This window comes from Callorhinchus milii, unplaced genomic scaffold (assembly GCF_018977255.1).
Source record: "Callorhinchus milii isolate IMCB2004 unplaced genomic scaffold, IMCB_Cmil_1.0 Scaffold11, whole genome shotgun sequence".
Classification (NCBI taxonomy): Eukaryota; Metazoa; Chordata; class Chondrichthyes; order Chimaeriformes; family Callorhinchidae; genus Callorhinchus; species Callorhinchus milii.
Genome location: NW_024704752.1, coordinates 16030981 through 16175159, shown reverse-complemented (window position 1 = coordinate 16175159; position 144179 = coordinate 16030981). Strand labels below are relative to the sequence as shown.

The 144179-nt window shown below is 38.7% G+C and overlaps 1 protein-coding gene across 2 annotated transcripts; it reads left to right on the top strand.

Annotated features, from left to right (window-relative positions):
* The first annotated feature begins 69878 nt into the window (after nucleotides 1-69878).
* epha4l (eph receptor A4, like) lies at nucleotides 69879-129823 on the top strand. 2 transcript variants are annotated; one of them, XR_006085388.1, is made up of 18 exons: nucleotides 69879-70066; nucleotides 72969-73036; nucleotides 76631-77294; nucleotides 98896-99051; nucleotides 102153-102488; nucleotides 115229-115353; nucleotides 115907-116066; nucleotides 116411-116522; nucleotides 119405-119469; nucleotides 120187-120300; nucleotides 120406-120591; nucleotides 122520-122581; nucleotides 122713-122922; nucleotides 123054-123203; nucleotides 123725-123921; nucleotides 125404-125559; nucleotides 126080-126980; nucleotides 129228-129823. XR_006085388.1 is itself a non-coding variant. In XM_042339018.1 (17 exons), exons 1-17 carry the CDS (start codon nucleotides 69970-69972, stop codon nucleotides 126192-126194), a joined length of 2973 nt encoding a protein of 990 aa, XP_042194952.1. In that variant the 5' UTR covers nucleotides 69879-69969; the 3' UTR covers nucleotides 126195-129121. The 2 variants fall into 2 exon arrangements, 1 of the variants encoding a protein (XP_042194952.1); XM_042339018.1 differs by lacking the exon at nucleotides 129228-129823 and having other exon boundaries at nucleotides 126080-129121.
* The last annotated feature ends 14356 nt before the right edge of the window (nucleotides 129824-144179 follow it).

Here is a 144179-nt window from a genome sequence, read left to right as displayed (position 1 = left end):
TCTTTTGACTTTTGCCCTGGTGATTCACCCACGTGGCCATTGTTCCTACATGAATCTGCAGGTTATTTGCGATTCGATTTCCTTTAAATCTCTCACGTTTACAGAATTCATTTCTGATGGGAATTAAAACCAAGCTTACAATGGAACAATATTTGTGCAGCTATACATGCCTTCCATAGTTGTAACTTTTCCAGGGAGATAATGCCATAATAGATGATTCATTATTGTTAAGCTCATAATCTCATCTGGTTCCCCCTTGTGGATCTGATTTGGCTGTTACACCTCATTAATGTCAAAACGGCCCCGACTGTATAACAGTTTCTAAAGAGGTTATTCTGCTTGGTTCCCCATGTGTTGCAAATCATTCGATGTGAGCTTTCAATGGGATTTTTCATCATAAGAGCACAATGAACAATTCCCCACACGTAGCAGACAGAGCAGAATAACTGCTGCTCCAAAAAAATGTACTGTATCTATTTCCAAAATGCCAATTCTCTGAAATTGGGACTTGGAGCAAGAAATTCCTCATGTCGTGAAAATCCAGGCTTTAATACGATTTATCCTTAATGCCAGGTGATACTTGTGTCCGATGTGCAATGATTTACAAAGGGATTGTTTAATAAGGAAACCTGAACTGCTTCAATAACAACAAATTACATTTGTATAGTGCCTTTCACGTCAGGAGGACGTCCTAAAGCACTGGACAGTCAGCAATCCGCATCCAAGTTGGTGGATGGGATCAGGAGGAGTGGAGGGAGGGGAGGGGAGGAGTAGGAAGGTGATCGAAGGCACGGATGAAGAGAAGGGTCTTATCAGCCATGGGGAATTCTGTTCTGATCTATATTCTGACATCAACAAGGGCCTGAGTGATGTGGGGGACATATTTGTAGTTCTTGGAATGAGTCCGTGAAGTTGGAAATCGTGACATTTTAGACACCCTGTTTAATGACATTATGTCAATGTCTGAAATTTCACCATGGTTCTTGGCCATAATACATGGCTATTACTTAAGACAGCAGGCTGCACAGCTGAACGCCTGCCCAATTACAAGAATTTAATGGCTCTTAAGTACCTTAACAAGGCAATTCATCTATATAAAAGCGACAAATATGCCAATAGTGTAGAATTTTGATCCTGAATACCGGAATGCTAAACTTCAAGTCAATATTCTGATCAGACCCAGCAAGTACTGATGGAGTCAGTCCCACATCAGTCCTATCACATTTATGAAGCGTGGGCAAATGAACTGAATGCAGAATCCTAATCTGCTCATCAAATTTCAATACACCATACCACATTCACTTGTCTTATGTGAATGTTTGATCCAAGACAATGTTTCCTTGGACACAAATGAGGTTAAGAGGATTACTCGAACTGCTATCATAAAATTCTCACCATAAATTTTTTGTTGTTCAGATGGGTGTCTGACATGTTCAGAAACCCATCACCATGCTTAACAGTAGCCAAACCAAACTAACTATACCATGCATCCGTGGTATTATTACATTACATACTTATACATGGATCTATCCAGAGATAGATTATTGGAATGGAATGTACACTCTATTCTCTAGCACTGTACCATGCTTATATTTCAGAATCGATGGCAAACACTTGCTTTTCTGGCAGCAATTTATCACCAAACATGAGGTAAGCCTAACATTTCACCCTGCCGGGAATCAAATCCAGGTCCTCTCGCTTGCGAAGCGAGTGCTCTGACCAATATGCTACAGGACTCCACAATTCGTTCATTACATCAAAAATCAAACATCCAGTTCTGGCACTCCAGAAGATTGCAAGATTGGTTTGGATGATTCTGCACGTGTGCAGCTTGGTGCTTGCTCAGAACGCCAACATTTGATGCTTGATTTTTTTTTCAGTTCCTATTTGAAGTGATGTACCTCACCCCTGTTAAACATTTTGTGGTCTTCTTTGAAAAATCCTAGAGTTTGCCTCAGGCAGGATATACAAATCAGACTGCCCACTCCACATTGTTGCATTGAAAGGACCTGAGTGAGCGGCTGCAAGCCCTGATGTATAAACACAACATAAATTGACGTCCGTAAAATAAAATGCAAATTTAAACTGCGGCCTGATGTTAACTCATGAAAAATGACACTGGGTAATAAAGATTTCCTTTGTGTGGTTTGATCGGTTGTATAGCATTCCTCCAAAAGAAGTTTTGGCAGAGTTCTAGGGCAATGAATGTGATAGCTAAAAGAACCAGGATTCATAGGAGAAAACCCGCAAGATCTCGCTAATTTATTTCTCCTTCACCTTGGGCAGTACTTTAAATGGTTGGCTGCCGACATCTGCTTGCAGTGTTTATGTAAATAATTGTTATTTAAATTCATACTCTATTCTCCTGTTGATCTCCAGGAGGAGGACTATTCCTCTTTTCAGACGTGAAGGAAAGGATCGCATAGAGTATGGATTGAGGTTGAAACTTAAGATAACAATGAGTGAGTGAAGGGGCATCTGCTGGTTAAACAAGGGAGGTATTTGAGGCTGATACAACCAAATGGGGGGAAAGTTACGAAAATTGACATGTTCTGTTGCAGACAAGAGCAAGAACAGTCGAATGTGTGCAGACATCAGACCGGGCAGGTTTATTGCAAAAATGTCACATGTACTTAAAATGCAAAGTACTCTGTTTGAAAGGTCAGTACTGTGTCAGAGACAACTCAACATCAGTCAACTTCACAAAGCTTTCCTCTGCTACCTATCTGCACTGATGTTGTCCCTTCCAGGCAGGGCGAAACCTTGAGCAAGTTTCCTTACTCCACACGTCTAATAATAATCCTCCAAAACAAAACAATAATAAATTGGTCATTTTCAATCCACGACTGTTTGTGGGTCACTGCTGTGTGCAATTGGCTGCCGCGTTTAGCCCACAAATATACAGTGAATTCACTTTTCAGCATATTCTGTGAAGCGCTTTGAGACGTTGAGAAGACGTGAAAAGCACGATATCAAATGCAAGGATTATTATTATTCAAAGTCCCAGAAATACATAAGAAAGGTGTTAAATATAAACATCTGGGCCAGTAGAATATTAAAGTTCCAAAACAAAACAGTAAGCATCCAACACTATCAGCTTATATAATACTTTTTTTATTAATAAAACTGAACGGCAAACAAAAAGTTTTAAGGCTTTGCTACATTGCAGTAAACCCTGGAAAAAAATTAGAAATAGGACCTAATTGGATCCCGACTTAAGTAACTAGACATTTTCAATAGCGCCTGAGATAGTTTGAAAACATATCATCTCGTAAACATCGCAAATAATGCTCAAGAATTTTTTTTAAAAAAAAGAAATGTGTGGCTAGAATAATTTATTTATTTTCCAGGAAAGGCAAAGTTTTGTTTCAACTACTAAGGTCCACCCACAGAGATCACAGAGTGTGTAACGCAAACTCCCTTTAACAATAAATAAAAGGATTTGGGTTTGTATCCCTGAAGTGGAGTGCAGAACAGCAGTATCTTGATTGACATAGAAACCGGAGTAGACTATTGAGTCCCTCAAGCCTGTTCTGCCATTCTATCAGATTGTGGCTGATCTGTATCTCAAGTCCAATTACCCGCCCTTGGCACATATCCATTTATACCCTGACCTAACAAATATCTATCCACCTCCGTCTTGAAAATGTGAATGGATCCAGCATCCACAGCCTTCTGGGGGAAGAGTGTACCAGATTTCCACCACCCTTTGGGTGAAAAACTGCCTCTTAATTTCACTAATGAAGCGAGAACCAAGAACAGACATGAAAAAGTCGACAGGCTCATTTGTATTCAGCACTCCCAACGCTTCATTGCTTTAAACTTAAACGGATATTAATTACACAATTCCGAAAGCTATTTGGGAGAATTCAATTGAAAGCGCATAGGAACATTTATGCAGCCTTGGCTTCCAGGGTCACTCTGTTGTGTAATATTTGTGGCTGCGGGGATGTGTGGGTGATCTGTTCTGGGATTTCTGCCAGCAATGTTGTGAGGTTCCACAATGATAATTCTCTCTCGCAATTTCCATCACTCCACCAACTCCCCTCAGTATACAAGTGCCCAGATGCCTAGCAGCACTTTGGCAGCATGATTAAGAATGGCATAGGAAGAATCACAGATATAATCTCATGACTCACCATTCCAAGGCATCATGGGTTGGTTCACTTACATGGGGTGTTACTGTAACAACCAAATCAGCATGACATTAAGCAGTTAAATAGTTATAAGCAAAGGCACCAGTTAATAGGTTTAGTGGATACTGTAGATAAGATCGCAAGATTGAACATCTTGAAAATACAAAAGAGGTATTATTATTTTAACATTCGGGTTGATCTCAATGAGTCCAACGTGTCAGAGGGCAAATTCAGCCAAGCTTCACTGATCTTTTATTGGAAGTATGCAAAAAATCATGTTAAATAAGACTTGACTGTGATGACCCTCAATATCGTCTAGAAAGTGATCTCTCAAATTCGAGCCACCAGTATACCCCAGCATTCAAACACGATGAGATAAGATGAGAAAATGGGGGGGGTGCGCAGGGTGGGGGGCGCGCAGGGTCGGGGGCATGGAGAAGGTGAAAATGAACTGAAGCTGAAAGCTTTTTTAGAATCTGAATTTGCAATATCTTAAGGATGAATGCACTGTTTGTGCTCAAAATATAACCAGTTCATCTTCAGGCCTGCGGGAACTGATTTCTGTAGTCAGAATTTATAGCTCTAGTGTAGGAAAGTTGAAAACAAGTAGAACTCAAAGAATCCAATCAAGCAAATGCTATGTCTTCCTGGTGGGAGGTAAAGGACATAAACATTGGACAAAAGTATCCTCACCATATGCAATTGAAAACATGAAAAAAAACACATCAAGATCATTGTGGTGACTTGAAAAGTCATGACTGTGGAATCCTGTGGCATCAATACACAGTGTAATTTTCCTACTATCTGATTTACAGTGAAATAGATCCTTGCCTTTGGATATACTGGGTGAAATATAGTTATTTTTATTGTCCCAGGCATTTGTTTAACAATTTGTAATTTACAGCAGCTCACATTACGTTAAATTGAAAGTCTTTTTGTCACATAGAATTTTTCATAGAGTTCCAGTAATTGGTTCTGTACCCTGTGGGATGTAATGATGCCATTTCACAGTGTGACTGAAATTATAGAGAAATTTATTAGCGTTCAAAGGACCAAAACAGTGACTGGAATTTCTAATGCTAATTTCCCTACGCATAGTTGATGATGCCTGTAAATGGATTTGTGTGCAAAAAGCATTTTGCTATTTGTTACAGGATTAAATTCCTTCATTGCACATTAAGTACAGCCACATTTTGTTTTATAGATTGAGAGCCAGTTTGCTGAATTCATATAAAATACACCAGTTGGAACACTATGCTAAATGAACCAATAATCCACTAGAGACTGTATCTGTATACATTTGACTGATAATGAGCTCTCATTTCCATGAACAGTGAGTAACAAGTATTTTTACAAATGTGTTTAGAAATTGCAAGCACGGATGAATCTTTGTTGGTCCATTAAAACTGGATTTTCAAATGATCAAACCATTAATCTCGCAGCAATTGTCATCTTTACTGGTTACAGCACATTGATTTTCAGAAAACAGTTTGAACTCTCCTTGTTTATAAACATGTGCAACTCACTATATATATCTCACGGCCTTTTAATTTGCACTGTTTCTTAGTGGATTTCTTAATGAGAAAAGTGCTATCACGTTTCTGAAACTTTCAATGTTTTAGTAATTTGATAATGCTTTCTTCAGGACATAATACATTTCTTAATGTTATAGCGTTCTAAATGCCAGGCTTTACTACGCATGACCACAACAGACACGTTTAATTTAAAAACGGCAATCTGCCTTTCCTGAGCTGTTTCGAAACAAACGAAAGGAGCTACTTAGCACAGTAATTAATCTGAAATTATTTCAAGGTTATTTATTCTTGAAGTACAAGTTGCTGCACTGTGAAAAGAATTCAGGAGCAGCCATGCATTCTCAGACACTAAAATAGATTCTCCCAATGGATCAGTGGTAAAAACACCATCTTTTGTAACTCTAAGTCACACGCAGTCAGAAGAGGCAAGGTTTGATTTCTGGTCTGTGCTGGAGTAGCTGGTACAATATGAGGGTGCATTTGGGATGCTACAGTAAGGCTTCGTTAATCAAAAGTAGACAGAGGGAAAATAGCTAAGGCTCCTGTTTCTGATAGTATACAGTGTCCACTGCTGGAAAATGTTAGGCGAGAAAAGGACCTGCCTGGATTGGGTTGCTCTCTAAAGATAACTAGCCTGTTGATATTCTGTGGTCATACGTGGAAAAAAAAGCCAGTCGCACAAGGAAATGGAGGAAAAATCAGCAAAAAAAAGCCAACATAGGTAGACGTTGTGAAATAAAAATCAAATCAAATAAAATAGTTATTAGAATTTTAGCTTTGTCAGTTAAAATGCTTGCACATCATTTCTGATCATAAAACATTTTAAAAAAATTAAAGTTAGAATGTATCGCATTACTGAGGTACTGGCTCTCGCATTTTGTGCGGTCCAAAAATACTTACAGTAAAAGATTTACGATGCTTAAGAACCATTCGTTATCAAATCTTTATACTCGTGTGTGGTTGAAACAATAGATATTGCTCCATTCATACCTCTGACTGTCATTCAAATCAATCAATCTTTAATTGTCTTTAATCAAACTTAAAGACAATCAATCAAAGAAAATCACACGTGAGATTTTTCTCAGACACAGAAAGTATACATAAATCCACACCTTTCCTTTCTGAAATTGTTCCAGCTTGCCTGTGTGATGTGTAGATACAATAATTATTCACTGTTATTTTGGATCACATCTTTATCAAAACCACACACGTCCCACTTTCCATCTGTCATCTTATATAGTTGTCAGCTTTGCCAAATTTCACTGGGAAAGTTCAATTTTTTTTTGTCCCTTTTCAAAAGTAATATATCACCAAAAACGATACATCAGCAGATTGGTACAAACACAAGAAAATAAGTTCTCAATCACTTTGATGGAATCTGAACACGAGATGTAAGAGTTACATTAAAAGCAACTTTCAGTTACAAATTACAGTAAAATTCTTTTGTAATGCTGATATGCTGTGTACCTAAATAAAATAAGCAAATGTCTGGCAAACTCCTAACATGAGCAAATTGGGTTAAAAATGTGATATTTTATTGCAGATTCCATCTATCACATCAACGCTTGCATAGTTATTTTGTTCGATGGAATATTTTCTCTCGTGGGCAAAAATTATGCTACTGTTTCAACCTGAGGAGATTAACAGAAGCCTGCTGTGTAACATTTTGAGCATTGCTTAACATCTGCATGCTAACAGGATAAAGTTAACAGCAACACCGCAGCTGGTAAATTTCCACAGCACTTGATGTACTAGGGCCACCTACACATAAAGTATAATTACTTTTCTACGATGAGGATATGTCTAAACTTCCAAGTCTCGTTCATGAGTCACACAGGCTGGTTAACCATCAACATTGGCTTCTATTACTATAAATCTCCCTTAGGATTAGGCAGGTCTAGCTCCTCCGAACCAATTGAAGGATATTACTAGACACGGTATTCAGATGATCAACCTCAAAAGCGTGAAAGGCTGAATATGTTTGTTGCTTCTAAATGCTACAGTCTATTGAATTGTAACACCACAGTAGAGCCCACGGACATCCTGGAATACCAAAATGTAGCTTCCTTGGGTTTTGGAACATGAAACATTTATGAAAATGAAAAATTCATGAAAGCGAAAAATTGTACATAAATTGATGTGCATGAGTTCAACCCAGGTTCCTTCTCACAGATCAGATCTGCTGTGTTGATTATACCTTTTGGATACTTTGGAAGGTTTGGCTACAAGTGAAATTCGCTGATGTCTTGTCACAAAAAATTACTCACGTACTGAGATCAAAGGCTGCTCATCATCTTGTGAGTGCTCCTGTTAATGTACCATGGAGCTGCAGGAGCCTCTAAGATCGTCCATGGACAATGAACCATCTGAAAGTCCTAATGGTCAGTATATGTATTACCTTTTTAAATACAGTTTAATAATGGTGAGATATCAGAGTAATGACTGTCTGGTAATTTAGAAAGAACATGTTGTACAGAGAAACTTACACTTACATAGCGATTTCCATTCAAAAGGTTTTTTCATATAATAACAACACTAATCCTTGCATTTGATATCGTACTTTTCACGTCTTCTAGACGTCTCAAAGTGCTTCACAGAATATGCTGTAAAGTGAATTGACCATATATTTGTGAGTGAAAGATGGCAGCCAATTACGCACAGCAGTGTCCCACAAGCAGTAATGGATTGAGTGACCAAATTATTATTGCTTTTTTTTTCTTGAGGGATTATTACCAGGTGTGTGGAGTAAGGAAACTTGCCCAAGGTTTCACCCAGCCGGGAATTGAACCCACATCTCTCACTTGCAAGGCTAGCGCTCTAACCACTGAGTTACAGGACTCCACATCAATACAGTATAAAAGAGGGAAGTGACCCTAGGTGCGGTTGAAGAGATAGGTTTTAAGGTGAGACTTAAAGACCAATACAGAGGGGGGGCCTAGATTGAGGGAGTTTCAAAGGTTAGAGTGTAGAATCTAAACCTACTTTAGTTGGAATACAGAGCATACACAAGGTTATTTAATGCAGAAAATATCACCTTGACTTGTTTTAATGAGATACAACCTTCAATAATTAGTTTAACTGCCTTGGAGTCATTGTCAGGGTGATGCATTATGAATGCGTTCATCACACAAATGACTTGCAGAAATGCATTGTTTTTAAAGTAAGAATCTGGTAACATTACCTTACACAAGATGTTTAGTATTTTACATATCCTCGGTTCCACTGTGGAGATGATAATAATTATTTCATACTTTTCTCTGATATAGTCACTATTTAAATCATTTAATCTCAGGATCTATCTATTGTTTTGTATTTAAATTAAACTGTCCCAATGTATGATCACGGGTAGAGTTTTATTTCTCCAGTTCTCTATCCTCTTTATTTATCTTCTTTTGAGATTGTTTCAATGATTTAAAGTGCTCATGGATTAAGAGGCTTATATTAGGAACATCATGTCAAAGGAAATCACTGCTGAAGAACATACATCACAGACTTAGGTAACGTAATTTGCCTCAACAAAAATATTTACCACCACAGACCGTGGAAAATCTACTCCATGATGGATCTTCTTCCATCTACTGATCTCCCAAGGAATGCTCAACCCGCAAACTTGCTGAGCCGAAAGGAAATGAATCAAAAACTCAAAGAATATTCTCTTATCTCCAAATCTCCCCTATTCAATCCAAGCCTCCTTTCTTGAATAATGTTCTACAATGTTCTTTTCCATGTATTCACTACTCCGTGGCAAATAAATATTGCTTATAATAAACAACAACTTGCATTTATGTAGCACTATTCACGCGGGGTAGAGTCCCAGAGCACTTTCTTATTCTCCTTGAGGCTTTCCCAATTTCAAATGATGTCCCACCGATAATTGTTCCAGTTCAAGTTTACAGAAAACCATTTAAAACACATACAGTACATTCGTCAAAGATTTGCATGTACAACTAAATGCCGCCTAGTGGTGAAATGCACATAGACACTACTCAGAGAGAAAGTTTGTAAAACTATAAAGTGCTAATAACTTTGAAACAAGCTCGATAAGAGTATGTGCTGGACAATAATACTACTACCTTGTATTTATATATATATATATATATACACAGCCCTTCATATAGACTAACATCTCAGAGCGCTTCACAAAAGTCTTTTTACTTCTGCGTGTAGTATAATGATACACTTAGTTTCAATAAATATCTGTGATATTTGTGTCAGTGACTGACAGTGATTTGCTTAAGCAATATTGTATTTCTAGAAGATATTCTGTATTCAAGACGTCACTATATGCTACTTATAGATCTGTGTTTTTTCAGATAAACTCATTTGGGGTTTCCTTATATTGGGTTGTAAAGTGCTGTTTTGGATTTGTAAGCTAGGTGGCAGTAAATTACAATACTCTATACTATTGACAATGTTTCTGGCCAGCATTACTATGAAAAGAATAAATAGGTCAAAGGTAAAGTATCCCTTTCCACAGATTGCTCGTAAATTTAAAAAGAAGTTCATTTGTTCATTAAGCAACATTACCTAAACATTGATTCATTTGAACGCAGATTGATTGAGAAACAGAAATATGGGCGATTAGATTACAGCAATTAAAGTACTCCCAAAAGAAAAATGATCAACTTGAAATAATTACAGAAATACAAATAAAATCATCTCATTTGAATTAGACTGTAAATCTTTAATGTCTTAAAGTCCCAGAAAGATAAAAGTTTGCATTTTGGGGGAAAAAATTATAAGGAGCTACTTGAGATCCAGCATTTTTGTTCCTTTAAGAACACATTTTTCGCTCCATCATCGCATGTCCTCCTACACATCATTCCCATGGTGTTCCACATCAGTTCATTTCTTCCACTGTCGTCATTCTCAGTCATAGCCATTTGTTCAGATGTGATAATATTGTTCAGAGTTAGATCAGTTTTCATTCCCAGACGTGATGCTGTACTTAATTAGTTATTTTCCTTTATTTTCCAAGAATTTTTTTTGAAGATCAAATTTATTGAAGCTCTCACTTTAAAATTTAAAGCCAGTTACACAAAAAGCCTTTCACACCAGTTATATTTGTTTTTTAACTGCTGCTGTTCCATTCTGCTAATAAATAATCCTTACATTTGGTACAGTGCTTTTCACACCTGGAAAATGTACCAAAGTGTTCCATGCGATATAAAGTAAAGAGTCGTAAAATGAATATTAGAAGCGGCCATCACATTTCTGAGATGGCACAGGGAGACACAGAATCTGACAAGTCTTAGGCTGCCAACCCTTGGAGCTGCAATGATATTTGTCCTTTTCCTACAGACTTTCACACATGAGCGATCAATCACCAATAGGGGAGAATGAGCACTTTGTGAATCCTTATCATCCTGAAGATCTCAAAATGAATTCCATTCTTGGGCTGGATGAAGAATTCCTTTGTAAGATAGATTATTGCGAAGATAGAAAAGGGTCGGAAGAAGTAGCCACTATAAGCCTCAACTGGTGAGAGAAGGTTTAGCAGGATTTCATGAAATTTGCGCTGGCAGCAACAGCACAATTACTGCCATCACAAACCCTTTTGAACAATATAATGACATTTTACATCTAAATGACTTAAAAACTGTAAGATGTAGGTAAAGGCAACATGTTAGCAGTTGTCTTGAGGATGAGCACACTGCAGTATATATTCGCTAGTTTAATTGAAGTTGCATTGAATCATAAATCCTTCTGAAGCAAATGTATTGTGCTTTTCTTGAATTCAAGCTGCTTTTCCGCTGAGTACTGCACCAGGAGATGGCAGACTTGATCTTTCCGAGCAGAGTCAGTCAAGGACCGTTTTTTTTGCCACAGCAGACAACAGGAAGCCAGACTTTTGTGATCTAGGAACTAAACCCAAGGCTCTTGCCCCTGGCAACCTTTCAATTCTCTTGCCGGGAACCTATTGCAAGGTTTTCTCTTTCCTTTTATGTTTCTATACTCCAGAATGTCAGAAAGGAAAGGGCCCCAATGAACATGACAGCGCCTAATCATACGCATTTTGGTTCTCGGGGCCTGGTCTTCGTATTGAGCGCTCAGATTTTGCCTCTGGCAGGAAAAAAAAGTAACGTCCTTGATTTGAGAAATCTACTTCCATCCCACACCATCCATCCTACACACGATAAAAGGAAACGTCTCAGTGCTCAAGGCTTACTGCTGTGGATGATCAGTCTATTACAGTATTCCGAATTGTCCTGTCCTAGTTGTAAATAGTAATTAGAATTGATGTGAATTCGGGGACTAAGACAAGGAGGAAGGCCTCAAATCTATGCGCTCTTCCAAAATTATTTTTGCACAATGTATTCTACTCTTACTACAAATGCCTCAGTTCATTACAATTTCTTAAGATTTATTATGACCATTGTTAACCTTTAGAACCTACTTTGCATAATATAACTGAGGCAAGTCTTTCAAATCCATCGGACTTTAATCTTCGTGAAGCTCTCTGAGACGTGATCCTAGCTGAAGTGTTTAGTTGTTTATTGCTTTGGTTCCAGACTGTCACTCGAGTACTGTTTTAAATAAAAAATTGTTAACAAGCACAGGATTAGGTTAAATGAGGCAGAATTCAAATCAGGCGTATTTAGATGGATGTGGCAATGTATTTTGAATAAACCTGCAATAAAATTCAACTCATATATTTCAAACTGACACCCGTGAGTTAGTTCACTTGATTTAATGCTATGATTAAACTGTTCCTGCGAATTGGTGATCTTAAATTATGCTGATCCTGTCCATGTGCTGAACGGTTTGCACAATTCATAATGGTTGTACTGCCCGCAAACTGCAAACTTGCTTAGAATGAGCTCATCTTGAAACATATGCTCATGTTCGTCACCTCACTGATGCAATTGCACGGCATACAGTATTGGCTTTATGAGGTGCAATTGCCTTTCTTACTTCCTTTTCTGCAACGTATTGTTCCAACTCAACTTCACTAACACCTCTCCCTCCACTCACTACTTGAGCCCCTCCAGTCAGGTTTCCACCCAGCCCACATATTTTTTATATCTTACTAAATATTTGAACGTAAACAGATGTAATAAATAGAAATATACGTGAACAAATATAATCAAATCACTGGAACTTTATATTTATATCCTCTACGGCAGCTTTCATGTCAGGAGAACATCACAAGGCCAGGGACACATTCATTGTATATGATAACTATATTTCCAAACTCTTTCGCTGTGTGTAAAACACTGAATTTCAAACACAGAAATGCCCTGTGGTGCATTGAAGTCATTTTCCATCATCACATCTCCTTCAACATTTATTTTCCTGCCCACACATTTTCTCATCATCTCAATCCGTTAAAATTGGCAAAATGTGAATAAGGAATAAAGCCATCTGCCATGTTTATCCACAGCAGACTGTAAAGGACTCTGCTATTCAGCAGAATCCAATTGAAAATTGAGTCATCGAGCTTAGGGAATTCAAATACTTAGCTCTACAGTATATAGTCTGCTCCGTTATTACAGTGCCTTGGTTTGGAAGACGAATGCATATACTCATATCATCAGCAGCATGATAGCAATTGTATTTTCATGTCGCAGTTCACTCCAGCCACAACAGACATTTGTGTTTGCTCAGTGAGTGACAGATTTGGCCTCAAGGAGCAGTAAACTGAACTCTTAATAAAACATCATGGAAATGCTTCACAAGCAATTCCCCCCCGCGGAGCGAGATGTCACAGTTCATTGGACTTTTAGAAAAAATATTTCATGAAATTACACCTAGATTCATTACAGTGTTAAAATACAATATCGTTTAAGTAAATATTTGCACGAAAACGTGACGAGCTAGAGACTCTTGAGATGTGAGATGGCCCCATGGCTTAAAATATTTAAGCTTGTGCTCTCTCTCTGTCTCTCTCTCGCTCTCTCTCCGGCAGCACAGACGTGTGTTTGATATGAGTTTGATCATTTCATTGGCCTTTTTGATGATCCATAACTGTCTTCTGTCATTATTTTCAATATCCAACCAAGCAGAGATAAAAGGTAGAACACGCTGCCTTCAACTATTCCCATGGAGGCTCCATTGACTCGGAAAGCCACACGTGACCATAAAATAGCCAATTGGTACAGGAGCCAGCAGCCACAAGGGCACACTCAATAGGAGCAGAAAATGAAGTTGTTACCAGAGACAAAACTGCAGCCTTGGTTTCCTATGAATATTTGAATGAGTAACTAAAAACAGCGTTGGGCACATTTACCCACATAGATAGCTGTAACTGCTAAAGAAACTAGGAGTCTATCAGGGCTATTATAGAAGAACTAACAGCTATATTCAGCAAATGTACGCATCTTTTTCAACTGGTCCAGATCCACTAAAGCAATCCCTGGCAGTGTTCAGTAAAGCATATGTAGCAGTATATTTGTCTCTCTAAAGGGTGAGAAGCAATGTTAATTTTCCTGATTGTGTGGAAAGATTCAATATAGTTTGACCAACATTTCCAATGGCTCAAATGCAAAGTGTGTCTGCCTTTTTCCAACATTTTAAAATATTTATATTGCCATTGCACATCTTCACAGAATATTGGCCCTCGTGAATTTTTGATGAGCGCCTTTCAGCCAGATCTATGCAAACAAGGGAATGATGTGAACTGCAGGCTTTCTTGGCCAAAAGCACAGGGAGGGACACTGAGAAGTTGTTTAACTACTGACTACAGGGTTCAGAGTTAAACAATGAACAGAATGACTTAAAAGACTTCAGAACCATTTGACTCCTCAAAGGGCAGAAGGCTCTTACTATCATTACAAACTAAAGTTCAAGACACCTCAGTGTGAACCAGTGAAATGGCTGATTTGTGACAAAGTTTAAGATTGCTACTTATTACATTATTATTATTATGATTATCACATTATCATTTAAGATTTTACACTGGCAAAAACAAGGGAGAAAAGACCTTTATGCTATCAAATCCACCAGTACCAGTTATGAAAATACAAATGTTCTGAAAGAAAGTTACTGAAATTTTCAGCATAGATTCATAGAATGGCATTAGTTCAGTGTTCGACTACACTGGAAGTGCTTCAACTCTAATAAAGCTACTGCCCTTTAATAGAGGTAACACTTGAATAATTCTTTGGGAACTTACAAGCATCGATGGAGGCCATTCAGTCCATCGCAGACTCTCAGAGCCTCTATCCTTCATATACATAGAAACATAGAAATCTACAGTGCAAAAAGAGGCTATTTGGCCCATCAAATCCGCACTGGCTCTCAGATTGATGACACCAATATCAATAATAGGTTTGGCCAAGAGTGTAGATTTGGTTTGATGGGAGCAGATAGGCTCATGATCTCATCATGAATTATCTTAACACAGTTGAAGTGTTTCTGGAAATGCATTGAAAAAACACTTACACGACAGTTGCTGTCATCTACAGGAAATTATTTTTAAATGCTTCTCGGACAGATTAAATTGATAATTGTATGACTTGTATGCTGACATCAGAAACATCCATTTGGATGGGTGCTTCTACTGTAACTTTTTGAAGATTTAAGTAGCATGATGATTGAGCGTGATAAATCTTGTTTGCTGAATGAACATTCATATTTGTCAACACTTTCACCCCATGTCAGGATTTGCTCCAACCCAACATCCAGTCACAGACATTTTTCAGCAGTGTCTCTGGATAATAATAATAATCCTTACATTTAATATAGCACCTTATCATGTCTTCGAGACGTCTCAAAGCGCTTCACAGAATATACTGTGAAGTGAATTGACTGCTTATTTTGTGGGCAAAACGCGGTGGCCAATTGTGCACAACAGCGTCCCACAAACAGTCGTGGATTGAGTGAACAAATTATCATTATTATTTTTAGAAGGGACTGGGCCAAACTTTCCCAATATCATAGCTTTCCAAAATCTGGCTCATTCCACGGAGTCTTGAAGGCACCTTTTAAATGTTGGAACAGGATTTTATTAACATGCCGGTAGTTCATTATTTGGCAAGTTCAGCCTTTTAGACCTCTCGACAAGAGTAAAATGAAAAGGTTTACAAAAGTTTCAATATTTCAAAGAACATTTTTACTTACATGGATCGATCAAAATTAAGTTTATCATATGATTAATGTTAAGCTTCACTGCTTTCATACAGGAATGCTTTTGAAAGTAGCCTGTAACTGAAAACAATGTTGTTTAATATTAGCACAGTTCAAAGCTTCAGATTAAACAATGTATTTTTAAAAAATAAAATCTCAATATAGCTCCAATTGAGCAGTAGTAATGAACTTTTGTTTATTTTACACTATCAAGTCTGGTGTACTGTAGATCTTCACTGATTATAGGCCTAGTTTAAGTTCCATTCCATAATACATTCATTCATTATTACATAACTAAATTAATTGTTGGCTTAATGATTTCACAGTCTTCCATTGCTGTTATGTCTAACAATGTTTTAGTATTGTGGGAGGAGTGCAACTCATTGTTTCATTCTATTACTGTTTGAATAACAAGTAAAGCTTTGAACACAGCATGAAGTTGAGAATCGTGTTTTCAACAGTATGGAAACCACAGATATTTTTTAAAAAAATGATACTGGGGATGAAAGAGTTAAATTACGAAGCTAGTTTGCATTAACTTGACTTGCTTTCCCTAGAGTTCAGAAGGTTGAGGGTGAGGGTGGCCTAATCTAAGGCGCTCTATCAAATGTTTAAAATTATAAAGGGACTCAATAGGATAGATATAGAGAAATGATTTCCTCTAGTTGGGCAATCCAGAACAAGATTAAAATAAGTGCTAGGCCAGTTAGGAGTGAAGCCAGGAGGAGTTTTTTCATGCAAAGGGTAGTGGAAATCAGGATTTCTCTCCCTCAAAATGCTGTGGATGCTGGATCCATTGCAATTTTCAAGTCTGAGTGAGATGGATATTAGTTAAGTAAGGATATCAAATGTTATGGAGGAAAGGCAGGTAAATAGAGTGGAGTGGAGTTAAGCTGCAGATCAGCCATGATCTAATAGAATGGTGAAATAGGCTTGAGGGGCTGAATGGCCTACTCACTCCTCTTCCTTTGTTTCTAAACCCTTTAGTTCATGAGACCATCAGAAAGTATGACATGAAAAAAGGCAATTGAATGCAACAGGCTTATTGCATTCACAGACAGTCTACTCTTAGCCCTATCATGAACTTTATCCAATTCACTTAATCACAGAAAAATCTTCAAGACAAAAGTGCAATACAAAATACACAGTCACTGCACTTTACAGTATATCATGTGAAGCACTTTGAAGCATCCTCCCAATGCACTGAAGACTTCAGCGGTCACCGTTGCTGTTGCAGAGTTCCTGAGTTCCGCTTCATGGGCTATTGGCTTAAATTTAAAATGAAGTGATAATTATCCCATCATATGTTGTGTTACCAAGTTACCCTATTGTAGTTATGAAGCTGGGCTTGCATCCCACACAACACTGACAATAGCGAGATAGATAATTTATTAGAATTGTTATAGCTAGGTAACTGTGTGAACATCAAGGACCGTAGCGCTGACTCTGATTTTCCAGAAATTGGTTATGTGAACACACATTTACATTGCTGAATCATGTGAACATAATGTCCAAAGATCTCAAATATGTGCCTCAGGTACAGTGAAAATCAATTCACTAACATTGAGAAATGAGGCAACAGTCATGTATCAAAATGTATTTGGCCCGGCGCACCATGAAGAGGCGAGGCAGCAACCACATGTCAAAGTCCATTTTATGACTCACTTACATATTTAATTGTTAAACATAAAAGGATCAGTTCCAATAAATTACAATAACATCCACGACAACCCTAGTTCCATAAGAGGGCTGAATATTTTCTGAGGTGATTCATTTAATCTCTAATCTTATTTTTATCATGAAGTTTCAGCAATTTGTACATTGTTCAACTATTCGGCTTTCAGGTTAATATAACAAATCGGTTTATTCCAAATTGAGCGGAATAAAGCCAATGTGACAGTTTAGAAGATCAAGTGATTCAACTGCTTGGTACTTGAATATCCATGTTCTTTAGTTGGGTGAGGTCGATCAATTCATAGCCAGAAAAAAAGCTCACAAGTTAACGTTCCAAATTTGGCTTTAAAACAGTTACAAAAGAATGTACAGAACCAGAAAAGAGTGTTTTATTCCATCCGGCCAGAAAAGAGTGTTTTATTCCATCAGATTTCAAGAATTACCCCACAATAAATAATTTCCTATAACCTTTTGCCAGAATTCTAATCTATCTCCTTCTTGAGTTTCCCAATGCTCTCCACCTCTACTGACTCCTTGAACAATGTGTTAATATATTCACCATGCTCCTTATAACCTAGTTAAAAATCCAAACTCTCTGCTTCCCTTATCGCTTGTGAACTTGTGAAAGTCTGTGTTCTCTTTGTGGAGTTAGTGGTTTAGAACATAGCACAGAAGAAGGCCATTCAGCCCAATGTTTCTGTACTGGCTTATGTCAAGCATATTACTTACGTTCAGTTACTCTACACCCCTAAGGCCTTGTGGCCTTCAATAACACCTCCCCTGAGTCTTCATTTCTCCAGTGTAAAAAGCCCAGTTTCATAGCCCCTTCCCTTTCCACATCAATGTCCAGCTGTTTTGCTTGTGGGCCTTTATCCGGACTTAGCCGACTTGGGATTGAAAATCCACAGGTCTAAAATTTTTCTGTGAATTTTACAAACCGGATGTTACAATTCATGCAGTGAAATCAATTTACAAATGTCACAAATTAGACCCACCTTTGTGAATGCATGTCTCTGATCAGCAGCTAGCAACATGCCAGCTCATACAGTACATCAAAATAGTTGGGCAAATTGCTTTTTCCAGCAATATAATATTTGTTATAGTCCCTTTATGTATGTTCAATACATTACTCTTCCAATAACCTATTGGATGAAGTCAACATCTGGTTTAGCACTAAGCCATATAAACCAGAAGGCTGCAGGTTTGATTTCCAGACCGTGGCTGAGTTAGCTGATCTCAGTTGAAGGTTCAGTGGAGGCCTTAACTGAGGGGAAAAATTAGCCCAGGTTACTATCCAATGGTCTCTCTAATGTGAATGTTTGGCAAGGACAGCAAGGGGCTCTCGACTATGTAATTCTTTGACTGTGATACCCGCTAATACTCACCCAAGCCTTATAGTGAAGCAGAGAGTTGAAAAGTATAGTCAAATTGGCAAACAAAAGTGGGGATCGAGTATCATAAATAAAATATTTTAATCACTGAGGCTGCAATGGTTTGGAAATAAAGAGGCTGCTTGCAGAATCTAAAACTTGTGTGACTAACACAGTCTTTGCCAATAGTTTTGTGAATCACTGTACATTCACACATAGTGAATTAAACAACAGATTTGTACTTTGTCTTTACACAGGAGAAGAATCAACTCCAACGTGACTACACTTTGATAACACCCATGTTAGGGATAACAGTTATTTTCTATGGCTGTCTATCCCATTTTTATTAATAATTTGAAATAAACATATTCTCAAAATCAGGAAAGATACAGAAGAGTGTTGAAAGTAAACATTTAGAATTTTTTTTACAGAGTTCAAACTTTAGATGGATGTACTGAAAAATACATTTCCTCTCTCCAGTGATACTTTTTAACCTACTTAAAGACTTTTATATTTCACTTTCTAAAATATCGGCTGAAATTGATTAACAAATATCTGCAAAATATTAGATTGTGCAAATTGGGAATCATACATCTGATAACGTAAAACTTAAAATGCCAGACAGAATATGAGCAACAGCGATTTTTAGCAATAAAAAATGTCTTCCTCTTTTCTCAGTTCTGGTACATTAAAAGCCATTGGCAAAGTCTCAAACAGTTGAGTATATTATTTGAAAGGTGAAATTGGTTAAACATTTGTGAGAGGAAAAAAATTCTGCAAAGGAAGTAGTTTGAGAAGTATCAAACTTCCCTGAGTACCGGTGCAGCCCTCAGATCTGTCAAATGCAATCTTTGAGTGATGTTTCTGACAAAATAGGCTTGTTCACAATTAGACAAAGAATACTTTGTTTGCCGCTGCATTTGTTCAAAAAAATATGTCGGAATATGATTGATTGAGGCTATGTGTGATAGAAACAAACTGATGCTAATGAACTCTATAAAATAAATAAATATGATGTCAACCTGGAAGGATTGCAGATGCAGCTAATTTTAGGTAATAAAATGTGATCATTTAGAGCAGCTGCCACTGGCTATTATATACTGTGCTACAAGAGTGCTGCTGTTACACGATGCAGATAAGTTCTGCAGTCTCCATTTTGTTTACCTGCACAGTGTCTGTCAAACTGATGCTTGCTCCGATCAAGTTCTGCTCTGTTTTGATTGCCCAGAGAATATGCATAAAGCATGTTTTGTGAGATTTCGATTCCGATTTTGATTTCAAATGAAAGCTGAGGCCCTGCAACTTTTTGCCCGGTGTCCGAGCTTCTAGTTTTGTGAGAAGAGGATAAGTCAAATATTGTCTTGAAGCAGCACTGCTAATACTTGCATTCAGTCAAAATCCTCACTTTTTGAATTGCTAAGATTTGCAATTATTCTTATTCACTTTCATCCAGACATTACTTTTTTTAAGCTATTGACAGAAATATAAACAAAGCTCCCTTTTTTTGACAAACATAGAAACGTAGAAACAGGGGTAGGCCATTCAGCCCCTCGAGCCTGTTCCGCCATAAGATCATGGCTGATCTGCAGCTCAACTCCAATTACCTGCCCTTGCCCCATATCCAAGACAATGAACAGTAAAACAGATAACGCTGTGTCCAATGTCATCCTTTACAGTGTAATAACTGTTGCAATGCAAGCAAGTTGATATAACATAGGTTGTATTAGACTGAGCAGTGGGGAAGAAAGAGCAGTGCAGTGCTTTGTGCAGGATGCACCCTAGAGATTTTGAACTCCAGTACTGTAGTGAATAGTTTCACTTCAGGCTATCTAGGCTCGCGGCCAGATGATGTTCTGCTATGCCCTGTAAGTAGACCTTTAGTGGTTATACTAAACCCACAATTTTGATCGTGAAGAAAAAAAACAGGCCTAAAATCCTAAAACTGTTAACGTCAATGACATAAGGCAAAATAGTACACTGTGCAAAACAGTAAGGAAGTATGGAAACTTTAACACAGAACTGAAGGTCCTGCCATCATATTTACAATGACTCAGCACATTAGAGCAACAAGGGCAGTTTGTCTTTGATCATTACTGATGCCTCATCTTTGCTGTAACCAAGAAAACAAATGATATTGGGGTTTATTCCAAGAGATAGTTATCATAAATTATCCTCTTCTACATTTGAACACTTGCTATTTTTCAATTTCATCATTTCTAAAGTAACCTCTTTATTGATAGCCCTTGTCTTATTCAGTAAAATAAAGCAGGAATCACTGTTTGGTTGAATTTTAAAATATGAAATTCAGAAGTGGATCAATGGGAAAACAATACAGAAGCATTGAATAATAAATTAATAAACTTCCTGTGGCAGTCTGTGCATCACAGAGTAGTTTGTAATGTCCATGGGCATTGGTTTTATTGGTGGACTGCAACTTTGAAGCTGAAATCAATATGATTTAGTTTTGCTCATAACAGGAAGCTCAGAATTAATAATCTCTTCAAACTATTCATATTTTAGTAATTCACATTTAACCCTTTAAGTAGCCGGTTACATTTCTTCTGAGCCTCTCAATACAGCGTCTGAACTCTTTTCTAGCAACTTTGTGTTTTTTTAATATGAAATTGTGTTTTTTAATATAAAAATACAGATGACTATGTTGCTATGCTAAATTCTTGTAATACTTAAGGCATCTAACAAGACTGACTCGTTCTGAAGGTAAATACATGAGCATGAACTGATTCTCCCCAAATCTCAGTGAACTTTCCATATGCAAAACAATACTAATTCCACCTTGGATGGAAACTGCAGGTCTTACCTTCGTACAGTCGTACCTTCCTACCCAACCAAGCCCCCCAGGCAATGACTGACCATGACTTTTTCTCAGACACTCTCAGCTTTCACCAACACCTTGATTGAAACTCCAAGGACTGACAAGTATTTGCAAGCACCAAGTGATAATGACAAATGCTAATTCCTTCTCAAGTGGATGCTCCAGAACTTGACTAACATTAGCTCCTTCAAAACCTGCGGAAGCATCATTCTTAGTCAGTCAAATAGTCTCAGCAATGATCAATCCTCCTTTAATTGATATTCGTTACCAGTGCTGACTCGTATCAAATCCAGTGACAAATCTTTGGTGAGTGGTTCACAAGCACTATTTGGACTGTTGGGTCTGTTGTTGCTGCCGTTACATCAAAGTACGAAAATGCCAATTTATTGATTTTGCATCAAAAGTCACAAACTTTGAAAAGAAAAAAATGGATTTGGGTGTCATGCACGGCGGGAATCAAGTTAAATTTCATTACAGAACTTCCATTAGTTGAGTTTCTAAGTTCAAAATATATTAATCTTTAGTCAAGGTGGACACGTGAAAATAATGAATAGAATGCAGTATGATGCCTATTGAGATTGACCCTTTATGTAAGTGTAGCTGTAATTCAACATACCATCTTTAGTTTTCTCGTATTCTTTGCAAACACAATTCTATCTGCTACCAAATTAGAAAGGCCAGTATTGTAATCAATATCATTATTTCCCCTCACAACACAGGCATTCATTCTCTTTGGTTGACAGCATCCTGTAAAGCAGACTAGCTTAATAGTTTCACTTGATTTAAAATACCAGTGTCATATATGGTGTGACAGATTGAATTAACAATAATGAATTATGCTTTTTTTATATAATACATCCCCATAGGAGGTCAGGTCCTGCAATGCAATGTTTCTGCCAGTTTCTAAGTCCTTCCCAAATAGCCTTCAGTTACATAATTAATACATTTCTATGCTACGTTTGTCGATGGTAAGGAAAAAAAATCTGAAAAGTGGATTTGTTCGCCACTGAAAATGACACAAATATTTTCACATTGTGGAAAACATTAAGTCCATCAAGCTGCTGGGAATAAAAATGTATGTCAGTTTTGCAAGTTCCAAAGTATCATAGGATGTTTTATTCAAAGCAGGTATTTGCAACAAACATGTCATGGTTATTTAATAAGGGAACTATCCTGGGGATTGAATCTAGCTTTAAAATAAACATTAGAACCCGACTGATTTTTTTTGAAGTGGAATGGGAGGCACGTAACCAAACAATCTATTGACTGGCGGAAGGACAGTGATGTGAGCAGTGCCTTGGAGGAAGAAGCTGTAAAGAGAAGCAATGATGTGGGGTAGACATTTTGCTGGTGTGGAGTTTAAGGATGAGTGATCAGTGTGATTTCACATACATATTAGATTTCAAATTAGCTCAACTTTTCATGTCTTTCAGGCATTAAACCCAGCGCCTTGGAACGTCCTCCCGACCTGAAAGATGTAATTTGTTGTTGTTGTAATGTGGGAAGTGCAGCATGAAACATGGCAGACTGATTTTAATATGTGCGTTGATCACAAGATGCAGCCAAAGTACAGAATGGACAAGAATGAGAAAAATGGTGCTGCAAATATGTACTACTTAAAAGAATAAAAGCAAATTATTCTGAATTGATAAAATTGGTCTGAATTGGCCAAAATGTAAGAATTTTTCTATCGTGTTCAAATTATCCCTTTTTTTTATTGTTCAGCTACAGTGAAGACTGAGGCTGCTGGAGCCTGGGGTGGACTCATTAATGTAGAAAGAGTAGGGTTAGCTGATGGAAAGAAAAGACTGGAGAAGTGGCAGCTGGAGGAGGACAAAGGAATATATGTGGGACCTTTACAATGAGTACCATTATTCCATTTGTGCAGCCAAAATAATTATGAAATCACTTCAGGAGGAACAAAATAGGAAAAAGCATTCTGCCAAAAATACTGACTCAAGGCACCAAGATAGCCCAACATATTCAATTTGCATCTGAATGTGGAAGATCTTCAAGATAGTAAATCCCCTTATAAGAAATGGTTTGTTTTGATTTATTGAGGAATATTAAGGCCTATTCTGCATTAGTACTGGGACTTATTAAATTAAATCTTAAACTTTATTATCATCATTAATTTAAATCGTAAAAAGGTATAAACCAAATAGTCAATGAGAAAGAAAATGACAGAATTTAAGCCATTACTGAAACTCATCATAATCTACTTCTACCTTTGTCAGTTATCAAATTACCAAGACTTTCTCATTAATAGAAAAGATTCTGCATTTCACAGCACACCGGATTCTTTATTTATTGCAACTTTAAGGTCATGGGAGGTATATTTGTTTACAGTTCATTTTATATTGATGGATTTTGTGTTACACAATTTGACGGAGTCTGATCCTACACAAACATTTCATACGAAAGTGGAACGTTGTCATCCACAAACATTCGAGATGGAAGTGGAATGTTTGCGGACTTGTTACTGAATGTTACCTTTGGTTGTCAATTGCAAGTACAGTTATCAGCTTGTAATTGAATCTGCAATATGTGTGCATTTCATCCTCGGAGGACCATACATATGTGAAATAAAGATTGTAGTGTATAAACAGAAAATACCGATTAAATATGTCTCGTGCGCATTTCTTCACCCGAAGCGTAGACTTTGACCACTGAAGACATTCGAAAGAAACCAGCTGGTTTTATAACATAAAAGCAAATACATTCACTGAAAAAGAAAATGGAAGAGAAAAAGAGGGAGAACAGACTTTCTCTATTGAAAGCTAAGGTCTCCACTTTCAATTGGTGATTATTCGTACCTTTTCATGGAGGGAGGCTGATTTCTTTTTAATAAATAACAGCTCTGACCAGGTAAAAGAGAAGGTTCAGAATCTCTATGGCGCATAGGAAAGGAAAAGATAGTACACTCTTGGGGCAGCTGGCACAGCAGTTGTTAAGGAAGAGTGAATACATTTTAATGCAAATGCATCCAACAGGTGTTCTGCCCATCTGTATTTAATATTCATCTTATTTTTAAATAACGTTGACGAGACTTGGAATGTCTAATGTCAAGAAAGAGTTTTCCAATAGTAAAAGCTTTTCGTTCAATATATTCAATATATTCCATATATTCAATATATTCCACATGCTACTAATAGAAACAACTTTGACAAGGTGTGGAGATAACTGCAGGATTTTACAATAGTCCAAATCCAGGTGCACATCTCATCTCAATGACAAATGACTTCTAAAGGGAGCCACATTGTTGTCACACAATTGAACATTTCAGACGTCACATCAAAACACAAAAGTTTGAATTTATACATTTAGATTTGATATCACATGAGGTTTGGATGAAGAAGGTCTTTCAATCCATTTGATCACATCCTTACACAATATCAACTCAACCGGTTTCCCATTAAAGCAGCAGACTTGTTTTCACTTGCTTCCAAGCTTCATGAAATGAGTGAATACCACATAACCTGTTTCATTTTTGGCCTTCCAATTCTCTCTCCTCATCTTATGATGCTGATTCACACTGAAGCATAGTTCCAACCCCAACCACCCCCGGCCCCCCCACCCTCACCCAGCTGGGATCTCACCAAAGTATTATTCTTCATGTGCGAGCCAGACAATGAGTATTAGAAGTCAATGCAACCATAAGGGGGCAGCATAATAATAATAATAATAATCCTTGCATTTGATATAGCGCTTTTCACGTCTTCTAGACGTCCCAAAGCGTTTCACAGAATATACTGTAAAGTGAATTGACTGTATATTTGTGGGCGAACGCGGCAGCCAATTGCGCACAGCAATGTCCCACAAACAGTCGTAGATTGAAAATGACCAATTTATTATTGTTTTGTCAGACCCTGATCAAAACCTGTGTCTGTTCCAACAGCAAATGCATGTACAATACTTCCCAGCACTAACTCCATGACAATCAGGAGTGGTAGCCTTGGCTGATTGTCTCCTCTTGTCTCTGGGTTCAATTGTTACGGACTCCCCAACTGAGATCAGCTGAACTCAACACACACCAGTAATGAAATCTAATACATTTCTGGTCGGTATGGCGCAGTTACATACTGCACTGTGAACTTAACAGCTAACTTTGCATTTATATTGGGGGAATGAAAAAGTAGCAATTTCTTTAAGAGCTTAAGATGGTTTGCATTAACTGCATTAAATTCGCTCCAATGGTTTATGATGTTAGCCAAATCTATTTTTCTAGATGAAAATCTTTCTTGTCCAAGTGAATTATAGGCAATATTTTTTGGAGCGTTTCAAGAGAGTTCTCACCAGGTTAAACAATCTGAACTAGGTTGGCAATTATTTTGAGAGCAGGTGGCAAGAATTACGTATCGATGAAATGGGGGACAAAAACAGGTTGAAACTTTCAATGGTTGAATTCCAATCACTAGTTTGAGATGTTAACACTGAATATGTTGCATAGTCGAAGATAATTGTATCAGGAAGGAATTGGTTACTCATCAATCAGTATATGTCACCATTGCCTGGCACATTGATTTCTATGTGGGCAACATTAAACAAGGGATTTGCAAATTGTACCTTCAAAGGCTGTAGTTTTCACCAGGAGTTTATTCGTTACCTGAATATTCACATATCAGTCACTTACATTTTATGCTTCCACCTCAGCAAAGATTTGTTTTGCATGAAACCGCATCTACCAGTGGAAGATCAAAGACATCAATCACAGAAAGTGTGACTCAGGAAGTGTTTAAATTTAGGCTGAAACACGGCAGAACTAGCAAATACGGCAAAACGTGACAAGAGTTGACAGTTTCAAACACAATGCCATGTACAAATATGCTGAGTGCAGAAAGGAAATATCCTGACTGAGTTTACACTTACTTTCCATTTGCTTCTTCAACAGTTCGATACCACCAACAAGCCATGGCTGATGATAGAACTACAGGGTGACCAAAAAGTCTTGATACCATTACAATGTCCAATAAGTTTTAAAGAAATTATGATATGTTTGTTTTAGATAATTGGGTAGGTATGCCGACTTTTTGGTCACCCTGTATAACCTTCACACAGCACCATACAAGATTATAATAATAATAATAATAATCCTTGCATTTGATATAGCGCTTTTCACATCGGGAGGACGTCCCAAAGCGCTTCACAGAACACACTGTAAAGTGAATTGACTGTATATTTGTGGGCGAACGCGGCAGCCAATTGCGCACAGCAATGTCCCACAAACAGTCGTAGATTGAAAATGACCAATTTATTATTGTTTTGGGTTTTTGGAGGGATTATTATTAGGCTCTGTGTGGAGTAAGGAAACTTGCCCAAGGTTTCGCCCTCTGCCTGGAATTGAACTCAGGTCTCTCGCTTGCAAAGCGAGTGCTTTAACCACTGAGCTACAGGACTCCTGCGCAGGATTGCGCAGGATCATACAAGAGAGGTTCAAAGGAAGAAAGTTCTCCTCTAGCATTTATTTTAGCCCAAGTTTTCTGCTGAAACTTAGCAGTTTTCTGTGAGCTGAAAAGAAGGGTCAGCGATTTGCATTGTAGAATAATGCTTTGAGATGTGGAAACTAAAGTTGCTGCAAAGCAAAATCTGTAGGTTTGATCCTCTGAGAGGAGCACATTGTTTTGGAGATTCACGAGTGATAATTTAAGTCACACAAATTCAGCACAATTTCCATTCACAGCTTTCTGAGCCTTTTAGATCTGACAAGATTGCACATCACCCACATTTTGGACTCTTCCTGTATCGCTCTTTCTTCTCAAGTATTTATCAGCCCATTCATCCATTGCTCACTTTGCAGGGGTCCAGAAGTGTGGGAGTATATCAAGGAGCTAAAATGTTCATATATCTCTGTCACAACTAACAGAGAGTAGTGTTCAATGTAAGAGTGCTATTGCTTTTTCGATTTTTTCTTAAAAGGTATTAAAACTCTCTGAGAAAAAAATATTTATTACGGAATAGGATTAATCTTGGATATATGAAAGCTGCACAATTAGATTTCTTCCAAAAATGCAATTTCTTTGTTTGAATTTCTATAATTATTTTATTTTGCAAGATTGCATTGTTAATGCTATTAAATTTAGACTTTAGTTTTAAGTCGGCCTAGGCACATAGAGATCACTGGTAACTGAATTTTGATAGGTATTGTACATGAAGGATATCACAGCTGCAACATTTTCATTAGAATTCTCGAGCTGATTTTGAGCTGAATATTATAGCAAAGTAAGCACTAGAAATTCCTGGAAATTCTATTAAGAAATAAACACGGAACCAGCAGCTGTCTTAAGTGATTCTAATACATTTATTTGAATGAGCCACACAAATGTGAATCCCTGAACTGACTGTGCCTGACAAGCATAAGCTATGTATATCATGGGAAGTACTACTGCTAAAGATAAAATAATCATAGCCAACTTCTGCATTGCTATAGATATCCATTGGTGCTGTAATTTTTTTTGTTGAAATGCTCTTTTTTTTCCGAATTCTCATTTTGCATCAAACGCCTGGACAATGGCATTATCATGTCTTTTATTTAATTACAATAAGCTTAACGATGTTATCTGGTTATTGTGTCAGATTCCAAAGTACCAAATTTATCTCTTATTAATTCTCATGGAATTACAACTTGTGTGTTTAAATACAGCGATTTGCATAAATACTTCTTTGTATTTGGTTTTACCAAGACATTATTCCTATTAATTTCTAATGTGCTGTCACTCAATATCTCATTTTCACCAATATTTCTTTGCTGTCTGTAATGTACTCCTGTGTTGCCTAGGATTTATGTAAGGACTACATTACAGACATCAAGTTTGGTTTTAATAAGTAAGGCAAAATTTCAATGTGTTTATTATGTGTGCTAACTTTCTGATCACAGACACGATTCTATTAGGAAGAGATGGAAGCTTGGGAAAGTAACTCTCATGAATTTCAATGGAGGCCACTCAAAGGGTGGGATGCTATGATTACTATTCACGATGTTACAAGTGCAAAACTTTATCACGTAATATAAGCAGGAGTTCTATACAAAACATCTACTCACATGTTGGCTCCAACACACTTTTTCTTTAACCCTGCAACCCACTTAATTGCCTAACGAACAGAAGTCTCCATATTAACTGAGAGATTCTGCATTCAGATATGAATGGCAAGTGTTGTGGCATACATATTGATTTTCCCCCAAACTGTAGCTCAGTGGTTAGAGCACTCGCTTTGCAAGTGAGAGACCTGAGTTCAATTCCAGGCACAGGGCGAAACCTTGGGCAAGTTTCCTTACTCCACACAGAGCCTAATAATAATCCCTCCAAAACCAAAAACAATAATAAATTGGTCATTTTCAATCCACGACTGTTTGTGGGACATTGCTGTGCGCAATTGGCTGCCGCGTTCGCCCACAAATATACAGTCACTTCACTTTACAGTGTGTTCCGTGAAGCGCTTTGGGACGTCCTCCCGACGTGAAAAGCGCTATATCAAATGCAAGGATTATTATTATTATTATTATTAAAGTGGAATTCCTTTGAAAATTATCTTCAGGATCACTAGCAGATGACGGGTTGATTCCCATCAGCTAGTTTTCCTGCACAGTTCCTGACATCAATCGATTCCAAGTTATTTCCTGATATTCTTGTTACTAGTCCTCCAAAGTAATCACAAGATATGAACGACACAAATACTAATTTCAAATCAAAATAAAGAAAGAAAAGTCATTTGCAATCTAACTGTTTCATAATGATTCACAATAAGTGGGATCAATTCCTAAAAGTTAATCAAACTAACAAATAAGAAAAAATAATGTTCATTATTTACTGACATGGATTTGACAACTGGCTCTTCCAACCAGACTATCATTAGCAAAGCTATTTGGAGTGATTCCTTGTACACTGGATGAATATCGATTTCAGACAGAAGCATAAAGGAAATGTGACACAACATCAGCAATATGGAATATTCACAACTGCTTTTATTAGAAGATTTTATAGCTAAAGCAAGAAAATAATAAAAATATACCATAGGTCTGTCTCTCAGGACACATAACCTGAGTCACACAAGTAATATTGCTGTAATGGACCTCCTTGTAGTTATAAAAATTACATTAAAAAATTAAGAATTCAAGATTATTGCTTATAGATCCTTACAATAAAGTGCAACATTTACAATTCCGTGCTTCCTGACTTCAGACAACTGTCATGAACTATGAACATATTTTATGTGTATTTGAAGCCTTGTGCTCATCAGTAGTCTCATTTATGCTTTTGTCTTGGTTGCCTGAAGGTAAAGAATGGTTTATGGGATTCAACGACCTTTCCCCTGAGTAATTGTCATCTGTCAGTAGTTTCTCCCTTCAGAGAATTATGAACGAGTGTAATTCCAGGACACACAACTTCATTGGCTCTCACACTGGAAGACTTATTAAAATTGGGTTTCTACAGGATTTACTAGTTAATTCTTTCTGAACCATGTATAGCCTGGTGCCAAAACAAACCGATTCAAGTCAGTCATTAATGCCTGACTGAGATCTTCATTTTACATAATGAATGCAACAGTCTTTGAATTTTAAAAAGTTCAATAAATCAAATAATTATTTTCTATTTTACTGTTGTAAGTTAATGTACTATTTCCAGCGTGGCAAAATGACACCAATGCTTTGAAGATCTTCACATTTATGGGTGTCAAAATTTAAATTTGCCAACATTTTTTAATGTTCTTTTGAAAGGAAAGCTTTAATAGAATATTTATGTGATGCTTTCTCCCCAAAACAAATTGTGATACAGTATGAAGAATGTCAAGGATTCACTGTCACATAGAAAATTGCCACCCAGTTACAATATATAAAATTTTGGCTAAATATTTGTCTCAGATCAGCCAAAGGACTATTCCCATATGTAAAAACAACTTCAGTTCTGCTTGGCCTGGGCTTTTTAGTCTTTTGTTTAGCTAAGACTGATATTTGTTTATTTCAAGCAATCACCATATCTGCTCCTTTGAACCAATTTCAAAGCTACAATTCCTCTGTTTTTTTGTGGTAAAGCAACGAATATTTCTCTTCATGTGAAAGTTGAATATGTTATGATGTATGTTCTTAAATAGCTTGGTCCAGTTTCATCCTTAATAAACAACAGAAGACAGGTTTTAACTTGGGCAGATTGTGCCAGGAAACATTTCCTTAATAGAAAGGATATTGTCGCATTGGAGGCTTACTTAAAGCATAAACACTGGCAAGGAATCGTTGGGCTGAGTAGACTATTTCCATGTTCTAAGGCTCCATGTAATTCTATATATCTGTTCATAAGATAGTGCCAGAAGACACGAACAAATCAAATTTTAGGTACAACCACTATTTGTTCACATTGGGACACCTCAACTACTTAATATTCTCCCAGGTCAATTTTGTGGAGTGGGAATTCATAGCACCCACTCTTCATGCCAATTTTTATGCGAATTAAAAAGTTTGAAGCTTTCTAATAATAAAATAAATAATAATCCTTGCATTTGATAAAGCGCCTTATCATGTCTTCGAGACGTCTCAAAGCGCTTCACAGGATATACTGTAAAGTGAACTGACTGTATATTTTGTATATTTTCTTTTTGCCTGTCAGTGCAGATACGTACATTGCATCTGTTATTATATAAAGTATTTTTACACCATACTGTAATTCAAGGAAAACACACACCAAAATGCTTTGCATCATGGTTAATGATGGGAAAACTTATTTTGCATTGTACACAGCTCTGCTCACAGCCCTACCCATGCACTCTTCAGAGCCACACCCGATTCCTGATCAGAACACACACTCTTTTAGTGATTGCAATACAAGGGCTAAATCATTCATGATGGCTATGTAGATAAAGGCACTATCTAAAACAGCACCAAAACATTGAGCCCAGAAGGTCGCGAGTTTTAAATCCCAGTCTGTTGAGTTAACTGATCTCAATCAGGACAACGGTTGGCTTCAATTGGCCTCAAGAACCCAAGGTTGGGAGGTGAAAATCAACCAGTTCCTGGTAATCTCTGCTAAGTCTATACTCGTTCCAGTATTTGACCCTCCTCTGACCCTGGAAAATTATATTTTGTAGTGTAAATAAAACAAAATAAGTGTATTGTGTTAAAAAAATCACAGAATTAATGTGGGGGTAGCCAACTTGATTAATTTGCAGATACATTTCTATATCTAACACTTTTGCCTCATTCTTTTATGATTGTAAGAACCTCTTGTGGGTGAGGTTGTTGCAATTCCATTATCTAAACTGGTAATGCTACATATCCTTTATTGCTTAGGTTCATGAAGCACTTACCCAAGGGACAGCTCTCTCACTAAGATGAGTCCTTTAGTGTTCACTAATGCAGTGCACAGATGGTGACTGAAATCAGCCTTTGCTGACTGAATGCTTCATGGTCGAGTTTATTGAAACATGTTTGAATGCAACACATAAATTTGTTCCCAATTGGTGGATGTGTGTGTTGCATTTCACAAATATTGCAAGAATGGACTTTTTTTTAGGAAACAAAACTGCTTTATTCTACATGTTCCTCAAAGACCTCATTGGAACGTAATCGCCAAGTTGCGGATACTGAATCAGGCAACTTGAGGCTGATGTTGCCATAATCCAGTAGCTTCCTATTGTATAAATCAAGTTAACATCAGACATTTTGTGGGAAATGTAACATTAGGTGATCAAGCAACTACTGTATTGTGTTTTGTCTCTTAAAAATATCTTGAGGCAGAATTTTCATCTGAATTGCAGAATATTTACTTTTGAACAGACAGAGAAACACAGGTTTTACTTAGAAGTTTTCAAACAAAATTATTATTAAACAATTTACTTTCTTTTATGAAGAGATACCTTGTGATCCTTATAACAAAATGTTTCAACTAAACAAACATGTGAAATAAAAATATCCGGTTAGTCATTGCAAAAGTATTGGGATGATATATTCATCATTATTGATCTCCCGGGTTGTGTGAGATGATGTATCATGACATAGGTCAAATCTTCATCTAATAGTATCCTGTGCTCAACTAGATAGATCCAGGACTTGTGCACCTCTGCAGCTTGGGCTCCCCCAGGTGCAGCTAATGCTGTGGGAACATTAGGATTACTGGAGAATCCGTGAATTAATGGCAAAGACTCAAAGGACCAATTTCAGCAGTGACGAGAGAAAACTGGCTCGTCGTGACCAAACTTTAATGAAAGACTATAAGATGGCAAATTGTTTCTAAATGTACAATATCAGACCTGGTCAAATTGCTTCGGAGATATCTAGAGTGATAACAAATAAATAAAGATAATAATCCTTACATTTGACACAGTACGGTTCATAGCAGGAGGACGTCTCAAAGTGCTTGTCAGAAATTACTTCATCGGAATCACCAAAGTGTTCAAGAACAAAGCATCAGCACAAACATCACCAATATCATCTAGCAGTCAGCTTGGAGCTCATTTCTTGGTGGATGCCTTGATGCGGGTGATCATAACTATTATCAGTGAGCTGGGTAGATTGTGGCTTTGGTGGGGAGGGTGGGGGGGTCAATGGAGAAAACAACTTGAAACTTGAAAGTAAAATAACTAACCAAATGCAGAAAGACCATTGATGTTCTCATGAATTTAGAATAAACGGCATTCAAATTCCTGCCATTATCTTTAGTGTACATATACTTGCTACTACTTTCTGAGGTTTGCTGACACAAGGACTTTAACCAAGCATATCTATCAAAGGTCCACAATACAAATGTAAGTTCCCTATGGTTATGCACAGCAGGAAGAATACTCTTTCCAAATTTGCCTTCAGTGATGCAGAAGGTTTTTCAAATCTGTTTCAATTCATTTTGGCTGAGATATTCATCAACTAGTGCTGAATAGCATTTATGAAAGTAGAGGAAATATATTAGGCCTGAAATATAAATGAGTAAAACATCCCATGTAAAGAAACTGTGATTTCTCACTCGCTATATGATTACAGAACACTGAGACTGAACTGCGTTCTCAGTTCCTCATTGAAATACAACAAATTGAACATATCATGCCTCCTCAAAAATGGTTTTAAAAAAAAACTCAAGTGGTTTGAAAATTGAATAGAAGTAAAGAAATACTAAGAGAAAAAATACAGTATGTGATGTGATAATTAGCACATTAAAACAGAGCTCCTCCAATGGTCCAGAGGGAGTCAGTGACATAAAGAGGAGGGAAATGGAGCAAAAGTAAAAATAACATTCTTTTTAACAAAGCTAATAATAATCCTTGCATTTGAAATAGCGCTTATCACACGTTCGAGGCATCTCAGAACGCTTCACAAAATATACTGTAAAGTGAACTTACTGTATATTTTGTGGGTGAAACATGTATCTACCAAACTTCAATGATATTTACGCTTTATTTAAGGTGCACGACACACTCACATCAAAGCTGCATTAACTGCAGGGGAATCACCTATATATTTGCCACCACTCAAAGCATTTTTTTTGCTGTATGCTGTTATGGAGATGATGGATTGAACAATACAGGACAGAGGAGAGCAAATTTGCATCTAATTTAAATGCTACATTACCACCAATCCCACATCTGTGCAAGCCTAGGCTAAGAGTAACAATTTTCTGCTGGAATGCATGTCAGCAGCAATCTCTGATAGACATGTGCTTGTGCCAATGCAGATGAAAATACGAGTCACTCTCTATTGGAGAACAGCAGAAAAATGTGACTCCCACATTAAACATAATCACAACATAAATACTATCAACAAGCAAAAGAATATAAACTCCCAGTCTATATAATGTGAAACTGAAAACTCCAATACGAAACTGCAATTGGACCCAAAAGTCCGAACTGATTTGATATTTATGTTGTGTTTGGAGAATTGACAGGGCTTGATTTAATTTGTGTATAAGGTCAGGAGCCAGCAGGGAAGTCTAAACCAATGAAAGTTACAACTGCACATTTATAAACGAGTCAGACATAACATGGTGCATAGCTGAAATAATCTGTATTTCAGAGGAGGTTTGACTGTATCACAGGAAGATAGTTCTGTCTGTTACTTTATTGGGCAAAATATACTACTTTATTTAAAAGTGGTCAAGCTAATCAGTGCTCTATCAGTACTGCCTCCTCCCTCCTCAAACAGCAAAATCACTAAAAACGATATCCTTTAAAACCATAATAATATAAAATGATAATGTTATACATTGAATATGGGAGACTGCGGATACATGTCCGCATCTAAATGTGATTCAACAGCATCACATTTAGGTATTTGGTCAATCAACCTGTAGTTACTGGACTCAAACCTTCAAAAACACAAAGGCTCTATCCACTTACTCGTGGGAACTGGACATTATCTTGCAATGTTAAAATAGAACTGAAATCTCCACCAAACATTGATCACTGGAGCTCTGGGATACCTTGCTTTGTATTTATCTACTTTAAGTATGTCGGCCATTCCGTAGCTCCTTTGCCTAATACGCCCATACCTTATCAAAGTTTTGATCGTCTTTATATTTGCTACCTACCGTCATTGATCAATACTTAAATAAATAAACAAGCAAACAAACAAATAGTCAATGATATAGCACCTTTCGAGAGGCAAGAAGGTGCCTCAAAGGATTTCACAGGATTTATATACACAGGAAGAGTTGCCAATTAGCAAAAACAGAGAAGGAAAATGATTTGGATGAGATTATTTTTGATTTTCTGAAGATTTTCAGTCAGTGTGAAATTGTTATCAACAAACTTAATCAAATATCCCAATAGCATTTGAATATAAGACAACACAAAGCAATGTGATTTTGTACAGAATACTGAAGCCACATTTTGAATCCTGTGTGCAATTTAGGGTATTTTACCTTCGAAACATGGTTGTATCAGTGAGGGTTAGAGAAAAGCACGGAATGGGGAGTTTGGCTTCTAATAAAATAGCAGAGACTTGCACAGTATAGCTATTCCCACTGGAAAACGATGACTGAGGGAGAGAGACTTAATCCAGGTCTATGACTGCTGAAGGCCAGTTGTTTGTGCAATCAAATTACTTACACTGATTTAACATTAACAGGCTTCAAGTGAAACTATAAATGTAATTTTTTTTATATAGAGAGTCATAAAATTGCAAAAGCAATTCAGTTAAATATCTCCTTCACAAACTAGAGGTGGATAAACATAATATCTGGTTGGGCACATTATGATGGAGACTACAGGGCCTATAGACAATCTTTTTTAGGACTTTGCCTTGGAATTTTGAACAAGAGTCTGTAGAGTCTATAATAGAGTAGATTTTATGTGTGGAAAGAGCAGGCTTGGTAGCTAAACAAGCTTCTGTGGTTCTTTGTATTCTTATGTTCTACTTCAGTTTCTGACCAATTTCTGCTCAAATGCCCTTTTTTTTGTTCAAACGATATTTTTTCATTAACCAGTTCAACTCACAACAGATGAATCAACATGTACTTATTTTCATTTGCGTTTCCAACTAGATACGTTTTTTTTTCCTCATGATTAATGCAAAGTGAAACCAGGAGGGCAAACAATGAGCTTCCTCCAGAACTCCATTGCTTAGCTGAAAGGGCTGTAGACTTTTGTCAAAATCAACAAAATCTCCCAAACAATGCAGATGTCTACATTTACAGCAAGCAGCAAGCACAGTCTTTGGGTTCCACACACACTGAATGTTTCCAGGCCCTTCAGAAGGACATTGGTTCAAGTGCCTCATAGATTCAGTTAATGGATTTTTCAGTCGGACAGGGCTTTCCATCATTAATTTCTCATTTATAAGCCTTTAATTTTTTTCTTAAAACTGATCACAAATCGTAACCATCTTCTAGTCACAAAGGCTTAAATGAACCCCAGCTGGAGAACTATCAGGTCTATTTAAATACGAGTGGGTTAAACCTTTCATGTTGCATGTTGCCCAAATCACACAGCTCCAGGCAATTTAGAAATGACAGCAGTCTGGCAGGCAACCATTCTAAATTATTTTCACCTCTCCTTATACACACTTAATTCATGTCTATTTATCTTGTATATGATGTCTGAATAAACACCATCTACAATGCGGCTAAACAAGTATAGTACCTGTTTAATCATTGACATCCTGGCAAATACAATATTAACGCTTTGTGCTTTTTTGAAACTAACTGCATTAAGAGCAGCACAAATAAAGCGCAGACCACAAATAGAGACAGAATAAGGGGCAATCCATTCTCTGTTTGCCATAGTACAGTTTGCACATCTTGGAGAAACACGGATGTTGGCAACCGAATGTCTTTTGATTAGACTGTTCTTGTCAGTGATCACAAACCCATTGATAGGTTCGTGCAAATTTCCCTCAGAGTTGCAAGCAGAACTGAAATGACACTTGACAAGTAAATAGTGCATTTGATTCAAAGTGAATTCAATGTCACTTTAAAGTATTAGAATTTTTATGATGAAAACAATAGATACAATTAAAGCACTGATGAGTACACTTTAAATAAGTACTTTTACATTAATTATTTAATGGAAATAATGATACAACTTACCATTGTATGTACCTGTCTTGCAAGGAAATTACTTAATTTCCTCATTCCATTCTCAATATTGAAACATCTTAGTAAACTTTCGTAATCACAAATGCAATCATAATAAATGTCACTGTACCTTTATGATGTACTGTCCAGTTTCTACTGCTAGCTTTTTACTGCTAGATTCCTCCACGTGAACATTTGCTATTAATATTGACTGCCTTGGCATTATGAATTTGGAATCCTTAAAAGATGGATTTTTTGACTGAAGTGTTTCACAAAACACATAATCACTGCACTTTGCAATATGTCCTGTGAAGCACTTTGAGACGTCCTCTCAACACGAAAGGCGCTATACCTAACGTGAGGATTATTGTTATTATCATAAATGTAGTTGTTTAGTACACATCAAACTCGGGTAACAGTGCTATTAAATTAATGCGGCAATGTTGGTTAGGATTTGAGCCTATTCCAAGCCTCTTTCATTGAATGGAGATGCTTCAAACCAAAGAAATTATGTGTAGTGTGGTTTTGGGATAGACCTCAATGCAGAAAAAAACAATTTTTTTGTCTTTTATGTTGGTTGGCTGTGTACATTCCTTTTATGTACTATTGTAATTGAACTTTTAAAAAGATGAAAAACCTGTCCAACATAGGTTTAAATAAGCATCTGACTCTCCCAATATACTTAATTATGTTTGCAGAAGTCAGGACTCAAACTTTGAAATATCCTGTTGTCAAAAATCCCTGGAGAGACTGCTAGTATTACCAGGTCTCAGATGAACACGAGAGATCAAACACATGTATATGGATTAAAAACCTGGTCTCCCAGCTAACAAAGGTTACAACATTGTAATACTTTCGAGCTACCTTTCTTAATATAACTCTCTCTCCTCCAAATTCAACAGGACAATTCTAAGTGTAATGCGCTTAGGTCAGAGTTTCAAAATTAAATAAATGGTGCAATTGTACTGGCAGAAGGGAAAAGGTTTGCTCCCAGCAGTATAGCAATATAGAGCAGGAAGCTGAGTTTATTCTGCTCGCCCTATATTGTTTTCTACCAGGGCTGAGAAGATACACCAAGAACCTGATTTTGCCATTCTGTGCATACAACCCTTGGATCCACCCACATAAGTTTTCCAGCAAAAGTCATAGGAAAAATCTCCAATTGATTATAATAATAATGATGATTGTGCTTGATATAGTACCTAGAATGTTGAGAACATATAAAAATGCTTCACAGAGTTTCTGGAAAACATAGTGACTGTGTATTTGTGGCAACAAGTTTGCACATTGCTATGTCCCACAAACAGCCATGAAGTCAATGACCTATTTTATCTGGGAAATTGTTGGCAAACGGAACCTCGCTTCAACTCTGCATTTGAAGGATGGCACCTCCAAGAATGTAGCGTTCCTCCAGCACTTCACTGGAGCATCAGCCTGGACTGTAAGCTCAAATCCGACCATGGCTTCAACCCACAACCTTGTGTATTAGAGGCACAAACCAATCCGACACCATTTGAGGTAATTATATATTTATTATTAAGAAATATGCTTTTTTTGTTTTTCAGAGAATACATTTGTCAGCTGTCTGGATAAGAAATCAAAGGACCAAATTACCGTGGCAATTGTAATCAAACTAATGCCTTGAGTTGGCTATGGATCAGGATGCAAAGGATCACCTTGAGCTTCGCTATTTGGGTTGCATTCTTAAACAATTAACTCAGAGAAATAGATCAATACAACCTCAAATGCTAACAGTCTGTAGAGGCTCTTTGAAGGGCTCAAAATCAAATGAAATCATCTTTTTCAGTTTGAAGTGAGTTTTCAGTAAAATGCATTTCATATGTAGGAGAACTGTAAATGAAATGTAGTGCGTTTAATTTCATTTAATTTTAGAGAGATTAAGAGGCACAATCTCAAAATAGACCAGAGGTGTATAGTATTATAGTATACCATTAAATACACAAGGCACCGCAAAATCAGTGCACCTTGCTTTGAAGCATCCACTCACCTGAATATGTGCTATGACAAAATATTCTACCAATTTATATTGAGAGCTCACTGACTGCCCGTGTGACAATTCAAACTGTCATAGTCTAAATTCAGTCGATTTTCAATCCTGGAAATTGGGCTTTTTATTAGAAAGCAGATAAACAATGTGAAATGCCTTCAATGCGCAGTAAAATTAAAGTTGTAACTTGCAGGATTCACTCCATATATAATGGCCTAAATATTTTCAAGACCTGTGGATTTATGTGCAAGTGTGGTGGATAGCTGAATAATTAAACATTGAGCATTAATAAGGTGATTCCAGTTTTAAAGGGGCTGCTGTCTTCATGACCAGCCATGTGTGTTTGGGCAGGAAGAAAATGTTAAAGATTTATTTGTGATTATTTTCCTGATGCCAGATTGACATTATATACAAGCGAAGCACTGATGTTATCTTGACATGATTTATACCATATTGGGGTCTAACACTTGCTGTTTGCTAACTCTGGTCAACTCTTCTTGCAACAATTTGAATAGGATTTCCCATTGCATCCACAGTACAGAATCTCTGTCATTATCAGTGAACATTCATCTTGTTAGTTTCCGTTCTCCAAAAGAAAAGATTTGCAAAACAATTTTTTATGAACACTATGTCTCTTTAAAAACCTCCCATATTCCAATTCAATACGTCTTTCCAGGCTTTCCAAAAGTTGCGTTACTCATTTTCATTTAAATTTAAGACTATTTCCCCTTCTCCAGTTTTTATTGCCAGGAGCTAGTCTAATCTGTAGTTAGTTCTCTTCCAGTCTAACAGGAAATTGATGCAAAATTATCTCACGTACCAAGTAAATGTGGCAATGGCAGCTTCCAAGAAAACCCCAAGGTGCATTTGAGTGGGGCCGGTTTCTCTCCTTCACCCTTCAGTCCCCCTGAGAAACCATCTCACTTCGACTTGCTTCAGACAGGATAGCACCAATCAAGAACACAGTCTGTGGGGAAGATGAATCCTACTACTTTATGCTATTCTGCTAGATTTTTAACCCTGGGTTATCTACAAGTGTCACCCTAAAGAATTGAGCTCCCTGGACAATTTGATCATAATTCAGAATGTGCAGTACTGTAATTCCATTAGTTTTACAGTACTGTACATCCTGAATTATGGCTCTTCTGACTCATTATTCAATTCTTTCCTTGGTTCAATTACACACCTCTACAGCTAAGGAAGATAGATGGAGGTCATTTGGGAGCTGTAAAGCGAAATGCGTTGAATACAGAAATGTGTTCTTAAACTGATTTACGCTTGTTCTTCGCTGTTCTGCACCAAGTAGAAATGCAGGAATTTTTTTTCCTTTTTCTTTGCCTTTGTGTCAAAGTTTGTAATTATAACCCTGATTAAACAGTGTGTGCTGGATAATAATAATCATTTAATATAGCTCTAACTGTAAGGGGGAGGGGAGGAGGAATAGTGTTCCTCAATACTGTTTTGGCAGAAAGACATTACTATTTATTCCATTGTACCCGATACAAGATAACTCTATGGATTGGACTGCGGTCGGTGCTGGTGCAGTAATGAACAGGGTTAGTCTGGGAGTGCTGCTGTGATGAGCTGGGAGAATTAAATCAATTTTGCGTTTCACCCACAAAATATACAGTCAATTCACTTTGCAGTATATTCTGTGAAGCACTTTGCAACGCCTCGAAGACATGATAAGGCGCTATATCAAATGCAGGATTATTATTATTATTACTTACAATGGGGGAAATATCCTTTGTGTACAATTTTACAGTGCACATTTATTTCTGAACTCTTTTAAAGTTGTCTGTGAACCCCTCCTTACATTCCCTCTCCCAATTCATGCTATGCCTCATTTCCAAATGAAGAGAGCCAGCAAGATGACTGATCCCAGACTTCTGCCCATGTTCCTCTTAAACTGCCTGCTGCAGGGTTTATTAAGAGTGCTACAGATTGTTTTGCCCTCTGAGTTTCCTCCTCCCTCAGGCAGAGTACTTTACCTCCCAGGCAGCCGAGATGAGATCAAGAGTACTAGATCTGGGAGGGTGGGGGTGAGGGATAATTACCTGTAGAATACCACTCTGTGTAGTCTTAAGGCACCAGGCAATCTAGGAAAGCATGTGTTTTTAAAGACAAGAATCAGGACAGCATCACGTATCAGTTAGAGCTAAAGTTCACGCATTGGAATTTGTTGAGTATGGAACAGTAAAAGCCCATGGTAACATAAAACAGGAAATAGAATGGATTTAAAGTAATCTAATTAAAAGGGAGAAAAGAAACCTAGACTCCGACAAGCTTTCAGACTGAATCATAAAAGTTTTGTTTAACAAGGCAAGAGGATTTGTAACTATCCTAGCTTTAACCCTACAGATTAAACAGACACGGGGGAGGGGAAAGGGTCCCATAAAATAAATCTGAAGAAACATAGAGAGGCCTTCTTCAGTTCTGTTCACATCTGGACTTTTTGTCAAACGAGGTTGAATTAGGATGTTTGAATTAAAAAGAAAAGTTGCTCAAACTAGAATCGGTGCAGAGTTACATCAGTAAAAGCCTATAAGCAAGCAGAAGATCATCCAGGTACAACGCAGAGTGCTTATGTTTTTCCCCCTGTTACCTCTCTATCCCTCCAATCTCCTTCAACCACAACCTCTGGAACCTCCTCCTACTACCTCTTCCTCCACCTCTTCCCTCTCTCTATCGGTCTTCAAGTTAAACTTCACCTCTTCGATTGTGTCTATGGTTTCCTCCCGCTTTCCCTCCCCCCAATACCCCCCGTTCCGTGTTAGGTTTTTCCTCTTCCCTACTATTTTGCCTCCTTTTTGAAGGTGGTAATTTACATAGCATTACTGGATGGTGGGGAGGAGGAAAGCGTTCCACAGGCTGCTGTTCAGTAGCTTGCCCAAGTGACCATTCTTCATGTGTGAGAATGGCCAAGAAAGCCAAGCACACTTAAGCCTGACATGCCGTCACACTTCTACTAGAGGTCAATGGATAGCGATCAAAGGCAAGAACCATGGCCAATTTTTATCTCCTAGCCTGGGGGAGGGTGTGTTCATTTCAGGGCAGGACTCCAGTCATGTATTCAATCAGCCGTGGAGATATTTGCAACCAAAAATACTTTGTTGCACCCAAGTCCCCATTTAATACACATTAAAGATATTCCAGCTCAATTATTACCAGGCAACCATTTGAATGTTTTGGTTGTAGCAAATAGCAGAAAATACACCCAGTGATCAGAAGATAGATTTATCCTTGGTGCTAACTTGCTGATAACCACTGAGAATAAAGCCCACCCCTTCTGAGATGCTGTTTGGTTCCACATTTCCTTTACTGGTTAAATTATTTTCACTGTCTAGTTATTTCCGAAGTTGCCGTTACTTTTAGGTAAGTATTAGCTTTATTCATATTGTGTGTTGATGCCTTGTGCCATTATTATAAACAAAACTACAGGCTGCCCAGGGGGCCGACGTATTTAATTGTTCATCTTCCAACTTGAAGGTTGTGAGTCTGAATCCCCAGGCTACCCATCAATCAGGCCTGCCTGCAGGTCTCAGTTGGGTGTGTGTCAGTTGTCAGCTCGTCTGCTGAACGAGGCATCTCATCTCCAGGGATTGGTGAGGTTGGGAATGGAAGAGGATTGACATTATCTGACTTATCCTGCTTGAATCAGGCATCCTGTCAGTGGTATTACCAGTGGTCAAAAAGAAATCCACAGTCACCATGGACCTTCTTGCCTTCCAGCTAGTGGATGATGCATGACAAAAATAGCCGACAAGAAGAGAAAACAAGTGTTTTATCCCAGTTTATCTCATCTCCCCCGTGGCTGTCAATCCCTTCAGTAGCAGGATAGATTAACATGTTGCTCACTTCCTCTCAACTTCTGATGTCACTCACTAAAAGTTGAAGACGTGCTTTCTGTGAACAAGGTATACGATCAGGTTTTGTGATGAGATGGATGCTTTTGCACCTCAAGGCATTCAAACAGAAAGCTCAGTCAAGAAATAATTAAACTCACTGTTCTTAACTTTCCCCTTCCCTGATTGTTGGGTTAAAAGAACTATGAGTGTGACTAAATCAATCAGCTTAGGAAACTCCCAGGTCTGATCTGCAGTTTGTGCTGAGTAAACTGATCTCAGCTCAGGGGAGAGCAGAAGTGATATAAAAGGCTACATCATCCAAGCCAAAAAAGGGCAAAAATCAGCCAAGATTTCCACCCCCTGATTGCTCTCCAATGACCCCACTGAAACATGCACGCGGGTAAATCAAGTGAGCACAGAATTGGGTCAAATAGCTTATTGATAGTCACGATCAAGGATCACACATGATAAATGGTCGCAAGGTGGAAACTTTAAGACAGACAGAGGCAATGGAACTGTAACCCAGTATTAATCAGTATGTTTGGGAGATGAAGAAAGAATATTAGAGGGACACAAAAAGAAAAAATGCCATTGATTTGTGGCTCCTTGCCTTGAATGTCATTCAAACCCATGGCAGACTGGTGTGCAATAACTCTATTGGCTCTATTTTTTCCTTCTGAATATCTGAGGGTAGTTGAACAATTATAGAATGACAAAATGTTGGACATACTAGAATTATTACAGAAAATGATTCATGATTTCATTTGAATAGCAGTCCACTGAGACATTGTTTCTGTACGAGGATCAATTTTCAATTGATATGTATGTACAGGAAGTGTTTCAGGTGCTGAAGAACTGTAAGGAGGCCACTCTCAATAGAGTAAGGTGTAATGTGACTGGCTCCAAACACATTGTATATTCATATAATGAAGGTAAAATTTATATTGAATGAGGTAGGTTCTCTGCTCAAATAGGGAACAACAGGTTAATCAGTTTGAGCACCTCCTGTTTTGATACCAAACCTATTTCTAGCTAATTCATTAGTCTCATTAATAGTAAACTTTCCTAGAATATTCTGCTTGAAATAGAATTCAATATATATTCATGTCAAACGCAAGGCATCTGCAAGCCATGCTCCTTTTATAACAATGAAAGAATGAGAATGAAGAGAACACCTAATGTAAAACATACATCACCTATTTACATTCTGGATTATTTAGACCAAGACATTAGAAGGTCAAAACGCACCAATGTGCTACCACCAAGGATCAAGTCAAAGATTTACTACGTTACCTGTTGGGTCACTTCATTAACACACCAAGACCAACAAGGATTCTATAAATCTGCTTGAAACTAATCTGAAGTGAGTAGATTTCTCACACTTTAGCATGATTAAATGCCTTTACCTTACACATTCTTGACCTTCATGATTGTGCGGAAATGTGGGGCAATCAGAGGATTTTATAGTACTATTGTTGAAATGCATTTGGGTTGAATATAATGTAGTAACAATGCTATTATGCATCATGTTAAAATCAGACCTTTTGTTCACTTAAATAATTTGGGTGACGTTTTTCTTACGGTGCTTTGAGGAATCCTGGCGTATTATTATTTCGTACTTTATTTCCCTATTTGAACAACCCATTCTTTTTCCTGAAGAAACACCATGAATACATGCCAGACTGATGCGCTATTCCCTCTAAAACTCCACTCTGCAATCAATTTTCACACACGCCACCCAGCAGTCATGAAGCTATTCATATATTCTGGGCACAGTTCTATGTGTCATGTTGAGTACCTTGTTCAAGTTATCATTCTTCAATCGTACGTTACCAGGCTAAGATGGGAGAGATTCACAGTCCAGTCCAATTCTGCCCACACATCCACCAGTAAATCCTGGATAGTAAGCAGAGTTGGGAACCCTAGTGGTTTATTTCCCTTCCTAGCCCAGAGGCAGAAGTTGATTGCATTCACCCCATCTGAGATCAGTTAATTTAATTTAATGCCGATCAAGATTGAATCTGGTGCTTTTTGGATCTACATGGCTTGGATTCTCACTGGGAAAAGGCTTTACCAACTCAGCCATTGGGGGAACTTTCTGCCATGCAGCTTGCTTGAAACACAAATGTAATGACGACTTTATTTTCACACCGTTTTACATCAATGTGCCTATACTCCTCACACATAAGCCTGCCAGTGGAAACCTGAACTAATCTATCAGGTTTCTTGCTCTATTGTGTTTTTTTTAAAACTATATAATTATTTGAGTGGATTATTTGAGCACAGTTTATGATAATTGAAAGTATGCACACATCCTACCCTGCTGTGCTTTATATTTGCTGCATCTACCATTACAAAGTGCTGGTAATAGCACTGTAATCCACAGGGAATTATTTCAGCTTCTCTTTTAATGGATACGTTTATTCTCTGCTTGAAGGTTGATACTTGTGTCACATTTTCTGTAATAAGCACCCTTCTCTTGTATTATCCTCTTCATTTAGTTTTATTGAAAAATAAGGTTAAAACCTTATCTCTGCAACACATCTTCATGTTGCTTGGCACTAAACCTCCCAAGTCTTCCAATTGATCTTCTCATATTGATCACGTACCACTTGGCAGATGTTTTATGTGATCATCGTAAAAGAACAAATAGAGTAGATCAAACAGTCCAATAAATAAGATCATCTGATGACTGGATAGATGCAGGACTGAATTTAATAGTTAGTTGCTTTAAACAGTCTTTTTTTACAAGGAGAATGGCAATATAACGTTCATAACACTGCAACAATTTGATCATTCATTTTCCTGTCCGGACTTTACGGTTCTTTCCCAAAGGCCCAGATTAAAAATAAAAAGCTGCAGTGTTTGTCATTTTTCCTACCAGGGCATTTACATTAGAGTGTCATAATTAAGCAGTTTATAATCTAATCAGTAAACTCACTACCTGACCAGAATCTATTAGCAAAGTGAAGGTCATTTTAATTCAAAGTAGCACTTTGCGGTCGCCTCAATGAAAAATGTAATAAAGTGCAACAAAACTGTAATTTATCACTAAATCATAATTCCAATGATACGGATTGGATTTCAGAGACGAGGTAACACTACTTGAATCTGTATACAAATCTATTTTAGGGTTATAACCTTGCTGAACTGAAAATTCCCATGTACTGCAGCCTCATTCAATGAATGTATCGCAGAATTTTCTGTTCGAAAGACCATGAGAATAAATAATGTATATCAAGATCACACTTCAGAGAGGACAGTAATTTAAATTTCATATGCAACATGAGGCAAGACAATGCAGACAGTCAGTCCCACAGTATTATTATTATTCAAATTGTATTCCGTTCGTAATGGGAAAAAATATCAAATCTGCTTCCATATTCAGACACAGTTTCTATTTATATTCAGATTGTTTGCACCTCAGTCTGAAACTCAGACTCATTTTATTGTCAAAACTAAAGATGAATCCTTGCAACACCTTAGAGGAGGCTGATACAGCTGTTCATCTCTCTGCAGGAGTCGACTGCCAGAGGCAACGAATACTGGAGCTTAATAATGCATACGATTTCTTCCTCTGTTAATTAATAACATTCAAATGCAGCATTTAGTGCAGTGCTTGTAAACCAGTTACAGCTCATTTCAGGAACTGAGGGTCTTGCGTTGGTAGTGATAGATCTTTGTCTCCAGTAACTGCAGTTTAGATTGATATGCCAGTGTTTGTGTTATGTGTGCATGCATACACATGTGGTTCTCATCAATTTACCATCAAACCAGAGGTCATCAAAATGAAGCCAGTCAACCACATGTGAAACCAGAAAAAAGACATGTTGCAGCTCCACGATCCACACTTGTATCGCAAACAATTCACTTGATGACATCTTTAGCATTTGAAGCCGCATTTTGGAGGAAATTGTACTTAGAAAAAAAACGTACTCCACAATGTTCAACAGACACATTTACAGGAGACAGGTAGTGTAACTGAGGGATGCATTTTGGTTCATGTAAACTCCTTGTGGGTCTCCAAAGTGTATATACAGGCTATGTATCTCAGTGCATTACTGACTGCACATGCAAACACATTGATGTGATGTCCAAACAATATACATTACTGTTGGAAAGATACTGTTCAGAGCTTTTCTTACAGTGATCTGAATGCTACCATATAGCCAGCAGGGAGGGCATCACTGATCATTTAAAGTAACCCCATTAAATTGTTCGTCAATTACGGTAGTGATATGGGCTGTGCAGTACCCTGCAACACTCCAGACTGTTTCCATAGTAACGTCCTTCTCCAGATGTAAATCCCATCACTTGTACGTGCATTTTGGGACCATACCTCACCACCTTCCAGACAGAAGAGGTAAGAGATGAAAATTGGCAGAGGAGGAAGGGGGGAGAGGGGTGTAGTGGTAAGGCAATGAAACAAATTGTTAACTCAACCTTTTGATAAAATGTTCCCATATTTTTCTCCTACTCTCTTCACGCTACAACTATTCATTTTCTCTCTTTCCCACAATAACGTACCATATGTTCTCCTTTTGTTTGTGCAGAAATTATTTTCCTTCTCTCGCTACACTGCTGTAACAACACAACCAACATTTACATGACCCTGTATACTGTGGAGTTGATGTCATGTAAACATAGCTTCTGACCACCCTGGAATGTTTAATGGCTGTTCTCATAATACTACTTACAGCTTGTTTTTGTAGCTTTAAATTGCATTCTTGGTATTTTTGTTATACCTGTATCTGATGTCAGAATCTATGTTGGCAGAAACTGATGAACAAACGTGATGCTATGATTTAAATCACACCGACATTCAACAAAAATCTTCTACCGTCTAACCGATCTGTGCAAAATATTTATGCTGCTTCTATCCACAACGTTCACTTTAATAAATGTCCATCATGTCTACTTTGCATTGGCTGATCACCTTAGACATTTCACGTGTTGCTTTAGGAGAAAAGAATTTCCTGGTTTGATGGGATAATGGAAATAGATGTGAAACAGAAGGTGTGTGTCACTTCATGAAGCGAGCTGAATTCTTAGGTTATCGCATCTGAACAGCAGGAGGGAACAAAAGGCTCTGAGAGTTTCCAGAACAAGATCTAAATAACATGGAGAGCTGGACACACTTAAGAAATAATAAGAAAAGTTATTCCATTTATCTGTCTTTACAATTGACTTCATAAAACTGATCTGTAAGGTGTTCGTGTTGAAAAAAGGTCAAGTCAAAAATTGACACTACAAATGGGAGGGAATGGGCACAGGCACATTCATGGCTTTTATTTTGTGGGCACCAAGACTTGTGACCTTAATTTCACAAGATCACAAGAGATCAAAAAAGAGGTTTGGATTAATAAAGCTCATTTAACCTTGCAGAACACCAACCAATTGGTAATTTATTTTGTACCACACATCATTCAAGAACATCATTCTTTGACCAGGAATCTGTGACTTGCTTTCTAGCTTATGCCAATGCAACTCTTGATCCACCCATCAATAGGTCTGTTGTAATATCCTGCAGTAGTTTGATTTTCTGTTCCATGCCCTAAGGTTTTAGGGAACCCTTTCATCATTTGCTATTTAGGCAACTGAAAATTGCTTTTGAATTTAACACTATGTACAGCGCAAGCTTTTTGTTTCATTAACATGAGAAAATGTTTATTAAATTGCAATAACTGGATCATTCTGCTTTCCTAAGAGAAAATACAAATTACCACATCACATTTTTTTTGAAAGAAGGCAGAAGCTGTCAACATTTTCCAACTGTGTATTTACTCAGCACAGTAATATTGCCACTGACCCAGTACAAATAAAAACTTCTCCATCTTCTTGTGGCTACCCCGGTAAAATGTATTCTAATGAATAAATAAGTATATTTTGTGCCTGGCCACTTTCCATGCAGTGATTGCAGTGACTCATGTTTGGGGAATGTAACTTGCTATTGTGATTACCAGTTTCATCTGGGAAAAAAAAAGTAATTGTCCTCTTAATTCAAAACGTAGGTAAATCCTTTTGAAAATGCCGAGAGGGTAAAGAAAGATAACGCATAAAAGTTTAAAACATTCAATTCAGCTGGCAAGACAAGATTGCTTGCTTCTGCATCAAACCCACATGTTTCTTTTTGTTATAATTTACATTTTTAGTGGGAGTTTTGTTTCACTTCAGTTGCTTTAGGTTAAAACACGTTCTGAACTCAGACTCTAAAATATAAAATATTTAACTCTTACCTTTATTGTAACCTTTTGTATTAGGAAACGTATTTGTGCTCAAGAAGCGTGGAATCAGAGCACAACAACACAAAGAGATGGAGAAATGAGAAGCAACCTGGAAGTAAAGAGAAAGTAATCAATATTATGGCATGACCTTCGAAAGTATAATTGTTTACCTCAACCACCAGCAGAATATGGGGTGAAATTTGTGGTGTTTCTTGGGGCATTCAATGTTATAATCACATTGAATGCACTATGATATGAAATGCCACAGATTTCAACCATACAGAGTTATACTGAGTTATAACCTGGTTGAAATCTGTGGCATTGGTGAAATTTATGTATAACAGACTTATACATACATATTTCACCATTAATTCAATTTACCAATACGTAGCCTTTGTAATACAGGGCAGTTTATTATTTTTAAAGATACATTGTCTTTAATTTTGCCACTGATATATGCATTGCACACATTGCCTCAAGAAACACTACATATATGAGTTTACTGAATTGAAGCTCTTTTTACATGCTAAGTACACCCCAGCTCCCATTTGCATGCAAGCAAATTCTACAATATAGTTTGATCTCAATCTCATGCAGAATTATCTCCAAGTAATTTCTCTGCTAGGCTCGATTTGTTTTGACAGTTGAGGAGTTGAAATTTGTCATCTAATCTCATGATTCACTGAGTCAGTGTGCTAGATGAATGACTCTGTTCAAGAGATGATGAGAGCGAATTAGGCCATTCACAATATATGATTTACTCAATATTCAACCAAATCTCTCAACAAAATGTGACACCGGTGCCAGGATAATTGCTATTATAGGGAGATGATGAACAATTAAAAATTTCCTTTAAACTTTTAATGGGTTATTTAATGCGGTTTAAAACTTTCCATTTGCTCCTGGTGATGATTTAATGAAAGTATTTACATAATGAGGAATCAAACAGAAGGCAATTCTATCGTTCGTTTTATTTTGATATGTTCCACTATCTTTTAATAACTCATATTTAAGTATTCAGATGACAAATCATTAATGAACACTCATTCCTCTGTGTTGCTCTCAGCTCTAATTCTGTTTATATTGACCACACCACCTTTACTGCTCAAGGGGCAGCTCGCAGTATTGCATATTAACTAAAACAAAAACAGAGAGAGCTGGGAAAACTCAGCAGGTCAGGCAGCATCTATCGAGAAAGGAAAGTGAGTCAACGGGTCGTGGACGAAATCTTTTTTATTACTTGTTTTGGCGATTAGCACATAAAAGATGCTGATTTTAAAATCTAATCATACGGTTTCCAGATGTGTTGAGAGATATAGTCAACTAACAAATACACATTTCTAATTTAACATTGAAAATTAAAAAATAAGATCCATTTTTCAAATACTGTAACTGCCGAAATCTGGAGTTATCACATTGGAGATGAAATTCTAAATGTTGTATAAGGGGGAAAAGAAACACATTACAGTACATTTTTTCCATAACTGGAAATAGAGGTGGAGGGGCTTGAAATTTCGTTCAATATGTTTATGAACTGAATCAGATTTAGATTTATGAATTGAAATTAATTAAGCCTCATGACTACATATCTTTGAGCATAAAACAACCATCTGTATTGAAACAAGTTGATATTTTTTGACATACTCTGCAATGACTCCTTTGTTCGCTGATGACCTACAGCCGTGTCTACACACTAAACCTAGACTGATGGATTTTCTTGTACCATAACATCGTAAACAATCCCAAAACAAACCAGCGATTGAGAGGTAATATGGATCGATCACATTCACCTTCTGTCAATGGACCTTGTGCAAACAAGATTTCAATGGTGTCCAAACTCAGCAAATTTCTGACCTCCCTTCCTAAGGTGTGCGTCTGAGATTAAAGATTAATCCACACACAAGCAGTGGGAGGCCAAACCTCTGAAGCTGGACTGATGAGCTAGTGTTATCCTTTCAGTGAACAAAATACAATACAGAGTGGGCTGCAGAGCAGGACATACATGCATATCCCTCTCTGTCGTCTATTGAACAGATTTACATACAGTTGCACATTTCACACAAGTAACTCAGACATTGTACACAGGACCTCTCCATCTGTACGATTTAGCTACTTGTTGGCAAAACTACTACTTTCTGTTTAACCTGATGTTTAACTGTCCACATGGTTTTTGAATCAGTAAACATGTCAAATTTAACAGGGTCACTTCATTTGGTATGTAAAAGGAATAAATGTTGGTATTTTGAGTAGGTAGCCAAACTCCAAGGTCAAATCACTTTAACTAAAATAAATATCGCAGAAACACTGGAACGAAATTCAGATATCTCAAAAACTCACAATTTGGGGGTAAATTCAGACTGCAAACTTTTAATTCTTTTTACTGTTCAGATACCTGTTCCCTCTAAAATATGGTGCACCATAAGCACAATTTCCTGGTTCCAATCACTAGCCACCTTTTGGTGCTGCTGTGCTCTATCTCACATCATAAAGCTCCCCTCTCAACTCGCTGTTGACAAACAATAGCTGGCACTGGGGAAGGTTGTGAATCAAGTTGTTTTTGATTCCTTTTTTGTTATTCTTCCCCGGAGATAAGAAGGGGGAGAAAGCAATCTCTGCCTGATCTTGTTACATCGGAGTGGGGGTGGAGGGTGGGTATACATTTGAGTTCCTTGGAATCTTGTGGGAGAGTCTGACTCTCAGGTTCCTGATGGTCTTGTGGGAGGGGGCGAGAGGAGTCAAAGTCTGGGTTAACAGCATGGGTGCATCTGAGTAAATTTCCTGATGGGAGAGACACAGTCTCAGTCTGCTCACAGCTTTTCTGTTTTCCGACTCCACATTTGAAGAAGCTGAAATCTGGTGGTCAGAATCTGAACATGCAATTTATCCCATAAAACTAATCCTTTTATGCACAACATTTTCCACTTTGCTGCTTTCTGGCTGCTTTCACTTTAAAGGGCTGCACTTTTGAAATGGTCAAAAAAGATCATAATTACGTAAAGTGAAATCCCAGACTGGCAGTGCTGTAAATGTATTGATGTCAAAATGTTACATAAACAAGTATATAAACAAAGCTGAGAGTAATAATGACATGGCCCCATTAAATACTTGAGTTTGGCAGTGAAGTCATATTGTAAACAGAGCTGTCTCCAGATGCACAATTATCTGATCAAAACATAATATGATCCAAATACCTCATTCTATCTAAAATCATTTCCCATGCCCAGATCATGTACAATTCCAGCACATATGACACATCTTTTTCATAGCAACACAGTAATCATGTTTCAGCTCTTACAAATCAGACAGTGTTGAACTCTTGTACCCCTACCGAATGATCGTGTGCCTTTTCCTTTCAACAATCACAACAACTTGCACTTATATAGCGCCCCTCACGCAGTGTTCCAGAGCGCTTTCCTTTTTGTCCCCCTCTCCTATTCTCTTATGATTTCTCCAGATCATGCATGCTCTGCTTTCAAAAGGTGTGGGCAGCCAACTTACTTTTGGGGTCTTCATCCCCCCAACTCCACCCCCACTCCTCACCCTGCTCTGCTCTGAGGTGATTGTCAATAAGCATGTGAACATGCACTGTTCCACTCCCAACCAGATCGGAAAAGCATAGATTCCACTCACTGTCTCTCACAGCAGCTCAACTGAGACCTGGCGTGGGAGGATCAAGCTTATACTTTCTGCTATTGAGATTCATATCGGTGCTTCAATATATACTGGGCTCAATGCCATCAGTTTCAGGAGGGTTCAGAAAAGGGATCATAAAATAATTAGTTATCCACTGTCTCCAGGCAGGAATTTCTTGCCCCAAATGTGTATGATTGTCAGTGAAACACCAATTTATTTTGATTCTGTCACAAATCAATTATTAAATCACAATCATAAGATTGGTTTGGATGAAGAAGGCTATTTGGCCCATCTGATCGCGTCTCTCCAGAATATCCATTTTATAGTCAAGCTCCTTTTTAAATGAGTCCAGTGTCCTGGCCTTAGCCACCCTTCCTAGCAATCTGTTCCAGTTTGTTAATTGAGCACTGAATAAAGAAAAACTTCCTAATAACTGTCCTGAAGTTGCCCTTTACAACTTTAAACCTCGGGTAAAATGTGATAAGATTCGTAGCAGCTCAACACAATATGTGTCCAGCTCAGACAATCCCGAAAAATTGTCAATGCTGAGCCAGACAGATTAGTCAACAACGAATAATACTCTATATTGTTCCAGATCTGTCTGTCTTTACATCTCAATTGAGTCATCTCATCTGCACTTAGCTCCCTCCCCTGAGAGGACATGTTCAGTATTCACAAATAAACATTATGAACAGTTGATAAAAATCCTGATCCAAGTATAACAGCTCTTAACAAACTACAGCAATTGTACATTTACCAAGATACATTGGTGCCAATACTTTATAGTACTGAATAAGCATTTCCTGACTGCACTGACAGAATCTGTCACATTTACTCACTTTGATACTGAATTCAGAAAGATAATCAATAGATAAAGCTAATAATGCTCAGAGGATTTTATTGTATATCTTGGTATTAGATATATCCATTTCCAATGCACCGTTGAACCAAACAATACTATTGTATTGTATCCAAAGGTGAAATCCAGTTCTAGCAAGAACATTTTAAATAATTAACAATTACGTGCACCTATTAGTGCGACATTACCTATTAAAACAACATTACCCATTCTTAAAATGTATCAGACTCTTATTCAATACATGAAAATGTAAAATCAGTCAACCAGTCAATTTTGACAGACATAGCATCCACCCAAGTCATAAGAGCTGTCTGGTTAGCCGAACGCTAATGTTTTTGTAAACTGCCAAGGACATCAGTTTGAAAGGGGGCAGACACTTGATTTAAAAGGTTTAGTCTTCTGCATACTGTTCGATTACTGGAGGTAAATGAGTGATGTCTCTGTGTCTGCAATATAATTTCTGGAGAAAACAGATGAATGTACATTAAAACACACCATTCCCCTTCTTCTCAACTAGTGGATTAGTGACATCTGAGTCTAACACTTAAAGAAGACCTGACCTTCCTCTTTGTCCGTGCCTCCCACCCCCACCTCCCTTGCCCTCCACCCCTCTTGATTCCAACCCCCAGCTCGGGTGCAAATCCTTGACATGTCCTCCCGACATGAAAGGTGCTATATACATGCAATTTGTTATTTGTTGTTGTAAATTTAACATTGAGTTCCTCAAGTTCTTCAAGATTTTCCCTCGCTGGTCTCGGAGTCAAAGATCCCACCTAGTGCGGAACTAAATCAAACAGAGCAGAAGGTTGAAGTTCAATTTCCAATTGTGTTGAGTCAACTGATTCTCGGTTCGGGCAGTAGTTGGAAACAACCGTTTTTCGCAGCACCCCTCATTTAGGAAGGGGAAAAATCAGGCATATGGCATGTGAGTAAATTCCGGAATTACCTATAATGACCCCTTCCTGCCATATGGGCTCACCTATGAATGATAATCACAAAGGCAAACTAATACAAATGCCTGTATATCGCACCCTAGCAAATCAGCTTCACCGTCAGTGTAGAGGTGGTGAAGGGGGGGTGGGGTGGGAGAAAAGGATAAAGATAGGAAAAATGTATTCGTAGCAAGTGACTGCAATTATATGTCTTTTCCAATATAAAACATAACTAGGAAATTATAGTTGAACTCTGTTCCTCCATTCCCTTATCTGTTTAGCATGTGGCACATGCAGCCGTGTTGAATGAGAAACTACATTTAAAATGAAGTTGTAATGTTACCATTCGCTTTCTCAGAGGTTTTGCTTCAGATGTTCGCTATGGATAGCATAGCAATGCTGAACTGTCAGGAGCAGTGTAGCAACATGATGAATCATAAAATTCTTCACAGCAGTATGCTCTGCATCAGCTCTCTAGGAAGAGGTAAAAAAAATGCTGCTCACTAAATTATATCTGCCAGATAATCTGGTGTACTGTTCATGCTCTTCATGAAGATTTCCATGAACTGCAAATCTGGTAATGCAAGTTCTGTATCCATGCAAGTTACTGTGATTTTACCAGACTTGGTGTGAATTTTATGACTAAATCTTTTATACAATGGATTTTATGGTGTATACTTGTTTATTTCCTAGCAATAATCACTGTTATTGCACAGCAACTAAGAGCTTCCATCTTGCACAAACATAGTAGGGCTTGTATTTTAAAAGGGATTCCATTTTATGCAAACATAGTGGGGCTTGTATTTTAAAATATTCATTGTACTTTGTGTCATAACATCCTTAAATCCTTTTAGTAAGTGATCCGATTTGTAAATGATACAGATGTACAAGAACTGCTGCAGGATTTGAACCCTATCAGTTGCTGTATGCTAAGCACATCACCCGAGCCCACACACTTCACTTGAGAAATGGTTGATCAATTACAGCTATTGATTTTTGTACAGGCGTTTCATGCTGATTTCTTCTTTAATTACTTATTTTCCAGCTTCCTGGTCCTGAACACACAGCATTTCAGTCACCATTTATTTTCAATCTTATGGTATTGATATTAGTCATACGGGTTATGCTTCTTTTTCAGTGCATTTGATAATCTATACTTTTTTAAGGTGATTTTTCCTTACAAATGCACTTAGGAAGGTTGGTAAATTTACTGACAAGGATGAGAGTAACTGCTATTGTGCCTAATCTGAAAGATCACTCCTCTGTTAACATTCACACCAATCTTAATGAATAAGGCTTCAACTTCCAGGAAAATATTTCCTCTCCCTAAGCAGAATAGGTTTGGAGAATTTCACTATTGTAACGTCAATGTGTAAAGAATGATACATGGTGCTTTCAAATTGATCAGTTCAGATTGTTTGTACGAGATCAAAATTTCTCAGAAAATGTAATGCATTACTTACACCTCTAATATACCTACAAAAGCTCACTGTAAGTAGAGGATACACAGTTGAATTCAGATATGCATTCAAAGAACTGACTGGCCTGACCAAATTATGCATTTACATTCAGTCAGAGCCAATTTACTCGATACATTTTGTAGCTATGTTTTTTTTGCTGGTTATAGTATTGTTCTAATGTTTGATTTTCATTTTTTTAAGACTGAGGTTATTGTACTACAGAGGAACTCTATGTGTGATGGAGGGGAGGGTGGTGTTTTGTATGGAAGGAGCTATTTAGGGTGGAAGGAAAAACTTCTGTAACACTGCTGATATAGCTGACAGTTGCTTTGGTCATGTACGAGTGTATAGTAGAGCAAGGTGGAAGCAGGTTCTGTGTGTCTATTTTAAATGCAACCACATTTCTATACCCAAAGGTATTAAATAATGGTGCCAAAAATTGCACCCAGCAAACTAGAGACACAAAACCATAGCAATAATGAAAATAATCTGAAAGGAAACATTTTGTTGAACTGTCGTGTGGCACTTACGGGTTTGTCACTTTTTTTCTACATATTTTCACTATTTTTTGCACTTTTGCAGATCTCAAATGTTGCCTTCGTGTTCATCTTTGCTGCTGAAATATACAGAGTGTTGATTCAGTTACCGAAGCATTGATTTACCTGCATTATTCACGATCGAACTTGACTTTTTGGAACCAAATATCCATAGAAAAAGAATTAACCCTGACAGGTATCACCTCTTGACAGTAAAATATAAAGGTCCATCCTTCACTCAAAGCCAACAGAGGAACATCTCATAAGTAAATAAAACTACATTATAAATCACGTTTAGTTGTAAAAAAATCACAAATTGTGCTCAGTTGCCAACCAGCATATGAAATGAGTGGTTTGATGGCTGTAATGCCACAGGGAAACATCCTAAGCACTCTTAGCTGCAGTTATTCATTGAATAATGTATTTTCTACTTCATTTGCGCTGAGACCAAAAACAACTATTTAACAGCAAAAAAACATGGACCAGATGTTCTTGTTCATAGAAAAAATTGCCTTTGTGTTGCCATAAAATCTTTGCCATTGTCAGTGTTGAAGGAAAAACGGCCGCAAATATGGCAACAGATGTGCTTCTGTGAAATGGGGAAATTGCCTCCATGACACAACAGAACAGTTTACCAATAAAGCTTTCCTCAGCTGTACACGGCTGTTTCAATAGCTCTGACAGCTGTCAGGGAGCACAGGGACGTCTTGCAATGTCTTCAACATTTTAATCACATTACTTACAAAGCTGGAAAACAAATATTCATTTCTGAATTGCTTTTGTTCTTTGAAGCCTTTGAGATTTTGTCATTTCGTTAGGAAACTGTCATAATGACATATTTTAAAACCCTCCAATTATTGAACAAAGAAAGCAAACTAGCAGGCAGAAGGGGAGGAGAAAGAGCATACGAATATTTTTTTAATTGCTGTTTTTAGTTGTGTGAGTCCCTGAAGCTTGATTTTTGAATGATATTTGAGTCTAGATGCAAATATCTGCTTAGCACCTTTCAGGTTATGAATAATACTATTTCATTGGTGGAAAATTGGGTGTAAGGTTGTCCACTGCGTCCACTGCGTCCACATTCAGCCTGAAGACATCCTTATTACTTTCCCTGGTACAAGAAGCATTTCCAAATATAGTGTATTACAAGTTAATATGCAATACACTACAGTGTGCTTTTTTTTGGCAGCAGCTATATTATATAATGTGGAATATAACTCTTTTTTGTGAATGCCATTTGCTTTCATGGATGCATAGGTCTGCTTTTAATATCATGTGATGAAATACAACTTTGACAACTGAAGGATGCTAAATTAATAGTAGGCAAATAAGCAAAGCAAATGTATGCACCATGGTACATGCTTAGCATGTCACTGTCAGGTGTCTGAATGGGAAGAAGTCAATTGATGACTGCTCCTGATTTTTTAAGACTTTCATTTTCTGTACTGTCTGCTGCCATTGGTGCTGGTTGCTCTGTGATACTTCATACAATAGCCATTCTTTATTTTCTTCTACCAATTTGAAATGAATATCCTTCCAACTCAATGAGTGTCAGCAGGTTATTCAACTGCACATAGAATCACAATTGAGGTTGATTCTGCTCTCATACCCACACACATACACACACGCACTGTTCAATAGAGATCATTGGATCAAGAAATAAGAATGGGAATCCTACTTTATTTTCTTGTCTCTCTCTCTCTCTCTCTCTCATCTAGTCCTTTCCTCCCAAAAGTTTATGGGTGGAAATCTCCCATGATAACTATTCGTTTATTTAGCTCATCATAAGTCCTGAATTTTTGTCTTGATGGGGTATGGATTCTAATCATTGTGACTTTAATAAGATATGATTCGAAACACCTGTTTTGTTTGTGGTAGGACATCATGTGGTTTAGTGATCCAGTGATCATTGTGGTGGTGCAGAGGGGTAAGATACAAGCTCACAATTGCATCCAATTGTGGTTGGAAGCAATCATGTAGAGGCTACCCATTTCCTTCCAAGAAAGTAAGGGCAGATCCAAGTGACCGATAGACCAGAGTTATGAACAAGTCCTCTGCCACTTTACCCGCTTCCAAAGAGATGGTGAGCAAGGTCCTGCAGAGTCTGGAAGTGGAGAGGGAAAAAAATATAGCTTATGAAAGAAAAGCATGTTCTGCTATGAATTTAGTTTTTTCTTGACCTTATATGTTCTACATTATTTTGCAAAATAATCATGTAAAAAGGGTAATTTGAGACGTTCAGATCAAGAATCCCAACTCCTACTAACCTGGCCCCAAAACATTTTGTTCAAAGTTATTGCTTTCACTTACGGTATTTTTTCACTCTTATTCTCCTGGCCAGGAATGGGGCCAACTCTCAAATAACGACAGAGAGCAGGCCAAACTTTTCAATTTAAACTTTTTAATTTAAAGCGTTCATTCCAAATACCCCTGCAGTAAAATTCACTTTATGTTGCAGCACTGATTTAAAGCAACATAAGACATCAGACTTGCAATTGCAGTGTATAAAGGCCAAGAGGGAAGAAAAATTCAAAGTCTGCTTGTGCTTGGAGTTAACACCAGCTTGAGAGAAAAAGTGTTGCTTGGGCTAAGGCAAACAGCATCTCTCTCCTTGCTCCAAAGGGACAATCAATCCTTTAGAGTGGTAAAAAGGTTAACGATTGAAATATAAATTATTTTAGATTGTGCACTTGTCTGCTTGAAGATTTTTTTGGGGGTGGCAAGAGATAACAGTATTTACTGGACTACAAAAGTACTCCAATATTTCACATTCAAATCACAACCTGAACAAATCAATACCAAATGGAATCAAGGGCAGACGCACATAATTTTTGGTCTGTCTCCGAAGACTGTTGTCTTTCAATCCCAGTTCAATTAAATAGATGAAGAATAGTGACATTTCCTAAACCACTACGTATTGACTCTGTCTCTTCATTTTGTTAGTACATTCTGTTCAATCTTCACGAAGTGGATGGTGTAGTCGCACATCATATATTTAAATTTATCTATCTTTATAATCCTTATCCTTCTGCTGTGCAAAAACTAAATGCTCCGGATCTCTTTATTGAAAAAATATTTTTATCGTGTTTTATTCCAACAATCTTATTGTTTGTTGTCACTTATTCTCAGGAATGACAAAATGATATGTCTCATTTATAGTATGAGATATTTTACTGATAATGTAACCAAAATAGTGCCAATTCTCATGATGTCTTGTATTTCACTGAGTAAAGTACAAATTACCTCATATATATCTAATGATTATTGGTTGAATAGAAAACATGTTGGTTTTATTCTGCAAATGTACTTTCAAGATGTATTTTAAATGTGATTCTGCCCAATATAAATGTCATGCATTGTTAAAATAGAAAATTGACATTATGGACTTACTGCCAAAACACATTTGCAACAAATTTTGTTTCAAAGATATTTCATTTTTTTTCCAAGAACAATTCTACCTATCAATTGTGTAATTTAGTTTACAACTTTTGATTACCAATTGCCTTGTCTCCTGCAGAGACAATATCTGACTCAACAAACTGAAAGATCCGTAAGGCTTGAGCTGATTAAAACTTGGAAACAGGGGTTTGGGGAGAGGACACTACAGAGGAATAAATTGAAAATCCTCCAAACCAAACATGTTACGATGTCAATTTAAGATACATCAATCACTTTTAAACTCTACGCACTTATATTATAAGAGAGGAGGAACATTTTTAAGTGCTTTAGGAATTCCACCGACACTATTGGGAGAAGAGGCTGACAGACAGACAGCACAGTGGCATGCTATGTGGGCTGCAAACAATGCAGATGTGTGGGTTGATGCCATCTGCAACACAGGCGCAGGCGAAACAAAAAGGTGGGAGAAGAAACGAGTTTCTCAGAGGTATAATATAATAGTGAATGACTGAAAGTAATCAATCAGGCCCGTGACAGAAATGGTGAAAAACAACAGCGCTGATGCGACTTGATGTCCCAGATGTCAGCATCGCCCGCAGTGTGTCAATACCCAGGGTATCTTTGCTTTATGTATTTAACCCGTCATATTAAGCAAAGACCGTGCCCATTGGCCCATAGAACCAAGCATCGCTGCTATTTCTGTGCCTGCTAATTCGATCTTTATAATTGCGCAGCCTTACGTGCCCGAGCGCATTTATCTTTTAACAAACTTTGACAGTCGCTTGTGAGGAAAAACGCTGGATTCGCCAGATGTTGCAGGGTCTCATAATTACATAGGGATTATTTCAACCGAGCAACAGCCCCACAACAATGTGGATGAGTCAACGGCACAATAGAGAGCAAAAAAGATTCAGGCCTGCCCCAATCTGATTTTTCCCCATTTGCACAAAGCTGCCTAAAAGTTTTTCTTCTTGTCTAAAGGTCGTCTTTACTTCCTTTCTGTTCTTCCAGAGAAGCGCGATTGTGGCAACTCTCACAAAACATTTAGTGCCAAATGATAAAACTCATCTGAACTGCCAAACAACACGACTGATAGCAATTAGACTGCCGTACTCCCCAGTCAGCACCCATGTCGGAATGAATCTGTGAGGCTCATCAGAATAATAAAAATTCAAAGCAATGAGCTGTGGGGTTGCTTGCAGTGGTTTTTCTTTTTTTAATTCTTTTTTCTTCATATAGAGAAAAAAGCTATATCAAATATATGAGAATAATTCCAAAAAATACATAAATATAGATATAAATACACATACTTATTATGTGCGCTCATGTTTGTTCATGTGTCTGACTGGGTGTGAAGTCTCTCTAAACAACATGCAATTTGATGTTTCTTTCCACGTCAATCAAATATGAACTCTGTTGTTCAAACTTGCTGATTTAAATTAGCTCTACATCGGAGCTGAAGTGTTTTGTTCTAAAATGCATATTTCCATTCCTTTTCAGTGGAGTTCAGTAGTGAGAAGGAATTACATGTGCATGCTAGGCCTGGTAAAAAAGAAATGTTCACTAGTGTAGACTTTCCATTATCACTAATCCAAGTTATTCCAAGGCGTTGCCTAGGCCAACTGGCATAAGTGGCAAAGGAACATTGCCAAACAAAACCGGCTTCATATCAATTCCAGACCATCACTGTAACACTCATATGTATGATTCATACAACATAAAGAAACTTAATCAACTCAAAATAGAAGCCAACAATTCTAAGCATTAGGATCTGCAGGACAGCCCCATACAAAATACCTGGCCTCACACTCAGGACTCTTGTGTTTTAATCTCAATGCTGCCCGTCCCTTCAATTGATCTAACAATGCTTAGAGAAAGATTTGCACACTTCTCCATCAGCCTGCTCCATCGCCTTGCTGTGGGGGGATGCAATACACTGACTGATGTGGACAGGGAATGGTACTTGTACTCACTGAACAGCTCAACCCACAAAATGTGCCGTAATCACAGACCTGTAACAATATACAGTAGTTATAGAAAAATCTATAAAACAAACTTCCTACCGTTCAAACAGAGGGAAATGTTTGGTGGTGAAAGATCCTGTAGGAAACAGTAAACAAAGACTAGAGAGATAAAAGATACCGATGGAAAACAATATGTGTTTAGTTGTGAGCCAATACTAAAGCAGTGTCCTTTTGAAGATAAAATTAGTCAGATTTATAACTGGTTTCCTTATTCTGGAGTGCTGTGTTTCTGTCAGTACAGCTTGAACTTCAATAACTCAGCTCTTTTTCTGAAATTGTGTCTGAACCAACAGGATTCTCATTGCCACTTGTTTACTTGACAGTCAGGGCTTTACCAATTACAAAGTCAACCTCTTACTACTGTTCTTGCTTTGCATTTCTGTGATAGTTTTGAGTGATTTGTAATCAAATAAGTGCAACATGGTTTAAACAGCTTTCATAAACCAGGAAAACTTCAGACAAAAATGGTGAGCTAAACTCTGAGGGACTCCTTCCAGCAGCATGAAGCTTACCACACTGACAGTAAAGCTGATCCAGACTTAAACTGGATCAGAGCTGAGTTTGTGTGGATTGGTATCTCGTGCTTCCATGATATATAAGCCGAAACATTGTGATATTTTGATTTGGTCAAAAAATATTTTTCTTCCCCAATTACACATGGGGTTAACAAGAGAATAATACTGTACCTAGTTTCTTTTTCTTATTTCACAGTGCAAATTAGCCTTAATTGGGCATAAATGACTTGAGTCAGGACTTACTATATACCAATGCGAGTTAAGTTTATTATTTTAAAAGCTCTGCAAAAGCGCAAGTAAGAGGATTGCAGTGAATTTTAAAACAGCACTTGGATTTGACATTTGTTGTTTACAATGTAATCATACATTGCGGAGTGGTTGTATGTGATTACAAAACATAAAAGCTAAAATGTAATGAATCAAAAACAAATAAAGCATCATTTTTTTTCGAAGAGACATGTCAGGCTGATTATCTGAAATAATAAATTGGCATGTCAAACTTATCTATGTTTCTTTACCAAACAAACCTACATATGGTTTCCATTTCTTAATGCATTTTTTTCATTTATAGACCTCCTGATGTGGTCTATGAGAATAACTGAATTCAACAAAAACGTCATTCACAAGGACATTTGTGGCACGTGCATCTTTGATTGTGAAAACCTGAACCACGGAGCCATTCCACTTTCTATCCATTTTCAGTACAGCAGTATTCCAATTCTCTCTAATTACCATTGCGTTCTAAAGAGTTTGAATAAAATATTGCCTGTTTTACAACATTAATGCAAAATGTTGAACTTTTGGCTTCAAATATTTATTTCGCTCATGGGGAGGGGTGGAGGGGAGGGTGAGGAAATTCACTACCTGATTAATTTTCTAGCTGAATTGTATCCTCACCTAATTACCTGCCTGGTGTTATCACTTGATCTGTGATAATAGATGATGATACTTGATCATGACAGATGCATTATGCTCACCCGCCAACAACACTGCAACAAACCACAATACTAGTGTTGCTCTATGGTACCCCAACATGGCATCTTAATTGTAATAATACTGCTATTTGATATTAGCAGCTTGTCGTATCATAATGTCTCAGTGTTTTCCACACAATGAGTTACTTTGAAGTGTAGTGACTTCCTATGTTGACAAATGCAGGAGTTAACCTTACAAAAAACAATGAAAGGGATGAATGACTAAATTTAATCTATTTGTTTGTTTGTAAATTTGGATGGAGCAAGAATATTCGACAATGCACGTGAAGATTAGGGCCCAACGTTCAATACAGTTTAGTTTAGATGAATTGGAAATAACACAAGATAAATTGTATCAACTGTGAATAAATCAGTGAAGAATCATTATGTGCAATAATAGCTAACCAAGCATTATACTGTACTACTTTGGACATGGGCTGTCAATCCCTACAAATGCTGCTTTCTGCTGAATTGTAACTACCAAATAGAAGTCTTCACAAGATTGACAACACACTTGCTGGTCTGATCAACTATTCAGAATAAGCAGATACATCAATGAGATTTATTCTGTGGCCCATCCAATCAACATCATACAGAAGCGCTTTGCATCATTTTGTTTTCAAGTCAATGAATGTGGAATAGTTGATAGTCAAGTTTGAAACCTATGCTTTTTATTGAACAAACCATTTTTAAAATATGCATCTACATAAATTTGGCTTGTTAAAATATTGCTTTCTTTAAACAAATCACACTTTATTTTCTTTTTAATTCAAATTTGTAAAACCCATGTTCTTAACAGCAACCAGGCAAATAGCCATATAATCAATTTCATAAATTTTATTCATTCATTTAAATCTATTGCGGGCAATGAAGATGCAAAATATCATATTTCCGAGGCTAAAAGTGGTCTTGAGATGTTGGTGTTGGGAACATTACAAATGGTAAGTGCTCTAGAATGCTATCCTGTGTGAGGGGCGCTATATAAATGCAAGTTGTTGTTATTATTGTTACTGTTACAAATGGTAAATAACTGGAATGGAAGAGTAAGATGGTTGTGGGGATGGAGGAATAGTAAATTAGTAAAAGAAAATTACAAAACAATTGTCATGAATTAAAATGTTGCCAGATATACAACAATGTTTGTCAAAACATTTTTTCCCCCCAAATAGACCTACAACCTACTAGCGACTGCCAAGCCAAACACACAGTAGCAAACTTATTAAGGCACCCGGCTGAAATCTATTAAATTCATAAAACCGTGAACAGATCCTGCTTACTAGGTCAGAATATATTTTTTTGACCCAGTGAGACTTCACTTACATTCTAGCCTTGCTTGTATCTGTCTTATTTCAGACATAGAGCCTGGATAAACTCTATGAACACCACATCGGAAATCTTTTTGTAATATGATTTCAGCAGTGTATAGACATAACAGCAAACTGCAGTATAAACATTAGCAAAAAAAAAGCATGTCATTAGGTTAGCATTGTTCTTGTAAAAAAAATGTTCCTGTTCTGTCCAAGAGATATTTAATGGATAAAGTTAAGATGATCTGAGTTACCAGATGCTTGGCATTTCTTCCAAAATGATAAGCAAATTCTACAGCACTAAGTTCTCTTACATAATTTCACTGATCACATTAATAAGATACAAAACAAATAAAACTTTTTTTTATGAAGGACCAGTTTGGAGCCATGTTCCCATTGTAAGTAAGTACATCATGGTTACACAATGATTTATCTATTTGACAAGATTTTAAAGAGTATTAAGAAAAGAACCAGAAAAAACTATTTTTTAAATAAAGATTTTTTCACCTTTGCAATGTTTTGGATATTGCACTTCTTATATTGGATTTTTGGACTACTTTCTTGCATCCATAATATAGTCTTCTGGTGCTTTGGATTCCAAGTGTGCATATACTTTCAGAAAAGAGCCGGATAAAAATCTGATGGGAATAGGATTGGGGTGTTTATAAGGATATGTGCAGTTTGGAGAATCAAATGCTATGTGGAACATTATGTTTCCTGAGCTGAAACTGAGCAATGTTGTGCTCAGGAATGCATACAGTCAAGGTTGAATAATGTATGGCTTGTTAGATCTTCTCTTAAGATTTGAACGAATTACCTTTGAGGGTCAGGGAAAAACTAGATTTCATTAAGTTCAGATTGCATGTGGTCTTTGGAGAAATGGGTTTGATGATCAGCCTTTTTGTGTACTGTGTTTGTGTTCTGAGGATCTGCCAAAGGAAAAGGACCTACGTTATTATTTGATCTTACCAGAAATAGTTTTGGTTCAATCTAGCATAGCTCAGTGTTAATGTCCATCATGCTCTCCAACCTATAACAGTATAAAACTGATGAGTACAATATAACTGCAGCATCAAAATAAATGTAATCATGCACCAGATCAATATTATGCAGAAAACAAATGAATATAATACACATGTTCTTTTCAAAGTATCAAAGACTGATCTATTTTGAGATGTGCAGGAATACATTACAGAATGTTTACAAAAAGTATCATTGTTGATTAACTTATCCAGTTGTAACAAATCCAAGTTTACTGTTTAGAAATATCACCTGGTATGTTATATGGAGGCACTCACAACTGCTAAACATTGTAAACCTGTAATCACTAATAATTAATAAGACAAGGTCTGTACTGTTATGTTTAGAGTAGTTTCTAAGAAACTAAACATTTCTAAAAATAAAAAGTCAGATGAAAAATTAGCCCGAACAGCTATTTTGTTCTCTGCTAAGTGAAATAAAAATCTATTACTCCCGAAATAGCAATTTAAAAATAAAACACACACTTTGTACTGTCTGCCACCAAAACTGACGTGCTTTTACAGCTTTTTCGATAAAGTGACAACTGTACTCACATTCCTCAGGCAATGGAATGTAGTTTGGGAAAGGACCACAGGGTCAAATGTGTAGGTGTTAAGTAGCCAAGTGGGCGCAAACTACATTGAATAAAACGAGTGTCTCTCTCTCTCTCTGTGACATTTTGAAGATTGCGAGATTGCATACTCTACTCAGAGAAGCACTTTTGTGCCTCTTTTCTTTTTTCATCCATATTCAGGGATGAGCTGGAGGGCGGGGAGGGGGGTGGGTGGGTGGGGGGGAGGCCTGTGCATTCACAAAGCAGCCTGCTGGGCTGGTGCCTGACACTAGCTGACAGCACAGGACTGCTGGGGAGATGGAGAGAAATGAGTAGGAGGCCATTTCCAACATTTAGGACAATGGCCAAGTAAAAGAATAATAAAGAGATGAATGGAAATGAGTCTTCATTTGTGTACCAGTAAATAACACGCTGTCTTCAAAACCGCTGCAATATAAAGAGGAACGTTTTCACTCTTTATTTGATGGTCTTCAATCATCCGCCTAACACACAAATGGATCACATTTAAATTCAGGAACATTCAAATGGCCAAAGCAAGAGATATCCAACTAACACTGCTTTGGTAAATCAAAGTACAGATTGTTGACTAGTTTGACCAAAATAGTAAATTTGAACAGTAACTTTCATGGTAAGATTTCCTTTATTAGTAGCTGGATATTATACACCTTAATTGCCCATTGCGTTTTTCCAAAGTAATGATACGACTAATACATCTTTTTCTCACTTTTTTTTTCTGCTTTGGTAAATCAAAGTACAAATTGTTGATTAGTCTAATCAGATCGGCTTATGAACCAACCCTTTATATAAAGGTATCTCTTCTCCAAAGAAGAGAGGCAGGAATCAGTGAAACATAGGAAGGATCACTTGTATCAAAACAAGTTCTTTCACCACAGTGGCTGATAGGAACGTGTTGTATACCGCTTGAAGAGCTTTGAACAATCTTTGTGAAACTGTTTTACTCATTGTACCACATGGAAAAAGAAAAAAAAAAGGCTCAAGCTACCAACATCAGTTGACTTCAAGTGTACTGAATGGGAGTCGAACCTCTAAGTTGACAGTTAGATACTGATCCCCCAAAAAACTTGTCAGTGAAGATAATAATAATAATAATAGTAATAAAAAATAATAAAAAAAAGGGGGGGGGGGGGGCTCAGCAGTGTGCCTGACACATGCACAACCCCATCACCATCCTTAAAGAGCATCCAAACCAAACGGGAGAATCCCAACGCATCCCAACCTCCACACGTGTAGCCCACGATAGTAAATGTTAAAGAAAAGGTAAATGTTGCGGTTAATAAGATTTATAGCACTCAAAGGACTGTAATTTTTTTTTTAACCCACACAAACACACACACACACACACACACAGACACAGACAACAAAATCGATGCCTTGGTTAACACACTAACGGTGATCATCCGCAAACCCTTTCCTCGTGTGTTGTATCCCATCCCTGGTTCATCAGATCGCATAGTATTGAAGGAGTCTGTCTTAAGCCATGAGGACTTCTGTTATGTGTTGAACATGTTTTTACCTGAACGGTTCCGCACAGTGGCGCTGGTGGGTCAGGCAGTGAGTCACTAAACCTCAATAGTATTTTTTTTTGGGGGGTGGGGGGGTGGGAGAAAGCTGATCCCTGTGTCCCTAACCCCCCTCCCCACCCCACCCCTCCCCACCCCACCCCCAGCTAATCATCTTCATACCAACCGTCACATAGACTGAAAACCTGCAAGAAAACACTTGAGAAGATAGACCTGGTAAAGATGAAATCAAAGCACACAACACTAACACACACACTAACACACACTAACACACAGCAGCAAATCATTCACTGTAATAAATCTCCATCGGAGACCAAGTGAACAAAAGTTATGCAAAATCACCGGTGCCCCAGTTCGAATGTGGGTGGGGGTGGGTGGGGGGGTGGGGGGGGGGGTGGGGGGTGGGGGGGGAGGTGGTAAATATTCCAAGCCCAAGTCCCCAATAAAATGCACCTAAAATATAGTCTCACAGCATCACGATCGATTCGGGGGAATCTGTGGAACGAATGCTGTCGGTTGTAGAACTGAAACCACACTCCCTCTCCCCTCCTCTCTCTGACCTATTGATGCTATTGTCGGGTATGGACCGACTTATCGTGGGGTTCACATTCGTGTCAGTGTCCATTCCAACGACGCAGACTTTGCTGAAATATTTATAAGCACCAACGGTGTGGGGGTGTGGGGGGGAGGGGACCAAGAGGATAAAAGCATCTGCTGACAGTTCTGGGTGAAGACATCCCTGGTTTGCTGACAGGACAGGTAACTGAGTAATCTTTGCAACCCAGTCGAGTGTGCAATATGGTACCCGCTTGGAAGGGCGCAGTGTTACCATGGACTGGTCGTTATTCGGACTGTTAAAGGTTACGACTGCTTGATTTCCTCTCCCCCTCGTGTAAAAAGCACTTTTGAGAGCAAGTTCCCAACTGCGTTTAACTTTGATCCCTCGACTTTTGTGCGGAGCAAATAAAAATCAGCGGTCAAAGCCGATGGGTAAACACTTTAAATAGCTGTGGGTGTGGGGGGACACACACACACACAATTGGAGAGTTTTATTTAATTGCACTTTGCAACGATGTCTTTCCAACCCCAGACTTGGCATTTACACTACGACCAAAAACCTTAACGTAACGGATGGGGCAAAAGATCCTTTTGCAAAACACTTGGTGCAAACTCTTGGCTTGCAAATGACCCAGTGGCTTTTAACACACATAAACCGAGGGCATGAACTGCACAAGTCCTGTCGGAGCCTTTGCAGAGATTTATTCAAACAATCTACAGCAAAATAAAAACAGAGAAATATTCCTTTCTCCCGGGTTATGTTGTAAACTTGGGTTTACTGGCTGTTGGGGCGGTTGCTGGATTGCCAATTCTGCAACAAAGCTCCAAACTGCACTTCATTTTTTTTTGGGGGGGGGGGGGGGAGGGGGGGGAGAGTTAAAAAAACATAAATCGGCATAAAGGACATTTTTCGTGCAAATTAAATGGTGCAAAATAAAAAAAAGCGTACACATCAATAGGTTGCAATTGTTTGCTGGGTTTCTGGGTTGACGATGGGATTTTTTGGGGGGGGGTGTGGGGGAGAATGAGAGAGAGAGAGAGAGAGAGAGAGAGGGATGGGGGGAGAGAGAGAGAGAGAGAGAGAGAGGGAAGGGAGAGAGAGAGGGCTGATTATTTTAATGGCCACATCACAGCTCAGTTGGATAATGAGAGAGGTTGGGTGGGGGGAGAGATTGAGATGCCAGACTGAGAAGCCTGTGAGGAAATCTGTTCCAGTCCACTCCAGTGCTGCTAATGCTAATGTTGCTGCTATTTTGACTGGAGCCTTTGACTGACGCCTGACGTGGAGCAGCAGAGCCAACCCCCTCTGCAATGTCTACCAGCAGCCACTTGCAAACTCCAGTCAGTCACTATTCCACCGGGAAAGGGCGATCCACGGTCCAAGTGAAGCTCCCTCTTCCATTTGCAAAGGAGTTTGAAACACACGCACACACAACAACACCACCACAACCACACCATGGCCTGGACTGTACAGTTGACTATCTGTGCTCTAGCTGTTGGCATTGGGATTTCTTCAGCCTTTTATAACTCCAAGGTCTTTGCTCCAAACCAAGGTAAGTTTCTGCACTCCACCAGCGCTGACTGCAATGTCTCCGCATTTGCATTGACTGATGATAAAGAAGGGGACTTGATTTGAGTGAAACTTAACGGGAAAGGGAGGGAGGGAGAGAGAGGGAAAGGGGGAGAAGAAATCACACAGGACACACAGAGAGAGAGAGAGAGAGAGAGAGATAGATGTGTGTGTGTGTGAGTGCACCAAATCCCAAACCATATAGTGCAATTGGATGAACCTGATTCTTCCAGGAGTGAGAGATTGAACGAGTGATATTGGGAGTGAGAGACTGGGATGAATGTCACTCCTGGTGATCGCTAAGATCTCTATCCCACTGCGACTTGATCGTATCTCTGGCTCCCAGACTCCCTGGATGGGTCTTGGTTTATTTTTTAATGATGATTATTATTTTTATGAGCGATGTGCGTCTTTTCCCCCAATGCACTGAACTGAAATGAAGCGTCAAAGCCCCCCCCCACACACACACACACACACACAAAAAAAAGAGAGAAAGTGCGCACTTTCACTAATCCTTCTCGATCGGGAGATCGTTTTAAAAGAGGTACCAAAATACACAGCACAACCAGAGAGAGAGAGAGAGAGAGAGAGAGACGCGGATTATCCTAAAATAACCTGTTCCCATATAACGTGTGACAACCTACAATTACATCCCTGGTCCCAACGCTGAGTCCTATCCCTTTCCTGAGATCTTATTTAACTCTCACACATTTGATCGTTCATTGAGCAAAAAAAAAATCTGCGGTGAAGATGTGTTTTTTTTACCCAAACCCAGACCAGACCCTGAGTTGGTTCTCAAACAAATAATGGATCTTATGGGTGGAATCGAGAGGATTTGTGACAGTTTTTAACACCCCCCCCCCACTGCGTTTTGTGCCTGAGACCTTGCAACTCGAGGGAGAAGTTTGTAAGGTTTTAATTCTTGGAAAGTTAGTAGTTGGCTTTTTTTTTTCCCTCTCCCCATTCCCACCCCCACGTACAAAAAAATGGAATTTTCTCTCTTTTTTCAACCCCCCCCCCCCCTCCCCCACGAAGATGATTTGCAAGAGCGACTCGCAAGTTGCAGATAAAAGCGATGTTGCATTAAGGAAATCAGTGTATGGTTTAATTGTGTGGGAGAGAGAGAGAGAGAGAGAGAGAATAAAATACAAAAGGAGTCTGCCTTGCCTGATGGGGACACAAGTTTTTTTTTCTTGCACCAGTGGCGTTTAGCATTCAAGACACGATCCCCCCCCCCCCCCCCCCATTCTTTTTTTTCTCTTTCTCTCTCTCTCTCTCACTCTCTCCTTTCTGTGCCCACGATTGAGCTTTCATTGTCCTCCTACAGTGTAAATCCACATTAAATTAATCCAATTGGATATGGCGTGCGATTCTCTTATAAGGCGATGATACAGTGGAAAAGAGGGGGTGGGGGGGGGGAAATGCCTGTTTTCCCCCAACTTTTCTCTCTTTCGAAAGCCTGAACTCTGTGGACGCTTTCCAACAAAATGCTACGATTTAGATGTATGTATTAGTTGGTTGCGGGTTCTCTCGCACGGTTTGATGTGATGCGTTGGGCACAGTGTAACTACGCATGAAACTCTCACTGAGATGGAATCCATTCCTTGTCGGATCTCTCCCCTACCCCCCATCACCCCAGTAACCCCCCCCCCAATCACCCCAGTAACCCCCCCATCACCCCAGTAACCCCCCCCCAATCACCCCAGTAAACCCCCCCCATTACCCCAGTAACCCCCCCCCCATCACCCCAGTAACCCCCCCCCAATCACCCCAGTAACCCCCCCAATCACCCCAGTAAACCCCCCAATCACCCCAGTAACCCCCCATCACCCCAGTAACCCCCCCAAATCACCCCAGTAACCCCCCCCCATCACCCCAGTAACCCCCCCAATCACCACAGTAAGCCCCCCATCACCCCAGTAAACCTCCCCCATCACCCCAGTAACTCCCCCCCCATTCACCCCAGTAACCCCCCCCCCCCCCCCCCCCCCCACACACTGATGTGCTTTAAACAGATACATGTATTCACAGGTACACCACTGAGTTCGGGCGAACGTCAGGAGAGCAAAATGTTCCTCCAAACAGCTCCCCGGACCCTCCCCGACCCCCAAACCAACTCCCCATCAGTCCCGGGGACAAGTGTGCGCTGGTCCTCACCTGGAGAACACTTGGTGTGAGGTGGAGATAGCGCTGAAACCCTCAACCTCCTGTCCCCACAGCTCTCGCCACCCCAATGAACCCCCCTCTTGCCCAACTCACCGGCCCCGCTTTCTGTTTCCATTCATATTATATTAAACAAAAAACCCCCAACGAGCGCAAAACCACACCAATCACTTTACGAACGTAAAGCAACACACGGGTCTGGATACTTCCCAGTGCAGACTGTAAATGGGAAGAGCAGGGAGCGAGGGCAATGCCCACCGGATTCCCAACTCAATTGCATCTCAAGCACTCGGTGCAAACGCTGCTACATCGACAGCGGAGTTCCTCGCCATCAGTGCCTCGGATTTGGGGGGAAAAAAAATAAAATAAAATAAAATAACGTTGCGCTTAAAGACATCGGATAATTGGATCGAGTTGGAAACAGTGCGTTGGGTTACAGCAAAAGTGAAGCTGTTTTTTTTCTCTCTCTCTCTCTCTCTTTCTCTCTCTTTCTTTTCTCTCCTTGCAAACACATTGACTTTCTGTGATCTAAACCTATATCAGACGAGGCTTGAGAGTAGGATTTTTTTTGTTGTTGGGTGGTGGGGAGGTGGGGGGCTGAAACCAGGCATAACTATGCAACAACTTGCTCGAGCTTGTGTAGCTGGTCAGACACCGTTCATATCAATCCTGGTTTCTCTGACCCTTTTTCCCCCCCTAATTGGTTATTTTTGTCCCAACAGTGACACTTTTGGATTCCAGGTCTGTTCAAGGCGAACTTGGCTGGGAAGCTTTCCCTCCAGAAGGAGGAGTGAGTATATTAAATATTGAAATGGGGAGTTGGTGGGGTTTGTGGGGGGGGGGGGGGGAGAGACTGTGGGGGCTGTTGGTAAAGAGCAAAGGCTGGATTCTGTAAGACTGGATGCAGATTGAGAGCTAATGGGCATTTTCAGTGAGATTGCAGAGGGGGAGGAAGGCAGGTCAGGTTTCTGCTCTACTTGATGAACTGAATTGCTCTTTGTGAGAGAAACTGTATACTCCCAATGGAAAGAAAGCGCTTGCTTTGCAAGGAGAATTGGAAACCCAAAGGGTAGGGGTAAAATAGAGAGAGAGGGGAAGATACTTAGGTAGAAAATGGATAAGGCTTGATTTATAAAGTGGTTTGTGACTCGGAAACTTACAAGAGAGACCTGACCAGAAGAACCCTTGTGTGTAAAAAAAAATTAAGGCCATCTAACACCAGGCAATCAGTTTTGTCATTAAAACTATCAAATGCCCAGGGAAATCATCATTTCATACTCTGAAAGCGTCAAGTCATTTTCACAGCTTATCAGAGGATTATAACAAGGATTACTGTTAGCCAAGGTGTCTGGGTTTAGCCAGGCGTTAGGTGTTGTGGGCAGGTTGATTGAGATTTCTCTGGTCTGGAGAGAGAAAGAGAGAGTGTGGTCCCTTAGGATGAGGCTGGTTAGGGGGAAGGGAAAGAGAGGGTCTGAGCAGTAAGATCTGACTGAGATAAAGGTCAGGAAAGTGGTTGCTTTCTGGAGGATTAACGGGAAAGCTGAACTGCTTTTAAGAGATGGAATGGGAGCAGGGTGGGGGTGGCCACGAGTGTGCACAAGGTCTCCCATTTCCAGATAAGTGAAAAATGTCAAAACACAGGGAAGTGCGTGGCTGAGATTTCCTGCCCACTGACGAGCCGTGTTCCCAGGGTCGCTGAAGAAAACCACTCCATACACTCACTCACTGCAACACAATGCAGCCTTTCCACTCACTGACTGCTGAGATCGAATAGCTGATCCCAGCTCCTCCACATCCAAAGCACTCTTCATCTGATTAACTCTCCTTCCACCTTAAAATGCATCGTCGCCTTAAGTTTAAAGCAGTTGGCTGGTATTTTATCTGATAAGATTCTGACGTCCAGTTCATTTTAACAGTTTTTTTTTGTGTGTGTGTGTGTATATGGGTTGTTAATAAAAGTAATGCAAAAACAATTTCAGATTCGTCCACAAAAAAAATTGCATTAGGTGACTCAATAATCCAACTACTTTTGTTGGGCAGTTTTAACAAAATATGATTAAGAAAGTGAGATGCTTAATGCACCTGAGCTGAACTTGACTGCACGTCTGTGTGTGTGTGTGTGTGTGAAAGTGAGTTTGCTTGCAGAATTGCGTCTGCCTGGCTCCTTTCTCCCCCCCCCCCCCACCCCCCCCTACACAGGGTGTGATTGACAGGCTGGTGGCAGAGTGGACAGACAGCACACACATTGCTCTGATTGCCCACAATTGTCCCCCATCCTCTTAACAATCGGGAAAGGTGCAGCTTCATCTCAGTGGCAGCCAGGCTCCACTTCAATCTTGACACCCAGAGAAGGTCATTCCCTGACTGATTGCAGAGACAGGCTTTCTGTTCCATCTGCAGGCAGGCAAAGCCGCAGGGGACTGAAGCACAGTCTCCAAATTATTGAGGTCTTCAGTGAACAAATAGCAAGAGGAAGGTTAAAGGTTTGATGAGCGACCGATTGCAATTTACCTGTAACGTGGGCGATTTCAAGTGTCCAGGAGATGTATTTTATTTTCGAAATTGAGTTTGGCATTGGCACGAATTCAGAGGTGCTCGAGTACTATTTTTAAACAGTCTTGAAAAATTCAAGAGACTCTCTCTCACGCTAGCATTTCTTTATCTATTTTCTGACACATCTCTTGGACAATCTCTAATTTAAAAGCCCGTTAAACAGGGAACTGCCTCTTATCCCTTGTGTACAGATAACATCTATTAAGACCCCCCTGTTTACAGCTCAAGCATTTAAAGTCACAGCATTGGTCCATCTACAAAATGCACATTACCAGTCTATACACCTTACAATACAATCCTGTGAGGCGTTTGTAGACACCCTCCCTATATCAAATCAAGGATTATTTATTATAATATAGTGCCTTATCGTGTCTTCGAGGCGTCTCAAAGTGCTTCACAGAATATACTGTAAAGTGAATTGACTGTATATTTGTTGGTGAAATGTGGCAGCGAATTGCGCACAGCAGCGTCCCACAAACAGTCATGGTTCCAGTGATCAAATTGTTACTTTTTTAAAAAATTACGTTTTATACAATACCTTGAAACAGTCTTTACAGTAAGCTAAAACTTGTTTGCACTATGAATTGCACACAGGAAAATTTTGTTTTTGGTACGTGAAATTATATTGGTAGTGCAGTAATTACATTTAGAGTTAATTTAATTGGAAGGAGAGGGACACTGCATTAACTTGCATTCCTGAGATTCAACTGCTGCAGGTGATGGATGAGGGACAAAGGCACTATCCTGACATGTGGCTTCATTTAAGACAGCTTCTAATTAGGGTTTATCTTTTGTCACTAACAAGGTTTAACACATTCTACTGATAAATTAAATAGAGGGACACGATCTCCCAGGAGTTCAGTTTGAAACCATGGGTATCGACATTTTTAATTCCCAAGCAAGTCGAGGTAATCACTAAGGTATTATGGCCCTGACATAAGGATTTATGTGTAGCTACTGTTGTACTGGTCTCTATTTACACTAATCAAACGCATCCATCCTGCATTGCTGAACGGTAAATGAAAAGGTTTTGCTCAGCCCCTACAGTTGCAAACAGTAAAATTATGCCCTTCTCCTTGCACCACACAAAGAGCTTTGATGTTTTTCCCATCAAATATGTATGTGGAAGGACTTTGTAGGAATGTCTGCATCATATTTAGTAATTGGGCTACAACCGTATTTTTTAAAAAAAAGACCAGGGCATTTGGTATTTTGCTCAAAGGATAAATCATTCATAAATTTGTATCTGTTTAAAATGTTCCAAATCTTGCTGTCTTAGTTAGGAGAGAGCAAATTACCATTTAGTAAGCATTGCAAACTGGTATGTGCTGGGGAAATTGTAGAAGTGAATGTGTTTGTTGACTTTAAACCACCATTTGCCATTGCAAAGAGATAGAGCAGAATGAGACAGATTTGGGATTCTGCATAAAATGTCAACCTGGCTCAGTTGGCAGCACTCTCCTTTTTGAGTCAGAAGGTTATGGGTTCAAGAATCACATTGGGACATTGAGCTCATAGCGACTGACACTTCAGTGCAGTGATGGGGGAGTTCTGCAGCGTCAGAGGTGCTGTCCTTCGGATGAGTTGTTAAACCGAATTCCTCTCTTGCCTGTTCAGATGGATATTAAAATCCCATGGCATGATTCAAAAAGAGAAGGGGGTTTCTCCCAGTAAACTGACCAATAATCCCCAGATAAAAATGAATGTTTATTCACTTCCAGAGAAATTCTTTGAATAGCATACGGTTTTGTATTTGTTTTTACAAATGATCTGAAACTGTTGCTTTGTATACACGTGGAAATTAAACGTGAACACCTTTTATTTCAAACAGTGGGAGGAAGTTAGCATCATGGATGAGAAGAACACTCCAATCCGTACCTACCAAGTCTGTAATGTGATGGAAGCCAATCAGAACAACTGGCTACGGACTGATTGGATACCCCGTGAGGGAGCCCAGCGAGTTTACATTGAGATCAAATTTACTCTTAGGGATTGCAACAGTCTGCCAGGCGTCATGGGAACATGTAAAGAGACCTTTAACTTATTTTACTTCGAATCCAATAATGACAGTGAACAAAATGTTCCAGAGAACAAGTACATAAAGATTGATACCATTGCAGCTGACGAGAGTTTTACACAAGTGGACATTGGTGACCGGGTGATGAAACTGAATACTGAAGTCCGTGATGTGGGGCCTCTGAGTAAGAAAGGCTTCTACCTGGCATTTCAAGATGTCGGTGCCTGCATTGCCTTAGTATCTGTCCGGGTCTTCTATAAGAAGTGTCCACTGACAGTACACAACCTGGCACAGTTTCCTGACACCATCACAGGCGCTGACACCTCATCCCTTGTGGAAGTGCGTGGTTCCTGTGTGAATAACTCCGAGGAGAAAGATATGCCAAAAATGTATTGTGGCGCAGATGGCGAATGGCTGGTGCCCATTGGCACATGCCTGTGTAACACTGGGTATGAAGAAAGGAATGGAGCATGCCAAGGTAGGATACAATACTGTATATCTGGACAGATATCATTTAGGCTATAAGTGTGTAAATAATTTAATCAGAGTGATGGGACAAAATGTTGTAAACAAGAGTAATTAGATGACCCAGTGGGATAACATGATACATCAGTTCCAAGGGGTGGTGCATTGACCCACATAATGTAATTGAATAAGCAAAACTGTAGGAAGCCACTGAATTTGCTTATAAATAGTTTTAAGCAGGATCATATTCTCATCATCATCGATATTGGTTATATAAAAAAAATCTAATAGAATTATTTTTGAAAATCTCGATTCTTAAAATCATTTGCTGGAGGTTATTAAATTTGTTTATCTTGAAACATGCTTGGTTTGGTATATTCCTATACAATATGTCAATTCACTCTTGGCTTCAGTGCCAATCTCAATGCCAAGTAATACTGCTACGAGACCAGAGAGTCTTCTTGTGAGTCAATTTCATGTGGTTTTTATCGTTCATGTGGTGACGTTTCATTGACTTCTGGCCCCACTCTTCTACACTGGCACATCTGATGGCATTTGAGTAACCGTAATTTTGTGAAGATGACACTTAAACCGAAGCAGTTTCTGCAAGAAGGGGAGAATTGCAGACTTTTATCAGTGATAAATGCTCATACTCCAGAATTTAACTTCTGTCAAATTGATCAATTTCAATGTTCCCATTGAGTTTTAATTTTAATAGATGCCTCGAAAGGGAAATGTGAAACAGAAGTAATTTTCTATTAGAAGCAATATGGTTTCCATTTATTAGGTAATTTGGGGCTGTAAATTTGAAAAATGTTGAATAAAATTTACCCCCAAAAAATCTGGTTTCCACAAAATAAAAATTACACAGGATATGACCTGAAAATCAATTATAAATTGCATAAAACACAATTTTGACCAAGAATAATATTCATATTCCTTGGAGATGTTATTTTAAGATCTGCTGATGGTTCTTGCTCATTAGCACTTTAGGAAAAAAAAAGTTGTCAAACTGATCAAAAAACATGAATTCCCAACCAGTAACATACGCCCAATTAATATCAATCTGCTAATTTAAAAAGGCTTGCATATGAATACCTTGGAGTTACAAAGAAGATTTTTTTTAGTACCTCGTTGTTAAAGCCAGTGCTTGCTAATCCCTTTGTGTGTTTTGAATTTCAATATAATGCTACAATTGAAATGTGAGATGGCCATTGTGTACATTTACAGCCCATCTATGATCTGCTTGATTGTCCATACTGATGGCACTGAAGAGGTTCCCAGGATATAGTGTAGGATTTTTTTATAACATGCTGATCGTGACAAACAGCAGAATAATACTGTTTTTTTTCCCCCCCTTTTCCTTTTGCTAAATTTGTTGCTGCTACTTGCAATGGATGTTCAGAAGTGATCATTTGATAGGTTGCACTAGTTAGTGCAGAGTGTAGATGGAAGGACACCCTGTTGCAAATCCTAAGAATAGAGACTTGGTTGAGAAACTAAGTCCAAGAGGTCACCAGGTCATAATTCTTGGCACTTTCTTTCAAAAGCGTAGAACAAGAATGAATAGTTTGATTTAATGTTTTTGCCTCAGCATCTTAATTTATAGGATCGCATCACACTGTGTGCCGTTTGTTGAGAGAAATGAATTTCCATACAGAACTTTTACTACTAGTTATTGTATTGCAAGGTTTATATAATGTATCATGTTACCATTATCATTTAACATACCATAATTTTAAAAAATTTAACTTTTATAGAACTGAAGTCCTATTCATTATGTTCAATACAAGGGAACTAGTAATGTATCTTTCTGAAAGACTAAGGGTCATTTTCTTATCGTCTTTCTTATCCCGAAGTTAAAACAACATATCTTTTAAACCAAATGTATTATTGCTGTTGGGAAACATGAAAACAAAATCCTCCTTTTGCTGTGACAGAACTGACAAGACGTCACTGTCGGAGACCCTGGATTCCTCCCGTTTGATTCAAATGTGTCCTAGCCGTTGTGAATAGGAACGGCCTCTATTGTTTCTGCATGGGAGAACTGTGATGGGACAATTACCGAGCTGGGGCCAGGGGTCACTTACTTCCTCATCCATCTTCCTCCTGTCATTGGAGGTCAGAATTAGATTGATTAAGATCTCATGGTGTGACAAAGGCCTGGTGAGCAGCAGTCGTAGGTGCTTTTTGTTATTGCAGTCGCTACGCTGGTCATCTGCCGGGGCCTGGGACCACATGGGACAGAATTACATTTCCTCTTCCAGTTGTCCTCTTCAGCAGAATGTGTTAACAGTGAGAAGAATGGGAAGGTTGCGAGGGACATAGTTGAAGATTCAAAGTGACAGACTGCCATTGTCCGTGCCACCTGCAAGTTCACATGAAAAGGGGGCGAGGACATCCCGACAATTCTCCCCGCAAGAATATTTACTAGACTGGCAGATAGAGCAGAGTGCAATGATGTCATTTTGTTGCTGCTCATCACATCTTCAAAGAATATATTTATTAATTAGAAATTTACTAAACTCAAAAAACACCCGCCAAGAATATAACCCAGAAACTGCATTGCAAAGAGGTCACGTCGAGGTAGATAAAACTTTCTCTGTCAGACAAAATCGTGCAAAATGTCCTTAACAATTACAGGAAACTGAGAAACTCCAAAAACAATTCCCTCCAAGACACCACTTGGCCCATTTAGGTGATTTTGAATTCTCAGTAATCATTTTGGCCATGATGGAGATACTCTATGGATGCTAACAGACAACGACTGGAATATAATGGAGTGTGTGTGTATGTAATAGATATATTTATATATAAATATATGTATACTCCATTATACTCCAGTCATGTTCTGTTAGCATCCGTAGACTGTCTCCATCATGGCCAGTTTCAAATCTGTCATGTCGGGCAATGTCCAGGATAGCAGAACTGTTGTTGGGGCATGTTTACTTCTTATGTTGACATGTTAGAAAAAAACTGGGCAACAATCCACAAACTGCTGAATATGAGTCACTTTGAGCTGTAATAGAGTGGTAAGTAACTGAAAGTGGTCAGTCCGGCCAGATTTTCTGATTAGTATTTACTGGTACAAATCCAGTGCTTGTACAGATAAGCCATTAATGGATAATTATGGTAAGCCTGGAGTTTGTATATTCAGTGTAAACAGCTTTCAGAGCAGACTCATAAAAAAGACAAATGGAAGAAAAAACTCGTAAGTTTCTACACTTTTAAAGTACGTCATTTCATGAAAAGTGTCGGGCAAGCCTTATTTGTTTATATTTACACCAGTATGTTTGCTGATGATGCATAACTTTGTTGAAATGCTTGCATTAGTTTGGTGTGATGGAGAAAGATACTGGTTTAACTTTCTCCCTCTTAAACAACAAAACTCTTGTTAAAATTCCCTCTTAAATGGAAACTAAAGCTGTCACACCATTATAACTAACCACGTGTGTATCTACAAAATTCTGCATTTTCAAGCTCTGTCTTTGAAATATTTAAAGATGCTTTAAGAATAATTCATCACGGCTCTTCATTGTGGAGATTGAAAAGGAGATGACCACACAGATTATAATCTTTTTTTAAACCTGTGAATCAACGGAGCATTTGTTTATTAAATGGCTTTAGATTGCTTAAGAAATCGAGTGTGTTGACTTGCTGTTTTAAAATAAACATTGCTTCAAAAACGATGGAAGCTGAAACTGAACACAAGTACATGGGATTCACAAGAAAAAGGCTTGTGTTTTTACTGTCAATCACTCCTGGGTGTTAAAACAGTGTCATCATCAGAATGAAATTCCCATTCGTCTCTTCTAATGAATGAACATTGTCAAGTAGTCAGCCAGCTTTCTCTTTTGCATATATCAGCTTCCTCATTTGCAGAATCTGTATATAGCTCTATGCAAAATAATACGCCCATTTCCTTTTTCACAAAGAAGAGCAGCTTCCTTTGTAACTTGTTGCCAAAACTCTGTTCACACAGAAAATTGTATAATTTGGGTTCTATGCTACTCGAGGACTATTTATGTACAGAGTCATTGTTTCAGCAATGCCAGGATTTAAAATCAGGATGAGGGCAAATGGCGAAAACTCACCTGCTAGGGTACTTCACAGACAAACTGCTTTTCTCTGAGTCCACTCGTGTAAATTTGATTTCCAAACCCAGACTGTCATTCTCTATGTATGTTGTTGGAGATAAGACACTTCTAATGTGCCGCACACGTGCAAGTCGTAACATGTAAAAGTTGCAATTTTCATCTTGTTTCGAACCTTAAGCAAGTTATCTCTATTTAATTCCACGCTGTGTAAATCAAGGTGAAGTATTCTGGATCAGAATGCAGCAAACAAAGCCTATTCCCCATATAAATTGAGTCGTGGTTACATTTTGTTGCTGCATATTTGGCAGACAAAGACCAGTGTTATTGCTCACTTTAATGATGCAGATAATCCAATTTGTTTTATTGGTTCCAAATTAAATGCAATAACTAACAATTGTGCTGTACAAGGATTATAAAACATTCTTAAATTACTTTAATTTATAGGGCAGTGGCAGACCGAACACGTGAACTGTTCACAGTACAGGAAAAAAGTATAATAAACCTGATCGCAAAGCATGTTTGATTGCCAGCTTAATAACTATTAGTGTCCAGAATTGGGTTGGAGAGTGAATAAATGCGAGTATTTAGCAACAAAACCAATTGCCAATAGTGTTTTTTTGCCAGCATTTTACAGCTCCTTTTTCCATGGCTTGTTTCTGTGAAAAGGAGGAGCGTTATGGAGACTGCCCAATCGAGTGCAAAGTGTTGTTCTAACAGTCTGATCCCCTGCCGTTTGCCATTTGACTATGTTCTGACATGGCTCCAGATCGTCTCTTTGTTTCCTTTTGCTACAGGGTCAGAGGCTACCAGAAAACTTATTTCACCACTCTCTCTTGTTATTTTTGGCGATGGATAAATACGTCTGGATTCAATACTTTTTCAAGTTTGAATTGAGCTTGGATTCAAACATATAAAATGTGTTTTCATTTGGCAGAGGATTTTTGGGTCTGAATTTACTCTTTTGACCATTCAGACAGAAATAAATAAAATCGGACGCAAATTTAACTGTTTGAATTGATTTAATCTTGGGATTGGATGTTTGTTGATTTTCAGTTGGGGAGGGTCGGGGAACTCGAAACTAATTCATATGAAGAAACTATTAGAACTAAATTTCAACCCAATTTTGATTGAGATGCTGTAGTTCTCAAATTATTCTTCGTCCTCTATCTCAAACTAACACTTTAATTATACAAAATTTGATCAAATGTTTGTGGATAAAAACAAATCAATGCAATGGTTTGGATTGAAAAATCTCTCACCATAGATGATGCATTCATGACAGGATCTAGTTAAAATAGTCACTGCTGTCAATTAGACCCTTGAAAGCTTCTTGGCTCAACACATTAAAAAGGTGCAAAACAAAAAATTGGCCCTTCCTCTCTGCTGTCAGAGTGGTGACTCAAAAGCAGTAGGAAAATAATGATTAACGAGATAAATTGTCTTACATTTTCCAGCCAATGAACTTGACATTTGAATTTGTCTGAAAGTAAGTGCACTTCAGTTGAAAGAGACATCCCATCTTTTTTGGGGAAGAAAAAAACGCCTCCTTTTGAAGCGTGCCTGTATGGGAGAGTAATTAAAGCAGTCACTAAGCAAATTAGCATGTCAAAGGCTTTGAATCAATACCAGTAGTTTTTNGTGCCCTGGATTCAGTGGGAAGAGCCTGAGAAGCACTAGGAAGCAACTGACAGCTGTGCCAATGTGCACAAGGGGCTGTCGATGGTGATGCAGACACGGACAGCTTGATCTAGCAGCAAAGCTAATCCTGAAGATGACCAGGGCAGATTAGTTGAAAACGACTTCAAAAGAAACCAATAGCCTCAATAGCACAAAGTTTTCCTTGTGCTTCTGGAGAAGATTGTGAAGGAAAAAAGTGCAGGAAACAAATCGGCAATCTTTAAAAGCCATAAGAAGCTACGGCTCATATTAAATATTTATTCTGTTCACCTTTTGTAATGGAAAAATAATTAAATGTGACAGACCAGCTTTCGACAAAGGGTCAGATGTATTATTATTCCGAGAGAAACAAACAATGGCTGTGTTTGTTGGAAGTTTCATTTGGTTTTCTTGCAGTTGTACCATACGAGTGTACAGAAATTCATTTTCAAAGGCTAAAATACACCTTTCAGTTGGTGTCAACTAATTTTGATTTCATAAGATGCCGCCTGCAAACATATACACTGTCAATCCTCCACCAGTCCCCTCCGCAACAGATTACCCTGGTTTCACCCTGTGTTTTTTCTCTGAAATGAACTGTTTGCTTGCGGTGTGCACTGGAGCCAGTGGTCACCTCGTTAATGCCTTGTTAGGAGGTGCCAGTGAATTACAAGGGGAAGGACATTTCAAAAGAGCATATTAATTCCAGAAAGCCGTGGGCCATTTTTTTAAATGAAAGTGGCACCTTTTGGTCATTTGCAATCCAAAAAAAAAGATCTATATCTACTAGGAAGGCTGATAGCTATCTGATGTACCCCAACTCTGCCACCCGTCACCTTCGTTCGGATGGCTCCGGCCTCCTGTTTGTCCCTCGTACCCTCCGTTCCACCATCGATGGCTGTGCCTTCAGCCACTACACCCCGAAGCTCTTGTCTAAAATTGCCCTGGGTGTAAGGAGAGATATCACCCAGAGTTGCTGCTGGAATGTATGCCAGGTGAGGACAGGCTTGGGCTCGACTGCGATGCCTGCCAAAAGGTTCACACTTGTAGAATAGCCACTTAGCAAAGTACCAGAGCCCGTTAAATAGTGCTGCAGCATAAGACAAGAGAAAGGGAGATAAATTGCCAAAAAAATATGGTTGAGTTCCATTTCGTAATAGAACCCTACAGCTACTTGGAACACTGTAAACTTGGAACACTGAAGTTATTTTATCAGTTTTTTTAGTGAAATTGTTTCACTGGCTGTTTCTGTACTGATACAGTGGTTTGTTTGTTCTCACTGCAATGCAACTTCACTGCAAGTCGATATTGCTGTATGCAAACGCACTGTATTTGTGCAAATTAGCAGCTGGATGCAGATGATTCCCCACTGGCTATGCAAATGGGGTAATTGTCTCTGTGTACGTATATCCAATGGATTGATTATAAAACTTGGTCCACCTACAGTTAAAATTAGCACTCCACAATTTACCGACTCCCATTTCCCACTGACAGGATTGGAATAAATAATGGGAAATGGACAAATATCAACACGCAGAGGATACGGTACAGGAAATGAAATTCCTGCCTGTTTTTATCAGGCAGGCATGTCACATTTTTGTCTATGATAGGAACAATACACAGCAGTTAGCAAGTGTTGTGACTTGACTGGATTTTATCGCTCCTGTTTAGCTGTTGATTCCAAGAGGTGAAGACTTCTGTAGTTTAGAATGGCTTTCAAAGAGTTATGTTGCTACATAGAGTGCTGTAGATTGAAATAGCACCTGATTTAATCAGCACTGGTTGCTTTAAGAAACACATGCTGATAAGTATGTTCGCTTGTCTTCAGAGAAGTAACTTTGCCTGTTGGTAGAGAAGCTAATTTCAAAGGAATTTTGACATGAAGGCAGCTGTTAGGTGACATTTATATTTTATGTTATCAAGAAAGGCGATCTGATTTTTTTTGGCAAAAGAACATTCGCATAACATTGCACTATTTGTTTTACTAAAAAGAATTATAATTTTCATACATTTTTATCTGTTCTTTGACTGTGGTCATATTCAGATAGAAAACAAAAACATCTGAAGGAAGTTAATCTCTTTGTGAAGTATCTTGGACTTGTATGAAAGAAATATACAGTGGAGGATTTTGCTCCTACATTGGTGGGAAATTGTCGAGTTCAGTCTTAATTTTGAAGCTAGTTTTCTGTAGTTCTTAAAAGAATTTGCCAAATTTTGTTCACTTTGAAAATGTTACATCGATAGAGTAAATCTAGACTCAGGTGGAATTTTTACTCATTTATGTCAACTAACAACAATAATTTGAAGAACACTGCTTTCCACAAAGGTCTAACGTCACCAAGTGAAAAAGAAGCACTAAAGCTTCCAAATCGCATCAGCAAGTCATGATTTTTGCATGGTACAAAGTTCTCATGGTGCACTACACAGAATTGGCGACTTTCTCAAGTCCTCTGTCGCTATAAGTGCTGTCATTTCACAACATTCCCATTGCAGCAGTTTTGAATGCGCTTTGCTTTGTGATTTTTCAGGGCTGGAGGCGGTAGTTTGATAAACTACCCTTTGTTTGGCCTGAGTTTGCCCTCTGAAATGCAAACACATTTATGCCAATCACAATTCCATTTATAAATGTCAGTATGACAGAACAGAGAGGATTCTCTGTTTGCTGTCTAATGTTGTGGAAGAGACTTCTGTAAGTTAATTACAATTCCATTGTTCTGTGTTTCCTCCACAATGAGTAATGAATTTACATGCCAACAGAGAGAAAAAAATGGCTTTTGAGTTAGAAAGTGACCATATTTGTTGAAAAGTTAGAAAATTCTGTATATATTCTGCAACAGAATGAAGCATTTGTCATTGTCCCAGCCCTATTTTACCTGAGATTCTGCACCTCCGCACCACATTTTTGGCTTTTTATAAAAGAAGTTCTTGTGCTGTAATGGACCTTTTGTGTGAGATTACTCCCACACAGTGTCAGATTAGTATCTTTTATTGGTGCCATAATTCTGTACCGTTATCATGTTTTCAGCACAAGAAACAATAAGGAGAAGTATAAATCATTTCACTTTAGTATCCCAAATCTATCAAATGATGGCATCATTTAGTGTGGAATTGATTTTTGCAGCAGGAAGATTTTTTGCTTGTGAATCCACTATACTCCCATTTTGGGCAAAAAGCACATATACTAACTGAATTGGAAAGGTGTAATTGGCAATTGGTCCTTAATGCGGTCAAATTGGACAAGTGTGAAAGGTTAGTGAATGGCAATCCAGGGATAGTTATACACAACCATTTCCCCTGAAGAAGTCACAGCCTTTGTATGGAAATCAATAAACTGGGTTGTAAATGAGTTTATGTGAAAAATGAAACATTCCAGATACTATGCCAATGAAGATTGGGAGTCTAGCTATATATATCCTGCCAGTACACTATACACCATAAGTGCTGTTTGTAATGGGAATCAATATGATCAGAAATCTTTGATATTCCCAAAAAGCATAGGAACCATAGGTAGCTAAACTAAACTCTTTTTCTACTTGATTTGGTGCTGCCTGTTTTGCAGTAATATGAATAAACGTAATAAATATACTATCTGTTCTTCCTGGATTCAATTTGACTGACTTCCCATCCAGATTTACAAGGTCAAGATTATTGCCATCTGTTGATAACCAAACCCAGATTTGTTTAAAAAAATAACTTGGGAGTTGATTATGCACTGAAGTATGTGTTGGGGGAGGTGGGGGAGAGGAGAATCCTTAAACCCCTTGTTTTTATGCATTATTTGTGTACACCATATCAGCAGACAAATATTGTGCTTCGTCAATTTCCAATTGGATTCATGCTTTCATGGCAACAAACTAACTTAGTGTTTTGTTACACTTGCAAAACAAAAATGTGTATAAATAATATATATTAAAGTTCCATGGTACTCGTCCAAATGAGGATGATCAAACATTGTTCATTACAAGAATGAAGCTTGAATGGCTTGTGAATATGATTCAGAACCTGAGACTACAGCCTTCAATTCTCCATCACACACATTTTCTGTTTTATACAATACAGTAGTTTGCAGATTCTGTCATTCTTTTGGCTCTGCAATGGTATAGCAAGTATTATAACATGAATACATTCAGCAGAATGCTAAACTGTTTCAGGTAACCCACTACAGTAATTCAGGATGGAGATATAATTTCCTTCACTGTGTAACGAGAGTTTATCACAATGTTTTTTGAAAGCAATAATACACTAGCCTGAGCTGAGGGAAGAAATCAGTATAATTTCCTCAAGCAATGAGACTGCCTGATGCATCATGATTTAGTATTTTGGTCTTTGTCCAGATAATCCAACAGTTTTTATGCTGAAAACCACAAAATAGTGTTGAAGTACAAGTGGCTATCTATGATACAAGGCTTTGAGAGTGAGAGTTGTCTATTGTATGTTTGTGCTCTTGCCGGGATATACGTACAGTTGGCGGCTTTTGATTTTTATCCGTTTTCGACGACTAATATCAATGTTTATTTTACTTTTATTATTTACTCAATTTTTAAGCAATCGTTTCAACTACAAAAATGGCCTCCAAGGACATCACTTACTGTGCGCTGCGCATGCACAAGCAACCCCAATAAAGACACTTCCTGCACAATGTAGGAAGCGATGTGGACGGTGATCTTATAACCCAGGAGTCAGCCATCTTTATGGCTCAAAATCCAACAAAAACATTTTTTTTAAAAAAGTTTTAATTTAAATTTAATTTAAAGGAATTAATTTCTCGTGATTTGGAGAAAAGTGGTAAACGCAGCTGATTTTTACCGATTGAAGTCGGAAACCGAAAAGCCTAGATATCATTAGAGGCAATGATTTCAACTTTAGGCTGGTAAACCTGTTTTGCTTGTCATCATTCTGCAAATAATACATGTCAACTCATGTTAATGTCCTTCTGAAGTGAAAGTTTCAAAGTGATATTCCAAAATTCTCTGAATTGAGCCAACCTTTCATTTAGCAGAAAAGAATCAGAAGCTGCACAATCAATTAATCTTTTGCAATGCATGAGTTTTGTCTACAATGCACATAGTGTGCCTCTTCAATCATTGACATAATGCACCAGGAATCTCACCATTACCAATCCAGTGGTTTGATTTTGAATGCACTCATTTCTCCAGAATTCCATATAAAAGTACCATTCTTCAAAGGCACGGCCTCCATTTACAGCTTCACCCTGAGCACCCTTGATTACTTTCAACAGTATTCCGTAATTGCCTCAGAATTCAGATTATTGAAGCCTGCTGCACAGCTTGTTTCATCTTTCAAGAATACCACTCAAATTATGAAGCAATAAAGTACCAGGTGGAGCTCGTCTGATCATTACAGCATGACAAACAGACAAGATTCCTCGATTGTAATGACTTGAAGGGGTCTCCTTTGAAAAGCTCACGTCGATGGCCCATGGAAAAAGATGCTCTTTGCCTCCAGAATAACCTCTAAAATTAGACTATGTCATAATAAAGAAAACAATGGGTTTGAGCTTATTAACATTATAGAATTATCTCTATACTTGCACGTAGAGCTCAAATGAAGAATATAATTTAATGTTTGTGGTCGTCAGGCTCTTTTGAAAAGAATGTTTCATACCTTTGCTAGATTTGCATTTTATTAACACAAAGCAGGTTTTCTTTTATTGCAAAAATCTCGTCCTGACTTGCGCTTTACTAAATTTAGCAACTGTGTCAAGCCTCAACTGGTACTTTCACCATAGGGTTGGGGTGACGCATGCAGATTCCCTGCAGATAATTACTGGCTTGGGTCACGTAATGAATGGGTGGCATATTCAGAACTTGACCTAACTGCTATGACATGCAAAAAAAAAAGTCGAATGATTCCATAATGGAGGCTTGCAAATGATACCTCTCATTTTGTTGCAATCCCAAATACGTAGTCCCTTAAGAGTTTGTAGGCAGTTCAACGGATCAAGAACTTTTACGGACTCAGTTGTATATCCAGTTGCAGAGGTCTGGACACTGGGTGAAGAAACTCTGCCTGTGATCTCCCTGCCTGCAGTGCATACTCTGATTCAGAGGTGAATATTGTCAGGCTGGCAATGCCATGCAGTGCACCGTTTCAACTACCTCAGCTTAAAAAGAAAGTTTCCTGCCTCTTTAAGACTTTGCACAAACTTTTTATTGCACCCAGCTTCACTCTTATTGTTCTCACCACTGTGAGCTTGGCAAAACAAAATCTCCCCGGAGCAGAGAACACAAGCAAAGTTGGAAACCATGTGATAGTGTTGGAGTGATTTAACAAAAAAAAGCCATGATTCAATATTGTTCTCTTCTGCATGTACTTGTGCAAGATGGACCAATTGCTGTACATCTGCAAATAATTAACTGTACAGTATCCACTGATTGTCCTAGAATTAGGAGCAGATGTTCCTTGTTGATCTTGGGCTCGGAATATTGTTATTGGGAATTCTATACAAATATAAATTGAAATACTAGGAGGGATACAGGATTTTTTTTACTTCTTAGGAGGCTGTTAAGTACAAACTGGAAAAATTTGGCTCATTCATTGTTATGTTTTTGTTTCTTCTCTTTTCCGTTCCTTTCCCCCCGTGGTAATGCACCACCTCTGGCCCTCTGCCAGTGACAGTTGTGTAGCTCAGCTCCACGATATCAGCAGATCACAAGAGAGGTCTGAAGTTTGAATGAAGAAGGCCCTTTATCCCATTTGATCTCGTCCTTCCAAAATACCCACATTACCATTTTTCCATTACATGTTCAAGAATGATTAAGGTTCTATGACCCTCTTGACTGTTTCTTCCCTCTAGGGTTCCATTAAACATTGCCTCAGCCGAGCTAGGACAAAAAAATCCTCTGTGCATCAATGGATGGGTTCGAATCCAGGTTTTCCTGTTCTATGACACAATGTGTTGCTACAACAGTACATTTCATAACTACTTTTTTTTTATTATGAACTGAACTATAGGATGAGGAATCGCAGTAGTTCAATGAACAGTAGTCACCGTTGTTGTGCTCAATATCAGTGCCCTTGTCTCTGTTTAATCTTATGGGGAAGTTAGGCTTTTCTAAACCCATTTCCTTTATTTGCAAGGTCTAATAGCCAGATACAATGCTCTTTTGAAGTACATGGCTCTCTGTTAACCCATATTCTGCTGAGTAAACTCAACAGCCACACAGTAGGTATAAATAACCTGCTGTACAACGTAAAACCATGTCAAGATTTACACATTCCCACTTTGGTGATTTTGCATGAACGTTTGCCAGGATAGGCTGTTTCTTTCATACTATTACTCTCACAATATCTGTTGCAAATTGAACAAATGAAAATTCAGACACTGATCACTGATTAGCCATTACCTTGTGAGGAGAGAGAATATTTCCATTGACAGCAGCATCCTATCAACTGGTAGAAAGAATTTCATACAATTGTTGTTCACTGTTTTCCTCAAACCTGTTCGGCAGTGAAGACACGTTGTTATGAAATAAAGTTCACAGTTATTGGCTTTAACCTGCCAAGTTTCTAAGGGAATCCATCTGATGTGGGCACCGTGCTAATGACATGTAGGAGGAGCGCGCTTCTACAGAACTGCATCCTCACATTGTAAACGCAAGCCTGGGCTTTGATCTCATGTCCCCAGGCACTAAAGGTTGTCAGCGGGATATCACAACGTTGACAACCTGCCCACACACCTGTGCATCTAGAATTTTAAAGGTTTGAGCTCTGTAGCAGTGAGCAGTGCAGTCAGCGTAGATGTCAGACATAATACCTTGTCGGAAGAGCAATGAAATTTATCTTAAAGATAACAGTGAGCATCTTGTGATGGCTGTAGCAACATATCAATCATTGAGATTTAAATCCGAGTTAAGAGTTCACCTATTCTTGGGAGTGTCCTGAAATAAGCCTCATGTGGTGGTCTTTTCAGATCATTTTTCACTGTTTCGCTACATTGTGGTTTCATAGTGCTCCTCATGTTTATTTTAATACCACTGTTTAGACACTTGAGATTCATTACATGTCAGACCAAGCACATTTAGTGTGGACAGTTTACTTCTTTAACAAAAATACAGTGATGCTGGTCTACAGTCGACTAAAGGGAGTGACCTAGGTGGTCTTTCAGACAGTGCTCCCTTAATGCAGCTTCTGGACTGAATCATTAATAATTTTTTGGCACTGTCATTATATATACATTTTGTTTTAAGATGAATTTCACTACACCACCGTGACCAGCAATGGCTGACACAATATTTTCTTAATCTCACATCTCAGAAGCGTGAATGTAAAATGCAAAAAAATACAATGCCCCAGAGTTGGAACAGAAACTATGGGCACCATGTTCCTTCCTGTATCTTGTCCAAGTAACTATTCCTTCTGTGTTGAGTTTTGATGGTGATAATTAGGCGGAGGATCAATTGCTGAATTTTTCCACCCTTTATTATCCATGGGCCACTGAGGTCAATTGCAATACTCTTCCTGTCACCCCATACATTGGGATAAGTCAACACATTCTAGAACCCTTTTGAGTCAATTTCAGGCCAACCACTGACTTTAACAACTGATTTGCCATTTTTTTCTTAAAACAATAAATTGATCTGAGCCCATGCTGTATTACATCATACACAATACAGAACCCCTTTGTGTGGAAGAGTTTTATTTATTATTTAGTAGTCAGATGAGTTGGTTATTGATATGCCAAAGCCATAGAATACTAACCTTTCAAAGGCAACCAAAATGTTTTAGCGATATAGATAACCCAAACAGTATTAATAAATGCATTGCACAGGAAATTAGTAACAAATTTACATGATTCAAAAGACTGCTACCTCTTCCTTTATTAAAATACCTGGCTCCATTAAGCAATGGTTGTTTAGAATTTGTTTTGGGATGTGGTAGGGAAACCAATTTTGTGGGTTCTTATGCAAAGCAGTTTGTAAATGTTTATGCAAACCAATGGAAGACTGTTAAAGCAATTTGAACAATTGTTTCATGTCTCCCACCCAACCCGCCCCATCCTCGGTGAATCAGCTTTTGACATTCATCGAGGGTAGTCGGGTCGTGTGAGTGACCTGCTCCCTGGACTTCCATCGCAGAATCCCTCCGCCTTGCCCACTCACTCCCCACTTTTAAAGCCTATTTTAAGACTTTACTTTTCAGTCCTGCTTTTAATCGGTTCCCTCCCTCCCCACACCTTCCTCAGCATCTCCAACCCCAGCTCAGGCTCCCACTTGGCCCTGTGAAGCGATTTGAGGCGTCCTCCCGACATGAGAGGTGCTATAGAAATGTAACAATTATTGTTGGTTGGATAATTGGTGAATTGATTCTGAATAGAAATATTCACACAGTAGAATTTTAATTTTAGTGTCCAGGTATTCAGAGATTAAAGTCAGTAAACATCTCATCACATAACATAAGGGGTGGTACATGCTTGGGTCATTTAATAAACTCTTCAAGATGGCAGATAAAGTTGTTTCAATCAGTACTATATAGATCAAAGAATTGTTATACATTTGGAATTTACCCGCTAGTGATATTGGCAGGGGTCCAATTCCCAGGGTGTTAATTTAATGCAGAAATACGCAAAACCTGCCAAAACTAAAATCATCCTTATACAACTTGTTTTGCCCTTTGGCAAAAAAAATCCGAAACACTTCCATATATCAGGTAAGAACACATCCCCAACAACAACCTTGACATTTAAAAAANGAGTAACCAGTTTTCTGCTGCATTATACTTGCAACCTGAAATTAAAATTGCTCAACAGTAGTTTTCTGAAGAATGGTTCCTCTCACCTATTTTTTAACAATGTCATTCTAATTGTACAGTGATCTGGTTAAGACACACTTGAATGATAGTGATCGTTGCCTTTATAGGACAGATATCGAGCAGCACTTCCTTTTTCAGCTCATCAACAGCTGGACTGATTTACTAGGAAGTGTTTTAGAGACTAGGACACTTGCCTTTTTTGAGAAGAGAATACTAGAATGGGAAGTTTAGGTGAAGGTATGGCAGGAATCGAAGCATGAGATCAAATGGGCCAAAGGGCATTCTTCATTCCTTATGAATTACTACTTATGACTGCTACGATCCCAGCATAAATTGGTAGGATAGCCTCTCTCTGTTGGCTCTAGGAGTTCCAGAGTGAAATAAGTTGGTCTATTCTTCTTGGTAGTTGTTTGTAAAATCATGAAAGCTCCCCAGAATCCAACATTAAATGTCAGTACCTAACTCCCCTACTCTGAGCATCATCAAAGAATATTGGTGTGGGAAAAGGAAATACCACAGGAACCCATTGGAACAAATTTAAAGAGTACTAGGGGGAAAATGTGTTCTTTCTCAATCTTTCTCTCCCCCCACACCCCCCTCCCCCCTCACAGTTTTTCTTTACTAAAAGATGGACATATATTCCTTTTAATATTGCTGGCAGCGCACCAATAACTGATCAGAAGTACATCCTGTGAATTAACCTTGCCATCTGTTTTATGCCATGTGTTTCTTCTCTGTATACCTAATGGAAAATATCGTTATAAACTTTTTAAGCCCAGTTGTCTTATAAGAAAATTATTTCAAGCTTTGCTTTTAATTGAGTCTGTTACGTGTGCTGATTAAAATTGCAGGACATGTCAAATTGTTTCATCTCATGTTACTTGAAGAAAAGGAAAAATTGGTTGAATAATCTATACATATACAATATATATGTATAAACGTATAAAACACATGGATACTGTGAAGGAAATGCCTTGTGTCACAGCTGTTCGGAATTATATCGGACCTTTTTGGTGCAGTGACTGCAGAGTAGTGCAGGTTCTTCAAAAGAATCAAGCAGATGAGGCTGCAGAAACAAACTAACAAGGAATTATTTCTAAATTATTCACAGGCAATGCAACGAGGCTTACTAATGACTTAACTCAAACATTATTAGTTTCTTTTGGTCAATTATTAGGAGTTAGAGAATGGTGTGCGATAATTTTGATTCTGATTTTCCAGGTGCAGTACATTTACGTTGTGTCTACATCATTCTACCTGAGCATTTATACACAGTAAATAACAGCTGATTTTCAGTCAGAATGTCTTAACAAAATGCCAGTGAAGTTCACTGACTGTTTGCATAAAAGCATTCCTTGATATGGTATTTGATGGAATACAAGGAGCAGGTTATTTTGACGAGGGAGAAACTTTGATTCAGGACACAGTATTTGTTGTATTTAACAGTAAAGTGTCGGAAGAGGTTCTAAATCTAATGGCCCAATGTGTTCTCAACATCCTATGCTTCCCATAAATATTAAAGATGGTTAAGGTATTGAGCTCGATGCTTGACACCAGCTATACACATCACATGATTATGGATTCCATACTTTCATTGTCCCAATATATAATATGGAGTTTGTTCTAGGCTTTCATTTACCTTTCTATAATTGTAGTTGCTGTATATGAAGCAATGTGAGAATGGATATGCTTACGTAGATATTTTGTCTATCTATATAGAGGTATATATTTAATATATATTTAAACACTTACAATGAGGTAGCTTGAAAGTTTGAGGCGTCTATGAGAGACTGCGTTTCGCCCACAAAATACACAGTCAATCCATTTTACAATATATTCCGTGAAGAGGTTTGAGACTTCTCATCGACGTGATAAGGTGCTATATCAAATGCAAGGATTATTAATATAAATCTGTGTGTGTACGCTAAACTAACCTATGCTGTAACATTTCATCTTTTTTGAGGCACTTGTAGACAGAGACCAGTAGCAGTGCGAACAGATCATTGAATAAGTATTGTCCTTTATTTCAATAACCTGGGCACTCAGGCTTGACCCAGCTGCCTTCTGAATCTGGGAGTTAAATACCTTTTTTTAAAGATCAGCAAAGCTTAAAAGATCAGAGATAATCCCAGGCAGACTAGCCAGCTCTTTGAGATATGGATCTCTGCTTCCCTCACTTACGACTCTTCAATGTGCCAGATCATATACGTGAGTGATTCTTCTTTTACCAGGGTAATAACTGATTAATGACTAGTGTAGACCTTTATAGTTATTGCTTATTACTGGCCAAAATTGTCCATGAAGATTCTTTTGGTAAATCAAAGTTACCAGTCAATTTGTGCCCCACCTCAGTTTATTATTTGCAAACAAATGGTATCAGACTAGTTATTGAGCAGCGAAGTGGAACCGAAGCATTGGTTTAAACAATGAAGATGTATATGCCTTTTAACTGACTGCGCTGTGTGGTCCTAATGCAAACTGATCACCACCTACTATCCTTGTTAGGCTTTTTCTATTATCTTCAACAAGTATTTGCATTAGGGGGCAGAATGCCTAAATTCTGCCAAGCCCCATTAATTCCATTGGTTCAAATCTTCCCATTTTTCTTTCCCCCTCCTTCCAGAAAAGGATTTGTTCTTGTACCAGCAGTGACCCAGAAAGACTTTGTTCCATTAATGTCTGGGTGGGCACTTGCTTGCCTGGGATATTTAGATGTAAGACACAGGACGGAAGCTATCCTGGGGAAAGTACTTGTGCCAGAGACAGCTGGACGACCAGAACTCGATGTTCGTCTGGGGCAGCTGGACTATCATGGGTTCCTTGCGGGAAAACAAGCTGAAAGACTTCTTTGTGAGGAGTAAGAACATTCAAGCTCAATCGGGTTGTCAAAAGTATGGCTGTACAACTTTTTGTACAGCTTTTAAAAATTCCTAGTTTTTCAAAGTTTTTTTTTGAAAAAGATGATTTACTGAATCACCTAACCCAAATTCTTTTTCAGATCTTTAATAAGTGTTGTTTGTATACATGCAGTTGTAACACAAGGCAGGTTTTTGCATGTAATTGAGTTTTCTTTAAAGATGATGCTGGTCACATGCATACGTGTTGATAAGGATTTTGCAGTTAAGCAATCAAATTGCTAATAATGGTACAGAAGTAATCTGGGAGATCCAGATCTGATTCAACACCTAAATAAAGAGAATTATCTTTGATAGAACACCCAATTACATGCAAATCCCTGTCAGGTTGTTTTGCAAGTAGTGGATGTACTTCTAATCCCTTAGCAATATCCCTTTCCCTTTCACTAGGGCATCTTAAAAAATTATCTTTAGGAAAAAATACAATATCTTGGATGGAAAATGTATGCGTGCTGCCACTGAGCCAGGCTAACAAATAAGAATGGCTTTGTGTTCCAAGCTTGGCGTTAACAACATACCAATCACTCCTTGTGAAATGGAAATCCTGCTAATTAATGGAACCGCAAAATTACCCGCCAAATATCATTTTGTTCCTTCGCCATGGGTGAATTCCAGTTTTGCATTGAGTATTATTCACACTGTGCACAATTCATATTATTTTTGATTCATCAGGGAGTGGAGTGTGTTTAAATATTTCACCAGGTCAGTGTGTACCGAGTTTCACCTCTTTACCAAAACAAGCTTCTGACCTCAGTGAATGAAGGTGATGGATTCAAACTGCATGACTATCTCTCACAACGAAACTGAATATGTCAACAAAGTGGGATTAAAGTTTCCGTGATTTGATCGAGTGATTTTTTTTTTTACGCAGCACGGAATCAATATTGAAATATCGCTACCATTTCAGTTTCACACAATAAACACAAAATACTTAAAACAGATCGCTAGTGCGGCTTTTGAACCCTTAAGAACGAAATTCAATGGTGTTTTATAAATTATTACAGTGGTTTCCATTTTTGATGGTTAAGACTAGCCAATCACCCGATTTAATTAAACAATCTTGCTCAATTTGTGCTATCTTTTTGTCATCTCACAGGGAAAAAAAATATTGTTCAAGCTTTGTGATTCAATATTGACTCAGTTTAAGGTAGAAGCAGCCAAATAGCTGAAGCGAGGGAGGAGGACAGATCTTTTTTGAAAGCCCGAGGTAGGAGCGAGTGTATTTACCTGGTAACAAGAATGAAAAGCGAGTGTAAAATTGCCTCATCAAATCGTGTGATTGGCTGGACTAATCATCGGAAAAGGAAACCACTGTAATACAATACATTTGTACTGTGCCTTTCATGTCGGGAGGATGCCCCAGGCGCTGAATGCTGAATAATGATTTATTAATGATCATTTGTTTCATTTTTAAGTGTTTAAAAGTTTCAGTAATGAGCTATTTTAAGTTTCTTATCTAAGTTAAGTATCCTAACTTATCTGTTAAAGGCTGTTAAAGAAGATGAGCAACAAGCCTAACCCATTATATATATTACATATCCCCGACACCCTCCGTTTTGAAGTGGAATAGTTCCTTAACATATATTTATCCCGTCAGTATTTCGTACAGTATTTATTTTTATTGGCACACCCTGCTATAAAATATTTAACCAGCATGAGTAAATCCTTGTCAGACTATGAAGTTCAGAGAGTTTTAGTCTTGTTTAAAAACAATGTTGTTTAGTACAGTATGTTACAATTTGAACAAAGCCCCATTTATAGAGACTTGTGAATATTGAAGGGCTTCACAGTTATGGTGCAATCCAGTTACTGACGGGCAGTGGAACCATTAAGATGTGTATTTGGAAGAATCTGGCAGGCAGTTATATTCTTTGATAGTTTCTCATGAGCAGTCAATCTGTGGTACATTCCCAATTGCTATTGAGTGACCTCTTGCTGGAAATGCATGTGTGTGGGCGTCAGACAAGTTTAGCTGATATGATCAAGTCTGTGGGTTTACACATGAAGAATGGCTGCTTGGGTAAGACACGGAAAAGTAACTTGAGCTTCTACACCAGCGAGCATTAGCACCATCAGGAGAGATGGGGAGAGCAAGAGAGATGAGGGAATATAATCTCACCCACATACAGGAAAAAAATTAATAAAACTTCCTTGCAATTTGGTTTTAATGGCCACTGAGACAAGGTTTGCATTAAGATATAACATTGGAGTAAGTAGGTGAATGCATTTTACAGGAGTGTGTTCAGAACACTGCAATGAACAGTATCACGTGTTATGTGTTGTATAGTGACACCATTTGAAGCAAACTTGTGAGAAATACGTTAGCATATCCTTGTTTTTTATGTGATTGTTTCCAGTTCAATCATCTTTTTTCTTGAGAGCTGTGGAATGCCTGAACAACAGACAGTAATGTTGCAATACAGCTGTTAAATCAGACTGTTGGAATGTTGAATAATAAAATGCTTCATACTGTCAATTTATTTAATCTTAACAGCTTCCCTTTGCACTTAGAGTTTATTTGTTTTTTGGGATCGGTTAGGACTGGAGTGTTTGATGTGCAGCAGAAGGTCTGACCTCAGTGTGCCTTTGTACTGTACTCGGCAAAACTGAAGTCCTCTGAAGGATGGCCAACAGCATCTTTTTAGACTGTGTGGTTATGCATATTCGGAATCATAAATCTTAGTCAAAGGGAGTTATGGCTTTGAAACTAGGCCGAGACAAGACTGATAGTACATTAATCTGTATTTTTGTACCATTAGAAGCTTTTTTATTGTAGCATATAAAAGCTCGATGATCAGAGAGGTGGGCAGGGATGGTTAACAACTTCACAATATTCATTACTTTTCATTATTCAGTAACATATTGTTTTAATAATGCCTTTTAAATCCTCTGCCTGATTTTTTTTTTGGGGGGGGAGGGAGGTGAGGTGGGGACAGGAAAAGATATGCTCTGAGTGATGACAAAGTGATGAAACTTAGAGAGACCATCTATTAAACCTAACCCACCAAAACTGATGCATCATAAATATTTGGAATTCCTTCCTCCTATCTGCTAGTTATTTATGTTAACACTTCATTTCTCTTAAAAGCTTAAGTGTCATTCCAGAGCCAGGCTTCAAAAATGTTGCAAGGAGATTCTAGTTTAAATAACACCATTTTGCTTCGTTTTTTCGCAGCCTGTAAAGTCGGATACTACAAGTCCTTGTCGACGGATAAAAGCTGTTCCAAATGTCCCCCACACAGCTTCTCTACCCAAGAATCCTCTACATACTGCATCTGTGAGAGGGGCTTTTTCAGAGCAGAAAGCGACCCCCTGTCGATGCCTTGCACACGTGAGTTCAGTACTTTCATTGGGATCTCCCCACTTTCACTTCTGCTTCCTGCCATCTCCCTCCCTTCAACCAGGAGTATGGGATAACTGTTCTGGGATAAGAAGTTTTCCAGTCACATTACATTGGTTATTTTCGGACTCTTGTGAGTCATTCTTTCTCCCCCGAGATGAAACTCTTAGCTCCAAGGAGATACCAGGGCAAATCAATAAGGGAAATCAACAGAACAACAGTCGAGGCTGTGATTTTAACCTTGGCCCTTGGAGCCGGAAGTCAAGACTCTATTGCAAGATGTCACTCATTTTCTCCATTATAGCAATCTTGAAACATAAGTTTTCAGTTAATGTCCTTTTTTTCTTATATTTTGTGCAATGACGAACTCAAATCATGGGACGTCCTTCTGACATGAAAGGCACTTTATAAATGTAATTTGTTGTTGTTGTAAGACCCTTTTTAAATATCCGTGTTTTGAGGGTTTCTGCTCACAACTAGAATGATCCTAACCACTACACCAAAGATCTTGGTAATTCTGGATGCTTGTAGAGATGTAGTAATGCCAAAGGTGGAGTAGAGGAAGAGAGAGAATGAGTTAGTCTGCAGTAACTGGAACACTAAACCAACTTTATACACTTTTAATAGTGGAATTCCAACCCTCCACCACCCTACCTGGTCCAATTTCCTCACCTTCACCCCTGAAGGTTCTGTTTCATTCAGTTCCACATATGTCAGCTACCCTCTGGTACCTTAACCAAGTAGCTATTCTTCATGTGTGAGCGCAAGACTGAACGAATGACTGATGTCTGGAAACCGTTCCAACTGTGGGCACATCATGCATATTCCTGTCCCTGGGCATTACCCCAACATGTGATCAGGAATGGAAACTTGGGTCACCTTTTCCTTTCCTAATCCTAGATAGCCAATTGGGAGCTTACAACTAGAAGAGTCTTTGCACACACGGTCACAGCTGAGAATCTACTGCTCAGCTGAAATCCGCTCACTCAGCACAGGCCAGGAATCAAACCCGTGACCTCTTGATCTCTATGACTTAGTGCAACACAGCCCACCTTTGAGATGGATCAAAGTGATTAAGACTTTTTGGTAAAACTGTAAAAGTCTCCATTTGCCATTTTTTTCATTACCAAGCAGGCACCATACACCAAATCTGTCAAGCAGAATTTGAATACAAATTTATAACCTTCTGTGGAAAACAATATGTGGCAAAGAGTGTCAAAGAGTTTCTTTGCTATAATAACCATGCACCGGATTTTAAATTACAGTCTGAAAAAACTCGCTTCCAGCAAACTGAACACTTTCTAGAAGTTGTTGAAAGAAAGCCATTAGCTCTGGTGATACGTTGAACTGTCAGGAAGGAAGAAGAACCCCTCTCCCCTTCCCCCAAGCTACGACAATGTATTGAAGTAACACATTTCTCTTGTTTATCATAGTACATGTCTATCAAAACCAGTCTTTCATCTGAAATGAGCCAATACAGATTTATCAGATAATAGGTGCCATCCAGTGACATCAGCCCCTGGCTCATCCAGTGACTGACATTCATGGTGTTAGCTGGAATTGGTGAAATAAAAAAAAGGAACATTAATTGAAAGTCTCAAATTAAACTTTTCTCACTTTCTTTTAAAAATGCAACCATTTCCATCCCTAGAGCTTTGTCAGTTGTCAAGTGTAAAGCGTAAGCTATATCTGACACATTGGAAATTGCATGAACTTCTGTTCTCATTCCCACCTCCTTTCCCTCCCCCAAAAAGGGCAAAGACTCAACCCAATGCTTTCCTCACCAGACAATCACAATGTGGCATTTCTAACATAGCAGTGGTTAGAGGAAGAAACAGTCTGGTTTCCTCCTGCCTTTAGGAACACAAATCAGGATTCGTTGTCCAGTGGTTAAATAAGCACCACTGCAAAGCCATACACACCAGAGGTTCAGGTTCACATCTCAGATTGTTCTGTGTGAGCTGATCTCAGCTGGAGAGTAACAGTGTAGTCACTATAATTAACCTCAGCAAACCTGGGGAGGGGAGGGCTGGAGAAGTTAGCCATGTTTTCCTGCTCCTGACTGCTGGAGGCATATAATAATTATAATTATATAATTATATAATAATTATAATAATAATCCTTGCATTTGATATAGTGCCTTATCATGTCTTCAAGACGTCTCAAGGCGCTTCACAGAATATACTGCAAAGTGAATTGACTATGTATTTTGCGGGCGAAACATGGCAGCCAATTGCGCACAACAGTGTCTCACAAACAGTCGTGGATTGAACGACCAAGCATAAAGCCTGACAAGCTTGATTCCCATTGCAAATGTTGAGAAAGTAGCCCTGATCCCAAATAATTTGGGTGAGAGACACAAAGATGCCTTTGCTTGAGTTTTGAATTTGCAGAGCTCCATAACAACACAAGCTCAATATCTTTGCTTATCAAACCGTTTCCTCCACAATCATTCTACTTTAATTCTCTTTCATTTCTTGTCCCACTGGGGAACAGAACCGGTAATATGGTTCTTGTTCTGACCTCTGCTCTTTGCACCTGGTTCTTTAAAATTCCCCAAGTTCGGGGCAAAGGTCAGACCTGCAAATATCCCAGACTACAGGTTGCTCATTTGAATTCCCTTCACTGGAGGGAGGAAACGAAAATCCTTAATACAGATAATGGCTGAAAGGAAATGTTTTCATTGCGATTTTTGTACGTGTAATTTTTTTAATGTAATTATGGTCAGCACAGCACTGATACTATTCCCATTTCAGCTAAAACAATCCAAGCAAATGATACTCTCTTTGGCTGTTAGGTGAGGTTTTAAAAGCTTATGCTACACACATTTGCATCTCATTTTTAAGTAACCTTTCAAACATTTAATGGCATCTTTGCATTTCAAAGTGTTTCTGGAATAAAGCTGTGCTTTCACAGAGCCTTAAAATGCAACAAATACATTTTAAAAATATCAGTGGCAGTGATTTACTTCCAACAAATGCTCCCAAGATATTTTGTAAAGCATTAAGTGAACGTTGTCCATACTTCCTCAAATTTAATAACAATCCTCGCATTTGATAATGTCATTCACTGTGGTTTTCCTCTCTTCCCAGGACCACCCTCTGCCCCTACGAGTCTGATCTCCAACATCAACGAGACGTCTGTGATGCTGGAGTGGAGACCGCCAAAGAATACTGGAGGCCGCCATGACATCACCTATAGTGTTATCTGCAAGAAATGCATCAGTGGTCTCAGTCACTGTTGGCCGTGTGAAAATGGGATCCACTTCATTCCCCAGCAAACAGCCTTGAAGAATACCAAGGTGTCCATCACAGATCTCCAGGCTCACACCAACTACACCTTTGAAATCCGGGCAATGAATGGAGTCACAAAGCAGAATCCTAGCCGTGACCAGGCCGTCTCGGTCACTGTCACAACCAACCAAGCAGGTAAGAACCTGGCATTGCACAATACATTCAACCCTGGGTTACTTGAAACTTTGTATTGGGTGATTTCTGCATGATTGTTTTTAGGGCTGTTAAAAGGTATCAGTAAAAATACTGGAATAAAGTTTATATACGCAGCGTTCTGGCAGAGGTTACTTGATAAGATGCCATGAAAGATGTGTTCAAACCGTAAAACGCACATTTCTTTTTATTCACGTTGGAACTACAATGTATTTCTCTCTAGAGCCGCAAATAAGATGTATGTTCATCTGCTTTTCTTTGTTAAACCCACATTTCTGCTGGTGTTTAAGAGCATTTTCACCCTATGGACAGTTAATACCATATTAACTAATATGGTATTAACTATGATATGGCAATGCCAACATCACATTCGGTCACTGGATTAAGCTAAGAAAGCTAATGTTCACGCAAGTCCTGTCATATGCGTAGGATTGGATTTAATCATATTAATAACAACATGAAGGTGAACCATTTTCTTCAAGGAGCATTGTTGCTCTTTTGGGCAAGTTTTCACGCAGGTAAATGGACTTTTTAAATTGATTGGTAATAAACTGTCTACTCTACATTATTTTATAATAAAGTGTCCGGCTGTGAACTGCAATACCATGATATGAGTCAGAGCCGAGATCCAACAGGTTAGGGTGTGGTGGACATCTGGTTCCCATAAGGAAACCCATTAGATATCACTGCATACAAGACTTCAGATCCCCGGTAAACTTAATACATCAACCTTTCTGAAAGCACATTCAAGATGTCAGGCTCATGCCTCTTGTGAGATAACTTGCATGACATATCCAATAAAGTACCCATTGCAGTAATTCTTTTAACAAATTACCCCAGACCCTTTGCATAAACCACATATGCGCTTCAAAACAGTACCCTATATAGACTTGATGTCTGGGAATCCTCAATTTATCGCGTCAGCAGAAACTCAAGGGCTTGCTGCATTAAAGAAAGGAAGTGGAGCATTTTTTTCCAATTATCTCTCCCCTTCCTTCACTCATTAACAAAAGGTCCTCATCGCACATGCAACTGAGGAAGATCTGCAACTGATTAGTTCTCAAACAGTGTGCCTCTCAGAAATAGTTGTCAGATAAATGTAGTCCGAATTAGACGATGGATCTAAGGGATGCTGATGATTAGAGAGGAATGGAAGATCTTTTCTGTCTGCCACAGCTTTTCATCAAAAGTGCTCTCTGTGAAAGAAATATTTGTCAAACCTGATTTATTCCACCTCCCTCCTCACCCAGCCCCCGATACACTTGATGACGTGAATTACATCCAAACAGATCATTGCATCGTAAAATATATCATCCCTTCCTTCACGTCTGAAATTTTCCCAATGAAAATCAAATGGGATTTGCTTAGCTTTTCTCCCCTTCCTTCCCCCGCTAGAGGCCGTTTCCCACTTTGAAATAATTTATTAAGGACGAATAGTCGGAGTTTATGCATAATATTTAATGAACAAATCGTTATGCCGTGTTGCCTCAAGGTTATAACTTATATATCTTCTTTTGATAGATTTCACAATTTATTTTTTTTAAAAAAAAAGAAACTTGAATCTGACAGCGCGAGTGAGGAGTGTTAACCTCCAGTGAAAGAATGATTAACCCGGGTGCTTCAGTGGAACTGTCATTTTGGCTGCATGTTAATTTAACACCCTGACACTGTCGGGAACAGCACGTCTCCCAGACTACAGGTTCGCTCTCGTATCACACCATTGCTTGAGGTTTAAGCGAAGTGGTTTCAAAGTAAAGACACAAAGCAATATTTGGAAATGGTAATTCTTGCCAGCGGTTTGATTTTTAAAAGGCCTTTCTGATAAAGTGCAGATGCCACATTAACTAGTGTCGTAGAGACTTAAAACACAATGATTTCAAATTTAGTTACGGAATCTGAGTGAGCGTGGGTGTGTGGGGGGGTGTCCTCTGATAATCAGAGGTACGTCACCCTGTCTCAGAAAGCAGATTGAATCGAAGAAGGTTCCCACAAGTTGACTTGACATATTTGAAATGAGTGCATTTTAGACCCTGCAGTCATACCATCATGGATAATAAATCAGTAGATTCTGAAGCAATCTGGAAACTTCTCTGCTTTTGAAACAATCAAATGCACGAACACTGCAAAGTGATCAAACTGACAGAATCGGGTCTTTGCTCTTCAGTGGAAATGTACTTTGTACGGAATGGAGTATTTGTTAAGCAGAGACCTAAATTGTCTCTATATTTATAAAACGGCCCAGTTATCCCGTATCTTCCATACATTTCTTGTCATGGAACGACTGATAAATTCAAGCCAGTTATGTGAAAATTCCAGCTCCATTCACGATATTGGCAACGTAACTTTTCCTCCGAGCTGAATAACATAATGTGAGCATCAATTTATTTATCAATCACGCTCTGTCTAAACAGCTGCTGGGGCTACATGCGATTTGTCATTCGCAGAATGAATGGTTATTTGCTTTGAGCACAATTGTGAGGAAATGACTCATTAAAAACAGAAGCAATTTATGTGGATGGATAAACAGGTTCCTCTGATTTTTTGAGAAGATGCTTCGCTGGCTTGGCATGACTTGGGAGAGGCAAACACCACACCTCATCTTCCACTCCCACAATGTGTCAACTGCTTCTTTCACCATTTGCCCTCGGAGATGAGTTAATAAGTGAATTGACTATTGTGGGTGAAACGCAGCAGCTAATTGCGCACAGCAGTGTCCCACAAACCATCGTAGATTGAGTGATTTTAAGTTGCGAGTAAAAGCCCAGTAAATAATGATGGGTGAACTGGTGCCACTGGGAGTTTGCAATGACGAGGGAAAGGTTTAGGTTAAAGTTGAAATGCTTTGACAACCGGCTTTCATTTTCTGTTTGAATGCTCTCTAAAATATATATAATCTGGAGGGTTATTTGAAACTATCATGCAGTAAAGAATTTTGTTCACCGCAGTCTTTTTTAATATCATGCTGTGATTTGCTAAGTAATTATGAAAATCTAAATTCAGGTTACACACATTCAGTTGTGTTGACTTCCTCTATAGAAGTAAATATTTAAATTAAGTTTAAAGGGTGAGCCCGGAGTACTTGGGACTGAATTAACAGCAACTTGCAAAATCGCTTCCTCCTTATCAGGAAATGCTAGAATCACTCTGTTAAAAGCTTTAGTGTTTGTCAAACCCATTGGGAATGAATGACATAAGCTTTGATAGCACTGCGATCCAACTGTCTTCCTGTGAAAAATGCACTGTCTGTGGGATGTAGGTATCTTTGAGATTTTCTAGGTCAGACTGACCCCCAAACAGGGGCAGGAGCCGATAATTATTTAGGGAGGACAAGTTTGCAGCGTTATGGGGAGAGCGCGGGGGAGTGGGATTGATTTGGATAGCTCTTTTCATGGAGCTGGCACAGACAGATGGACCGAATGGCCTCTTTCTGTGCTGTGTAATTCTATGATTCTATGATACAGCAAATGTAACCTGCAAGTCCAACCAACAGTGGATTAATGAAATACCAGGAGGAGCCATGTGGTGCATGTTTGTAGACGATAATAGAACTGCAGTCAAGGTACCTCTGCCCAGACCATACCTTTACCTAGAGCCAGATATGGAGTTGAAGGTGTTGGGGGTGGAACAAGTATCAGTTTCTAACTAATCATTTACTAATGAAATTGCATCATGTCAGCTTGCAGGGACTGCTGTCAGACACAATCTGCTTTCAGAGTGGACTTCCACTCACTGATCTGTGTGACATGCTTACAATCACTGGAATAAAACTCCTTCAATAACTCTTCAGTCAGAAATCGCTGAGTATTAAACCCCTGTTATATATTTCAATTAAAATTACAAACAGATCTTGGATTCACTGTAAAATCTAGTAAATTTGTCCCTCTTGAAACAATTAAAGGTTTCAAACTGCACCAGTCTGGGACACGTGATTTACCCAGGCACATTTTAGACTATATGTTAGTGAACATGAGGTTTTAATTCCCAGATAGAAATTTTGCTATAAATATGACAGCATAGCAAACCTGTTTGTATGGTATTGTAGATTCCTAGCTCCTCCTCCTTGACACCCAGACAAGGAACAACTCAAGAAATCTTAAACATAAAGTGCACGTGTATACGGAGAGAGAGCAATGCGTGAAGTGCATTTTATATTCTTTAACTCAAGATTTCAATACAGCCGGAAGAGAAATTATGGCAAGATCTCAAAGAAGTTTGGATGTAAAAGTCCCCTTTTTCATCCTTACAGATAACCATGGTTGTATCTGCTGGTTCCAAAAACTGCCCCTGGCATCCTCAGCCTTGTGAGTCAGCAGGTTGACAGATGACATCCGTTTACACAGTAAATGGGTTGTGCAATGTTGCTGCCTCTGGAAAGATTACAGTTTTGATTCTTTGCGATAAGAGTGTGTCGATTGCCTCGTTGGCCACATAGTAGTTAACAAGTTAATGACATGTTCGATTCGTTACAGCCGCAGCTTCATCTTCTGTTCTTGTTTGAAATAAAAAAAAGTGGCCAAAAGCTCAAACTTCCTTCCTCCCTTTCAGAAACCCAGATCTGCAGCAGTCATTGAGAGAAAACTAAAATTTACATTTGATTCTAATATATGGCGACACCTCACTAGGCTCCTTAGCAGCAACACCCAATGAAAACTTTAGTAACCGAACACGCCTCGCAGATCCACAGGAAATCAACTCCAAACGTATATTGGGTTGGAGGGGAGTTTGGGAGTTACTTGCTTCAGGTTTCCATATTCAAGAAATCGTTGCATAAATATTAGACCCATTGCAATCCAGTCCATCTACCACCCAGTCGGGTTTTCTTAAGACAATGTAGTAAATGTTCCTGTTAAGTAATAGAGACTGAACAGACAAAACCATGCTTAATTAAGTATGGTAGATTATTTTAATAATTTAATAATTAATTATGAAACAAAAACAGAAGTAGCTGGGAACACTCAGCGGTGTTCCCAGCTACTTTTGTTTTTGTTTCAGATTTCCAGCATCTGCAGTATTGTGTGTTTTTTTTAATAATTAATTGTTTGTCCATTTACATCACAGGAAACATGTTAAAAACTTTATATACCTGTATGAATTATCTGTTAGGGATTAATAATAATACTTTCATATATGATATAGCGCCTTTCATGTCAAGAGGATATCTCAAGCTGCTACACAGGATATACTGTAAAGTGGAGTGACGGTGTATTTTGTGGGTGAACCCTAATCAAGGTTAGGGTAAATGGAAAAGGTGGGTAAATGGGACTAAAATAGATTGTCCTTTCAAAGAGTACTGACACGATGGATCAAATGGCGTTCTTCTATGCTATAAATTTCCACGATGCTGAGGAGTTTCCCGTTGCTACATTCTTCAAATTGACAGCAGGATAAACATTTATAGGTTATAAATAACTATCCATGCCAAAAATCTGGAATAAAACCAGAAAATGCTGGAAACGTTCAGCATTTCAATTAGAATCTAAAGCAGAAAGACAGATAAGCAGTCAGCATTCCTTCGTCAGAATTGGTTGATAAAATTCTGAAATGTGTTTAGGTGTGGTCCAACTTATATGTTCAGATACTGGATGACTGATTATGTCTTCCTGGGGAAAAGGGGGGTAAACAGGGTCTCGCTGGAGCTGAACTGGCTCCAAGGTGACTTGTTTGGCAACGGAATGTCAGAGTTGAGGCAGCTCTCTGGCGGACTTGGTAGTCCAGTTACTAAGCCACGTCCAGGGCACTCTGGAGTCCTCAAGCCTTGGTTCTTGCCAACCTGCGCCCAATACTTTCCAGAATTAGATAAGGGAAAGAGTGCGCATTCCATTCCAGCAATCTGTCCCTGGGATTTCCATGTGTAGGTGGGCTGCATGGAATTCTCAGTTTAGTTTTGGATACTCTTAAGCACAGTGAAGGGTTTTCCACATATTCAGACACCCGGCTGACCAAATAAATTGTATGATTTTATTCTACTTGAAAGCTCTGGAATAAAATTGTGTGAGTAATATCGTAACTGAATTCCCAAAAAGTTTGCAGAACGGAGATTATTAATTTAATAAATGCCAGTCATTAAATATTATAACTGAACATCACTCCTGGCTTTCTCTCTGATGAGCCCTAACAATTCGAAGTATGTACGACAGCTATATGCTGCCCAGGTTGAACTGGCCAACATTAATTGAAAAAGCCACAGCTACTCTCAGTAGCTCTGCTGATGGGCGTTTCTTCCCTTAGACCCTCACCACCATTCCGGATGACAGAAGTGTCAATGCTGAAATACAGGTTGATGGGATTAATGCCTCTGATCGATTTCCCGATGTAACAAGTGAAGTTTGGGGCAACACAACTTATTTTAAACCAGAAAATGCTTCAAATTAATTGCCAGCACAATTTATTTTCACTCACTGGCAGTAATATCAGTGACTCAAGAGACCCAAGCAGAATTCCATTGATAACAGTCCTGCGCTCGATGTGATCAGTGATCCTTGAATTCTCCAGCTCCTTTGTCCGTACTTTTGGTTAACACCAAGTCAGGCTGTGGAGCCAGACAATTGAATCAGCCATGTTTATCTGAGCGTATGGTCGCACAGAATGCTTCTTCTACCCAGAGTGTAATTGAAATGTTATTGCACATAGAAAAGCTTTGTGTTGTGTACTACAAGCAGAACAGATGGCGAGATACAGTTTCAGCTGAAGTGTAATGGCATTCCACAAAGAGTAGAGCCTATCATTAAAGAGGAGGTGTAGATGCCTGAGACTGATTTTTTTTCATCCTGCATTCCTACAAAAAGGTAACTTGACAATACGATTACGAGCATGGTTACCAAGGTAAGATCGTTAATGCATTTGAAATTTTTGAAAAGCATCACCGATGAGATTTCTTCCTCCATCAAGTAATGATTTACATATTTTACGCAGTGGACCATTTATCCTGTTTGCTCTCAACAGAAATATGTTGGTTAGATCCATTCCTTTTGCAGTGCGTGTTCTCTCTCAAGCCTGACGATTATATATAAAAAANGGGCATGCCACATAATTCAGGAAATAACCAGTTTTAGGCAGGGTTTATGTGGATCAAAATGGACTGGTTAGTGAGCAAGATGTATGTTTCCTCGAGTTCGAAGGACTGGGAGTGGCTAGAAGTGATTTCAGTCACAGAGCTGGGTGCTTGCATGCGCTAGGCTTTTCTCAGGAACCCAGTGTTAACTGACTGCCAGAATGGGATTTCAAGCTGTTTTTTGCTTCGGTGAGTTCATTGGCTAAGTTCCAAAAAGGATCGGGCCTTGAATTAGTATTCCTTGGGGAAACATTCCAGATTTTACGATTACTATTCTCTGCTAGCTGAGTAACTATACCTGGTGCAGATATTGTAACTATGCAGAATAGCTGCTTTGTTACTTTCTTGCGGCATGAAGCTAAAGGCGTATTTTCCCATTCCTGCAAAGGGCTAAGTCTGACCAGAGACTGATAATAATAATCTTTTCATTCTGATCAGTTTGTCTTTTAGGATTTTTTTTTAGCAACTCACCGGAAGGTAGAAGGAGGAATCATTTTTTGGCAATGATTATTTTCAGAGAGAAAAGAAAGCCACAAGTTTTGCAAGTTTAAAAGTTTTAACTTGCAGTGATGCTGTTCAGCGTTTAAACACAAGTTGTTTTGAATGGCCACACGAAGAGAGGTTGTTAGCAAATACCATCTGTTTAAATGGCTCTCGTTTCACATGAGGTTTGTTTAGATTGGTTTGCAATGTTGTGGTGGTGCATGCAGAAACCCAGGTAACTACCCACCTTTTAAGGTTCACTTGGTTTGCGTGTTTATACAGAGAGCTTCTCTGGCCTGGTGTGTCCTGTTACATCTATGCGGTCCTGCGTACAGCAATATAGGAAAGTAGGTTAACCAAACAATTGAAAGGAATCCCGCACTTAAAAGATTAAGGAGGCTTGGGTGCAATTACTTTCCACCCAGTTATTTTTTTCACATTTGCCTCAGTGTTGCAAAGGAGCATGTGGTGTTTTTGAAAACTAGTCCCCAATACGAAGTACCTTATTAGATTAATTGCACACAATAGGGGGTGTTTTCTTTTATATGAACTAAACCTGGTGTTTAATATTTTCATTAAATTGACGGCAAAGGTTCTGCGACCCATTCTAAGAAATTATTGATGCAATAAAGTGAGTACCATAATCTCAGACTTCAAATAATATCCATAAATAGTTCAATGTTTATCCTTGTTTACACTGTACTCCGAGCATTTCAGTTGGGTAAGTGTATTTTCTTACAGAACCCTTTTAATATATCCATAATTTGCTATGCTGTTGTCAATTCCTGTAACCCTGTATTGATAGAGTATTGAATATAGACTCCATTTTATGTGCATCAATACAAAATTACTGGAATCGACATGACAGACAGAGGAAAGGCATTGTCTCGGGAACAAAGGTCGAGAAAATGAAAATTGCTCAAACCAGCTGTTTCTAGTCTTATGGTGCTCACTCGGAATAAAAATTGTTCATTGGTTTCCATTTCCCTTGAGGATCTCAAATTCATTATTTGCTGATTTGTTTTGACATGATTGATTTGGGAACACAAATGGTGGTGCTTAATTGTTAAAGATAGCCATAACACATTAGAAGTACAGATGACATATTTCGACCAAATCTATTTACTGGAAGAAAAAATGCTGTTCCAGCAAAATGATCGATGAGCTACATTTCTTGACTGAAAGCTTCAATAATATATTAACTCCTTAGTTCTGAGTCTGCCAAGATTTCTTCCAGTGGTCCGTAATTACACTCGCTCCTTTTCAAGTGAGATATTAATGAGTTTATGATTTGTCTCAAAACGACAGGTAGAATCTGATGTTTGGTTTTCATGCAAGGTTTTTAGATTTTCGATTTTTCGAGTTTAACCGAGAGTTTGCATTTTGGGGAGTTGATATGAAATGCTCAATGGAACATTGAAAATGCCGTTTAAAACTTGTCGTTTGTAAATTGCCTTCTAGCAGAAGCCTTTGTTTTTATGTTTATTTTAAAATGAAGTTTAGCCTCCGAAGGAAATGTATGCAGTAGCTTGCCATGTTTCTCTTGGCAGGTCATAAGTCTTCATTACCAGATTATAAGAAAACACAAACATTAGATGGACTTCTCCATTGGATCAACAGAAACGAATCAGCAGTGATATTTTTTCCTCCACATAAATGCGATTTTGTGTGGGAATGTGAAAATCCCTCAAGATTAATATCATTCACGATAATGTCAGAAACTTCAGAATAAAAAGGAGGTCATTCAATCCATCAGTCCTCTGCTGCACCATCTCTTCCTATGCCATTTCTCAGCTCCATTCCCTATTCCCTTTCATATCTTCATATTTTAGGACTTTTATTAATTCCCTTTGAAACGCTGTAGTTGGCTTGGCTTTAAATAAGCATTTGTGGTAGCTCGTTCCATAATCCTTATTGCAAAACCCTTATTTTTCTAACCTTCCTCTTGATTCTAATTGTACTTTTTTGAGTTTATTCTTCGTTAACCAGTGGAAATAATCTTAAATATATTTACCCTCTCAAACCCTTTGTAAATTTGAACACATCTGGTTATATCCCCCTGTTAACCTTCTGTGCTTTTGTGAATACAGCTTCTCCTTTTCCGTCTTTTATCAAATCTTATGTTCTCTCATCCACGTTTCTATTGGTGGATCTGTCTTGTACTCTTCCATAGTTCTGATACCTTTTTCTGTGGTGTGGTATCCAAAACTAAGTACAGTCCTCCATTGAGGCGAAAGCTCGACTAAGCCTCTCTGTTCTTTTTTAAATTCACTATTATAACATTTCCTTTTTAGTCATTCAAGGACCGCACCCCTTCCTTGGCTATGCTCCTACTTCTGATGCAGATCCTAAAGCCCTTTGCTATTACTCTTTGTTGCCCGGCATGTCTCTTAGCCGTCTTAATCTCCCTTTTTGCTTCTCTGCTTGTGGTATTTTGTCTTTATTACTAGCCCTAGGTTTATCACATGCTTTTAAGAGTTTATTTTTGACATAATCTCCCTGTTCATCCATAGCACTCAAGCCCTTGATGCAGCTCTTTACTCCTGTTTGGAATGTCAACCGAGTTCCACTTTTAACCTTCGATAGCAGGCCCTTGTGCACAGTGCCATACCTGCGATTTTAAGACGTTGCATTAGAATTGTTTCTAATTTGTTTGCAATTAAATACATAAATTATTTTTCCATGAAATAGAACCAAATGGAATTGTACACTTACTGTATTATTAATCGTAGGGCAGTATTAATTAGTTTTATCTCTCCCCCACCCCCCAATTTAAACCAAAGCGCATTATAAAAGAAAAAAATTGCAATAACTCATTCGCAATAAGTTTTAAGTTTGTAAAAGTACAAGCAAGTTTCTGCATGATTTGATATTAAAAAAAACAAAATTAAACAGCTCCATTCCTGCTCTTCTTGGCTTTACAATGTGATTCACTGTTCCTCACTGCTTTCTCCTGCAGTCTTCACCGTCTGACCTCGAAAACTATGATTAACCTCAAATAATGAAACTGAACGACATTTTAAAATGCTTCAGCAATAGATACCTGCCATGTGTTTAGCTTCAAGTATTCCAACTGCAGCATAAAGCAAAGCTTTCACTGGATTCTGCCCGAAGGCTTGAGAAGCCAGCATTTGTGACTGTTTATTTCCAGCTTTCTTTTTAATCTTGTTTCGGCTCCTTAATGGATCAGTTGTCTTATTAACTTCTCCTCTCTTGCCTCTGGGGAACCATCAACTGGTTCCGATTCACTGCTCATTGGTGCTGTGAGAATTACTTTACTGCGCCGGGCGTACAATAAAGTCGGTGCTTCTCTCCCGGTTTGAAAATGGAAGTTGCGAGGACTGTAACAAATCTGCTGAAGGTGTTGAACACCACATTATTGAGGAAATGGCCGAGGCCAAATGAGTTTGTGCACATCTGCAGGCACATAGTCCTAGGGGCAGATGGAGAGAAATTTGGAAGGAACAAAGTGACTATTCCATTTGTTGTTGCATTTTGTTAAAGATGAATTGCTGGAGCTCTGCTGCTCAAGCCACTTGTTGCACATTTTTCAATCATAAGCAGTCCAGACTTCAGGTCTAACCTTTTCAAAGCACAGTTGAAATTGACCACAGGGGCAGCTGGAGGAAATTAATATACAGTATGTATAAGAAGTAATGTTAAGGGGATCACAGTCCTCTCCTGAGTTCTAATGTTTTTTTTAAAAAACATTTATTATTCATTGAATTAGTTACTTTAAAACGATCGGCCTAACAATCTCACTCAGTACACTAGTTTGGATGAGATGTTAAACCAAGGTCCGTCTGCCTGTTCAGGTGGACGTGTGGTGTAAGATCCCATGGCACTATTCGAAAAGAGAAGGGAGTTTCTCCCAGTGTCTCTCTGACCTGCTGACTCCCTACCAACCTGTCCGCTCTCTCCGTTCATCAGTCTCTGGCCTGCTCCATGTCTCCCATCCTACCATCGGTGGCCGAGCTTTCAGCCTCTCTGTCCCCACACGCTGGAACTCCAACCTACGGTCCCTTCGCCTCGCTTCCTCCCTCGCATCCTTTAAGGCCGGTCACAAGATCCTTCTCTTCAACCATGCCTTTGGTCTCCCTCCCACCTCTCTGCCTTCCCTCACCCTTACACCACACGTCCCCCCATGCTTGGGCCCCGACACCTGACTGTTCAGCGCTTTGGAATGTCCTCCCGACGTGAAAGGCGCTCTATAAATGTAATTTTGTTGTGGTTGTTGTCTGGCCAACAATCCACTAAATAAAATTGGGCACTTAGTCCATGGCTGTTTGTTGGACACTGCTGTGGGCAAATAGGCCGCTGTGTGCGCCCACAAAATACACAGTCAATCCACTTTACAGTATACCTTGTGAAGCGCTTTGAGACATCTCTCCTTCATGATAAGGTGCTATATCAAATGCAAGGATATTTTTTAGTATAGCTAGTTGGTTTCATGTTGATTAGATTGATAGGTAGATTGGAAAAAGAATAAAGAAGTCATAAAATGTAGTGTTGAACAAAGAGAGGAAATTGCCAAATCTTCCTGCCCTCTGACATCAGTTACAAAATTAATCCTATTGAACGATTGTTGGGTCAGGCTATCAACTCTCTTTGTCTTGTTCCGTTGACATGACACCATTCAGAGTATTGGTGAGAAAGCTCTAACGCCCGGTAAATGTTTACTCCTTTACCTGAAAGTGATGTGGATTCTTCGTACTGAGATAAAACTGAATCTATGCAAAATCTCTTTGAAGAGGCGATTGCAGTTCTATCAGACAAACGTTAGCATTCCCGGGTGAACTCACCTGATGATTATATCTCGTGACAATGGCTAATAACAGCAGGTTCTAAGTCTTTCTCTGACAACAGCACAGCAAACATAAATCAATTGGCAATCAATAGGAATGAATTTCCATTAGTCACCAAAGATGATGTTGATTGATTAACCTCTGAGCAGGTTTCTGGGAAACTCAACAAGTTTTAAGAATAAATAATAATAATCCTTGCATTTGATACTGTGCCTTTCACGTCCCGAGAACAACTCAAGTACTTCACGGGAATTACTGTTAAATGTAGTGACTGTGTATTTTGTAGGCAATATTTTAAATGCTGTCAAGCCAGTGTGTGTGTGTGTGTGTGTGTGTGTGTAAATATACTAAGCAAAACACCACATTTACTTTTCCCCCCTCAGCTCCATCTGCCATTGGAATCATACAAGCAAAAGAGATCACGAGACACAGTGTTTCCTTGGCCTGGCCTGAGCCTGAGCGCCCGAATGGAGTAATATTGGAATACGACATCAAGTACTATGAGAAGGTTAGTCACTGATGTTAGATGTTATTCAGCATCTGAAATGGTAAACATTTTGCATTTGTATTCTCAGCAATCCTCCACTTTTTCCCATTCAAACTTCCCTTTAAGTTCCAGGGGAGCTATGGATCACTAATGAAAGAGATTGGTCTCTACAGACGTGTGTTTTAGTAAGCTTATCTCACTGCAAGTTCTAGACGGACTGCTAGCAGGAGAATCTATCAATGGTCCTTCTATTGAAATTTACAGTACAATAGCACCTCACCATAACAACCTCAGTTATAACCCACATTACTTATATTACCTTCTCTGTGACATCCTTTCTCAATGGCTCCCCAAAGCAGTCTTTGTAGGCAATGTCCTGATTACATTGTTTCATGGGTTTGTGAATGGCTCGATACGTGTATGTCAGGCAGTAAACACAGGACATCCCTTTCTTCTTTAATACTTGCACATCCTGAAGGGGACATTTTAGCCGATTAATTACCAGCCCATTGTTTTAACTGCACTTCTTTCTAAACATTCTCTCTCTTCTCTGTTGGTTTATATTTTTTCACAGGATCAGAATGAACGCAGTTACAGGATTGTTAAAACTCTCCCCAGGAATGCACACATCACGGGGTTAAACCCGTTGACGGCTTACATGTTTCATGTCCGAGCACGAACAGCGGCTGGCTACGGAGAGTTCAGTGCTCCGTTTCAGTTCATAACAAACTCAGGTAACCAGCACTTCAGCATCAGTCCATTCCAGAATATTTTGTCGTTTCGCCCACAAAAGATACAGTCAATTTGCTTTCCAGTGTATTCTGCGAAGCGCTTCTGAGACCTACTTGACGACATGATAAGGCGCTATATCAAATGCAAGGATTATTATCATTATTATTCTTTGCCAATTTGTAAATTGCTTCTTTTGAGAAATAAATATTGAATCGAGCCCAATTTCTCATCCAGAAATCCTGATATAATGAAAGTATTTTTGTGGCTGCAATATTTTGTCAATTGTTCCACTGGTTATCAAATTGAGTGCAGCCTGTTAATAGACGACTGTTTTTCTCATCTCCAGCTCCGTCAGCTATCATAGGAGATGGTGCAAGCCCCACTGTGCTCCTTGTGTCAGTGGCCGGCAGTGCAGTTCTACTAGTGATTCTCGTATCAGCTTTTGTTATAAGCAGGAGGTAAGCCTTCCATATTTATTTTCTATTTTCCCCTACCGAAAGGTGCTGAAGGTACAGATCCAGTGCCCTCTGGTATCTGGCTTATCTGCAATGCCGGGCTATTTGACCTTAAGGAGAATCACAAATATACGGTCACAAATATACGGTCAATTCACTTTACAGTTTATTCTGTGAAGTGCTTTGAGACGTCGAGAAGACGTGAAAAGCGCTAAATCAAATGCAAGGATTATTATTATACTATTATCACAAAGAAATGTCACTTGCCTGATTTACCAATCAGTGTTATCAGTTCCTGTGGAGTTGCACTCCAGGAAGAGTTGCTGCTTGCTGGATAGGAAGGAAGGGGGTAATTTTTTTCACATATGAAATAAGCCATTATTACCTCCAGGATGCACTGATGTTTAGGAAAGTACAGTTTCAAAAGAGAGATTCCCTGAATGCTTCTTGGGATTCCAAGGCTTCAGTATTCACCATTAGTCTAAACATTTGCTGGCAATGGCTCTGCTGGATCAGGCAATCCACCTCCCTACAAATGCCAGGGAAAGCAGCTCGTAAAAAAACTCACAATTTCAAAGCAGCCTTCAGACCTCTTCAAGCCTTTATCTTCCAAAACATCTCCCGCATTTGGATCAGAGAACTTTTCCCAAACTCCAGAGGGAACAAATGTGTTGTTTACCCTTGAAACAGCTTGGGTAACTCTATCATCCAGTGTGTGATGCCATGAATATTAATTTCACAGGGTTTTTCTAACCAACCAAAACGCCCCCTAAAAACTGACAGTATAATTCAGCGAGACGACTTTATTAAAAGCTACTGAAATAGGAAATAGTAACAACAAGTTTGATGGTTTAATAACACATCCATTCTCATTGATGACTTTATTATTTAAGACAGGATTGACGGGGTGATTCATTGGAATTCTAATTACGAGCTGCCACATAAGAGCATTGAGATTCATTGAGTGTAGAAGATGATAATTCCACACTATAAATAATGTCATTTTCAGTCCCTGATAAACAGTATCTGGTGATTGGGCCTCAGTGGATCACTCTCAGAAAATGAAACGTCAACCTCTGGCCTCGCATTGATTTTCTAGTCTCCAGACATAAAACTGTCAAAAGAAAGCTCACAGGGACAATCTTGCTGATAGTCATTTCTTCACGGGTTCAGATATTGTATGCGTATCTTCTGTTCAAAGGTGAATTGCTGTTTATATTGGTGAGGATTTGCATTACACTCTGTGATAAATGGTGGTGCTTGTGAATAGGGGTACTGTTGTGGATGGTGTTAAATCAAAGATAAAAATCTTTTGCATTCTGTTCTCTTCTATGCTGTTTGAAAGTTTCTTTGTATTTAGGGGATGTCAGTGGTTAATTTTAGGCAGATCTACCTTTCTCCTCCCCCTCCCACCACAGGACTAGTGATAGTAACGCGTACTATAATCTCTAATAAGTAGAGAACACAACTGTGTGTGGGGGCTGGGGGGACAGGAATACATAATTGAATTAGACAATGTTGTACGAGAACAAAGTGAAAACATTTCACAGTTATAAATAAAATAGAGGGGCAATAATTTCAACCAGAGTTTGCTGTAATTTTTCTGTAAATACTTAAATGCACTGTGAAGCATTCTTATTTACATTTACCCAGCAGTTTTTCAATGAAGACTTTATACCTTCAAAACCCTTTTAAAAACATTTGCCTACAGTTACACAGTCACTACACTTCACCAAAACTTTGCAAAGGACTTTGAAACATTCTCGATGTTATAAGCGCTAAATCAAATGCAATATTTTTTATCTTTCTGACTGTGCCTTTGGTCAACCTTGAATTCTCCTTTCCTCCTACTTGGAGATTGCAATTTTTTTATGAAGCACTTTTAAGGCATTCATCATAGAATTTTACAACATTAAAGACCATCCGGTTCATTTTACTTGTGCAAAGCTCATTTTCAGTGAAAGGCATCATAAGTAGAAGGGTTTAGTTTTTGGTGACAATCGTGTTCCCTCACCAACAAATCTAGATTTCGGCTTGAAGTGAAATTGAATTCATGGTTTAGAAACTCCTAATACTCCTCACCAGATAGAATTCAATTATCTGTTCCTGAATATGACCCTGCAATTAATCTTTTATCAGCATGCAAGAGTAATCAAAATAAAGACAAAGTAACTTTTGTTTCAAGGAGGACAGATAAAGTGGAAGGCTTGGCATGTTATCAACTAGCTGTTTAGCAATCCCAATTCCCTTTATCTCTGCCTTTGTGAATGATAATAGGACCAACAACAAAGCGTTGAAGCTTGAAACACCAACAACTCGGCCACATTGAGTGAATCCACAATGCATGGCAATAGCCCTTTGTGTCACGCCGTGGTACTTGCAGAGAATGGCCTATGTGTCTCACCTATAGACCTGCTGGCCTTTCTGACCCCTGCTGCTTATCAAAGCACTCTCTACCTGCACCCTGTCATTCCACGTAAACTTTTCTAATTATACAATTCAGACCATCACAAAGAGCTTCCTTAATCCATTCAGGCTCAGTCAGGTATGCCATCGCCGAATGTTAATTTATTTTCCAGGTTTCCAACTGGCTATTAGCATTCATTTCCCTTGCTCAATGACTGCCTAATGAGTTCTCTTGTGTTCACAGTAGTTAATGATACACAGCAGTGTCATGCCTCTGGCAGGGTTCAGCAGGTGACCAGTCATATTGGTAGGAGTGGGGAAGAGGGGGAAAAAGATCCAGGCATGTAATTATCAGGCAATAAGGTACAATTGAGTGTTTGAACAGCAAGATGTGGTGCATCCCAACTAAGCAGGTGGTCCTGCATTTCTCATTTCCCGCATTGTTATCAATCTTCACGCATTATTCACGGTTCCTTCAGGCGCAGAAAGTACAGTAAAGCCAAGCAAGAAGCAGACGAGGAGAAGCATCTGCATAATGGACAAGGTACGTGCTAATAACCAGAGCCATTTGGGTTTTAAACTTACAGAAGGACGGCGGAGGAATTAACTTTTTAATGCATTTGTACAGTTAATTATAAATAATGACATGAGGCTCAGTTAGTAATGCCGTTGCCTGGTGCAGAATTGATTCCTTACGGATCAAAGCGTTTCCAGGTCTGATCCCTACATCCCGTAAGGTGGATTTAAGAGGATTTGGATTCCACCTCACTCGCGTTGAGTGAAGTCAATCTCACTGATGCTCGTGGCACTGCCAGCCATATTGTCAAGCTCATTTGGCTGCCCACAATACACAGTCAATTCACTTTATAGTATATTCTGTGAAGCACTTTGAGATGTCTCGAAGATGTGATGAGGTGCTATATCAAATCCAAGGATTATTGTGTTATTATATTGAAAAATTGCTTTTGATTTCAGTTACTGCTACTGCCAATTCTTCTGTGTAATAACGCCAACATTTTGCATTCTTAAATCAGCTGACTTGTACACTCAGCTCTTCAAAAATGCTTGCAACGTTAAATTGTATAAAGCAGAAGTAGAAAATAACACTTAAAGTTCAGAAAACCTAATAAACTTCTAAATACTGATCGCACTGTGAGCTTTGAAAGTGATGTAAAGCTACCATCTGAAGCATCTGGGGGGGGCAATGGAGTTTTTAAAAAAAAACTTTTAATGTTTGACTCGAAATACTTTCTTTTCACAGGAGTAAGGACATATGTGGACCCTTTTACCTACGAGGACCCTAACCAGGCAGTCCGGGAATTTGCCAAAGAAATCGATGCATCCTGCATAAAGATCGAAAGGGTGATCGGTGTAGGTAAGCAGCTCAGATAGATTATTTCAAAAATTGCCAACAGGTGTAATGATACAAGTGTGGTTTGCTGTGAAGTGAATTAACAATTTTCCCACGTTTCTCCCCAAGGCGAGTTTGGCGAGGTGTGCAGTGGGCGCTTGAAAATGCCAGGCAAGAGAGAGATCTGTGTTGCCATTAAGACGCTGAAAGCTGGTTACACTGACAAGCAGAGGCGAGATTTCCTGAGTGAGGCCAGCATCATGGGCCAGTTCGATCATCCCAATATTATCCACCTGGAGGGTGTGGTCACCAAATGTAAGTGGAAGTGATGTAAAGAGTGTCAAAGAAAGAATCATGTGCATTTGTTTAGAACTGGCAGATGGGCCTTCCTGTTCCTGAATTATATGGGAGAAGCTTACAGTGCAAGTCATTCGTCTTTGTGACAGATTTAAATGCGTTTATGGTGTAAATTGACATTCTATCCTTAAGACAGCCTGTAATAGAATTTGCCATGAAATTAATATCTGGACGTATGTAGGCCATGAAATTTTTTNCCTGAAACTGTGACAGACTGGGTTGGGTGTCATGGGATAGGCACAAACAGATGGCAAGTAATTTGATACGAGATGCCAAAATGATTCTTCCAAGTGTTTCACCACGCCAAAAACTACTGGCCCGTGAGAAAATGAGAGATGAGCATAAATATTCAACACAATTGCCTCCTTCAAGTGCCAGCTATACCTGGAGTCATGCCCAAACCCTTCAAGCCAAAGAAAAATCAACCACTGTTAAACTTATTTCCAATCTTTCCTGACTAAATTGAAGTTGATCCAAATTGTTTGCATTAAGTGGTGAGAGGCAAATTAAAAATTGGTCATTTACATTTCCAATAAGAGGAAGATAATCTCTCGAGCCCTGTTGACTGAGTCCTGGCAGACAGTATTGACTGGGGTCACTCCTGCCACTCGCTTCTCTAATGACTGTCATTTAGTAAAGCATTCACCTCAGCTGCTCCTGACAGGTGGTTGGTTGCTTGGCATGAGAAATGGCAATATTTCTCATACTGCCGTGTTTCGCCCACAAAATATTCAGTCAATCCACTTTACAGTATATTCTGTGAAGCGCTTTGAGACATCTCAATGACGTGATAAGATGCTATATCACATACAAGAATTATTATCATATTTAATAAGCAAAACTTAAAATGCAAAGACGTGTTTCAAACACAACTCAAACTACTGCTTTCCGTCATTTTTATTATTGACGTGAATACAAACCTGCTCTGCTAATGGAACAAAACCCCAGAAAACAGCAGAAGTTTCATATATTATAAATACTGCACTTATGTAGTTAGAACTGCCACATCCAAAGATTCACTATAAACCTAGCTTTACATTTCTCTCCTACAAAGAAAATGGAGCAGATTCCACTTAACATTGCCCTCAAGATGCCTTGCAAATCTGTTCTGTTAGAACTGGTTTTCAAGTAACCAGTTTTCCAATAGTCTGCAACCACAATCGCAGTGTTATTTCCTGAAAAGGTACAATTATGTATTCCAGAGTTGATGTAACCTAAATTACAAGTCAGGCTGGACTTTTGAGTTTGGGTTGTGATTGAAAACCAAATGGAAACATTCTTCTGACCTCTTAACCTAAAAAAATATATATTTCTGTCCTGTTTTCATGTTTGATCAGAGCCAGGCACCTCATCTTATACATGTACTTAACAGTGCATCCTGCGCATGTAAGGGACTTGTTCAGTGGCCTCCTATCATTGTTGGGTACCTATTTGTTGGATACAGCCTCTATAAATACACACAATGACATCAGCAGAGTTATGTTTTGTCACTCAAAATGAGTAACAATGGCAAAGGAGGCTTATGGCATCAGGATAACTAAAAATTTGGACGTCTTTACAAGATGGATTTTTTTCAGTGGGACAGTGGCACTGGTATTCATTGGCGATCTGCAGCCTAAAGCAGCATTGCACCCTGGAGACTTCTCCAAATTAACCAAGACTTTGCAAATTAAGTCAACAAAGGGTTAATCTAGCAGATGGAGACTAACTCGTCAGTCAATAAATCATCTGTGCTACTTGCAGCGGGGATAGAATTTTGACATTTTTAATTAAATTAGATCGCTCAAGATGAATTAATGGACTGGCAGCGTGATTCTCGAGATCTCATTTTCATCTCATTAATGGGAGCTTTTGCCGAGTAATTCTGTTTTCATTTTAAAATCTAGGTAAACCAGTAATGATCATAACCGAATACATGGAAAATGGCTCTTTGGACGCATTCCTCAGGGTAAGTCATCCATCAGACTTAGAATGAAAGAGCATTATTCAGCGGCAGCCACTTTTTCAGAAGTGCTGTTCTTTAATTGATAGCTTAGCGCAGCACGTCTCAAATGCAAATGTGGTTTGTGGCGTTTCTAGAAGAACGACGGGCAGTTCACAGTCATTCAGCTGGTGGGAATGCTGCGAGGGATTGGATCTGGAATGAAGTATCTCTCCGACATGAGCTACGTGCACCGGGATTTGGCAGCACGCAACATTTTGGTCAACAGTAATTTGGTCTGCAAGGTCTCAGACTTCGGCATGTCCCGAGTTCTGGAGGATGACCCGGAGGCTGCTTACACCACACGGGTAAGGCAGCCCCACAACACTGTGTCGCACTTTGGAAATGTTGTCATATTGCTGGTACCCAGCAAAAGGCAGTTGAAGCCCATGGAGAACAAAGTGCTTTTGTTCCTTGCTGACTCAACTCTCGTTTGCAGGGTGGGAAGATCCCCATAAGATGGACAGCGCCCGAAGCGATTGCGTATCGCAAGTTTACCTCAGCGAGTGACGTTTGGAGCTACGGGATTGTGATGTGGGAAGTAATGTCATATGGAGAGCGACCCTACTGGGATATGTCCAATCAGGATGTGAGTCTAACACAGGAACCCAGTGTTTGTTCCTCCCTCCGCCCCCCACCCCAACTCTATTGCATTTTCTGTTGAAGCAAAAGTTAGGCACCATGGGGACACAATAGATACAGGTGCAGCAATAGGATCTAAAGATAATTACAATAATAATCCTTGCATTTGATATAGCACCTTATCATGTCTTCAAGACGTCTCAAAGCACATCACGGAATATACTGTAAAGTGAATTGACGGTGTGTTTTGTGGGTGAAACACGGCAGCCAATTGCGCACAGCAGTGTCCCACAAACAATCCTGGATTGAGTGACCAGGTTATTATTTATTTGTTTGAAAGGATTATTACCCCCGACAAAGCGATCCGCCAATCGACTAACAACCGGGTTCCTTAGACCCAATAACACATCTGGAACTGTGAGAAGTTCACACCTGGCTGTCTTTCCAAGATGCAAATATTTCTGAAGCCAAATAAAATGCATAATGTGGACGGTAACTCCAAATCTAAATCGTATCTTTTTGTCACAGGTGATTAAAGCGATTGAGGAAGGCTACAGATTACCTCCTCCAATGGACTGCCCAGTCTCCCTTCACCAGCTAATGCTGGATTGCTGGCAAAAAGAGCGCAACGACAGACCCAAATTTGTGCAGATTGTAAGCATGCTGGACAAACTCATTCGGAATCCCAACAGCCTGAAAAGGACAGCATTAACCGAGAATACAAGGCGAGTATCTGAGCAAGTTTGAGGCATGTTGTAATATACTTGTTCTTAAGAGAGGGTAGAGTTCAGATTCCCGTCGGTAACTTGTGTTTTGTTTCACAAGAAGGCACCTAGGAGATAGCGTTCTTGTACACTGTTGCTTCGTTTTAATATCCAGCTATTTCAAGCCTATCAAAATACCAGAGTTCAAGCAAACTCACCATTATTTTTCATCTCAACCAGAAGTAGTACTGGTTCCATTATAAGTTGAGTCATTGACATTCTCATTTTAAATTCCGGATCCTTTCATAAATTCTTAAAATAAATCCTTATCTTATAAAATGCTTTTAGACCAGTGATAAAGTTCAATTTATCTAAAGAATGCTGAGCAGTAGAAAGGCTCTTGTGTTTTAGCTTTTAATCATCTTGGGTGCTGTTAATTGCCTTGTGAGCTCTTAACCAACAGCATCATCACTTAAAATGTACTTTGTACCCGAGGAAATGATTGCGGTTGCAATCAACAATCTTGTTATTGATAGCTTTACAGGACACATGCACACAGTGAGAGGTGTCTCTAAAGTAGTCCTCTAGCACAGCTACTAAACATCACTGGTAGCACAATGAAGCATTATTGACCCATTTACATGATTTGAACAGGTAACAACCACCTCGGGGCCGTTAAGGAGTCCGTCATCCTCAAAACTGACGGTTTAATTGTGGAAGAATAGACACCCGGCAAATGTATTCACATGACACTAGTTAATTATTCAAGGAAATTGCACAAGTTACCCGGTGAAATGCTTAAATCTGTGAGCATGCCCTTAATCCCACCTTGGTGCACAGATAATAAATATTTAATACTGCAGCACATTAGGAACTGAATAGGTTTTCGCTTTAGAAAAGAATTCGGAAATATCTGGTCCCAGATCATAAACGTAACAGAATATCACAATAACCCCCTGAGCAAAGTCCTAACCTATTTTGATTATAATTTAAATCACGATTTGTAGTTTGCAACATAATGTATGGGAGGCTACAGTGTTGTAGTTCGTCACTGCAGTTCTGGAATTGCAGGAGTAGATGTATTGAATCGCCGAACCATCATAACAACAATAACATTTGATTTTTATTGGTGTCCGTGTAAAACACTCAGGCATCAGTGACTCATGGGTAAGAATGACCCATTCGAGGTAATAAATTAGAATGCATGAATTATGATTGGAGGATAATAACTTCAAGAAATGTCAGAACTATGCCTTCATTATGTATTTATGACATCCTGGGTAGCTGAGTACTAGTTTGAGAATAATCCAATATATTTTACATAAGATTCAGGGAATAGACCTGAATACAGCCAAGATATGACATCAGAAGCATTACATTTTCCCCAGTCATATTCCCTGTCGGATACATTGCTGGCCAATACACTGTACGATACTTGCTTGAATTATTCATGCTTCCCTAACCTTAGTTTCACTAAAATGTTTGTTTTATATTCTAATGCAGGCCCTCCACTGCATTGCTTGACCCAGGCACACCTGATTTCTCTGCTTTGGGTTCTGTTGGAGACTGGATTCAGGCTATTAAGATGGACAGATACAAAGATAACTTCACAGCAGCGGGCTATACTTCCCTAGAGGCAGTGGTACATATGAACCAAGAGTAAGTAGCAAAACAATGTTGTTTGAAGACCCACTTGAGGGTTTCTAAGCATGAGCGTATTTACAGCCAGAATTTGATAAATGCCATGACCAAAAACAATGGCAAATAAGCAGGTGAAACAGAAGTCCAGATTCTTGAAACAGTGAAATTGAACACTCAATGATCATCATGTTTCCTGTTAGTTTGATGGTACAATCTAGGGTTCGTTTCTTTCACCACGACCACCCCCCCATGCCCCCAAAATAAGATATGGGCAGAAACCGATGAGGTCTAATGTTACTTTATAATGATGGGTAGAGGATAATAGGTTGGTTCTTCTACTGCAAAAATTCAGGTTGTGCAACGAGGGGGGAATAGAGAATAGGTTCATCTGCAAATTTTCTGCAGTTAACAAAAGGGCCTGTAGCTTTGTAGAAATTTAGTGACTATTATTATTATCTTTTTATAATTAAGATAGATATTTTTCACACAGAAAAAATACCCTTCTGATCTGTGTTTTTCTATTATTTCCATCCCACAGGGACCTGACCCGAATTGGAATTACAGCAATAGCGCACCAGAACAAGCTTCTGAACAGCGTCCAGGGAATGAGAGCCCAGATGCAACAGATGCAGGGGAGAATGGTTCCTGTCTGAATCAGTGCAAGAACTCAGTGAAATTAGTTTACCTCATCCATGCACTTTAACAGAAACAAAATGCACTTTTTACTTCGTCCTTGCCCTTTTGTATAAGGGTATTTACTCAGTGGTTTTGCCTGATTTGAGGACACGTGCTGAACTTTTTGACCACTGTGTGATTATATGCATAGACCTCTAGGTAGATAAGAGGAAACTGGATCACATAGACATTTACTTTGGAACTCCTACATTTCTTGGATGAACTTTCATGAAGGATCTCACCTGTTCATTCATTTCATACATAGTTACAGACAGTTTGGATGCTTTTCAAGTAACCACTGAATTGAAGGTGACTTTTCATTTTTGGACGTGCTAATGAAGGACTGGGATGAATTGAGTTTCTCTCTTTCTCTCCAAAACGGTCCAGTGGACACCAGTCTTGACTTAAATAATGGTGAACAAAGGCAAAGAAGCCTTTTGAATGTCCACATTCTACTTTGGGCGTTTGTGTAAATTGCAACTACATTATGCATTTATTTTGCTGAAATGAGTAGGCAGTCTTGTGGACTACCACTTGAGGACTTCAGTCTATGATGAGTTGTAAATGTACTATAACTTCTGGTAGTGATTAGCAGTGGTTCTCACCATGAGCACAGCAGAAATTCCTTCCATCAAGAAATGTCTATGTAGCATTTATAGAATGGAAGACCGACCCATCAAAAACTTGGCTAAGGAGCTACCAATTTTCAGTTCCTTTGAATGCTGAAGAGAAATTGCTGTAAGCGGCCACCAAAAGAGGACAAGGTAAATATAACTGGTTTTGGTGCACCGTGGTAAGAATGGAATTTTGAATAAAGTTCTAACTCAAGTTACCACAAGTATGATAATTTGAACGGTATGAGTGTTATGTGTTTTATCCACCCATGCCAAATTCTCTTCTCTCACGCCTTCTTTCTTGACGGGAGTGATTCATGCCACCACTTTAATACCATTTTTCATGTGTGAGCTTAAGAGAGTGAGTGTTGCCAGGTTATTCAGCTGTAAAAGGACTGATGTGAACTCCACAAAAGGGATAAGAACATATCAACCAGTACATATAATTGCCCTTCACCGCTACCTGCTCATCCCTAGCCCAGGGATGCTAAAGTCAATTGTAGTGCCCCTATAACAGCATCTAAGACAGTGCATATTATACCTCCCAAGTCTGAAGAATTGTACCAGACAGGCAAGTTCATTGAGCTGACCTGTCTAGAAGTGTTGAATTCGTGCCAGAAAAATGAAGAGCAATGTAATGTACATTTTAAATTGGAGTAAGTTGAAAGCCAACTTAAGTACTAAATCTTTATGTGTAAGCACCATTGGGAAAGCGTCCCAATCAGTTCCATTGTTCTCACGGTACGATCGACTTTGATGGGCGGCAGCCTTGCACTCTATCTGAGGATGTAATTAAGAGCTAGGTTGCTCTTCAAATGTGTGTCCCATTTTATATTCACGGCAATATTAAATAGATCCCGGGCTATTTTCATGATATCATACTGCAACATCCCTCACAAACCATATACTCTCCACTTGCAGCACGCTGTAACTTGGCAATGACCGATCTGGGCATCCCACCAGTCTGACTCCATGATACAGAAAGAACCTTTCAGTGAACACATTCCCCCTTCTCCTGGTTACAGAGAGAGAGAGATCACCATTCCTAATGTAATATAACTTCATTTCAGCATCTGGTTTGTAATATTATTGCATAATTGTAATCTTATATTTAATGTCCGATAAATAAACACTATGGGGTGTAAAATGTGATATGCAATGGGATAATTATCACTTGTGTTTATTCCCCCCACCTTTCGAATGGTTTGAACAAAGGCTGCATTTCCACCATCACATTCTCTCTGTCCTCAGAAAGTTTCCCTATTGATAAAAACTTTGTTGGATCAAAATTCCCAAGAACGTGATAATTATCAAATAACGTTGCATTTATCACCCCTAAAAATTTCATATACAAAAAAAAATGCACCTACTCCCATTTGTTTTCCACGGAGCCAGTCAACATACAAATCTCAGGTCAACCGTCAGAGTTGTCATTGTGATCCAGTGCATTTGTCGACTCCACTGATGGTAGACTGTTTACTGTACGGAGATCGATCTTTAATAGTTTGAGAATTGTAAATTGAATGAAGTGCAAATATGTATTTGAATCTTTTAGTCGCTAGAAATGTTTTAGTTAGCTCAAATACCATTCTGTGTTAGGAGCTAACGGTCGGTGGTGGAACTGTAGATCTATTGACATGAAAGATTGATTTTGGCTGAGAATAAGATTTTCTGGAAGTTATATCAAAGTAACCCTAAAGAAATGTTGGGACTGTGTGTAGAACAGTAACCAAACCTGGCTCAACCAGCTCTATTATTTAGTACATTTTTCTCGAGATAAAATAGAGGCAATGGGAGCTGGGAATGTATAAATTTGGAGAACTTCCAGGCTTGTTTAAAACCAACTGAACCACAAGTAATACTGTATGCCAAAGCGATCATTCAGCGGGAACTGTTTGGCTGTGCCAGTTTCTGAAGTGAATCGTGGATCCTCAACAACGCTGGAAATGAAAACTGTTGCTCCCCACAGATATATTCTCTGAGGAGACCCAACAATGAATGTCATTCTGCCAGCAACTATTTGGTACAGGATTGTTCAATGCAACAGCAATTGGTTCCAAAATATCCCCTTCTTTACTGGAGGGCCTCCAACTATGTTTTATTGGGATTACAGAAAAACTAATATGAAAAAAACATGATTAGTGCCTATTGTCGTGAAACAGTAGTGACTTTGATTTACGAGAGACTGGGGATCGTACTGTAGCTGATAAGATTGTTTCTATGAAACAATATTCTGTAAACCACATTAATATGAAAGGGAAATAAAGTTCTATTAATGTTTTGTGCTAAAATGAAATTGTGTTGAATCCTTCTTGATTGATGATGTACGGATAAGCCTTTTACCGTGATACGTTTAACAGTTAAATAAGTCAAGTTATTCAATTTGCTTTACATTAGAAATAACCAAACTACCAAATCAACCTCAGCATCACAGTCACTGGGAACGCAGAATGACAATGAAATCAAAACATGGAAAATCCCACTGGACCTTGTGCCACTAACATCAGATCAAGGGAAGGAACTTCAGCCCCTAATGAGCCCACATACAATGCAAAAACAAATTCCGACAGCCAAGTATATAAAGTTCAGCATCTGCTCTGGAAAATCACTAGAGGAATGTATTGTGTAGCCGAACTAACCTTTGTGGACTTCTGCATGTCCCTGCTGCGCCTAGTGTGACAACCTGTTAGAAATACTGTTAGGTATTAATAATGTATGGGATTGGTTATATAGGGATAAAACACATGTACTTTTTACAGAACTGTACATGTATTTTACTGAAGTAGTGTTTCAAATTTACTATTGCGATTTGTCATTGTTTTATATACATTTCATAATGTCACAAATATCAAGTCATTCAAAGCACCTCTCCTCTGCCTTTGGTCAATTTTTTTTGTTGAAACACTCTTGAGATGCTTCCTCGCATGGAGAGTGCTACATAAATGCAAGTTGTTGCTTTCTAGAAGGATTCACAGCTCGATAGACATTTCTGTTCCAGTATGTATGGACACGCCTTTAGGTCATTCTTTTTGATGCTGTTACTTGTAAAACTTAGCTGGTATTTTCCTTTGCATTCTATATCTCTGTTCCTGAGCAACTTTCGTCCGAAATGCTAGTTTTAAACAAATGACATAGATCTATTTTTTGTATTCCTGCTTGGACCTGATTAGATATATGCAAACCATGGTTTTCTGAATAAAATGTACAGCATATCTTAATTTAGTTCAAACTGGAATTCTTCTAAGCAGTCCAACATTTCTTTGTACTTTTTCTTTTGATTCGTTTAGGCATAAATTCATTGTTTTGCGGTTTTAATCTGTATTTTTTCATTTGAATTTTCAGGTACATGTAACTTATGTCATTTATTTATGGTCTTGAGAATCTTTTGTACCTAGTTTATACATTGTAAAATAATAGTTATGGAAAGAGTGCACACAATGTGCTTTGGAAATAAAGTAGTTACAGCACAATCTTTGGTTTGGAAGTGACTGATAGACACTCTAAAAACTGGAGAACTCTTGAGTTAATGTATGAAAATATACTAATATTCATTATTTAAGACAACATCACATTAATAAATAATCAGAGCCTTGGCAGTCTAGATTCAAGTGGATAATAACAAACATTAGTGATGTTCTATAGTTACAAAATACACAGTCACTACTCTTTACATTACAGTACAACAACAAGATAACAACAACAACAGTAAAGCCTGTGAAGTACTTTTGAGACACCCTAATCGATGCAAAAACCGCCATTATCAGATGCGTGTCTTTTATTTTCTTTCTTAAGTTATGGAAATCGCTTTGAGTTGCTCATTCCACGTGTTCCTCCCATTGACCATTCCTTTGGCTATCGCCCTTCCTTCCCTCCCTGATAATCCTTGTCATCTTTGTCATCAACAGGAACATGCAGTCAGATGCAATCTACATTTAGTTACTGGAGCTCCTGCATGTTCATGGGTGTGAATTGGTATTTGCAACTACAGTGGGGCAAGTTTCCCACCTCAGAAAGGCTACTTTGAGGTGACAAACAACCAGCAATATAGTTTAAGGTTAGGTGTTTCTGCCCCAAAAGGGAGAAGCAGACAATATCAATATTTTCTGAGTTGGTGAATGAATTCTGGATACATAGATGAATTGGCTGATTTAAGTGGTTTCAAACTAGAACCATAGATATTTACAGCACGAAGAAGGCCATTCAACACATTGTCTTTTAAGATTAGTGTTGCAAGAATGCAGCTTTAAAGGGAAATTCAAATGAAAAGGCAAGTAAAAGGCAATTTACAAATTCAAGTTTCCTTAGTTGGACAAGAAAATACAAGACCTACATAGCTGGGTATATGACTTGACATGTGATCCATCGAATAGGATAACATCTAATATCAATAATGTAGTTTAGTAAGCAGCACATTCTTTCCACAATGTTGTTACATTCATCTCTATTAAGTGGCTATTGATGTGTGGAAAATCCGTTTTACACTTTAATCAGCATTTTGTTATTCTAAGGCTAGACCATATTCATTAGTATGTCATTAGTGACTGTAGCTCAGTGGTTAGAGCAATCACCTCGCAAGCGAGAGACCTGGGTTTCATTTTCGCAGGACGAAATATTGGGCAGGTTTCCTTTACCCCACAAGCCTCTGTTTAGCTAGTAATAAGTAGGAACCCAGTTGTTAGTTAATTGGCTTTTCCGGGAGTAATAATTCCTTCAAAAAAAAGTTGGTCACTCAATCCACTGCTGTTTGTGGGACACTGCTATGCGCAATTGGCTGCCACGTTTCGGCCATAAAATATATAGTTAATTCACTTTATAGTATATTCTGTGAAGTGCTTTGAGACGTCTCAAAGATATGCTAAGCCACTATATCAAATGCGAGGGTTATTATCAACTCAGATTAAGAGAAGTCAGATCAAAATACTGCGCAGATCCTTCTGCCAATGTGCACTTCACAACCCCATTCTGCCATTTCCGCAGTAATTGAATTCTGCCAGCAGCAAACACCATTTCACAAACAACTCCCAACACATTAAACCCATGACAGATGTTAGGTTTCACTTGGCTTCAAAAGAGCAAAAACTTTCATTGTTATACAAGGGCTTTGTTGTGAAGTCAAAAGGATCACAGCAACTGGAAATGCATTTTTAAGTAAATGGGAGCTTTACTTGAGATGCAAAGCTTTCCTACCTGTGTGCCCTTTTAACTTTTTNCTCCCTCCATTGAGCTTGCTTGGCAGCTAGCAGAGACCTATATGAAATAATAAATCAGTATTCAATACAGGCTTCTTCAAAGGAAAGACAGTTCTTCATTTACTGATTCATTGGCCGATCTACTAACAGAACGAAGTATCGGGTGGAAAGGCTTGAAATTTACCCACACGCAAAAGGTTTCCCATTACCACCAGAGTGAATTTGTTCACTTTATAGCAGCGTTTGAAATGAACCGTATTCTGAGCACAATGGTGAGCTCAATGGTGTGTGTTTGTTCAGATCTGAGCACTTAGTCTCACATCATGTGCGAACAGTCTCTAGTGTAATATAACCACAATAAATACAGAACTTCCAATTCATTACAGCTTAATTTTACACAGAATCATGCTGAAGTGAAAACATTAACCAAAGAACTTTCCAAGTAATTTTCGCTGACTGAAATTAAAGGGAAACATGACATGATTGGATAATAACCCAGGCAGAAAGCTTCAATAATGTTAAGGTATATACTTTCCTGTTTATTGGGTTTGCAATTAATCAGCCTTCATAAAAGGAAACAGATTGTTTTACAAATAAATGTAAGAAAATTAGCAGAAGTCAGATCTGAATGGATAATCCACACACAATCCTAAAATTCTAATACTGAAAAAGACACCAAATAAATCATGCGAGTGTGATGGTAAACATTCCAAAGTAGTTCGCTTGCAATAGCCAACATAATTCTCATTTCATTTAAATGCAAATTAAATGTTTAATCCAAATTGGGCATGCTTCTACATCAGTGGGGTTAGACACAACCTCATAGAGTATCAGATGCATGTAAGGTAGTCATACTTTTCTTGGAGAAGGTTTGTGGGCTTCAGGATGATGCAGTTCATGACGTCTTAAATTGCAAGCCCTTAGTAGGAGCTGGGAATTCTCCAATGAGAGAGAACTGACCCAGGCGTGGGTAGAGAATGTTGGCAGAAGTTAAGGAGCAAGTTGCCCTGCTTATGTTCTTGGTCAGAGACAGCACATGACTCGGAGGGACCGAAGCAAATACAATAACTTGGCTGTGAAGTTGCTTAGAGAGAGCCAAGAGCAGACTGAATGTCAAACTGTGGCAGCTGATTGATGCAAACAAGGTAGCAAACCACTTAGTCACCAATCTGGTTAATCTGCAATCAATAATAAATAAATAATTTAAATCAAGGCGTAGTTCTCCCCCAAAAAGAGTAAGCATGTATAAATTAAAAGGATATTAATAATTCCAGATAACCCCATTTTTTGCAAGGGGATGTTAATGATAGCACTCGTTCTTAAAATCCTAATGCACACGAGCTATAATTACCTTGGTATCACATTTCAACAAAATAACCTTGAAATACAAGGTTACAATCACGTGGAGAGATATCCCATGTTTTTAACATGAAAAGGTTTCTGAGGTGCTCTTCCTGATGCCACCATCTAACACAACAGATCCAAAGATTAAAGGGTCTCGAGGGGTTATCTGTTTATGCAGCATTATAAAAAAAATAACTAGCTTGTCAAGAGGGAACCAGAGATTGACACTCCCTCCAAACTAAGCGACGGCTCCTGTCAAAAAGAAACATGTTTTGGGCCATAGAGCGGCAGCAGCAGATGTGAATGCCAAGCTGTGTTACCGGACCGATATGAACAAGGTAGCAGGCCACTTAAATCACCAATCTGGGTAATTAATCTGCAGTCATCACAGTAATGAATTAAAGCTAAGGGACAACTGATGGCAACAGTGGACTCGGCAGCCAAAGGGCTGTTGTACTAGCTCTTGCTTAATTAATTTATGCCTTGCCTCATAAAACCATTGCTTGTTCACTCATGCCTGTCCAGCTCAGGAGAACAGTGGGGGAAAGAGAAGGTTCATGCTTCTTTATAAAAGCAATATTCACATTTAGTTATTCAACAAGCAATACAAGAATATTTGAAAGGTTAGAAAACAAGAAAGAGTAGAATGATGTGATTACTGATGTGATTATTGATTGCATTTACTAGAAGCCCATGTTGAAAGTTCTATGGGTAATTTCAGAGTGGGGTGTAGTTCTGAGCTGTACAGTTTGGGAAGGTTCAATCATTCAGTTATATGAATACATGGGGTGTCAGGTGAGAACACGGATGTCAGTGTGACTACGCAGCTCACGGTTAACCATCCTGCCAACACTGATTATCTGGGGTCACATGCCACAAGAAGCATTCAGGTGAAAAATATCTTTCTGGGCCATTCTTCCAGAATACCCACTCTACCATCTTCCCATTACAGCATCTAGCTGTTTCTGTCCTCATTCCAACTGTTGATTACTTTCTGTCTAAGAACTACTTCCTTGTGCTATCCTGAAAATTGTCCACATGAAGGATAGTGATTGGAGCACCCATTGGAAAACATAACGTAAACATGTAGTAAAAATAGAAAAGTGGATTATTTTCGAGAGGGGGAAAGACTAAGTAGTGTTAGGGATTTGGGTGTCCTTGTACACAAGTCACAAAACGTTAGTATGCAGGTACAGCAAGCAACTGGGATGGCTAATGCCATGTTGGCGTTCATTGCAAAAGGTTAGAGTATAAGAGTAGGGAAATCTTGTTGCAGTTGGTGAGACTACACCTAGAATATTGTGTGCAGTTTTGGCCTCCTTATTTAAGAAAGGACATACTCGCCTTAGTGTAGATTCACTAGGTTGGTTCCTGAGGAGGTTGACCTATGAAGATAGGTTGAGTAAACTAGACCTATATTCTCTAGAATATAGAAGAATTAAAGGTGATCTTATAGAAACCTATAAGGGTCTTGACAGGGTAGATACTGTGAGACTATTTCCTCTGGTTGTAGAATCTAAAACTAGGGGTCATTGTCTCAAGACTAAGGGTCAGCCTTTTCGAACTGAGCCGAGGGAAACACTTCTTCCCTTAGAGGGTAGTGAATTTGTGGAATTCTCTACCCCAGAAGGCTGTGGATACCCAGTCCTTGAACATGTTCAAGACTGAGGTTGATACATTTCTAAAGGATAGAGGGGACAGGGTGGGTAAATGGAATTAGGTTAGAAGATCAGCCATAATCATATTAAATGACGGGGCAGGCTCGAGGGGCTGAATGGCCTACTCCTGCTCCTACATCTTATGGTTTTATGGTCTTATAACAACATCAACAACTTGCACTTATATAGCGCCCTCCAACCAGGGTAGCGTCTCAGAGTGCAGCAGAGAGTTAGCCCTTTCAGGAGAGGTAAGAGAAACCTGTTAAAAATTATGCAGAAAAATGTACAGAGCAACTACCAACATTTGCAGGCAGCATAAATATATTGTAACAATGTACATCAGATATTTCATAGCAGCCTCTTGCCGTCTTCTCCAGGAAATGCGATTTGAAAAAGTCCCATTGAAATAACAACAAATTGCATTGATATACAGGGTGCCTTTCACACCAGGAGGACATCCCAAGACCCTGGATAACTCCAATTTAGCATGACATTTAGATGTCTGTGGTACATTTAGTTCATGTTATATGTAAAAATGGGTTCTTGATCAACCAACAAGTTTCTTTCTGAAAAGATAAATAAAGTTTAGAGACAGATCTATACTGACTTCAGATGAAATGCATTTGTGTCAGAGGCAGCTGTCCTCTTCCATTGTTACCTTATAACATGTTTTTACTCGACTCCAACTATATCCGGTACCAAAGTATTAATTATAGGATTTGCGGTTGCTCAGAAATAGTATTGAAGAGTTCATTGCTTGCCAACTGCAGTCTCCTGAACCAATAAACTGTTAGAAAAATGATCTTATGTTTCAGCTACTTATTTACTGTGATATGTCAAGTGAGTAATCTAGAGTAGTGTTGCAATTTATTACAGCAAAATTTGCCACAATCCTGCAATTATCAGTTCTCAGAAGCTGTACCAAATCTATAAATAAATGCTACTATTCAACTCCCATGGCTTGTGGGTTTTAGGTTATTTTTCTGGAGGGCAATCTATGCAGTACAAAATAAGCCCAAATCTTAAATAATCTCTATATAATACTGTTTAGCGATGGTGACATTACAAGAAAAATGAGTTCTAAAAATGTAATAGTTCATTTTAGTGTCTTATTCAAAACACCTGTAACACCTGGCTCCATAAACAATCAAATGCTGGCAGTGGTTAGATGCTGCGGACTGGTCAATTAATCATATGTTAATCAATGCATTGATCAAATCTTCCTGGGGTGTTCATTACAAGAATGCTTTTAATTAGGTTCAGCAAAGAGATTGTTCAGTTATGAAAGACTTCAGTATGCCACCTCCACTGTCTATACTGTGGGCACCATGCAAGTGAAATGGAACCAAGAGGGAGAAAGCATTCAGTATCCTTTAGTTATTCATTAATCTTCAGATAATTTATTCATCTGAAGAATTAATTCCCCACACTCAGTTGATACTCTGAGAACATTCTTTCTGAAGTTTGCCCAAGTGTTAATTTTTAGCCTGAATCTCTCCAACACAGCACAATTCACACGTGTCTAGAGGGAATTACAGGTATTCTGAATAATGTAATTAACAGTCAATGAGAAGCATTGGTTGTTAATGACACAATTAAGGGAGCCTGAAATCCCTCTCTGCACATGCAGTTTTACATGGCTCATAATAGACCCAGTATTTAACATGGCACCAGACTGTCAAGTCCACCAGCATCTTGGTTATTGAGAAGTTTAATCCGAACTCTTAAAAGGTATTATTGGAGAATTAACTAATGGACCTATGATCCATCAACTAGTTGTGTAAAATACTACTAAGGATCCGATTTGGTTCTCAGGAATTTGTGGGTTTGCAAGGATGAAATTCTTGGCCACAATACCCATTAAATGTTGAATGATCACTTACCCTCAGCAGCCATTGTGACCTGAGATTCCTGATTTAAGTAAGTGTGCATTCCAGGTTTGTTAAACTCACTCTAATGTCATATATTGACAGTCAGGAAGCCCTGGCTAAATGAACAAGGAATTGTTAATGGGTTTGGAGCAATTAGCCCTGCCGAACATGGGATGAAAAGGCTGAATTTACACAGAGAACTGTTATCCATAACAAAACCAGAGAGAGCTGGAAAAACTCAGCAGGTAAGGCAGCATCTATGGAGAAAGGAAAGTGAGTCAACGTTTCGGGTCCACGGCCCTTCGTCAGAATTGAGGCACGTTGGGAGGGAAAGGTTTTTAAAGGACAAGTTGGGAGGGGGAGGCAGGAGAAGGACGACAAAAAAAGAGAAAAGGAGAGAATGTGTTAGTTGATGGGTTAAAGAGGTGATAGTGGCGTAAAATAAAAGGGTTTTTTTTCAACAAAAGTGTGGGGGGGGGGTGTTGAAACAAAACTGGGGAGAAGAGGTGCTAATGGTGCACAACAGGCAACACGCCAGAGTGTCTGGGATGATGATTGTAGTGATAACAGAAGATAGCTCTTCTGGTAACAGAAAGGGGCGGGGGAAGGGAAAGGTGAGCTCTTACTGTCTGAAGTGGCTGAACTCGATATTGAGGCCAGAGGACTGTAGGTTCCCCAGCAGATAGATAAGATGTTGTTCCTCAAGCTTTCGCTGTGGATCACTGGAACAGCGTAGGAGACCATGGATGGAGGTGATTATGTTATCCATTCCATATTTACATATTCCAGGTAATCTTTGCCTATTCTTTCTTCTCCGCCCCAACCACTTCCCATTTACCCACCATCAAGGCCTGAAGGGCTCTTTTCCCCACTCTTAACACAGGGACTGAAGTCATCACTATGCAGAAAGGGAAATCAAACGAATATTGAATGCGTTGCCTAAGAGCAGTTATCTTCTTAAAGAGGGATTTACAGTTGATACCTATAAAATGAATAGGCATTGGGATTTTAAACATCAACAGCTCCAACAACAACTTGTATTTATATAGCGCCCTTCACACAGGGTAGTGTCCTAGAGGTCTGGATACTGGTAGAGTCTGACGATGTTTTTCAGTACTAAAGATCATTAATCAACATTAAAGGGAAACATTTACCTTTTCAGTTACCTCTTGGTGACCCCACACATAAATGAAAGAGTGTAAATGGCTCCAATTTGCCACATTTATCTAACTGCGTAAAAATTCCAATTTCTTTTCAGAGGGCAGGTTCATTTGTTCTGTAATCATCAAACCAAAGAATCTTAAAGTTGAGCAAAGAAATAATTTTCGATTTGGCATTCAGTGTTAAAAACAAGTACTCCTGGGCCAATTAAAATAGATGCAAAGCAACGCACACACTATACGCCCCAAACAATACCTTTATACCTTACAGAAACACTTCTGCAGAACACATGTCCCATTTTCAGTTTCCATATACAACAACAACAAGATTCCATTTATAGAGCGCCTTTCACGTCGGGAGGATGTCCCAAAGCGCAGTTTCCATATATCAATTCAGCCTTCCCTTTGAACTCTCACAGTGAGATTGCCAATTAAATGCCAACGGGTGTTTGAATTAGAAACAGTTTTGTGCCTTGGATTTGCATCTATTATTATATTATCTATCAGAAACTGTACTGAAATTGTCCAAATGTTGTGGCATTCGGATGCACCCTTCCATTTTGTACAGCAATAGTTATATACTTGAACAAATATGTAAAATGACTGCTTTTTAAAGTGCCAGTTTGTAAAAACTAGGAAATGTGTCCATCTTGAGGATCAGGGGCTGGTTGCTTCCGCAAAATGTAAGTATGTCACATTGACCACAGAGCTTTACTATGACAGGAGATTACATTTAAAGGAGAATTCCTTTGAGTCAGATTGACACACTTTCATTGTTAAGGAATCCCATTAGAAATCACTTCATTACTAGTCTCCAATATTAAACTTCCCAAGTCCTTAAAAATAGCATCTACATCACTTTAATCATGCAGCATCTTTTCAATAACAACTTTGATGTGAGTGAACAGCCAAATATGCCACATGTCAGCCATAGAGTAAATCTACAAAAAGCAACACTTTAAGTCTGAAATGAAAACAAAAATATATCTGCTTGTTCAACACACTGAATGTTCTAATGAAAGGTCAGATCTGAAATATTGACCTGTCCCTGTCCTCGAAATGTTGATGACCTACTACCCACATTTGTAGCATTTTCTGTCTTTATTTCAGTTTTTTTTTCTTTTAAACCCTGCAGCTTAAGTGTCATTACTTGGAAATCAATTAACGTTCTGCGACATTGGTTTAATTCCTATACACGGACCCACAGACAAGTTCAGACCAAATTTCTTTTACTGTTTTCATTGAATTTATTCCTGCAGTTTCACCGATTATTCCTTGCACAGCTTGACGCCAGCTAGGACTGGTATTTTGTTATTCGGAAAGCAATATTTTTTCTTTCTCCTTCGTACCTCCACTGGACTTTCAGCAAACGTTCCCTGCAGAGCTGCTTGCTTTCATACCCTGCAATATGGCAAAGGGCACATGCCAATGTTATTTGTAAGCTTTAACGAGGAGAAAAAAAAGGTACAAAATCTGATAGAAAAAGCTTATTGTCGTCTCTGCCTCCAAGCCTTAGTGGCTCAAACGGCAGGGAATCTCATGTGTAACATTTAAATGTTCTCATTTCTTTCACAAAGAAAATACCACAGTTAGTGGTGGCCTGGTGCACAGTGCATGAAGAAAACGTAGATTTGCATCCGTGATTCCCAGGAAAGAAAGTTGGTGATATGAATAAGGCCATCTAAGGACTGCAGCAAGCTGAGGAGAGGCATTTTCCCATAGGGAGAGAGGGAAATTCAGTGTGATTCATTCTAAACATCACCCATTGTGCATCTTGCCAGGTACCGAGCAGCATTGGTGGCCTAGAAAAATATTTCTGTTGCCTTTTTGGTCAAGGATCATTGCCGGGAGAGCAAAAGAGAGGGGAGAATTAGACTTTTAAAGTGAAAGGGAAGCAGGTGTTCCTCGGTGTCAGCCTGGCTCAGTGGGTACCACTCTAACCTCCAGGTCAGAGGCTGTGGGTTCAAGTCCAACACTGGGACGCTGAGCTCATAGTGTATTGACGCTTCGGCTGGGGAATTCCACAATTGTTAGAGGTTTTGTCATTCACATGAGATGTTAAACTGAAGTACTCAGCAGCATCTATGGAGAAAGGAAAGTGAGTCAACGTTTCGTGGCAATGACCCTTCGCCAGAACTGGACTGGGTCGTGGACCCAAAATGTTGACTCACTTTCCTTTCTCCATAGATCCTCCCTGACCTGCTGAGTGTTCCCAGCGACTTCTGTTTTTGTTTCAGATTTCGAACATCTGCAGTATTTTGTGTTTTTAAACTGAAGTACTGTCTGACTGTTCAGGTGGACATTAAAGATCGCTCAACACTAAGCAAAAAGAGAAGGGAGTTTCTTCCAGTGTCCTGGCCCACAATCCTTCAGATAATATTGGTCACCCACTTCATGGCTGTTTGTGGGACGTTAATCTACACCACATTTGCCTGGAAATACACAATCACTACTTTTTACAGAAGCTTTGTGAAGTGCTTTGAGGTGTTTGACATTATCGGCCCTATATCCAATCCAAGGATTATTAACTCTCGACACCTATAGACAAGTAAAATTCTAAGGACAAGAATTACAATGCTCTTTTGTGACTTTTGTGCTCTTAGCCTACACTACTTTGACACTTTGCGAGAGAGTGAAACAGGTCGAGCAATTCACAGCTATCTTCCCATTCATAAAACAATTTGCAAAAATACACACATTACCTCAGGCAAAGGCAATGCCAGAAAATTGTGTGGTAGCAGGTACACACTATAAATAGAGAACTCAATACTGTAGTTACAGTAGTCATTTAGAACACAGATCGTACCACACACTGCTCATAACTTGGCAAGGATTCAGTAACCTGAGTTTAGACGGTTCCAATCCAGAGTACAAGTATCATCCTATTGAAAGGAGTGGCAGAGTTCTCAGAATGGGGTGAGGCCAACAATACTTTGCCAACATTAAAAACCACCCATTCCTTAGCTGACCTAGAAGCTTTCACTGCTATTGTAACGTACAGAAGAGAAAAGACAGATGATCCATCGCCAATGTGTTGAAACTGATCTTTATGAGCACAAATATTTCAAGTCAATAGACATTCTTCAGTTCAAGAGATCTGTATTTGTGTGTGTGTGGGGCGTGTTGCCCCGGCAACAGCCAACGTTACCAAATGGTACATTTTGATTGTTAGTCAGATCATAAATCAGGTTTCCACCGCTTTTTCAGATGTACTGAACACAATTGGTAGGGGTCTATATTTCAAGCCACGAAAGTAATGAACATGTACAAAGTGTCACCTCGTCACTGTAACACACATTTCAACTGCATTCTTACTATCGACCACAATTCACAATTACAACAACATCTTGCATTTATATAGCACCCCTCACTCAGGGTAGCGTCCCAGAGCGCTTACAATGTTAGGGTTCACACAGAGACCTTTTCTGGTCCTCTCTTTAAAGGTGCAGACTTGTGTTTGGGACGTCCTCCTGACGTGAAAGGCACTTTATAAATGGAATCTTGTTGTTGTTGTTGTTGTTGTTGGGTATAAATTCCACTGAATAACTTGCTCAAGAGGACATTCTTTATGCATGAGTGTTAGAAAGGAAGTACTAGCTGCCATGAGATAGATATTCGGGGAGGACAAAATTTGCGGGGCTATGGGGAGAGAGCAGGTGAGTGGGATTAATTTGGACAGCTCTTTCAAAGAGGCTGCACAGACACAATACGCCAAATGGCCTCCTTTTGTGCTGTGTAATTATATGATTCTATGATGAGAGGGGGAGCAATTCTGTTCTCACTTGCATTCCAGCAGGTATCATTCGACAGCAGATAGGAGTGAAAATCCTGGGCTGAATTTTACCCTTCCCATTCCAACCAAGCACACTGAAACCATCTATAGTATTACTGCTGCCAGCCCAGCTGGGATTTGTCAACTCAGCACAGACCAGGAATCGAGTGTGAAGCTTTTCAGCAGCTCAATTTAACTCTAGATACTGACTTTTACAAATGGAGCCAACATGAGTGCAGAAAATCTTCCTTTAAAATATAATCTACAGTGTTACAGTGCACTGTTCCTCAATGTCAGGCCAGTGATTGAGGAAGTTTCACAGATACTACTCACACATCTTTTGAGTTATAGGAAAAGTCTATTTTTTGATTAACCCAATGTACATATTTAAATTGGATGTAATTAGTGAGTAATTATCATTAATCATGATATGTAACTCTGATGATCACAATTACCTTTTCCAACTTTTTAAAAAATATATAACGGTGGGATTTGAGTTATAGAAAAAATCCTATTTTCATTAAAATAGTTTTCAAATGCAAATGAGATTCAACTAGAATTAATATACCTTTCTTAACAGTAAATGATGTATATGCTCCATGTTTCACAAAAAATAGAACCTATTTTTACACATTAATAAAAAATTCATGTCTAAATAGTACCACATAGATTTACATTTTAAAGCTTTATTTCAGTTGCTTCCTTTCCAGCTCCTCACATCACTGTGTGTCTTCCTGGTGCAGTGGTAGCACTCTTGCTCTAAGTCAAAAGGTTGTGGGTACACATTGGGACGTGGAATCACATAGTCTAAGCTGATACTCCAATGCAGCGCTGGGGATGTGTTTCATTATTAGAGCTGCCATCTTTCGTTTGAGATGTTAAACCGAGGTCCCAGGGAGATGAACATCTCCCTTTAACAAAACACAAAATACTGCAGATGCTGGAAATCTGAAACAAAAACAGAAGTCGCTGGGAACACGTAGCAGGTCAGGTAGCATCTATGGAGAAAGGAAATTGAGTCAAAGTTTTGGGTCCATGAACGCTTCGTCAGAACATCTGTTAGAGCAGATGTTAAAGATCCCATGATACTATTCAAAAAGAAGGGAGTTTCTCCCTGTATCCTGGCTAACAATCCCTCCCTTGCCAAAGAAATTAGTTATTCACTTCATGGCTATCTGTGGGACTTTGCTGTGTGCAATTGGCTGCCGCATTTCGTCCAGAAAATACGCAGTCAATCCACTTTACGGTATATCCTGTGAAGAGCTTTGAGACTTCTCAGTGATGTGATAAGGCACTATATCAATTGCAAGTATTATTATTTTTTATTATAAAGAACTCTGCTTTCTCCGTGATAGCCCAAAACAAAGTAGCTGCTTTTGAAATGACATTCAAGTCAAAACTGAGCAAAAGTCTGTTGTTTTAAATAAAAATCTTTCAAAACATTTTGATTGTGTTTTGCATTCACATTCAATGCCAGGAACTTGTTTGTTAATATTGATTTTCTGTTAATATAACTAATGAAAAGAAACTCAGAACTGAAAAACTATTTCAAAATGAATTAACAGTACAAAATTGTGAATTGGGGGCAAGATGTAGTTATACAGCCCCTGACCTGAGCAATGAAGTTCATCTAAATATGGATGAATTATTTATTCTCTGACAGTATAATGTGTCTCCAATGCAGCTTTCATATTACTCAGCTCTTCTGAGTTACAGCTGATCTAGCATTCCTTATTACAATAACATTAACCTTTCCACGTTACATGACAAGGTTTGATCATGAGCACAAATCAATTTCTCTTATAGATTTCCCTTTAATCAAAATAATGGCTGCCGGATGATGAGTACTTGGGAACAGTCTTAGACACTTGATCATCTCTCTCCCTCTCTCTCTCTCCTCACCCCCCACTCACTGCCGTAAATGTACTGATTCATACATGGTTCCACAAGCAGCAAGCATCCTCTGATCTTCATTCTTAATGCGTCAGCCTGTACAGTGAGTGTACATTTGGGGAAATGGACATCAAAGATCAAAACTGGGGATCAAAACTGAAATCGTCAGGGACCAATGGCTTCATTTCAATTCAGGCAATGACTTGCATCTTATAGCAGTTCGATTCTCAAGGCTATTGCAAACTTTATTGTAACCGACCAACATATCATTCAATTCTCCATGGCAGATATTCAACAGAGCGCGTCTTGAATTTGTGCATATAAACTAATCCGTTTGGTGTTCAAAATGCCCTCTCATTTTTTAAAATATATATATATATAAAAGATAAGCTCAGCTCCTTCCTCTGTAAACACGTGGAGGAAATGCCATCTACTGTGTGCAGCACTACATTAGACAGTTTC

What these genes read in the sequence shown, in the direction of transcription:
- epha4l (XM_042339018.1), top strand. Translation starts at nt 69,970, where the DNA reads ATGGCCTGGACTGTACAGTTGACTATCTGTGCTCTAGCTGTTGGCATT. An exon ending in GCTTTTGTTATAAGCAGGAG is followed by an intron (nt 116,523 to 119,404) that starts GTAAGCCTTCCA and finishes CGGTTCCTTCAG; the next exon opens with GCGCAGAAAGTACAGTAAAG. An exon ending in GCATCTGCATAATGGACAAG is followed by an intron (nt 119,470 to 120,186) that starts GTACGTGCTAAT and finishes TTCTTTTCACAG; the next exon opens with GAGTAAGGACATATGTGGAC.